The sequence below is a fragment of the Anser cygnoides genome, chromosome 3, assembly GCF_040182565.1.
Source record: "Anser cygnoides isolate HZ-2024a breed goose chromosome 3, Taihu_goose_T2T_genome, whole genome shotgun sequence".
NCBI lineage: Eukaryota > Metazoa > Chordata > Aves > Anseriformes > Anatidae > Anser > Anser cygnoides.
This window is the reverse complement of record NC_089875.1, coordinates 9,997,387-10,103,218: the sequence shown is the minus strand read 5'-3', so window position 1 is coordinate 10,103,218 and position 105,832 is coordinate 9,997,387. Positions and strand designations below refer to the sequence as shown.

The 105,832-nt window shown below is 42.3% G+C and overlaps 8 protein-coding genes across 20 annotated transcripts; 5 read left to right on the top strand and 3 right to left on the bottom strand.

Moving 5' to 3' along the window:
• Window positions 1-571: 571 nt before the first annotated feature.
• On the bottom strand, window positions 572-19,201 carry BUB1 (BUB1 mitotic checkpoint serine/threonine kinase). 3 transcript variants are annotated; one of them, XM_048078960.2, is made up of 25 exons: window positions 19,101-19,201; window positions 18,903-18,962; window positions 18,681-18,825; window positions 17,982-18,178; window positions 17,348-17,388; window positions 16,514-16,620; window positions 15,038-15,087; window positions 14,730-14,920; window positions 13,670-13,830; window positions 12,986-13,320; window positions 12,043-12,095; window positions 10,270-10,407; window positions 9,148-9,240; window positions 8,111-8,201; window positions 7,662-7,734; window positions 6,859-7,039; window positions 6,196-6,274; window positions 4,959-5,158; window positions 4,580-4,720; window positions 3,801-3,916; window positions 2,294-2,455; window positions 1,940-2,097; window positions 1,669-1,846; window positions 1,293-1,399; window positions 572-870 (listed from the first exon to the last, which is right to left on the bottom strand). In XM_048078960.2, the coding sequence occupies exons 1-25, from the start codon at window positions 19,115-19,117 to the stop codon at window positions 675-677; spliced, it is 3,270 nt and encodes a 1,089-aa protein (XP_047934917.1). In that variant the 5' UTR covers window positions 19,118-19,201; the 3' UTR covers window positions 572-674. The 3 variants fall into 3 exon arrangements, with proteins under 3 accessions (XP_047934917.1, XP_047934918.1, XP_047934919.1); XM_048078961.2 differs by lacking the exons at window positions 18,681-18,825; window positions 18,903-18,962; window positions 19,101-19,201 and adding an exon at window positions 18,265-18,401; XM_048078962.2 differs by lacking the exons at window positions 17,982-18,178; window positions 18,681-18,825; window positions 18,903-18,962; window positions 19,101-19,201 and adding an exon at window positions 17,517-17,933.
• Window positions 19,202-19,346: 145 nt separating this feature from the next.
• On the bottom strand, window positions 19,347-33,335 carry LOC106042308 (uncharacterized). Its single transcript, XM_048078963.2, has 19 exons — window positions 33,205-33,335; window positions 33,013-33,095; window positions 31,552-31,666; window positions 30,778-30,906; window positions 30,415-30,531; window positions 29,215-29,333; window positions 28,936-29,037; window positions 27,559-27,685; window positions 26,345-26,546; window positions 25,666-25,810; window positions 23,856-24,041; window positions 23,345-23,409; window positions 23,004-23,091; window positions 22,672-22,741; window positions 21,891-22,110; window positions 21,543-21,633; window positions 21,115-21,228; window positions 20,620-20,738; window positions 19,347-19,853 (listed from the first exon to the last, which is right to left on the bottom strand). The coding sequence occupies exons 1-19, from the start codon at window positions 33,223-33,225 to the stop codon at window positions 19,708-19,710; spliced, it is 2,259 nt and encodes a 752-aa protein (XP_047934920.1). The 5' UTR covers window positions 33,226-33,335; the 3' UTR covers window positions 19,347-19,707.
• On the top strand, window positions 33,304-33,936 carry MTLN (mitoregulin). Its single transcript, XM_048078969.2, has one exon. The coding sequence runs from the start codon at window positions 33,361-33,363 to the stop codon at window positions 33,535-33,537; it is 177 nt and encodes a 58-aa protein (XP_047934926.1). The 5' UTR covers window positions 33,304-33,360; the 3' UTR covers window positions 33,538-33,936.
• On the top strand, window positions 33,793-52,116 carry NPHP1 (nephrocystin 1). 8 transcript variants are annotated; one of them, XR_007169008.2, is made up of 20 exons: window positions 33,976-34,638; window positions 34,715-34,779; window positions 35,663-35,723; window positions 36,115-36,251; window positions 36,699-36,903; window positions 37,222-37,323; window positions 38,066-38,157; window positions 38,628-38,670; window positions 39,194-39,278; window positions 39,953-40,047; window positions 40,831-40,959; window positions 42,125-42,199; window positions 42,719-42,829; window positions 44,191-44,273; window positions 45,121-45,197; window positions 45,958-46,057; window positions 46,465-46,577; window positions 47,555-47,633; window positions 48,521-48,594; window positions 49,368-49,412. XR_007169008.2 is itself a non-coding variant. In XM_048078966.2 (20 exons), exons 1-20 carry the CDS (start codon window positions 34,570-34,572, stop codon window positions 52,114-52,116), a joined length of 2,037 nt encoding a protein of 678 aa, XP_047934923.2. In that variant the 5' UTR covers window positions 33,976-34,569. The 8 variants fall into 8 exon arrangements, 7 of the variants coding, with proteins under 7 accessions (XP_013046586.3, XP_047934923.2, XP_047934925.2 ...); XM_048078966.2 differs by lacking the exon at window positions 47,555-47,633 and adding an exon at window positions 51,838-52,116 and having other exon boundaries at window positions 37,225-37,323; XM_048078968.2 differs by lacking the exon at window positions 47,555-47,633 and adding an exon at window positions 49,912-51,852.
• A 1,876-nt stretch (window positions 52,117-53,992) lies between these two features.
• On the top strand, window positions 53,993-56,647 carry MALL (mal, T cell differentiation protein like). Its single transcript, XM_013191135.3, has 4 exons — window positions 53,993-54,133; window positions 55,236-55,403; window positions 55,918-56,049; window positions 56,430-56,647. The coding sequence occupies exons 1-4, from the start codon at window positions 54,032-54,034 to the stop codon at window positions 56,490-56,492; spliced, it is 465 nt and encodes a 154-aa protein (XP_013046589.1). The 5' UTR covers window positions 53,993-54,031; the 3' UTR covers window positions 56,493-56,647.
• A 1,505-nt stretch (window positions 56,648-58,152) lies between these two features.
• ASB3 (ankyrin repeat and SOCS box containing 3) lies at window positions 58,153-90,827 on the bottom strand. 3 transcript variants are annotated; one of them, XM_066995432.1, is made up of 12 exons: window positions 90,692-90,827; window positions 81,378-81,648; window positions 74,062-74,247; window positions 71,352-71,565; window positions 70,827-70,985; window positions 68,903-69,015; window positions 68,211-68,346; window positions 67,597-67,774; window positions 65,944-66,141; window positions 63,318-63,569; window positions 61,048-61,181; window positions 58,153-59,556 (listed from the first exon to the last, which is right to left on the bottom strand). In XM_066995432.1, the coding sequence occupies exons 4-12, from the start codon at window positions 71,545-71,547 to the stop codon at window positions 59,303-59,305; spliced, it is 1,620 nt and encodes a 539-aa protein (XP_066851533.1). In that variant the 5' UTR covers window positions 71,548-71,565; window positions 74,062-74,247; window positions 81,378-81,648; window positions 90,692-90,827; the 3' UTR covers window positions 58,153-59,302. The 3 variants fall into 3 exon arrangements, with proteins under 3 accessions (XP_066851533.1, XP_013046494.3, XP_013046496.3); XM_013191040.3 differs by lacking the exon at window positions 90,692-90,827 and having other exon boundaries at window positions 81,378-83,896; XM_013191042.3 differs by lacking the exons at window positions 74,062-74,247; window positions 81,378-81,648; window positions 90,692-90,827 and adding an exon at window positions 72,232-72,517.
• On the top strand, window positions 72,563-86,858 carry CHAC2 (ChaC glutathione specific gamma-glutamylcyclotransferase 2). Of its 2 annotated transcripts, none has more exons than XM_048078950.2 (3): window positions 72,563-72,834; window positions 80,568-80,603; window positions 83,934-86,858. In XM_048078950.2, the coding sequence occupies exons 1-3, from the start codon at window positions 72,700-72,702 to the stop codon at window positions 84,315-84,317; spliced, it is 555 nt and encodes a 184-aa protein (XP_047934907.1). In that variant the 5' UTR covers window positions 72,563-72,699; the 3' UTR covers window positions 84,318-86,858. The 2 variants fall into 2 exon arrangements, 1 of the variants encoding a protein (XP_047934907.1); XR_010830850.1 differs by having other exon boundaries at window positions 72,721-72,834; window positions 80,568-80,662; window positions 83,934-84,106.
• On the top strand, window positions 90,805-104,163 carry ERLEC1 (endoplasmic reticulum lectin 1). The gene is made up of 14 exons (XM_048078949.1): window positions 90,805-90,948; window positions 91,209-91,313; window positions 91,866-91,946; window positions 92,801-92,878; window positions 93,023-93,086; window positions 95,012-95,052; window positions 97,489-97,712; window positions 100,126-100,255; window positions 100,686-100,847; window positions 101,942-102,001; window positions 102,306-102,430; window positions 102,798-102,875; window positions 103,080-103,155; window positions 103,864-104,163. The coding sequence occupies exons 1-14, from the start codon at window positions 90,808-90,810 to the stop codon at window positions 103,933-103,935; spliced, it is 1,437 nt and encodes a 478-aa protein (XP_047934906.1). The 5' UTR covers window positions 90,805-90,807; the 3' UTR covers window positions 103,936-104,163.
• Window positions 104,164-105,832: the final 1,669 nt, after the last annotated feature.

The following is a 105,832-nucleotide window of genomic DNA, read 5'->3' as shown; positions in this document are numbered from 1 at the left end:
AGATAGCTTCAGTGGCTTTTCTAGGAGAACAAGGACTTGTCCTCCTTACACCTGCCATCCAGGGGTTTTTCCATGGAGTCTATCAAGTTACACGAATTCACCCTCCTGCAGCCTTTAGAGTAGGCTATTTCACTTCCAATTGCTGTCTTCACTTCTCCTAGAAGAGATTCTGGAATCTTCCATGATGGTAGGATCTCAGTTTGGAATTACATTCAAGTTTCCAACAACCTGCTCCTCCCAAAAGGCTCTGTTCACCATTCTTCTTATTGGGAAAAACGCATCCTGAACACCTCACATACACTCTTCATTTAAAAACATCAGCCTGCCCTTCACCTGACTGGACTATACCCTCTACACAGTGAGGCTGCAAGCATCATCTGCGCAACCTTTTTCACCAGCTTTTTTCCCCGCCGCTCAAAATGCACTACACATTATTACAACTATAGACAGTCTCTAGCATGCCTGTGCCTCCCACACTGAAACTATGCAAGTTCAATTAACACTTAGTTTCCATGCAGTAAAATTTCTGTGCAACTTCTTTCATGAAACCACAGAAAGATGAAAGTTACCATTCCTGAAGCCAACCCAAGAATGTTTATTTTTAAAACAAGGTATTACAAAAAGATTTCACATTCAGGACATTCCAATTCTCAATCACTTTGCAAGATAAATGCTTATTTTCGTGACCGTTTGTGCTCTATGAGCAACACAACAAGTCTGTTCCGAAGGAACTTTATTTCCTTTGCATATGACTTGCAAAATAAGTCCTTCAGCCTTTTGCGTAAAACTCCTAAAGAAGGCAGGCTATGGCAATTCGGTATGTTTAGCATGCTGTCAAAGAACTCTTTCCACACTTCAGCATTGGCAAGCCTGAAAGGAACAACAACCAAAAAAAGCATCAAAAAAGGTTTAAGTCTAAACTGTTAAAATACTGTTTCCTGTATTTACCCGTTCCCGCCCCATCTACAGGTTGGAGCAACTGCAGACCATCATGTAACAGAACAGTTTCTGTTGTGGCATGCTGCTTAGTGAACCAGAGGGATTTTTCCTCCTTCTAGGCAGCAAGAAGCCAAGGATGCTATGCAATTCACCACATCCACTGCCAAAAGGCTTCCTGTACTTTAGTCAGTAAGTTCTGTGAGGCAGCTCCTGTGCATTAAACCCGTGTGTTTTAGAGCACTGAGAGGTAAAGGCAAACAATGCCAAAAGCTGTGACAGAAACTACTACCAGGTTTGAGGTTAACGATATATCTTCCTATAGATGGGAGTTTTGGAAAAGATTTGACACCAACCTTCTGAAGGAACCTTCAGGCTTCCAGACACCATTTTCATTCTTCACTTGCATGTAGGTACCAAAGAGCATGCAGTAGACCGTTGCTGCTATGCCGAAGTAATCTGTCTAAAAGTATACGCAAGTTCCATATTAACAATGCATACCCGAACCACTAAAAATTAGCAAAAAAACTCAGAACAAAAAAGAAGCAAAAACCACACTCCTTGGAGCCAACAGAGCAAGCTCCATAAGAGGGTTCAGGATCATGCTCCTGGAGCACTGAGCTGAATCTACAGAACCAGTGCAAAAGTCTAATATTTCTGTAATTCATCTACTCATATGCTTAATGTATGCATTAAGCTCCAAATATTCAGGCTGTCTCTACAACCTCATACCTGGTAGTTCCATGGTTTCTGTGTCAGCATTTCAATACACTGGAACCCAGATGTTTCACACCTTGCAGTAAACGCAGTTCCTTCAGGAAAGAGTTTCATATCTATACTCTGTCCCAAGTCAATGAGCGTCAAGCCATGAGAGAGGCCATCTATGTCACACGTATCATTATCCAGAAACCTTCAACCAAGACGAGAAGCAGCGATTCGATAAGCATCAAGACTATAATAACATGATATGCTGACACCACATGTAGCAAAATGAAATACTCGCCTTTCTCCAAGTAGGAGGTTATCAGGTTTAATGTCACCATGGATGATTTTGCAGCTGTGGAGCTCTTCTACCATATAAAGAATTTTTACAGCGAAATAGATTACAAGTGCTTGAGGCATCACCTTTTCAGGAATTTTTTTGTAAATGTTTATGGCATTCTGTGTACGAAACAAAGATAGGGAAGAACCATCAGCTACACAAAAAACAACTCAATATGGATCACGTACCCATGTTGATAAGTACAGACTGTGTTCACAATGAAGTTCCATAAAGCGAAGAGACTTCTGTATACTGCAAGGCAACAGCACTCAGAAAGGGACACAGATGTTCAGGGCACAAGTTGAGCACACTTACCAGCAATGTTCCATAGTTGTAGAGCTCACCAACTAAAATGCTTCCATTTTGAAAAAAATGAGCAGAATAAAAGTGGATGTAAAGATGGCGTATACTTGGATCGAGTCTTTCTACCAGTTGGGTTGCTATGTAGAACTCCCAAGGATTGGCAGGCTTCTGGACCTGTAACCAAAAAGGTAATGTACTAGGTATATCTGTTATTTTTTTTTTATATACCTAGTAAATAAAAAAAAGCAGAAGTTCTCAGCTTTTTTCTTAAACTTCAGACTCAAGTTCCTGAACACTTTTCTCTTTGATCAAATAAAATACTTACATCTCAAGTAGTTAACCTCAGGTCAATCTACCCAACAAATAATTCTCTTGAATCACTAATTCAACTACATGCCACAGTTCCATTGTGGCTTATATGCTCTTTAATGCTATTCAAAATGTTAGACTTTTGCAACATCGATGTTTCAGCCTCCTGCTGGCAACATATGTTTTAAGGGAAGTTTTATGATGAGTTCCAAAGAGAAGAGCCTTTCTGATTCCTCTCCCTAACACTAAATGCCTGATGTTCAAAAAGAAGCTTCTTAAACATTACTTTTAGCTACCAGAAAACTTCCAGTTAAGGTATTATAAATAAAATATGTATTTGTTGGAAGATTGAAACGATGCAGAGGAGATCCACAAAAAGATTCCAAAGGTAGGAAAAACAGATTTGAAGAGGGTTAGGGTGTCAACTCAATCACACAGCCACCTTTCAGCCAGGCTGTAATAAGTGCACATGGGATTTCAGCCAACAGCAGATGCAGGGCTGCATGATCGAGTGTAACCCTCTTGGGCTAAACTGACCTTGCAGTTGTACAGACTTTCTTTTTGGCAGTAGTTCTGATGAAAGCACATCCTATCATCTGTTGCTCATTCCTGCACTGAAGCAGGCTGCAGAAGGGGAAAGCAGGGAGGGAGCTGCTCAATCTACAACCTCCACCTAGACAAGCTCGCTTGTTAAGAAAACTGCACCCTAGAGGCATCACCCAGCAGAGTATACGACAGCCAGCAGCCACCAAACAGGCTGGCTGCACAAAGCACAAAAATGCTTGTGGAAAGCTAGCAGGCATGCATCTGGAAGCAAGTGTCCCTTTCACTGTGACCCAACAGTAAGAGCAGTTTTATCATTAATTCACACACAGTTTAGTTTGCTGTGGACTAAGCGCATTTCACACAAATAGCTCCATTTGCTCAGCTGAGAAAGATGCCCTAAAGACTAAGAATTATAGCCAGGCTACCTATGACTATGTTATAAAAAGAAGATCAAGAGGAAGTTCTGGCAGGTGGATAAAAGACTTCCCATGCAGAATGCGTCGGACATTACAGCACACAAACTGAACAAGGCTTTGAGGATAGTCCAGTATGCTTTATTACATATTTATAAATAAACCTCAGCAAAATCCATCCGGGTAGGTGTCAGATTACTGTAAGATTCCAGAATTTTCCAGCAGAACTATTCTGAATCAACACTACTTACCTTGAATGTTACTTTCTGATTGTTCCTAGGGTTACTGGCATCCAGAAGGGAAGCCTGATAGACTTGAGCAAAAGCTCCTTCTCCAACCAAGCAGTCCACATGGAATGAGCTAGAACCTTTATGAGATGGAAAAAAAAAGGAGATTAACACCACAAAGTCCTGCTTGCAAGCTTCACAGATGAGACTTCAATACTTGGGGGAGGGATTGGGGGGTTAGAAGCACCAGCCATAAACAAATTGTTGCTTTAACCCTAGTGCGAGTCTTTCTCTACTTGCTCTTCTTGCTAGCCATGCTTTCCATAAAAGCGAGCCTGCAATCACTGAAGAGAACAAGAGTACTATGAAGTGCCATACACTAAAATCAGTGTTTCTATTTTAGTCCAACTCCCTGGAAGTAATCAAATTCTAAAGTGCATTCCTTAAAATGTAAACACTAATGTTTAAGCCATAGAAGTATGTTGCAATTACTGTCATACAGATTTTGCTGACAGAGGACTGTTGCTGTTCTATACAAAGTGTAAGAATTGTGTCACAAATTACCAGGAAAGAAAAACTAGGAAAAGTATCTTTGTTCCTACCTCAGAATACCTAAACAAAAATAGCTAGGTTCTGATTTCAAACAGCAAACAAAAAGGTCTAATTTCAAATTTGAGGTTTAGATAATCTCGAAGCTATTTGGATATATGCATAAGTAAACTGGATTTGAAAAAATACTTCAGGAGTTCCCAGAAAAACCTGCAACAAGTGCTTCAAAATGAAATGTATCAAGTAGCTCTTACCCAAGGGGAGTTCAGCCTTCAGTTTGATGGTTGGAAGAGCAGATTTCCATTCAAAACAGTTGTCATAGGTATTGAGTGGTTTAGGAAGCTCTGATAAGAATTTGCAAATCAATTCCTTATCCCATGGGTTCTCAACAAGGACTTCACAGAAAGAAGAACAATATTTAAGCTATAAGAAAAGTGTCATTTCAAAGAAGCAGCACACACACTTATATTTAAATGAGTATAATTGATTCACACTTGTCCTCCCTCCTATCTTGTACGTAGCAGTGATCTCCTTGCAGGAGCCACAAGACACTTTGCTTACTACGGTGACCACCCGCATACTGGAACAAAGTACTGCTCCAGTCTCAAACTTCACAGAAGAAAACCGTAGTACCTGAAGTTCTACCAGTCCTGGCTGTCCTGTCCTGCTCAGTTCCAGACAGCTTGTCAAGGGAATTCTTGTCCACCCCAACAGATGAATATTCAGCTCTACTAGTGGCAGTCTGCTCACGTAATTTGTGAGAAGCAGCTGTAGCAATAACATTTCCTTGATGCTCTCCTTGTTCTGCAATGTGTTCAAGAGCAGGGCTACATCTTTAAAACAAAATAATATTAACTGACAGTACTGCCATGACATTTTGACATCTTCAATAAGCCACAAGTACATCACACATCCATGCTTGCAACCTTTGCCATAACCATAAGAACTCTGGGCGTGGTTATCCATACAACAAGAATGGCCTCCATATGCTATCTACATCTTTTACTTCAAGCAGCGATTAAATCTGTTCAAAAACAACAGAGCTTAGCAGACTTACCAGCATTTCATATTTGCTCATGATTACTTTATGCATTTACTCTTCAATAATGCCTGCAGACTTTTCTGACAAAACCTTCTGTAGAACATCTTGGCTCTCTAGATTAAAGCTACCTCACACCTAGCAGCTCAGCAGAACTGCTTTAACCTCTATATCCATATATACTGAGTAATGCATCCTGTGACAGGAAGAATGCTGGCAGAATCAACAAGGTGACCTTTGCCTTCAAATGCACATCATATGTTCTCGATCATCTCTATGGAATCATTCAACACGTCTATTCTCACACTCGAGTGTGAGATGTATGTTACAGAAAAGGTACTGCTGAGCCTCCCAAGGAAACTGTTACACAAGGCTCTATGGGGAGGTCACGTTAACACTAATTCATTAACTGCAGCAGTTCAGTTATTGCAAGTCAGGCATTTTCCAAATGTCTATTTCACCCACATGCCTTGCAAACACTGCTTCTCCAAATGTAGCAGTAGTGCTACCAACTAGCGGTTATTGCCACCCCCCAGGGGCAAAAAGAGATTTAAAAGAATCGGTACAATTGTTCAAGCACTTGATACCCATACAGTGTGACAAAAAATTAAATCATAGGAGCATTTTCAGGGACATAATCACCATGCCCAGGTTCATGCAACTTCACAGGGTAACTGTTTAGCATACATCTTCGCAAGCTTATTCAAATATGTTAGCTCTAGATTGCTTGGAAAACTTGCACCAAGAGCAGCACAGCAGAGCTGCCTATGCTGGCATAAATTTGCATCGCAACCTGAAGTCTTGAAAAATCTCAGCAAGTCAATGCTATACCTTAGCTTCTTAGTTTTTGCCTGTCTGTGCAGTTCTTCAGAAAACTCCAAATCCATTTGCAGCACGTCATCCCCGGGAGCTGAACAAAGGGAGTAGCAACAATAGCACATGCTTATTTTCCCAAAAGACAAGCACATTTAGAGTATTATTACCAACACAAGAAGGGTAGAGTCACACTGCAGATGTGGAAGTTGCTAATGTATCACAAGAGCAAGCATCGAACAAACTTGTTTTAAAACATACAAAAAAAGACAACAGCTTGATTTCTTCTGGGAAGAGTATTCCAAGACAGAAAGAGGGGCAGACAAGCATAAGGGTCTTCACTGAAGGGGATGATGCCTGGACTTCAGTCAGTTGAACTCTCTGCAACTCTGAGAACTCTGCAACAGCTCAGAACAGTCATTTGACAGCACAGTCAAAGGCTCCCTTGTCCCTTGCCACCTTCTCTTTTTCATCCCCAGTTAAAGAAATTCTTGGAAAGCTTAAGTGCTGGGCCTGCCCATGCTCCCAGAAGCTGTTCTGCACCAAGTTTGCATTCAGAAGTTGCAGCAGCACAGCCATACCTACACTGTATTTGGCAAGGCCCGCAAGGTAAGTAGGGCATAGAAATAGTTACACAGCATTGAATTAGATGCTCTGAACCTGAAGTATTCATTATTTTACCTTTGTCCTCCAAAGCTCGTCGTGAATGTGCTGACAGGTAATTAAATGGTGTTGATACAAGCTGGGCAGCTCGTGCAAAGTCTCTTGTGTTGTTTGGACTGGCAGCTAATGTTTTATTACTACATGGTACATTCCACACCGTATAATCATCCCTCAAGAACTCTGGTGTCCCTGTTTCTTCCTAGACAGAAAAATAAACACACAGATTTAAGCCATCAAAACTGTCCTGTCAGACCTGCACTGTAACATACTAGCAGCCTCCAGTCTCAGTAATGCAGAGTCTGAATGTGTCAATTATTAGAAAAATAAAGGAAAGCCAACATAGCCTAAATCACAGGCTTATATAGTTTTGTGTCAGACTTGCATGTTGGCAATAATCAGTTCCACAGCAAAATGTTAGACATCAAAAAATTGTCATAGGAGAATCTGAAGAAGCTTCTCACTTGCATCCAAGCAGCCTGAAGTTTCATGCATCTCCTTGGCTATGAAAATTGTCAGGTGGTTAGCACAACTTCAGGTCTTTCTCGCTCCCTCTCCCTGTCCTTCCTCCCCTACAGAGATGCCAAATCAACACCAACTGCAGTCAGATCTGTTCTAGGAATAGAAGTCTCCACTATTAAGCTCCTAGAATTTTTATGAAAATTAACAAGTGAAAAAGCTCATCCCACTGTCAGTGAACAGAAAGGGGTACCTAGGCTTTAATAAGATATCATTTGTAGGACTGTTGAAGGACTGGGACAGAAGAAACATAACTACCTAACCCGTCGTCAAGGCTAATTCTTGCAATAAGATCAAACACTCACTTCTGTACAGTCAGTCAAGGGACGTTGTCCAATAGTTCTGGGCTCTTCTGACTTCTTTTTACGCTGTGGGATTCTGACAAAACAGGTAGTTTAGAATAACTTCCCTAGAAACCTTCCAAGGCAGACTGATCATAACAAAGACTTGATGGTTTTATTTATTTAAAGAAAACCATTTGTGGATACTAAGAGAAGTTGCATTAGCTCAAGAAACAAGCTATCCTCAGTTGTCCAGAAAATTAAGCATCTTAAGCACACTGTCCAAACAGGAAAGTTGCACAATTCTACAGAGAAGCAACTACAGCTTTCTCATGCCACTTCCCCACAGCTGCTACTGATTTTATTCAAGCCAATCCTCATATTGCAAATACAGTCATAGCAAAATTATATGGAATAGAATCAATCCTATATGTAATTCTTAATAAACAGCTCTGTTGCTTTTTTCTCCTTACCTGCTGTTCTCTTTTTCATTCTCATCTTCAAAGATAGAAAACATAGGCACGACAGGGGCAGCAACCTTAACTTTCAAGGTTCCATCAGGCTCTTAAAATAAGAGATCACTGATTGTCACACAGTGAAGATTATATAAACTGCCACATTTTTCCCCTAACCAAGCAGCTGAGGGGCTTGAAGTTGTACCTTTTCTTTTAGGATACTGCACAATCATTTTTGGTCAGGCACAGACACGCTATAGTGAGGAACCCCTTAGAAGTAAGATACTTGTTTTGAGGAAGGTCAGTGGCTTGATAAATTGGTTAGTTTTGGCACATATGGACTTGAAATAGATATACTAACTTATTTTCTTGTAAAGCCTGGATAGAAACTTTAAAAAAGAAAAGAAAGTGAAGCAAATAAACAAGGTAAACATGCAAGTGCTTAAAGCCGGAGTAAGAGATACAGTCATGGCTATATCCAGGAGCATCCTCAGAACTACTGCTCAACTGGTCTTTCCTATAAATGCTTGGAAATGGGGAAGATTTTTCCATCTCAGAAAACCAAGAGTGGCCAGGAATACAGAAGCTTCCTTGGCTGCATCTGACCTGTTGTGAAATGTCCCTGAGCTCACTGTTGTAAGCCACTGCCCAGCTTTCAGACTTAACTGTTACTGATAAGCTGACAATTCAGAGACTAATGCCTAGCTTGCAAAACGACTTAGAAACAAAGCTTTACTCATATCAAGTATCAGCTGTGCACTTTTCAAAGTCAGGTTTTAAATACTGCAGAAGTGTCTACAGAGAACCAACATTTAATGAGGACATTAATAGGCTGCTAGCAGTAAAGTACTTCTGCCTGTGCTGTTCTGACTGCGCATCAACATTTAGAACTTGTCAATAAATTAAATACACTACTGGGTTACGAAATTACTTCTTCACTTTACACTGACTCACACAACTACTTGCTTCAAAATTATAGGGAACAGTGGTAGGAGTAAGCAGGAAACATAGAAGTGAAATATTGAGGACTAAAAAAAAGCCAAAAAAGTACATACCCCTTTTTCTACAGAAGACCTCAAATTGCTCCTCACTTTCTTCAAGAGATTGTTCAGGTGAGAAGGGTGTTTGAAACACATCCATTAGAAATCCTAGAAATAGAAAAGAAAAATACATGAATGCCACCCAATAAAAAAAAAAAAACAGTTTCTCCGCTCTGTAATAGTTGAATTGAATGATTCTTATGATTTATCAAATGCCAGTGATCTATTATTCCTTATTCTTGCATTTAAACACTCCAGATAACTAAGCAGGAAGATTAGACTTAACCAATGCATATGTACTGGTGCCATGAATTTTTCTCTTTAAAAAAAAAGTCACACTCTCAAAGATGAGATTTTGGGTTCTTCTAAAGGAGAAAGTTCTCCTTTATTTTTTAGGGATTTGGATAACTATTGCATACCACAAGCTTTTTGGTTTTTCTTTTTACAGATTTATATTCAGCAGCGGCTGTTTGCTACGTAGTAGTAGTTAGCAGGCTTACTACCAAAAAAGAAGAACATGGAAGAAGCACACAAAAGGAACAGAATAACTTCTGGGTGCTAACACTCTACATCTGATATCGGAAAAAAGTTGCAATTTCCATTATGGGATTTTGAAAAATCAGCGTTTAGAATTGATAATGCTCATCCTATAAAACAAAAAGCTTTTGCATACGGCACTCTGGTTTGAACTCTGGGGGAAGGTTAATGTCAACGAGAGTCAAGTTATTAACTTCCTATCATTCTTCGACTTTAGCCTGTTGAAAGTCATCATTTCAGAAACAAGAGTCACTGACAGTACAGACAAGCTCAGCTGAACATGCTGCCCAAAGCAGCCTAGCAGGTGTGTCACCAGTGACTTATTCAGAATTTGACAACATGTGGCTGCTGGGATGTTCGTAAGGCTGTTATTTCTTGAGCTGAGTTTTACCGCCCCTGTCTTGGAAGAATATGGTCAAAGTGTTGGGTCACCAAGTCGACTGCAAAAGAAGAGTACCAATACCATTAATTTTATTTTCCTCTTTGAATGGTGTAAATGCTTATTGCTAGATAGCCTCATTGTATATTCAGCTCCACGAAAGTTACCAGGCAAGATCCCATTAATTCCAGTGAAACTAGCATATTATTCCAGATGCCTACCCAATGCTTCTTTGGTATGAACTGTAGGTGAAGGCTGCACTTTGAATGGCGTTGCCTGTGTTGCTCCTCCGAGGGAGGTATTTGGTGTAGCTTGAGAAGCATTTCCAGAAGCAAAGGAAGAATTTCCAACTCGAGATGCTAGAAAAGAAAACAGAGAGATCATTTCTAAACTAGCCTGGGATTGTTTATCAACATTTCAGCAGCCAGCAAAATGTTAGCAAGAGAAGTAAACAAGAGGAGTAGCAGAATGACAACCCAGAATTTTGGGAGAGCAGATTTTGGCTTGTTCAGTGATCTGCTTGTTCCCAAGGGAGACTGCCCTGAAGGGCAGAATGGACCTTGTACAGCTGGGTGGCCTTTGAGGACATCACTCTCAATTCATAGGAACAATCCATTCTGACACAGTCAAGCAGGAAAGAAGCCAGTGAAGACAAAGAACTCCTGACCGAGCTCAAACCAAAAAGGAATTGCACAGAAAGTGGAAACAGGGACCAGCTACATGAAAGGGATACTGAGACACTGCCCAAACATGCAGGGATGGAGTCAGGAAAGTCAAAAAGCTTAACTAGGGTTGGAACTAGTGAGAGATGTGGCAACAATGGTTTCTTGTACAAAAAAAAAGAACCAGGAAAAATAAGGAAACAGAATCCACTGCTCAGAAGGGTAAGGGACCTAGCAAAAGATGACATGGAAAAGGATGTTTTGCCCACATTCTTACTCTAAGGTCTGCCCCTAAGTCCCTAAAGGTTCTGGCAGAAACTAGGGGAAGGAAGCATTATGTCAGAGACCTCAAGAGTTCCCAGCCAGCCAAGGTTAATTCACACAGTGGTAGTGAAGTAGAAACAGCCTGTAAGCGCTAACAGTTTAAAACTGGAAGGGATTAGTGGATCTTATAGTCTGTTTCCCTCTGTATTACAGGTCACTGTTTCAGCCAGGTTACTGCTGTATTAAGTTTCAGCATTTTAGTCTCATATCTCTGCCACATCACCTCTTTAGGAAGACAAAACACGCTCCCAGTAACCTGAGGAAAATCCCCTCCCAAGGGCAAATCATCATTTAGCCACTAGGAAGATAGCCTCCCAAAACAAACAGCAAAAGGGTCATCTTCCCTGGAAAGCAGTGGTCCACTAAAACCAATATCTACTGGTGGCAACTGTGCCCAGTCACTGATGTCTGAAAACGCATAGTCAGTAAGAGTCAACTAGCAGAGTATTAAAACTCAGACAAATTCCTTTGAAGTTAAAAACATAATATTTCATCTTGGTCATCTAAATGCAGAACTGTAAGTAGTAATGGAAGCTCAAGAAATCATACAATTCACTTGCTGCTCCTACGTCATATGTATCCCACATAATCTCACGTATACATCCACCACACTTCTGGAAAAAATATAATGAAGATCCAGAATCCTACTACAGATGAAATAGGCGATCTTGCTTTAAAAGCAAAATTTCTAGGTTGTTTTTACAATTAATTTGGGAAGGAATTTCAATAGTTAAGTGTTCTTTGTAGTTATCAGAGAAAATTATGTCTTATTCAAAAGGGAATGGAAATGCAAATACTGAAATAGCACCATCCCACACATTTGGTGTGAGACAATGAGGCATCAGGTAGAGCTACGTGATAAAGTCCTGTACGCATTTATGTTGAATATTCAAGAACTTTCAAGTAAGATGGTCTTGGTCTACGAAAACTGAAAAGCTATGTGCTATTCAACTCCCGCCAGTGAAGTCATATCAGCTGCATTGGTCTTGTCAAGAGTTAGTTTATTACCTTCCTTCACGTCCACACAAGTAGTTAGTCCAGTGGATCTCTTTTTAGAGTGCCTTCAAATGAAAGATTAAAAACCATTAGAGCTTGAAATAAATGCCTTTCTTCTAAATTAATTTTTTTTTTTTTAAAGTTCAGCTTCAGTTCAGGACTTAATAACAACGCACTTTAAGCAGTAAAAGGTCCTTTCTCAGCTTAGAACAAAGGAAACATCTCAGAAATGACAACCAGGGATCCTGCTTTTTCCACACAAAGGACACATAAATGAAGTCAAAGAACTTTTAGAAAATTATTATATCTCCCCTGGGCCCCCAGGTTTCTCACACAGTTGCCAATAGACACAAAACCCGAAAGGCAGCAGAGTCCTTTAAAAAAGATAAAATGCAGGCATTAAATATTCTTGGATACAGTTTGCCTCCAAGTAATTCCCTTATGTAAGTGAATGACAACTGCTTCTGTTTCACCTTGTCAGTCAAACCTACTCAGACACACCCATTTTGCCAACCTAGCTTTCTCCCTCCCACCTCCCAATTGTTTCATGCATTAGCTCTGCCACACAAGCCAAAGTGCGGAAGATAAATAAAAGCACTTTTTTCTTCTCCAGAGACATTTGCAGCCAAGTTGTAACATCTGGTATCTGCATGAACTAAGCACATTGTTATTTATTTCGGGCATGCCAGGGACACAAATGCTGAATAATCACTTTGGTTATGCAATGAATTTGTTCTTAGTTATTACAACTAAAACATGGGGTGAAAAGAATTAAAGATTGAAATAAGGATCATACGTTATAAGAGTTTGATCTGTCTAAACACTGGTTTCCACAGGCTAATTCAGATTTTTTTCAGAAGAGTAAAAACCCTTTCTTCAAGTTAATTTTTAAGTAAAGTGTAACTACAGAAGACTGCACAATTTGTAAAGCAAGAATCGAACTGTTTATACGTACTGTTCTCCAGTGCTCCAATTAAAAGTCGAGTCAGGGCGCACCTGCTCCTGAGCTGGAGCACTGTTGAATGGAGGGTGTAACAAACTCTTCTGGACTTCTCCAAGTTCTTGCTGAGTTTTGATTATGTCCTTTTCATACGTTGCTTCCAACAACAAGGAAGATTTCATCTGGTGGCCAACTGGGTTCACGGACTTCAGTGTAAGAGCATTTGATGACAAAGTGCTTGACTGAAGCTGGTCTGGCACCAGCCCTTGGAGGGTTTGCAGACCTGAGCTTTGACAAGATGCCATCCATTCCTGCTGCAGAGCTGCGCTGGGTGCTACATGTGGATATATCTTTAGAGACGAAAAACATTATTTTACCCTCAAAAACCCACACACATGTATAAACATTACCATTTACCCTTTTATTTTGCATAACTAGAATAGCTTATCATGCTTAAGAGAACTTTCACATGCAACTAAAACTAGATCACAGAGAAGCAAAACCAATCTTTGAGGTTTCACAATTAAAAATGTTTCGTCATGTATTTAAGGTTATGCCGGGTATCTATACTAGTCAGATATTGCAACCTCAACTTCCAGATTTGGTTAACACACTGCTTGTGTTATCATCTAAAGCGCAGCTAAATTTTACGTGGAGAGTTCAAGAGGACTGCTCCTATTTATCATAGCCCATACTCACCAACGGCTTATTTTGTTCAGCTAATGTTGTAGATGCTGGTTCCAGTCTAGTTTCCTCCAAACTCTTGGTGAGCTGAGTGAGCTGTTCCAGCTTCTGCTGCAGGGCTTGCAGTTCAAGGACAGCTGACTCTTTTCTTCTTATGGAATCCCTCTCTTCTTCTCCTAATGAGGGAACGTCAACATTAAGTAAACCAGATATTAAATAAAACGATGAAAAGGGACAGCTACACAACACTATCTCAACACTAGCCTGGACACCAGCAGCAGCCCTAATGCTTTTAAAGGAGTTCTCACAGGCCAGGATACCTCTCACCTAAGTTGCACTTAGAGTGCCAGCCTCAGTGCTCCTACTGCAAGCATGCTCACGGCTCTCATCTTCAGCACAAAAGAACACTAAACTCTGAAAAATTCTACCAAAGCAACCCTTTGGTAACATTTGAGTGGAGATGGAGCCTGCTGTCCCTGAAGGGAGAGCTGTCCCTGCTGGGAATTATCGTACATAACTACCGCAAATAACAAAAAATCCACCCAAACACTTGTTTTAAAATATGCATTTAGAAATACAATTGTAAGCATACTCTGGGCTCTGATTACAGCCTACAAACAAAGAAACAAAGATATTCTTCATCTTGAATTATAGGTATCAGCTGGTAAGCAGATAGCCACAGCTACAACTCACATCAGGGTAACTAGTACTGCTAAGAGCTGTCTGCACTTGCCTGCAATTTCCTCAGAAGGAACAACACTTTTTAAGAAAATTTAGGCTTCAAAAGACAAAACCAAAAGATGAGCTTAAAATCTAAATACCAGCATCATGACAGTTCTGGAATTAAGTCCTTGAAGTGTTTGAAGACAACTTAACACCATTACACGTCAGTCATTTGGTCTGTTTACTAACGTTTCCCAGCTTACCACAGCCTGTTTTTGTACAGAGATGATAACCTGGGCTTTGAGAAAGTTTTCAGGCTACAGAGCTTGAAAAGACATGAATACAGACAGGTGCTACTTTTCCAAGAACATGAGAATGTTTTTGAAATAGCTAGGTGGAAGGAGAAGAATACCGCGTTCTTTCTGTCTTCTGAGGCGCTCGTATTTCTTGAAGTATCGCTTGGCTCTGAGCTCCTCAAATGAAAGTTCAGAGCCTTCACATATGAGCAGGTTTTTATTATACATCGCAACCTGCTCACATTCAACAGCAGCTGACGATGACTTAGGAAGAACTTCAGATTTGGAGAGGTATGTCACGTACTTTCTGTGAGGAAAAATAAAAAAAGTTCAAGTTTGTTGGATTTGTTCTGGGGAGTATGTTATTTTTTCCCAAAAGCAAGGCCCCCTCCCCTCTTTCTTTCTCCCCTTTTTTTAAACTTACACTTCTCTTTCACCAGAAGAGCAGGACTGAGTACCAGCACAATCAGGACCCTAAAGTTGTGGGGTAGGGAGAAAGAAATCCAGCATTATATTTAACCATCCATTTTGACGGGACTAGCAATCAGGAAGTCCCTAATACTAAATTCTGATTGAAGAGATGACAATTCAGGCCATGAGCATAGCAAGAACGAACAGATCAGGAGAAGTATACAAGTGATCACAGCCTGAGGAAGCTCGTCCTGAAGAATTAGCTGTATAAGAGTCTGCTGTTATCACTGAGAATTTTTGGAAGATGAGCAAGATCCCAGAGGATCCAGACAAAAAGATATACTTGTGGAAACTGCAGTCCTCAGAAGGATTCTGGGACTAGTTGAACAGGCATTTTCTATTCCCCAAAAAACAGGAATGTAATTTCTAGATCACGTGGGTTTGTAAAGAACAGATTGGATGGCCCCCTCCGATTTCTTTCTTTGACAAGCTATCCAATTACAGGGGTATGGAGGCAGGCAAGAGGTCTAAGAAGCTTTAAGCTCTATTCCATCATCCATGACACCTTTTAGTATTTGCAGGCAATACCAAACTGAAAGAGTCACAAGCACTTTAGAAAATGGGACAAAGTTGAGAAAGCTGACATATTTCCTACCCACAGTCTTTCAGTCTTAAATTTCACACACCCCCCGTTCACCTTTCATCTTGTAGTGTCAGAAAAGCTGCAAAGAAATTTAACTAGCTTTGTCAAACCTCAGAACTACAGTGCTACATTCTGGTACTTATCTAAGACGGGTTAGAACTAATATGGCTTCATTTTTGGTTTTATTGTGGGGAAGGGGGTGGAGGAAGAGGACTATGGAGTGACACAATTTGGGCTGTGAAGTTAACTAAAACTTCCACAAGGTACGAAGAGAACCTCAGCTGGAACTTGCTACAGACAGACATGGCAAGCTACAGAGTGCTCTACTGACATTCCCCCACAGAGGGGCTCAGGAGCCACGAGTGTGTCATCTCCTAATAATTTCCCATCATCAGCAGACTAACTTCTACACAAAGCCACAATCTCACTGAGGACCGTTTTGGAAATTTCTCTTCTTCCTCTGACATTATCTTTTATTTATTCTTCAATAGCATATAAAAGTAGTGGCATGGAAATTCAGTGTAGATGATATTCAATCGTGACAGACAAAATACTATTTATAGTACTATCCCTGCAAAGAACACTAACTAGCTGGACGAATCACTCCTTGCCTGGGATACTGGAAACGTGTTGAGTGACTAACAGCTCTTTCCCCATACTTGTGAAACAAACTATTTCTACGAAGATGTGATGCTTAGAGCCTAAAATCCATCAGCAACATTTCTAAGATGTGGAAGATATTGTTAGAATATTTTAACATTTTTATTCAATCAAGCTCTTTAACCTAAAACTTATGCAAGGGTCCCACAGTCTTCCCCATGCTAATTCATTTCTCAAGTTTGTTACCTGATTATTGCAAGTATATGCTGGATCGTTAAGATTCGTAACACCTTTTTGAGGAGACATTTGATTTGCAGCATGTGAAGTTTGAAGTGGTTTTATAACAGCAGCACCTGGGACAGATTACACAGGCTTGCATTAATGAGTAGAAATCTTTTTCTCATGTATGAATTTTTACTTACAACTTTAAGCATTGGAAAACTTCTACTTTATGTTTTGAATACACTTAAGAATTTTTAATACAACCAGGAAAACAGTAAAAAAACAGTTTCTACAGGAAACATATTACACTTTGTAATCATTCAACCAGCTCTGGAACTTAACAGAAACTCTCAGTTGCATCTTCTACAGTGCATATTATTACTTCTTTACACTCAAAGAAAATGCTGCTATCGTTTGCAGTATCAATGATAGAAGACCCAGCTACCATCTATGTCTGGTAAGGAGCACGAGCTCGTCACCAAACTTAATTTTTAAGTTTTGTTATTAAAATATTGTTGCTCTAAATAATTAATTCCCTAATTTTAGAGCTGTTATTCACATTCTTTGATTGTTCACATTCCTAATTATAGGAATATTCTCATATTGAAATTCTAACATCTCAGCCTTCAGCTGCTTTACTGAAACAAACCTCTGCTGAATGTTTTAACACTGTAGCTAGAATAGAATCAATACAGCAGGTTCCCCACATAGAGCTGTGTTAATCCCACTTAGACATAGGAAGGGTTAAGAGAAAGGAAGCATGAAACAGCTTCCTTCACAGTGACAAAACCCACTGATCAAGGGAAGAGATTCATCCAGTTGAGGTACAGTTCACAGGCAGATTATCTGTAGCCTCACCTTGCAGAGGAGGATTCTGAGGATTGTAATTCTGCAGCCAGCTAAATTGCAAGAAACATCAGTCATTATCATTAAGTCACCTGTCCCCCATTCCTCCCCATCCACCCCCAGAAACCTTGCACAGTCCTCATGCCTAGAAATCAAACACTAGGATACCCACGTTACTTACAGGACATATTATTGAGCATATCCTAGCAGTTTTACATTCTAAAAGGCAAAACAACTCCACAATAGGCAGCAAGAGATGAAAATCATCTTGTTTATCATCAGCTGAGGGAATATATCTCACGATAAGCAACTAACAAAGTTCACACTCAATAAATCCAAGATGTGCTTTAATTTGGACCTATTCAACAAAAAATAGACAAAAGAATCAACCAGTTTCAGGATTTTCTTTCTGAGCCCTACTTCACTCAAGGCACTGTGGTACAGGCTTTCTCAGTACACCCTTCAAAATAGACAACACGTACTGAACAGCAAAAAGGCTGTTAAGGTCCTTAAGCTTATACCCACCTTCCACAAAAATAATCATTGGTGTATATATGCTCTGTGCTATAGCAGAGGTAGACAAGAAAAAAAACAACAACCGAGCACTACCTAATAGCTCTGTAAGTAAAAGATGTATCAGAATTACCAGTACAGCTGTTCCAAGTCCTCTCGTGGTTGTGCCTGGTTGTGAAATCCTTTTTGAAGGACAGCTATCGCACACTGCGCGTTGCCCTCATTTACCAGCTGCTGAGCCCAAGCGATATAGAAAGCAGAGGCATTTGCACCAACTCCCTGTCCATACAGGTAGTCAAAGTACTCAGAAGGAGAGGTAATGAACTCTGCCTGCACAAGACAAAGACACATAACCCATAAGCACTTTCAAGAGCATCCAAGGAAGTTACAGGAGTAAAAAACTAACAATTTCTTACTTTCCACGTTAAGAAAGCTTCATTTTTTAAAGATAGAAACAGCTAGTAAACATTTTTCATGAGCTAAGCAGCTTAACAAGAAAGCTTTTAAAAAGGAACGTGCTGCCCTTCAGCAAGACTAAAAAGTTCTGAGTTCTTAGATCAACACATTTGTACCCCACGCCGTCTCCCTGAGGGCTCCTTTTCCTCTCACGGCCCTGTCCAGGCTTGGCTAATCTGCACCGGAGGCGCGGAACGGGACAAATGGCTGTTCCAGGCCGTTTCAGAACGCACAGCGCCAGGTTACAGGCAGCAGGCAGCCTGGGCGGCTCCTCTCCTCCGCACGGCTGGAAGGGGACAGGCTGGAGCCGCAAAGCTGCCCGGCGGTGGTGCAGCCGCACCTTCGGGGGGTGAGCACCGCCGCAGCCCGCACCTACCAGCTTCAGGCAGTAGCCGACGAACCTGGGGTCCCGGCGGTACCTCCCGTCCGGCAGGAACGCCGCCACCAGCCGCTCCAGGAGGCCGGGCAGCCGTGCTCGCCGCTCCGGGGCGGGCAGGCAGCCCTCCAGCCACCGCGCGTACCTGCGGGGGGACGGGCGGGGCCGGGTCAGGCACCGCCAAACGCCTCGGCCCGGCCCGGCCCGGCCCCGCGCACCCACCTGTCCCACGGCTCCAGCGGGTCGCTGCCGACGTAGCTCCGGAGCTGAGCCTCCAGGCTCCTGCGGGGCGGGACGTTAGGGGCTGGGGGGTACCGGGAGCCCCCCCCCCCCCCCCCCCCCCCCCCCGGCCCCGTGAGGCGCCCCCCGGCCCCCCTCCGGCGGCCCCCGGCCCCCTCAGCCCCCCGGCCGTCCCCTCACCGCCCGCCCGCCTCCATGTCGCCGCCGCCGCCGCACCAACCGCCGCCGATTCAAACCGGGCGCGCACGCGCACCCGGACCCCGCGCCGCCTCTCCATTGGCCGTCCCCCGCCGCCAATCGCTGAGCGCCCCCTTTCGCTCCGCCCACCACAGGCCACGCCCCCTCCCCGTGGCGCCGGCGGGAAGCGCCCCCAGCCGAACCCAGCGCCCCCCCCCTTGACTGTCATCAGTGAGCCAGGGCCGAGCGTGCTACCGGGCGCTGTTTAATGAGCTTACACACTGGTCCGGACACACATACACGAGTGCGGCAGTACACGGTTCCAGTTACAAAGAGACAGCTATTCCGTAACACCGATACCGAGCTGCTACTGGACGCACGCAGGCAGAGGCAGCCCCATAGCGTGTGCCCAGCATCCGTTGGGCACTTTACATGAGATAAAGCTCCTTTACGTGACAACGCCATGTCCAGCAGTGGCTGCTCCTTCTGCTGCTAAATCTGGCCCACGTGCAGGTGAGCACAGCGACGGAAGGCAGCCGGGCAGAAGGTGCTGGAGAGCCGAGCAGCTGAGGATCAGCTCTTCCTTGTCAACGGCTGTGGACACCCTGAGTTACACAGCTCGCTCAGAAGTGAGATGACTGGGGCCGGCAGCGGTAGGCGACAAGTTTAAGATCTCCTCAAATGAAGGGCCTTCGTCTTCTGGCGGTATCTCTGCCTCAAACATACGCTGAAGCAGAGCATCAACTGTCCTGTACCCTGAAGGTAGCAGAAGAGTCACTGTAAGCATCCATTCCCATTTTTCCAGCAGAATTGTAGAGTATCCACCTTAATACAGATCTTACTCAAAGCCTACTCCCCTTGTTTTATGCTAAAGCAGCAAGAAAATAAATGCCTCAATTAATGTCTACTGGTATTTTGTACCATCTACTTTTATACACTGTAAGCACTTGTAAAGGATAAGACCCTTACTTTAAAGTGCAAGGACGTGTACTCCATCTGTCCTTCGACAGACTTCTGATCCTGATGAACTGCCTCACTGAGAAGTACAAGCTTGGAGAACCGCAGAGCAAGAAAGCCAGGGGAAGCAGCAGCAGGCATTAAGCTAGAGCAAAGGAGCATATAGTCACCCTGTGATCCAAGCCAGGAGTGCAGAGTGCACACAGGAAGAAGTAGAAGACAGGCTTCTTGGCGACAGCAGGACCTCAGCCACCAAGGCAGTGTCTCCACAAACTGGCTACTAAAGACAAGCGTGCAATGAAGGACCAAGGAAGAAAAGCTGCTACCAGAGTAAGCAACACCAAACATTAGATAGAGTCCACAGCATTAGAGACTCCACAGTTCTCTAAAAGCCTCCAGCTGTGTTTTAGCTGCTTTTATGGCCCAAAGAAAGCAGAAGTGCTTCAAAACTTTCCCAGACAGGGCTACTAACAGGGACAGTTCAGAGCCTCGGCCTCTTAAGCAAGAGATCAGGCACTCTGGCAGCAGTCACCACCTCTGAAAGAGCCTGTAGGGCCACACTTACGTTTGGAGGCGATTTTGAACACTAGCCCTCTAGGCTGTGTCTTTGTTCCAACTTCCCCCTCAAGGTCGTGCTCAGCACTCTCCATGTTATCAAGGAGTTGTTCATCCTGGAGCACCTCCCTACACAAGAAGGACCAGAAGTTACCCCAGGGACCCACACATGCACAGCAGCAATGGATTCTCTTGGGCAGGGCTAGCTCCCTGGTCATGCTGTTAGCCTCCAGCACCCCTCCTTCCCCGGGCAACAGCCCTGGGCTGGAAGAGCTCAGCAAGGCAGCTGCTTTACCATGTTCTCACCTTCAAGGTGAGTAATTTGTTGCTACCATCTAGACCAAGTCCATATGGTTATGACAGGTTAGCAAGAACTTTGTGAGAAAGAGGAGAGCAGTCTCATCTCACACCTAGGGTCAGAAGGAAGCGTTTTCCTGCAGTCCCAATGCCCTCATCAGATGCGCCAAGTCAGCCACATCCAGCACTACCCTTCAGGGGGGCTTACTCTTGAACTCCCATTCCCAGCTCCTGGATTTTCTGCTCAATGGCTGTTTCTACTTCACTCTTCTCTAGAGAATACTCCACAAAGAAAGCTTCCAAGATGAACGACACAAAGATGCTGAAAGAAATAAGCAGAATTACACAGCAGCATTTCCCTACTGGCATCCCCTTCTTTGGCAATCAACTACCATCTGATTAGGCAGGCTCCAGGTACCCCGTCTCCAGCAGACATTGCTGTAAGCCAGAGCACCAGAGCAGCACCCAGTAGAGACAAGAATAGATGCAAGAGGCTTCTCCAAGAGACAGACTGGACACAAAGAAACCACAAAGAAACACACAATGCATGACCCTTGGACCATCAACATTGCCCTGGCAGAGGTCAGAGCCCCTCTTCATTCCAGTACAGAGGAGAGAAAACCAAAAAAAACTTACTTGACAATAATTATAACCATCACAATGTGGAAGGCAATGAAATAAAGTTTTGCAGGCTGAGCAGTCACATTGGCAAATCCATTGGCAAAGAGTATAATGGGAGTTAAGGGTAAGAGCACCAAAGGAGGAAGATGTCTTACTGTACAGTAGTGCTAATGGAAGAAAACCTGATAACACTTCCAGCAATGATATTCTGGAGAGAGAAAAAAAACACTGTGGGGGGTATTGCTCTGTTGTCTGGCACTAAGTGCATGAGTGCATTCAAAATAAGGGGAAGAACGGGGCTTGGGGTTGAGGGGGAGCACGGTTCACTGAGCTCCGGTTTGGCCCTTCCACCACAAAGGATATCATGCCACTGGTTGACTACAGTGAGCTCCATCAGAACAATGAAGGAAGATGCAAAGTTGTTGAAGTTGTTCTTGCAGTACTTTCCACGGGCAAACAGAGAATCCTTGAGAGCTGGGTTTCCACATTCCAGAGCATAAGGGGCATTAGAATTCACAGGGAAGAACTGGATCTTCCCATGGAATAATTCCATGCCAATGATAGCAAATATACAGTACACAACCTGGGAAGAGAAATGCCATCACCTGCTTTCTCCAGTGAGCAGTAAGCCCCATGGCAAGTTTAGAAGTTCCAGCAGGCTCTTCAGTTTCTACAGACACAGCAAGCTGCTGAGAAACAGCATAGAGTCTAAGAGACCCTACCCCCCCAAGACCAATTACTAGGCAGAAATAAGCCAAGAACTACAGCCCAAATGTACAGAAATGAAACATTCTCGAATCATAATAGGAAAATTTAAGAGATTTGAGAAACAAGATTCTCATTCAGCTTTTTGCCCAAACCATAGTTCAATTTCTTACAGTATCTGTAGCCCAGCCTGCACAGGACATCTTTGCTGCCACATAGAGGACAAAAATGCCCTGGCCTCTGACCTGGCAACTAGCAGGAACCCAACCCTTTTGCACACGTTTACATACTTCAAAACCAAGCATCAAATGGACAGTTTCTTAAAGGCCTGCCATCCAGAGATCTGCATTTATCCTCTTGCAAACCACGTGAGTGAGAGACTTAAAACACATTCCTGCAAAACTGGAATGCTTTGAGCTAAGATACCAGGATTTCTTACCAGAGTCAGACCACCAAATGTCAACATGGTTGGTACGATGTTTATCAGCGTGTTCATGATGACCCGGAACCTACAGCAAATGATTTATGATAACACCTGCTGTGGGGAGGCTTTTTTTAAAGTCCATGCTTGCTTATCACTGCCTCCCATCCAGCATGAACTCCCCACTTGTCCTTATTTATTGCTGCAGAGAGGTTGCAGCAGCTGGGCTCATCCCAGGCAAGTTGGGACAAGGCCTTTGAATGCCACAGTCAATCCAAAGCACTACATTTCAGCCAGCCTCTGATACGGCTTGCCCCACAAACATATCCCTACCCCATTCTGTTCATTACCTTTGAATGCTGTCAACAATCCTTATTAGCCTGAGGACCCTTAATATGAAGACAATGTCCAGGATCTGTTGGCTGTTGTACTTCGTAGCTGAAAAAAGAGAAGTCTTCTGCAAAATGAGCAGGTAAGTGTAAAGACACGTTCTTACATTTGTTACAGTTACTGTGTTTAATAAGGGCATAACAGGTATCCATAAAAAAAGACACTGGGTTAGTTCTTAGAAACCCTATAGAAAAAATCATCATCCTATCAAAAAAGCCACCCAAGCCCAAAATGACAGCAAAAGACAACTCAAGACCACCGAGTTTCCCAGATGCATGCAGGCTGTTTAAGCCGCACTTACTCGATCTCAGGGTGGTATTGAGTATCGTTGCAGTCAAGGCAGCAAAGATGATGAGGGTATCAAACCTAGCATGAGGGAAGGCAGCACTGTTAGATTTGTGGGCAACAAAGAACGGGCACTTAAACTGCCACATTACATATAAAAGTAGTAACCCTTCTTCCTCTCATCTGTGCCAGACAGCCCTGCTTCATCTGAAATTATTTACAGCATGGGAAGATTTGTTTTTCTTCATTGTTTACTAAAAAAAAACAACCTTCCCCTGCCTAACTACTATCATCACACACTGCAGTCACCTTTGACTGAGCTACCTGGGGAGCAGAGAAAAGCGCCTCTTCTGACAGAGACAGGAAAGGGCACACTGTCCTCTCACACACACAAGTGTTTTAACTATACCCTGGTACATGAGTTAGTCTCAGGAAGCCCATCTCAGACTTCCATTTCTTGAGAAGCTGGAGACAGAGATCTCACCATACTTCACAGTACTTTTACCACCACCATTCATCTCACTCACCAGTTCCAGAATTGATTTTTGCCAAAGAACACCCTCGGTTCGTACGTGTACACTTTTAGGAGTATCTCAATTATGTACAAAGCAAGGAAGACCCATTCTGCATAAGAAATGTAAGGGGTTTCCTCATCCAGAGCAATGAAGATAGCATTTATTAAAATGATTGCATCGTAAGTCCAAACAAATCCCCTGCAAAAAGGAAAAGAAAGATGATTCACCTCACCACTCTCAAGAAGGTAAGAGTTAGTTAATTCAGGAGTTCTTAGTTTCCTAAATGATAATGTTTGAGGGAGGAGGCAATCTTTACTTATCAGCTCTCACAGAGCCTGAGAGTTTAGGGAAGTTACTGCAGAGCCTAGCTTTGTTCTTTAAATCCAACACAGAACATAGGCCTTCAAGGTACACCACTGTCAATACTCCCAGTGTTAAGCTCTCAAACTGACTGCAACTGGATTTCCACCAAGTCAAGCAACATGTATCAAGCAGAAAGACTGGACAAATAAAACAGAAGCCTATAAAAGACTGGGATACGATAGGGGTGCTGCAATCAGAGGGACCTGGATAGGCTGGGGAAGTGGGCAAAGGGCAGTCTCATCGTGTTCAAGTGTCAGTGCAAAGTTCTGCTCCTGGGGAGGAACAACTTCAGGCACCAGTGCAGGCTGGGGATCCATCATCTGAAAAGCAGCTCTGCAGAGAACCTGGGTGGTGGTGATGCAGGGGGGTGTCTTCGTTGATGAACTGAACGTGAGCCAGCAATGCACCCTGGTGGGAGCAGTGGCCAACAGCACCCTAGGTTATCTTACAGAAATGCTGCGGACAGGTCAAGGGAAGTGATTTCCTCCCCCCCTTAGTGCTGAGGAGGCCACATTTAGAGCACTGTGGACAGATTTGGGCTTTCCAGTATGAAAGACATGAACATACTGGAGCTAGTGCAGTAAAAGGCCGCTAAAAAGATTAAAGGATAAGGTGATCTGACAGGATACTGACAGAGCTGGGAACGTTCAACCTGAAGGGGAGAGAGACTGGGGGAATCTCAGTGCATATAAATACCTGATGGGAGGGTGTAGAGAAGATGGAGCCAGACTCTCCTCAGTGGTATCCAGTGAAAGCACAAGAAGCAACGGGCACAAGTTGAAATACAGGAAATTCAATTTAAAGCTTTTCCTTCCTTTTTTTTTTTTTTTTAAACTGAGGATGTCCAGAAACACTGGAACAGGCTGCAGAGAGGTTGTGAAGTTTCTATCCTTGCAGATACTCAAAACCCAGCTCAGAGCCCTGAGTAACCTACTCTAGCAGATCCTACTTTGAGCAGGGAGGTTACACCTGATCATATCTAGAAGTCCCTTCCAACTTCAGTAATTCTGCAATTCTGGGAAGACTCAAACATGAAGCAAAGCACTAGCACTTTGTAGTACCAGCTTAGTAAGAGCTGATGAAACAATACAATGCAGCTTTGCAGGGACTACCAACATAAGATCATCACCTTTAAGGGAAGCATTTAGTCTGGTCCTTTGAGGCAGGCCATAAAACACTTCTTGCTTTCAGTAAACACTGTTTACACTCAGCACCTATAAAAGGCCTGAACAAGTAGGACTGCAAGAGGTCTAAACTCACCAATAGCAAGTCTACTTTCGCCAAACTGGTGAGGGTAGACTAAGAGCAGTTGGTCCACAGAACATTTCTGAACACAGAACCCCCACTGTTTGAATACTGTTTACACTTCTCAGCAGGACACCCAGACGAACATTTACTTGCAACACCACCACTCTGTTTCACGTGTGAAGAGCTGCTTGCTCCACCAACCCAGGCTTACCTGTGCCTAACCATACTGCGCAGGAATTGACTCACTGCTGACTTATATACACGAGGCATCCATTGTCCCAGCGGATGGCTGCGTATTTTCAGCGTAATCACCTGGATGTTGAGGAGATCTGCTAGCTGCACAAAGGACTTCTTATCTGCAGTAAAGGACAGCACTACACATCAGTCCACTGTCATTAGTGAAAGGCAGCGTCTGGCAAACCTACATCCACTTAAGTTGCAGCAATTGGTCAAAGCAAGGCCAGCAGCCAGCACAAACCTTTAATAATCACTGTGGACATGATCTAGCATGAGACTGACCCATCTCTCCCAATATTCTGTCTCTAGCAGAAACAGACTCCAGAGGAATGTGCGGGAAGCCACATTGCTTGGATGAATCCAATAAAAAGGGAGGATATATTCGTCCTGTGCTGAGAACAGGAGGCACCCTTCTCCATAGTGAGCTTGGCCTGATTTCAAGTGGCCATGAAGAGCTGCCCACAGGACACAGCACAGGCAGAAAGACCAGCCTCTCAGGGCTTGAGAATCCGGAGAGGGAAGCAGGACGAGGGGACTAGAGTCCCTCTTGGACCATTACACACCATAAGTCTAGTGCCAGAACCCTTAAATCAGCAGGCTCCTGACCCCAGGCTCCTTCCCAGTCCCTGAGCACAGCAGGCCCCACTGCTCACCTATGAAACCCTTCTGCTCATCATCTGAGATGCGTAGGAGCAACTCTCGGTGGGAGTTGCTGATATCAGGAGCCACCAGCTTGACAAGCTGCTTCCACCGGGCTTCTCTAACCACAGGCTGTGCTCCCTCCTCTTCCTTCAGGAGGTTGAAGGCCTCTATCATCTTGCGGTGCTTCATGTAAGCAAGCTTACGGATCTCATTCTAGAGAGAATGTCAGCATTCAGGAAGCTGCAGTCACCCTGCCCCCTTCTTTATTAATAATCTTATTTCCCTGGTACAAGGATGTAAGAGACTCAGAGGAACAAATTCAGGGTGATGCTAGACGCTAGGCACAGCACAGTCAATGGGGTGATGAGAAATGCTCTTTAACAGGCAACCACGAGCCTTCCACACAGCACTCTGGAGGGATCGCTAGATTGCTTGTTACTGGGAGATGCATTGAAAAACGGAAGGGAAGACAAAGGACAGTATCTAACAGGAAGGAGATGGGGGGAGGGTGTCTATCAAAGACCACAGGATCTGCAAGCCCGCAGGTCACAGAAGCGGAGAGGATGTGTCCACACATACTTGCCATCCATAAGTCAATGCTGTGACATTAGGGATTGAGATCCTCTTCTGCATATGATCATAAGCAGGCTAAAGAACCTCATACCCTTGGGACACTGTAGCCTCTAGGAAGACCTAGAAGACTGCTTCCTGTGAAGGAGATCCAATCCCCTCAAAAGAGCACCCAGGAATTTGTACCTCTCACCCTTCCATTGCAAGTACCAAGCTGCACCTACTCAGTTACTGTAGAAGAAGAAAGTCCCCATTTACTTCAGCCTCCCTTGCTTTAAGAGCAAATGTAGTGGCACAAAAAGCATGCTGTGCACTTAAAGCCAACTGAAAACAGTCTACTGCATAGAAACAGCATTATTTCTAGAACTAACCCTATAAAAACAATAACACACATGCTTCCTACCTGTTGCAGCTTACTGGAGATACACCAGCATTGCTTATTTCATTGTTAAATAATATTAGAACTTGCAGTAATACCCATGGTATGGAAAGGTGAACTTGTGCTTTTCATTTACAGAGCACCAATACAGGCTAGAAGCTGTTCACCTCCTCCACATTTTGCAGAAGAATTCCAAGGGAAGGCCAGATGCCTCTATGCAAGATTATATAAAACAGCAGGCAATTGCCAATCACAATTCACCCCTTCACACATTACCTTCAGGTGTTTTTTGTAGTTGTTATACACAACAGCCAGGAAGAGCGACATGAAGATGTAAGTGTTGACAATGACAAAGGCAATGAAGAACAGGGCATACCATGAGCTGAAGTCAAACGCTGGCATCCTAAAGGAGAGGGAGATTATTACTTGCTGAGCAGACAAACAGGACAATAAGAGACATCTTCCAGATGATTTTTTGAAATACTGTTTTAGATAGCAAGATCAAACTTGGCCAGATAACACCCAACCGGGGGGGGGGGGGGGAACCCTAACACTATGCACTGAGTTAAAGAAAACGCTTCTTCCACTAGGTCTGCATCCTGTGTGGAATCACTCCCTGTTTGAAGGGATGCAGAAAAGAAAGCAGAGTTTAAGCTTCTGTCAGTATGGGTAAGTTTAAAAGTAAGAGTCTTGAGGTGAAATCTCAGTCATAAGCTGGTGAGTTACTGGCCTCAGGTGCCTTCATTGCATTCAGACCTCCCCTTCTGCTTACCCCAGGAGGGCCACATGTTTTGGTATTCGAATACCTGTGGTTCCCCTTAACATCCCTGTTCTGTTCAGTACATCTCCAGCACTGAAATGTGTACCACTCCACCCCCAACCCCATCTTTCCCGATGGCTCCTTCACAGTACAGACTGCAACGGGAACCCAATTAGAACAAATGAGGATCAAAAACCCAAGCCTCCTGCAAGTTTAACACAGCTGTGCAAGTTAAAGTCTGCACACACATCCCTACAAATATTGAGAGAGAAGAGTCATCCGATCACTACAGCATACTTCTTTTTAGAAAAAGATTTTAATCAAAGAGCTGGGGCACTTGTCCCTCAGGTTTAAGCTTTGATCAGCTACTGGGTCTTCTGGAAAGCATTACTTTCACTTCACCTTTTCTAAAAGGTCCTCCCAGACTCAGATTCTGGTTCAGAGCATATTTATAAAACAGAGGGCTAACAATTCATGAGATCGCTGCAGACTGGAAAAATCAAAGCCCTGTTGCCATGCTGAAAGCCCTTGATGTGCAGAACAGTACTGTTCTAACCTGAGACACTGACAGGATGCACAAAAGACAATGTTCAGAATAATAAGCAAGCAGTTTAAAGGCTTAGCTGTTGTATCAAGAGACTTCTTGGCTACCAGGTGCCAGGGGTATAGGAAGCTGAGAAGAGTATCACAGCAGAACCAGAAGAGTTTTTCACAGGTGAAAGAAAGGCACAGAGACTTCTCCTTTCTCCCCACAGATGAGCACAGTAAGTGATGACAGCTGTTGTGGACACTGATCACAGCTCTACGTGGTGCTTTACACAGTTTCAGTTTTTCCACCACTAGGAGCAGGACACCAGCGCTCACAACAAAGATTGCAAGCAAAGCATACATACATGACATCTGGGCTGTTTGCTGTTGTCACCAACACATAGAGGTCAAACACAATTTCTAGGTAGTTTCTGAAATATGGCAAGCCTTCTGCTGTCTGGAGGTTCCTAGGAGGAAAACAACAACCTGAAGTTAAGCACAGAGATCACAAATGCCACCACAGGAGCTACAAGTATTTCTATTTACCAGTAATCAAATGGAGTTGCCAGAACCCTCCCTGCTCAAGAGGATCACACCCATTCTTTCCACCCAACTCTGAACAACAACAAAAAAAGCATTCACACCTCTCACCAAACAGCTTCAAGGCCATGAGGGAGAACATGAGAAGGCTAAACATGAAGAGCAAAAAGACATAGGTGATCTCTGGTAACGTATTGCGGATGCTTCGGAAGGCTCTCCGAATCTGTCAGGGAGAAGGGAAGTGTTTAGAGGCAAAGCAGTACCCATTTTTCCCCCCTCATCATCACATCAGAACATAACACCTATGCAGGGACAGGCAAGCACAGTAGGTCACAGGTTTTCTTTGTTGCCTGGCAGGACAGATTGTCCCAGATGTGCCAGCTCTGTTCTGCTAAAACCTGTGCAGGATTACCAGGGGCTTTCCTCCTCATTTCCCCACTTCACAAACCATTTGCACTCAGCTAGGCAGGGGACAGTGAACCCTGTGGCACTGCTACAGTGCTCTTGCTCCAAGGTACTGGTCAGGGACAAAAAAGTCTGCTCCTCCAGGCTACCAAACATGCTCTAAGACCGAGTGTTCAACTGCTTCCTCCAGCAGGCCTCACACCACAGTAGTTTATTTATTTGCAAGTCAGGACCAGAACGTCTCAGGCAGCAGGGCAAAGATCTCCCCGTGACAGGAGGGATCAGAGTCCAAACCATCCATCCGAACTACAAGTTCAGTTTTGAGAACAGCACAACACTTGTGCTTGTTTGCCTACGTGACTTCCAGAAATAAAAGCAAGCTAGCCCCAGACTCAGGGAGAAAGTTTTCTTGTCCACAGTGCTGCTCATGTTCATTCCTCCACAGAATAGCATCTAACTGCTTGCAAGCAGAGACTTCTCCTCCATACAGGCTGGAGGAATCCTAGCCTGTAGACTGATCTTAAAAGAAAGCCTATTCCTTCTCAGTGCAGTGTTGCTCTTTATTAAGCACAATTTTCCCTAAATCATGACATCACCACATATGGCAAGAAGCTCTAGTTTCAGCCTCAAGTCTGTACAGAGTCCCCAGTATAAGTGACCCAGTCCACAGGTACAAGAAGCCTTGTGGTACTTTGCACTACACTCAAGCTGCATCACTGAACAGACCCTTTTTTCCCCATCTCACATTCTTGTTCCAGGCCACCTTTGAGAGGAACTCACTCAGAAGAGTCTAAATTCTGCCACCTCTGCCCCCAAAACATTCTACTGAATCCCCTGGATCTCAGAAAGCAGCAGGCTGCCTAAGAGTAGGAGTTCTTCCCACCAGACCCACTCCTTACCTGGCGACTCTCTGCAAAGTTGATCAGGAAAATGGGCCTTGCAATTCTTGACCATCGAATGCTCTTTATGTTGTATATCCTGAGGGCCCCATATATGGCCAAGTCAGTCAGAGACAGCTGCAGAAGAAAGAGGAAAATTCACAGAAACAATGCTGGAAGTGCATCTAGAAGAAAGACAATTGGGTTAGCTGGTACAGGATACACGCACACAACAGGTTTGTGGGAACAGGCTGAGCTGCTGGTTGATTTGGCCATGGCTTTTGTAAAGCCTTGGTGCATCAGACCCCAAGAAAGCAACAGAAGGAAAAAAACCAGCTCTACATCACCCACCCCAACCCTCATGGCTCCCTAGACCTAACTTACCAGGATTGCAACCATGATGCAGATATTCTTGGTATCCTTCCAAAATACGTTACGAGGGGTGATTTTTGCAAAGTGTGTCAGTCGGCCAAAGAACACCAGAAGGCACAACACCTCAACCAAAGAAGTGGCCTGCAGAGAGAGAAGGGACCCAGGTCAGGACAACCAAGAGCAGTGCTAGCCCTCTTCACACAGATAAGGATGCTCAGGCAAAGAAAAAAAAGCAGTCAATACAAGAGTTTTTTTCAGTGGGTTTTGCTGCTGGCTGTTTTACAGGCTCACATATGCAACACTAAGCAATAGTTTTAGGCTTCCTTTTCTAAAGTTTCCTGCTACATGCAAGTTAAAGTCAGTGGATTTGTATTGGGTTAGGACTCAAGGAGCACAGCCACAAATACCAGTGTGGAACAAATAAAGGCTGCTCTTAGGACTGCCTTTTTTCTCCTGCAACACTCCACTTCTGTTGCAAGATGCAAGAACTCCACCTGGGTCACTTAGAAGGCTGGTACTACTCTCCAAGATGCAGAAAAGCAACATGACTTTGCCTGCAGTCACACCAGCAATTGCTAATGTCTATGATAACTGCCATAGTCCCTATCTAGTTTCCAGGCCTTTTTTTTGGGTTCCCAATCCAGCACATCCAGTATTAACAGAATGATGAGCAGCCATCAACTCCTGACGCCTTGACAACTTGTTTCAAGCAAGAAACCCTTGCTTGCTCTGCCGAGCAACACAACAGTAGCTGCATTACTGCTTCTATGCTGTCTGGAAACTCACCAGGAAAGGGAGAGGATACACAGCAGGTTCTTCAAACACTGCAAGGGACAGGTTGAGAAAGATGAAGAAATAGGTGGCTGTTCGCATAATCCAGTGGTTATAGAGATAATAAAGCCTGTAGAAAGAAGGCAGTGGCACCATAAGTAAAAGCTCCAGTGCACATACCCATGGGCTTAGCAAATGTATCTTGGAAGAGCAGCAGAAATTTCCCAAACAGTCATGAAGAAGGGTAGCAGTAGCATGTGTAGAACGGGGAATCATTTAGAAGTTTTTGACAGAGTAAGCCTCTTGTTTTTGTTTTTTTTTTTTTTTATACATAAGTCAAGAAGTATTGTCCCCTTCAGCAGTAAAGCCTCTGGTGAATGCTAGCATTAACCATGAACACATCCAGCTCTAAGTTTCCCACAGGAGGCTCCACACAACACTACGCAATAGTGGCTCCTTCAAGCAGATGCAGAGCAGATCTACAGAGAGAGCATACAGTTTCTCTGCTAACATAAATGCTGCCAACATTGCCAAATAATCACCTCATCTGCCTACTAACAACCACAGATAAAAGCTACAGGGCAAGTGATGATATGGATGACATACATCCATTAAAGATAACATCAAAACATCACCTTGTAAAACAATTAACATACTTGGACAGTACGAGAACTCCAGAAGCTTCATTAACTAAGACAGGAGAACAAAGTAAAAGGGAAAGGTTTTGTGGGGAGGACTACAGGAGTCATTAGTGCTCACACTTAGCTTTGTGGGCAACCTGTTGTAGCACCTTTCCCTTCTGTACTGGCAACCTTCCCTTAGTTTTACACACAAAATCTGCCTACAGTAGTGCAAGCCTGAAGGAAAAGTCACCTCTGACTGAAGTTGAACCAGCAGCACAAAGAGAAGAGAGTCACTGCTGCAGGCAAAATAGTCTTGACTCAGAGAACTTAATTCACCTAATTGACAATTAACAAGCTTCTAATTACTTCTGCCCCAAGCAGCCACTGCCCTTACTGAGAAGCAACCTAGCAGAGACACCACAGGCATGCAGCAGGTTGGTGTTGCTGTTGCACATGGCCAAACCAGTTCACACAGGGCTCTTCTCCCACCCAGGTCACCCTGCTACCAAAACCCCACCACTTACACCCCATACAGCCACCCTGTGCCATCCCCCACATGCAAATGAGGGCCGGGCTTCTCATTCTCGTTATCTCTGAAGACTGAAGCTGCAGTGCTTTGTAGAGTGTTTTGGTTTTAACCTCAAGCAAAGGAAAGATTTTATTTTCTTCCTCATCCTTAGGATAAGGCGCATTGAGCTGCATTTAACACACACGTTTCAGCCTGACTCCAGTTCGTTGTATCCCACCCAGCCTGACTTCTCAGTGCCCAGCCCCAGGGCTGTGGGGCAGCCCAGACACCACCCCTCAGACCTGCTGGGGCCGGCTCCCCCATCCCAGCTCGGGCTGCCCTTACCTGACCGCCTCCGGGGAGGTCTTGAAGGGAATATTTCTGTTGTACTGCGCATCGGAGACAAACGCTGCCGCCAGCAGGAGCTCCTGTGGGAGGGGGAAACGCACAGGCCGGTGGGTGCTGGAGGCCTAAAGGGACCCGCAGAGAGAGCCCCCTCACCACCCCCGGCCCCAGCGGGGAGGCCCCAGCCACTACCTCTGAGGCAGCCTCTGCCATGGCGAGGGAGACGCTGACCCCTGACGGCCCCGCCGCTTTTAACGGCACCGCCCCGCCGGCGGAAGCGGGAGGAGGAGGAGGAAGAGGAGGAGGAGCTGGGGCCGCCCCCAGCCTCTCCCCGTCCCCTCAGCGCCCATGGGCCTGGAGGCGCTGCGGCCGCGGGCTGTGCGCTGGGCGCTGCTGGCCGCCTTCGCCGCCGGCGTGCTGGTGGGCTGGCAGGCCGGCCGGGCCCGGCGCCGCTTCCTCCGCTGGCGCCAGCAGCGCCTCCAGCGCCGCCTCGACGCCGCCCGGGAGCAGCTGGAGGCGGCCTGAGCCGGGGCTGGAGGCCGGGGGCCGGCCCCGTCGTCCCGGCGTGATGGCGGCGGTGAACGCGGCTCTGCATCGTGCGACGGCGTCGCCTTGCTGCGGGGCTCTGCGGGGGACAAGCGGCGACAAAAGGACTCGGAGGAGTCGCGGAGGCCGCGTTGGAGCTGGTGGAGACGGAGAGCGCTGCGGGGCGCCGGCACTGGCAGCCGGGAAGGGGCCTTCGCTGCGACGGACTGGTGGGAGGGAGTAACACCGAGCGGGGGTCCGTGAGGGGCGATGGCTCTGTGCGCACCGCCGTGTTTCAGCGCTGCCGGCGCTTGTCTTGCTTCGCGGTGCCCAGGCCTGCGGCTGGTGCACGCTGCCCTGCCCTGCGCAAGTGCTGCTGATAAAGCGATGAGAAAATAACCTCGGCGTGGCGTTCCCTAGGTGCGTTTATTGCTCTCGTGTGCCAGAACGCGCTGTGAGGCTGCGCGCGCCAAACGCCGGGTCTCGCTGTGAAACAACACGCGTGAGAGCACCTCTCTTGGGGGGGCCGAGGGAGCTGGGGCTGCCCAGCTTGGAGAAGACAAGGCTCGGGGGTACCTCGGCGCGGCCTGCCAGGGCCTGGGGGGGCTCGTAAAGATGGAGAGGGGCTCTTCGTTCGGGTAGAGAACGACGGGACAAGGCGGAAAGGTCTTGAAGTAAAGGAGGGAGGTTCAGCCTAGACGGGAGGAGGAAATCCTCGCCTCAGGGTGGCGACGCCCGGCGCGGGCTGCCCAGGGGCGCTGTGGCTGCCCCATCCCCGGCAGTGCCCGAGGCGAGGTTGCACGGGGCTGGGGGCAGCCTGGCCTGGCGGGAGGTGCCCCTGCCACGGCCGGGCCCGGAGCCGGCCGGGCTTTGAGGCCCCCGCCAGCCGGAGCCGTTCCGTGACCGTGAAAGGCCCTGGGGCCCCGGCACTGCCTGGGGCGGCACGCAGCCCCGCGCCTACATCTCCCGGCGTGCCGCGCTCCCGGAAGTGGCTTCATCCGCCCGCGCCGCCGCACCCGTTGCCTAGCAACCATGTCGGGGCGGCGGGCGCGGGGCCCTCTGCAGCGGGTGCAGCGGCGGAGCCGGCACCTGCGGGACCAGGTACCGGGGGCGGCACCGGCACCGGGAGCGGCGCCGGGACCGGGGCCCCGCTCACGGCGCCTCTCATGTGTTGCAGGTGGAGGCGCTGCGGGCCGAGAACGCGGCCGCGAGCGGCGGGCAGCGGCAGGCCCTGAGGCGGAGGTGAGGCCGTGCCGCGCCGTGCCGCGTGAGCCCTGCCCCAGCCCTGCCCTCAGCCGCGGCCCCCCGGCGGTTGCCGCCATCCGCCCTTGGCCAGCGGTTTGCCCGCTGCGGGGCTTGGCGTGCGACATCAAACACAGTCCCGGTCAGCTCAAGTGTGGCCTCGGTCGTGCCCTTGCATTCAGCAGTCGTGGCTGTGTTTAGATTATTTATTTATTTTTCCTATGGATTTGCAACATACTTTTGTGAAGTAACGTTTTTAGCAGTGCTCAGTGGCAAGGAGTTGCGTACCTTAACTGCGTTATGGAAAAAGCCCTCTCCTGGTTGCCCAGAGCAAAGCCCCTGGCGGAGTCACTCCATTCCCCCTCATCTTTGCATCAGAAGGAGCAGCTGGCTCCCTCTCTGCCTTTTCGTTTTTCTCATGACTGTACAGATCTCTGTCCCTTTTCACTCAGCTGCCCCCAGGATGCTTTCCAGTCTTCAGAGTTTGAGGTAGTTTAAGTGGAAGCTCGTACATCATGGGTAATAAGCAGTTAAGCTGTCTCATCCCTTAGCTCTTCCAGAATTCTTGTGTGAATGTTTGATTGTCATCGAGAACTTGTCAGAGCCAGGTGATGATCTTGTTTTCTCCCTCTGTTCCAGATCTTTTATTGATGCTTATTCCTTTTAAGATTTGTTAAAACACCTCCTCTAAGGAATCACTAAATTCCTGGTTTGTGAAGTGCCATTTGCGCTTGTATTAATATTTGTAAAGCTGTGTGTGCGTACAGCAGTGTGAAGGCATGGGTATCTAAATTTACAAGTTTCGGTGATTTAGCATGAGTTAGGTGTCCTGTCTACCAGAGTTTTAAGAAAACACCATCTGTCTGTCTTGCTTTCAATGCAGATGCATGCAGCTGCAGAAATTGGTGGATGAAAATACGGATGCTCTTCATAATTTGAAAAAAGTAGGTATAGAGAGAAGTTTGTTAATAATTTTCTCCAAAGTGCATTGCAGTGAATATTTAGAGAACACCAACCTCCTTCAGCTTTAGATGCCTCAGGACAAAAGCAGTGCCTAGCACTGCGTAACCTCTGATCAGGATTTGTGAGATCCATTTATATTATTTAAAAACATATTTTCTGTGCTTTATTATGTACAGAAAAATCTTTATCAACCCAATACATTCTAAAATGTTTCTCAAAGCAATGCCTTGTCAAAGGCAAGAAAGATGTCACTAAACTGGGAGTGATGGCAGCCCTGGAAAGTGAAAACTTACAATACATGTCTGGAAAATCTTCTTTGTAGGAGAACTTGAACTTGGATTACCTTGAGCAATTTGTTGTATTCTTTCTCAGGTTGATGAGCCTGCGCCTGTGGGGAATTATACTCAGAGGAAAGAAGAAGAGGAGAAGCTATTGCTAAAGCTGTCTCAACAGCTGCAGAAACTTGGTCGTGTCTTGGATCAGGAGAACGCAGCTACAAATGACACAGTGTAAGTAGCCCAAATGAACAAATACAATCTGCACTTTAATAGACTTGTACATGTGGGACTGGAAGGGACCCTGAAAAATTGTAGCCTTATCCCCTCTATTATCTTAAAATTTAGTTTAAAAAACAAACAAAAAAAACCTGCTGAAGGGCCAGCTCTTCTGGGGCTTGTTTTAACTGAAAAAAGGAGTCACTGGAATTTTCTGAAAGTGGTGGTTAATGATAACGTAGCTGTTGAGAGGAGAGGGTGTGCTGTGGTCTGTATGCTTGGGGATGAAATACCACTGAGAGCTTTTTCAGATCAGGCCAGAAAGTAAAACACAGGAATTAAAATTCTGTATCTGGGTAACATCCTTGCAAAGAAGCCCACGTTGCAAGGCTTCTACAGCAATGTCAAGAAGGTTTGGTAAAATGAAAACAAAACAAAAAAAGTTTGATGTATTTTGGGTAGGAGTGAGGGACATCAAAAAGATCCTCAAAGAGCAGATGAAGACAAAGAAGAGGATGAGAGTGATGATGACGATGGAGAAAGTAGTGAGGAAGAAGACAGTGAAGAAACAGATGATGAGGATAAACTGTTGGATGATCCCAGTGTTAAAGAATGTATTGCAGTTGGAAACTTTAATGCGCAGCAGGAGGGTGATCTCACGTTTAAGGTAAATATGTCTCTGCAAAAGTTTTTGCCACGTTGCTACTGCAGATCATTCTGTATTAAGCAATAACAATAATTAAATTCTATGCTTCTGGGATTCAGTCAGTTCTTAGCAGGATTCTGGGGAAAATGGCTTTTCCTAATGTACATTTGGCGTACTGGAGTCCAGTGTCCTCTTGCCACCTTCTGTAGCAGCCGAGTCTGTAGCTGTGGTCTCTGTGACCTGTGTTACAGGGGAAATTGGAATTGTTATTCAAATTGCTCCTGGCGTCATTTTGAAATATTTCGTTGTCTTTTGTCTCCATCTCTCCTCACGGCAAAGAAGGGTGAAGTCCTGCTTATACATGATAAGAAGGCGGATGGCTGGTGGCTAGCTGAAAACTCAAAAGGGGAGAGAGGCCTCGTGCCTAAAACCTATCTTGCGGTTAGTGTGCTGCAAACTTCTTCCATTCTAGTCTCACCTCTGTTATTTTATGTATGTTAATGATAATATAGCTGCATGAAATTTATCATAACACAATGGGCACACACAGCAGCTTTTAGTCAGTTGTTTGTGAATAACGCCATGTTTGTATGCATGTGTACGCAGATAGCTATCAAAAGCAGTATTTTGATGCCATATGGAGATGTGACATGATTTTTGCAGAGAGGTTTGCTGAATGTGAAAGTTAGAGACTTTTGCTGCTAACAGTCAGCTCTGAAGGTTCCCAGCTGCTACAGAGCCATGCATGCTTTTCACGATTCATATGAAATGTCAGTTGGAGTATTTTGTAATTTGACATTAATTAACCTTTAAATGTGGGTACATAGTTTGGCTCAATTGAGTCTGAGCTTCCCACTGTGGAACAAGGCTTTTCAGAACAGAGAGTATGTTGGGTAGAGAACTTTTTACTTCACGATACCAATGTATTGCTCCTCTTAAAGAATCTGCTTTGCAAAACCATTCTCTTGCTTAGTGTTCTCCTGTAGGAATACTCCAATCTCTTGCTGTGGCTGCAGAACTGAGAGCAGTGTTTTGTAGTTACAGTGCTCTGGAGTAATAGGTCACGACAGACAGAAAATCTTCTCTTCTAAACTATGTACACATGCTGTAGTTGGAGAAAACATTTTTAAGAACAGAACTGTGAAGAAAGCAAGCCCTTGCCCTTTCTGAATCTGATTTACAGGTCCATAACAAAGATGGGGAAAGCCAAGAGGAAAGTGATGAACACATAGAAGTGGTGGATGAAACAGCAGATGGAACTGAAATTAAAAAAAGGTAAGTAGAATATGCAACAGCAAGTAAGTGTAAAATTGTTCATCCTGCTCTTCCTTAGATATGGCAATACATCTCCTGCAGAGAAAATACCTGACAGATGTATTTGGTTCTTTTTAACTGCTTCTTTCTTTTCAGTACAGCAGCCACTTGATTTATTTATTTTTTCTGTAGATTCGACAAATTTTAATTTGCCAACACACTTCTACTTTAGTAGGTTTGTTTGTGACTTTTGCTTTGGGATTGTTTATGTATGTATTTATTTATTTATTTTCCTCAAAATCAAAGTATGACTAGCTCATGTAATGAGTCATATTTCAGCTTATGAGACACTAGTAGCTGGAAGCATATTGTTATTCTTATTTCAGATATGCTGATTAAGCTGCTGGTATTTAAAGGCAAATCTGTATTCAGTGTTTAAACTTTTGTCCACACAAGAATATTATAAAAGAAGAACATTATTTTTCTTCCAGAACAGATTCTCACTGGAGCGCTGTGAGAAAAGCTATCACAGAGGTAGGCGTATCTCTTAGATAGCAATTTCATCTACCATAACGTTAATTAATTTGTAGACAAGATTTGTCTTTTACTAAGCACAATGTATCATAGTAGAGACCAAAGTTTTTAATTAACATCTCTAGTTTGTTTTTGGTAGCAAGAAATGGTAAGGTTCCCTACTGCTTTAGAAATAGGCTGCAGCACAGTCTGTGTGTCTGAATGAAGATGCAGCTGAAGTGGCTTTTGTTGTTTTGCCATAGTCATGCTACATTTCTTTTTCAAGGTTGTGATTTTCTTTGTTAACTGGCTACTCTGCTGCTGCGTTGAAATGGAAGGGGGGATTTAACAAAATTGGTCTGTCTGGGGTCATACACAAAACAAAGTGAAAGTCATTCCTGGTGTTGTGCCAAGCTAATTTCAGATTAGAAGAGGTGATGGATGCCTCAGCTCCTGATATTGTTTGTGTGAGAGCTGTAAATTAGGACTGAATTAGCTGTTAAATAGTAGGAATGTTAATATCTTTTTTTTTTTTTTTTAATAGAATGATACAGTAGAGGTATTGGCAACTATGGGAGCAGTTCCTGCAGGATTCCGTCTCTCCACACTTTTCCAGCTCTTAGAAGAAGGTAAGGTTTTCTCATAGCGATTGCAGTGCAGAATTTGCAAGTGTCCTTGGAGAGTTTCTTATCCCAGTAACTAGCCTGTTGGACTAAAATCAGTATTGCTTTATGATAATTGGTACAAGGTATACATAATCTGCACAGAGTATATATTTGACCAGTCAAATAATGTAGAAAAAGTTTTTTTTTTTTTTTTTTTTCTTTTATCAAATAAGTTTTAATTTATCTGAGTGGAATCATGGCCCCATGAAGGCAATGACAAATTTCCTGATGATCTCAAAGTTTTTCCTGTTTGGAAGACTATTCCTGGTGACAGTTACAGATTTTTTTTCATAGACTTCCTCCCTTTTTCTCAGAGATATTCTGTGAAGAGAATTCCAATGATACTACACATCTCATATTTTCTTCATCTTTTCATTTCAAACTGTCTCCAGTCAGTAGCTCTTTTTGTTAATTAAATTGCAGTGCTGAAATACTACAGAACACTTTTACAAATAGTTTTGCCCCTTTTGGAGGGTACTTGTAGTAGATACTTCCATAGTTTTGTTAGGACCAGTCAAATATTCCAGTGAACCTTAGACACCTCTGATTTTTGTGTATCTTTCATTTTGTGGCAATAAAGATCATAAAAAAAAAACTTTTTAAGATTTTTCTTTGTTTTTAAATTTCATTTATTGTAGGTAATCACTTTAGAGCAAGTTACTTCTTACAGCCTGAACTTACTCCATCCCAGCTGGCTTTCAAAGACTTGGTGTGGGACTCCGAAAAAAATACTGTAGGTATTACTGGGGAGAAAGCTATGAAGCTTTTGGTTCAAGAGAAATGACAGCATCTGTAGATATGAATCACTAGCAACCTTTAAAAAATGCTTCATATTGGTGGGTAAATATTGCTGTGAAATAGATGATAGATTTCTTCAGTGTCAATCTAGACTCCTTAGGAAGTTAGATGTTACTACAACCTGCTCTCTGATAAGCAAAAAAAAAGCAAACAAAAACAAATAATAAAAAAACAATCAATACAAGGTGCTATGTTGGGTATTTCTTGAGTCATGTTTCATCTTAAGCTTGTGGTTCCTTCCTTGTTTGGGGTAAAACAAATCTGCATGAGTGATTAGTCTGAATTCTTAAACCATGAACTTCTACTAGTCACAGTGAAACCTCCAGTTTCATTTTTCTTCTTTCATTTTGGCTAATGATTATGCCTTGATTTACACCATTTTTAGAACACCTATTTATAAATTATTGTCGGAAAAGCAGCTCAAAATTGTAATTGCCACCAAGACTTGAAATACTCGGGGAAGAACTCCATGACAGCATTCCTTTCTGATAGGACCTTCCACCTGTCACTGAGTTATTTGTAGCACTCTCCTTAGGAGAGGTGTAAAGGCTTATGAAGGAATGTTCCTGCTGCTGCTAATACTGCATGAGCTTTGTGGGTCAAAGAATCCAGTCCAGCGAGTACTACAGTCAATCTTCTCAGTAAATAAACGCAAAATGATAACCACATGCAGGAGGAACCTCTAGATTTAATCCTTCTTCTGTTTTCTGTGTTTCAGATCCAGCCTAGACCAACTCGAGTATCCCTGGTTGTGACTTTATGTAGCTGCAAAATGATTCCTCTCCTAGCAGGCAGTATACAGGTTCTCAGTAGACATGTCCGACTCTGTCTATTTGATGGGAATCGGGTGAGTGGCTGTTTGATGACCAAAAAAGGTCTCGATAAGGTGTACATGATGCTCTAGTCCCTCCAGCAGCCAACTCCTCCAATTGTCTCGGAGACATACCAAGGTGCTTAACCGACTCGCCAGTTAGTCTGGCTTGATATGTGCAGTTGCACACTGAAGTACATACCGTCCCCCTCACCAGCAGCAGTCACCACAGACATAAGCTCCCTGCAGCACGTGGCCTGCCTCTGTTTGCTGGCACTTAGACCTCCATACACATGCATGCAGAATAGAAAGCCCATTCACAAAGAAAATAAAGAGTTAGAAATAGAGTTTGATGAGAAGACAGGACAAACTGCACCGATCAGGTGCAGGGCATGGCCAGACATGCATACCAGCTAGCTCACAAACACACCCTTTTATCCCCTTATCCCTCTATTTTCCCACCCTTCTTGCTCCACAAACCACCCTGGTCCCCCCCTCTTTCTGCCTTTGGTTCCTCCCCTGAACATCCCCTAGTAAGTCATGTGCAGTCCCCAAACGTTCTTGCCTGTGTGCTGCAGTCTCATAGCCTTAAGCAGCAATCCTTCTCAGTCTGTCAGGCGATCCAGCACCGCTCCTGGTGACTCATCTTCAGGAGCATCACACCCAGCTCCCCGCCCCAGCCCCTCCCAGGGCTGTCTGGGGCTCCATTTCTCTGCATCCATAATTTCGGTTCCCCCACCTGCCATTGTGTCTCTTTGCCCTTCACGTTTGTGGAGGTGAGCCTTGTCTGGGCTCATTTCTCCCCTGTGATGGGCCTGGGAGTAGCTGGGTCAGGGTCACACACGGATTTTCCCACCTGCCATTGTTCCTCTGTGCCTTTGTGTGAGTGTAGAGCAGTTTTTTATAAATAATCTGGTGCCGACGGTCTGGTAGTTTTCCTTCTGCCGAATGCTCTTGGAGGCAAAGGGACTGATACTGGTACATAGGAAGCAGGAATGGTTGGAAAGTGCTGCTGATGATTCTGCCTTCCGCTGTAGTCTTTTAAACTGAAACTGTCTGATAAATTTGAAAAGCAAGTGTGCTTTTACCTGTGCTGCGTGTGGAGTGTTGGATTAATCTTAGATAATACTGCAGTTTCTTAAAGCTGTGTAGATATGCAGAAAAACTTGTCTTAGCATTTTTCCCCACTGTCATGTTTTAGGTATTGAGTAACATTCATACAGTGAGAGCCACATGGCAACCTAAAAATCCCCAAATGTGGACCTTTTCTCCAAGGGTAGGTATCTCACTCAGGAAGTCATATAGCCACTAACTATTTACGGTGTCTATTTACAGCTTCTTATTTAACAGTCTGTTACTTCTGATATTCTTGTTGAAATAATATATATTGCAACCAAAATAAACGGGCAGAAAATAAAAAAGAGCACATGCCTTGTCCCATGTTTCAGGTGTTGTGCAGAACCACGTTCACAGCAGTACTGTTACCATGTTTTACCCCAGTTGTTGCTGTGTTTTCACAGAGAATTAATTCCTTTTTGACTTCTAAGGTTCTCTAATATCTTGTCATCACAGAAAATGTACCTTGGCAACATAGCTGTGGTTTGTGACAAGATAAAGAATAAACAGAACAATGGTTTCAAATGGAACTGGTTCTCTACTTCTCATTTTCTCTTATATGCAGTGGGATCGTGTCTGAGTTCTTACGTAAATGAGTGATGTGTTCAATTGCCTTTAGAAATCAGAGGGTTTTTGTTTTAATATGTACATTCACTGTTTTTTCCCCCCTCTGTATTAGGTAACAGGCATTTTACCCAGCTTGCTGGATGGTGACTGTTTTGTCAGGTCTAATTCTCCATCTTCAGACACTGGTTTCTTATTTGAACTTGGCATCACTTATATTCGCAATGTAAGTGTATACAGTTACAGAATAAATCATTCCCAGCACATTTCTAAAGTGAATCAGCTGTCCGGTGTTCAGTTGTAAGCTGTAGTATCTCAGCTGTGAATTTTGAGATCCAAGTGGAAATTTAGGTGAATTTTTTTCTAGCTTATTCCATGATTGTCTTCATTTTGGCATCTGGGAGTGAAGTTTGTGCTATGTAGTTTGGAAATGAAAAAGTTAACTGTTTAAATATTTTGAACACTGTTGATAGAGATGCATCCTTCCATCCAACCAGGATATGCTTCTTAAAGTACAATGGTTGGTGATACAATAGATGGTAAAGCACTTTTCCCTGTAAGAACTATGGTAATAAAAAGAGGGATAAGAAACACTAGTATTTGGAGGAAACGGTGGCTTTTTGGAAGAGCTCCTGTTCTGAAAGATTTTAGCTGCTTTGTCTACAGGATTGACTCAAGTCTTGCTGCCTTTTTCATTACTGTCACCGTCTTGCTCAGATAAGCTTTGGCAGTCAAGTAAATCAAGGGAAAGATGGAAAATGTGGTAATGACAATTGTTAGCAAGCAGGGTATTAAATGGTGGGCAGAACTTGGGAAAATTCTGAAAAACAGAAATCTGAAAACTTAGAGAACTTACCGTAGGGGTCTTGCTGTATTTTCTCTTTCATTAACACCTGTAGGAACCTGGGGTAGAAGTGTCCCTGTGGCAATGTGGAGGGGAGAAAGACGTGCTGATAGCATAGTAGGAATGCAGAATTGTTGCAAAAGGGGATAAGTAGATTTTGAATCTGTAGGAAACTGGACCATGCAAGTCCTGGCAATGAACTACATGCTGGTGAGTGACGGTTCACAGAGACCTAATCAGACGTAATGGCCCTCCGCATGCTAATTCGAGTAGTCAGGACGTCAGGTTGTCAGCTTCTGTTTAGAGATTAAGGTTGCATGAAGGCTGGAGTACGTGCAAGTTCCTACCTGTTATTTGTGGGTTTGGGTTTTATTTCTGCTTCATCCATCAGACCACTTAAAAAGAAAGTAACTGTCTCTGCCCTCACTTTGTATTTGTTCAAGCTGAGATCCTGGAAGGTGCAGTGGTACCCTCAGGATCATGCAGCAGACCTGGGACATACCTGGAAATGGATGGGTTGGCACACAGGGTCAGCTCCATTTCCCAGTGCCTGGGAATAAAGCTTTCTAATGTTTGATATACATATGTTTATCTTAAATGTAGTATAGTCAGCGTTTGCTTACCATGAATTTGGGGCTTTTACCATTTTATAATTTTTATGGGATTATTCTAAATATTTGTTTTTGATCGGTTACTCATCCTGGTTTAGCTGCTCAAGTTTACCTTCCTCTTTTATTTTCTAGTCAACAGGTGAACGAGGAGAGCTAAGCTGTGGCTGGGCATTTCAGAAGCTTTTTACTTCTGATGGAATGCCTGTTCCTTCCAAGTAAGTTTATTATGTGTTTGTTTTTTTTTTCTCTCTCTGTATTTATGTATGTATATAGATACATTTTAAGCTATGAGTAAAGTTTGCGTTTAGTATGGGCAGGTATTGATATGGACAGGTGTAATCCAGTCTAATATGCAGGTTGTACTGGGTCTTCCAGTGCGAATGTTGATCCCACTTCCACACCCAATGTGCATTCCTCTAAAGTGTGCTCCCTGGACTCAACATTTGAATTTGAAATGTTGCAAGTTAGCCTGCGTTTAAAAATGTTCTTCAATGGACTCTAAAAACTATAGAAATGTCTGAATTAAATAAAAGTCTAAATAACTCCCCTTTTATATGAAAACACCCTTATTATATGAAATAAAAACATTTAAAAAGTTGAAGGTGATAACATCCTTTTTAATTCTACTCTAGAGAGTGAAACTGCATGCTTACTTCAACAGTGACTTAATTTTGACAGAACTGGGCTTACATTATTCTTCAGCATTGAAAATTTTCATGATACTTTAGCCATGATTCCTCAAAAACATTTCAGTGAAGCAGCTGCTAAATTTCATACAAGAAAAATGTTGGAATCATGTGGAAAGGAATCGTTGTTGCTAATTTCTTTTCAAATAATTGGCTAGTTTCCCCAATGTAATACAAGCTTCCAATTTATCATTAGAGGTTTGGGTACTTAGTATTTAGGTGTACTCATTTCACATAAAGTACTAGCCAAAACCTCAAGCATTGTGTCAGGTTTTTCTTTGAGATAGCAGGTTTCTCGCTTTCTCAGAGAGCAGTCGTGTTGGTCTCATGTATCCATGTGTTGTTTTATTCTAACCACGCTGCTCTTCCCTCACAGGATGTATGAGCTGCCATTAAATGGTGGTACTCCCTATGAAAGAGGCGTTGAGGTAGACCCATCAATATCAAGAAGAGGTTTGGTTTCTCCTAAACATTTCATAAATAAAATGATGCGTATTATACCTAATTCACAAAATGCAGAGCTCAGACAGGGCTCTTATTAGCATGCAGTCAACACAGCCTGGTGTTGTTTGGTGTTCTTGATTTGCATGAGAGAGAGTTGATTGTTAGGGCTGCTCAGATTTAGAACTGTCTGTTGGTGCTAATGTTTCTGTAATTTACGGTGTTTGCAAGTTGAGGATTATTTCTGATAAATGTATTCGGGTATTTCTTTAATTGCACTGAACACTTCTTGGCTGTGGAGTGATGCTACAAGATTCAGCAGTAATATTGGTCTAAAGAGTTCCGTAGCAAGGGCAAGGTGTGTCTGTCACTGTCCCACAGCACCTGGCACAGCAGGGGGCAGGGATTACAGGTGATGCTGTGAACTACAGCAGGGAATTGAGCCAGGTGGAAAGAGCTCAGCAAAAACAGATAACCAGCTTGCCTGAAGAGGTGACAGTTGCAGAGAGGAGTTTGAGCAAGCAAGTGGAGAGCAAGTTGGACTCCTTAGTCCCAGGTAGTTTTAGTTAGACCAAATGTTGATACAGGTGGAAAATAAAGAAAAAAAATCAGGCATTCAATTCCTCCTGAGTTTTAGACAATCCTTAAACCATTACAGTTTCAGAAAAAAAAAAAAAACATCTTTTACCATATTTAAATGTTCATTCTTGTAATACAGTTATTAATGTTCTTTCAAAATGACTAATTTCATCCTGGGTGTTTGTTTCTTAAGCAGGCAGTAGTGTTCTTCAACAGCTTATAACACTCAAGAAGCAGCCTGTGCTTCTAGTAAAACTGAGGTCATTAAGCACGCAGTCAAAAGACATCCTGAAGTAAGTATATTTATGTGCTGCTGTAAAATCAAAACACAGTTCAGCCTAGAATGATCTCAGAGGTCTGAAGTGTTCCCCTTCCCTGGAATACTGGCTATAGAAAATATGAGGGTTGTGTCAGCTGCATATTACATTTGATCTCTGTTTGAGGCTTAGAATATTCTGTTGAAAACAAGCAAAAAGCTTTAAACTAGATAAAATTAAAAATAGCAACAGCAGGAGTCTGGCTGTTACAGCTGCATCAATGTATGCCCTCAGAAGTTAATAGATTTGTGGAGACACCAATATGAGCTAATACAGGTGTCCCCACAAACCTGTCATCATTCTCAAGTTTTGGAGAACAGTGCTTTGCTGGAGCAGTTTTGAATAAAAATCTCAACTGTGTGTTTTTTTATTTTTCCCAATAGTTTGCTACCAGAAACATTAATTGGCAGTATGTGCTACATCCATCTCTTGATATTTTATCGACAAATACTTAGTGATGCACTCCTGAAAGACAGAATAAACATGCAAAGTGCAGGTAAGAATTGCACTGGTGTTGTAGGGATGAGCTCAGTAGTAAGATCGGTCTCTCAAAGAGAATTGCTCTATCCAGAATCTTCCTTTTGTAGGATTAAGCAGGGGTCTGCAGGAGCAACTCTCGTTGATATGGGGTACTCTTCAGATGTTGTTACCTGCTAGTGCTGGGGTTGACCACCTGTCCTGCATGGTTGGGAAGTCACGCTTCCTCCGTAGAGGATTTCAGTGTTTTAAGCTTTCAGTCTGCAGGTGCTGTGGGAGCAAGTTGAAAGCTGTTGTCCCTGTTAGTAAAAGAAAACAGTTTCTTGCTGTTAATACCCCTCTCGGTATGTTTGCCTTTCAAACTAGTAATATTTCAACTCACACCTAATGCGTTGCCTTATTTGGCATCAGTTCACACAGCAGGCTGCAGAAACCACAAGAATATTTTTGTTTTCTGTCAAGTATGAATGAAGTGTCTTCAGTGAAACGCCCCTTCACCCCAAAAAGCCCAAGTGGACAGGCAAAGACATTTTATTTTTGTCTTAATAAATAAAGAAAAGGTAAAATTGTTTGGAAGAGAAATGTTTCCTTCTCATCACCTGTGCAATGAGAGATTAGACATGCTCACAGGTTTACTCACTCGTTTCTAGTGGATGTTTGTTCTTGTGTGTTATAGGAAGGATTAGGCAGATGTTTCTGTCACTGAGGTGAAGTCACTCTCTTTTATTCTTTTTATTTGTTAATTTACTTATTGGCTGATGCAGTGGGAAGAGAGAAGTGTAAGAGCTCTGCTTTTAGAACTCTGTCTTGCTCTTATTTTGGAAGTCTCATTCCTTCCATATTTTTCCTTCAGCAGAATTGTAATAGTTTGTAGTCTTTATTTTAAAATCACACTTGAAATACAGAAAAAAATATATATTTCTTAACTGTACTACAGATGAATTTATATTGATACTGCAAAATAATTTTCTTGTGCTTTCTCTGTCTCTTCTCCAGACTGAATTATGCATGTGTGCTTGCTAAGCTTTTTAACCTACAATCAATACAATACCATACTGAGGCATCGGAATTAAAGGTTCATCTTTCAAAGATGCTCAGAACTTAACTCTCTTCCTGATTTTCCTGAACTTTAATATACGCCCTGAATATTCGGTATCTGAAAGTCAGACCCTTTAATGAATTTATGCTGTATTTATTAAACTCATCACTGAGAAACAGAAAATGATGGTGTTTCAAGGCCAGTTGAGATCCTCTATAGTTATTTGATCTTTATAACGTAGGACACTAAATCAGGCTGGTGACCTCCCTTGGAAGTAAATTGCTTCCGTTTGGGTTGTCTCGGTATGAAATGTTTTAAAGGCTTTACATTTCAAAGATTGTTCTGGTAGCAATTTTCTGTGATGTAACAAATGAAAATTGCTGCTCCTATTTAAAAACTTTTAAAACTCTTTAAAAATAGGCAAATTAAAATGCCTGCCCTGTTCTGAAAAAGCGATTGTTATCCAGTTATCTCAGGATCACACACAACACAAGCCAGATTAAGGTAGAATGAACATGTGTTTATTCATAACATCCAAACCAGGCATCACAATTTCAGATGTTTATAAAAAAGACAGGTGCAGCAATGAGGAAAGCACACCTTAATCTCTCCTTGGGTTAAATCAGTAAGGGCTCTTCCTTGCTGGCTTCTCCTAATAAACCAGCACTTGTTTTTTTGGTGCATCTCTTCTCTCTCTGGTTAACCGTGTCTCAGCTCTTCGGAGTTTGCTGTAGAAAGCTCTTGTTGGAGAATGAGGTTGCTAGAGAGCTCATCTACCTCCTCTGCTGCTCTAGGGCACTGTGACAGCTAATTTTCGCTTTGAAATATTCAGGGAGGGGATTGCTCCTAGGCAGAGATGGTCTTCTGTTTTGGAACCATCCTGTTTCTTCCTTAGCCTTAAATGTGTTTGTTTTCTGTTCCAGATTTAATCTGTAATCCTATTTTAGCAACATTCCCTCAACTCATGGATCAGCCAGACCTGATGGACGCACTGCGGGTATGTTATCTACGTAGTGTTCAGTTACAGCCCATGTGTCTACATTTCCAGGTAGTTTGCAAAATTTGAGCTTTTTTATTTAGCCCGTGAAAAGATAAATGGAAAAGCCAAACAGCAGAAAAGCTGTACTAATTTCAAGTACATGAAGATCTCTTGTGCCTTAGCCCCTCCAAATTGCAAGAGACTGCTTGAGCACATTCAAAAGGGAGCCCATGGACTAGGTGCCTGAATGTTTGTCCGTTCCTATGGCAGTGCTGCTTTCCTGACAGGTAGGAGCTGACTTGGATCCGACCGGCAGCTGCAGAACAGTGCTCACTTACGTACAGGGCAGTCCCTTTCAGGCAGACAACAACAGCTGATTTATTTCTGCCCAAAGGATACTGCTGTTGAAACTTGTCAGTCTTTGGGGTTGTGCTGTGTTTTCCCATGCTTGTAGGGTGGAAGGAATCAACCTCAGCTGTGATTGATTTTTCTGTAAAGTGGATCTCTTGATTTTGTTTAAATGGCTCTGATAATTGAAAATCTCATATTTTCATTCAAAAAATAATTGAAAGTCCTTGCATTTGTAAAATTTAGTGGAATGGCTGTTTGCTTAAATTAACTAAACTAGCACCAGGGAGGAATGGGGAATATAAGGAAAGCAGGACTGCAAGAGGGGCTTAAACTCCTGTGGAGATGCAGTAAGAGATTTCTGCAGGTAACAATGGAACTTCTCTAGATCTCTGCAATCTCAGTCAGATTTTATATATTGTATATTTTTTATTTTGTTTCAGAGTGCTTGGGCAGATAGAGAAAGAAATCTGAAGAGATCAGAGAAGGTAACAAATTACTGCTTTTTCTTGGCATATATTAGATCTAATTCAAGCTAGTTTTATTTCAGTGTTATTGCTAGTTAACTGTTCCTCTCACCATAAATTTAGAAAATGTAGATATGCTAAATAAACATTTCTTACTATATTTGCAACAGCAAACTAGGAGGACTATGAAATTAACTTAAAACTTTTATTCTCAGTGTTTTTATACAGTTGTTAATGGGGATGATGTGGTAGGTTTGTACCCCAATGTGGCTCTCTCTCATGATGTGCTCGCAACACTGGGCTGGTGAAAACTTGCCACTGGTATAAAAGGGGCTGCGTTTGTCTGCAAAACAGTATTTCCTCCTCCAACCTCTGAGCTCCATCCAGTCCTCTTCCAAATTCTGCAGTCTCCTGATGTCAGTAGTCTCCCATTTTGGCATGTAGACAGCTGCAGACAAACTGAACAGGCCATGTCACCAGGCTTAGCTGTGTCTTGTGCTGTCTCCTGTCCTCCCTACAGAGAGAAGCTATAGATAACTGAATGAGCAAGGTGCTGGGTGTCGATCCCAGGCACTTTGCTTCTTGGGAGCAACATAAGGTTATTTCATTCGTCGCGGGTGCTACTGAATAAATAGATACGCAAAGAGATCTCTCCATTTATGCAAACAAAACAAACCGCCATTGAATCAGAGCAGCTTTTTCAAGACCATTCATCCAAAATGTAAGCTGATCTGCTCAGAGAATTAATAACTCCTCAGTATCCCAGAACCATCCAGTTTTACCTGATTTGTCATGTGCCACTCCCATGGCAGGATTGCTGCCTGGCACGACAGCTAATTCTTACTTCTTCTTGCATGCTTTTATGACATTCAGCTGCTAAATCCTTTGCTGAGATGTGAATTGTTCATCTTCCCAGGGGTAGCAAAGAGGTGCCGATGCCAGTCATATTGCTGGCGTTCCTGGCAGAGCTTCAGTGGTCAGTGAGTTTTCCAGGAGGCTGTGCTCTGTGTTTGTCTTCCTTGCATGGAAGGGTGTCTTCTGGTGTGTTTGGAAAATGAGGCATACAAATCTTGCTTGTTTGAAGTGGTCAGGGTCTTTCAGTACTTGCTAATTGACCAGGCTGATTCTTAGACCCTAGGTTTTGCAAACAGGCCTTTACATGTCAAAATATAATTCTCTCCACACGGAGAATGTCCTCTCAAAATGTGAAATAACAGCACCTGCAGAATGGCCCTGCCTCCTGCGTGCTGCGAGAAGCATGGGATTGTTGCAGCTCTCTGCCTAAGGCACTAGAGAAATGAGTGGGGCTTGGGCCTCCAAGGCGGGGAGAATGCGTTTGCTCCCCCAGGGGCCCTAGCAAACTGTCCCATCGTGTACTCTAGGGGAAAGCCTTCATACACTGGTGTTTTGGGGAATAAATACGAATACCCCCATGAGGTGACTGTTTTGTGGTAATATTGGCAGTACAAGCCACTTCATGCAAAGCAGTGAGAAAGTGCAAAGATATCTTCTAGTTTTGTGAAGGCTTGAACCAAAATGATTTCAAAATCGGGGAGGTTTTGAGGTGTTTGGTGTATCAGAGGTCTAAGGGTTTCCACTGTCTCTAACAAAATGACTTTTATTTCAAACGGGTGTGACTACAAATGTAACCAGGGAGTATGAGGGAGCTGTCATTAGGACTAGTTGAATTAATATTAAAATATTAAATGCTTAGATATTAATAAAAGAGTGGCATTAGCTCTTTTTATTTAGACTTTCTGGTGTGCTGTTTCCTCTATTCACCCAACCTAAATTAACCATCTTTTACAAGATCACAGGTAGGGCCAAGAGCAAATCTGGTAGTTCAGGCTGCTTCAGCATAGGTCACCAGGGTGGAGGGGGAGAAGGGTTGTAGTAAGTTGAAAAGAAATTTATCTTCAAGATATGTTTTTTAATGTATCAGACTACAGAGTAATGCTGCCGCAGGCAGACTGCAGTGAGAGATTTTATCTGAAAATCAGGTAGGAGGATGGTGAGGGGAATCTTTGTGTCCTGTGAAGCTCATGATGCTTTTGGGTGACTTGTTCAGACTTTCTCTGCAGAAAAGCAGAGAAACCCCAGGGGGGTGTGTGAAAGCTGTTGTGACTGGCAAGATAAGCATCACAAGTGTCCTCTGCTCAGATGTGGCAGCATCTGCAGGTTTGGCTGCATATCACTGCTTTTTGTCGCTGGGAAGAGTAGGTGGGTAGGAGAGCAGATCTGCTGATCTATGGTTTATGCAGTGTAGTTCTGGTGCTGAGTTTGAGGTCCATGTTTAAGGTCAGGTCTCCTCCTGTTGTTAACCTGCGAACTGAGGGCTAGTTGAGTGGTTTGGGTTTGTTTTTCCTTTGTAGAATACTCCTTAAGAAGTGCTTGACAGTGCTGCACATTTTCATGGAAATGCTTTCAAATATTTTCTTCTTCACAGAGAGATCGAGAATTTCTGAAGTCTCTGTTTGTCCTGGTGTACCACGACTCTGTCTTCCCTCTCCTCCAGTCCACTTTCCTCCCCAGCTACAAGTGGGCTGAGGAGGAATCTGAAGCCTCTCGCTGGAGGGTGATCGCTGACTTCTTGAGAAAGAGCCGAGAGAATGATGGTGCACTCCAGTCCCTGCTGTCATCAGAAAATACCCACAAAGCCTTTGATATCTCAGAGCTGGCCTATGATTTCTTAGGAGAAACGAGGGAAAACAATCCTGTAGCATGAATGGATTATGGGGTAACAATATAGATGAATTCATACCAAAGGAAAATTGTGTACTATCTGGGTTTTACGAAATATTTTAGCACATTTAACAGTAACGTTTTGAGACAGTCTAGTATAATTTTATTGTTTCAACTAATGAGAATTGTATTTTATATTTTCCCCTTTGCAATGTCAGACGAGGCTATGGTTGTCTGTTGGTACGTGTACCTGTGGTAGCCATGGTTGTTTTGTGCTGAAGCCTAGCAAATGCTGAGGCAGCATGTTACTCCTCTCCTGCAGCTGCCAATAATTTCCAATTTTGTTTTGATCAAGATGAGCAAAAGACCCTGTTAGAGCACCCAAGTGGACTGGCACAGGCAAGAAAAACAGCAATGATCTTTAAGAATGCTGCTGAACAAGGTCAGGAAAAAAGTCACCTCTTGTCCAATCAGCAGGCTGCAGGTTGCTCTTTATTTAGCACTTTTTACTGTTTTCCGTTCTCACTCAGGAAAAGGTTGGGTTATTCACAGGAATGTGCTTGACCCCACCTAGTACAAATAAAAGGTGGTGAGAATTCAGGGAATGCTGCGTTTCCCATATGCATGACTATAGCATAGGTTAGCTCACTGTGTGCAGGCTGGTGAGCTGCAGGGTATGTCTCACACCCATCAGGATGTTCAAGTTTCTTTTTCCTGAGCGGTTTGTAACCACGGTCCTTACTGAGTGCTGCTCACTCCTGGCACAGAGTCATTAATCTGATTTCTCTTTGTGCTGCAGTGCCTCAATGTCTGGATGCTTTGTTTGTGGTGATGGGTACATTGCCACGGTGCCTGAGTGAGGTGGGCAGCACCAAGTACACTTGGATTTAAATCCAAAGCAGTCGCTAGTTTTGTGTGGTGTGAAATGCTTTAAAACAAGGCCTTTCAAAGTTTGAAGCATGCTGTGTGGAACATGAGGCCAGCCGTCGTCGCTGGCAGCTTTTGTAAACTGGAGCCTTCAGAAATCCTGCGAAGTGCAACCCCCTGGCCTACGATGGGCTCAGATGATCAGAAACATCATGGATTTGGTTTTCTTCTGCCTTGTTCAGGAGCCTAGCAGAGAGGCCAAATTCCTAGGGCATAACTTGGCTCTTCTAACAGACATGTGGTATCTTACTAGGATCTCCCTCCTCTTGCTGCAGAGTTGCCTGAGTTAGCGGGGTCTTTCTGTCCACTCTAGCACAGGAGGCAGAGAGACCACTTTCGGCTTTTTATTCCTCCAGTTATTTCCTAGACTTCTTGAGTGGGTGAGGCAGAAAGAATAGTGCATTCATTGAATCCAAAGCGCATCTGCCAGGAGGTGGAAATTAAAGCTGGCCTGGTTGCTGTCCTTCTGACCTTTCTGGACACTTAAGAGCAGATGGACAAACTCTTCCGTCTTTTACTGGTGCATTGAGCTGTCTGTAAGAAATGTTTGCCAAGGCTGTGGCGGGCTGTAAGTGTTCGAGGGCTGGACGCATCCCATGGGTGTGGGGGATTCTTACGTGAACAAGTAGCAGAAACCTGAGCAAAAAGGGGAGGAGGCAAGAGCGGAAACAAAAATATTTCACACTTGAACAAGTGCCAAGGACAAAATCGGATTGCAGGAAACTTCTGCGCTGGTGTGGTGTGGGATTTTTTTCTTCTCCCATTAAAGACGCTGAACTAACTGTATGCTACTGCCAGTGGCAGTGCTAGCCAGGCTGTGAGCCCATCCCGTCACTTTGCTGGCAGCAGAGTGTGTTATGAGAGAACCAGGGGGTTGCTGAGGACTCCTTCAGCTGGAGGAAGCAGCGTGGTGCCAGCCTGGGCTGGTCTCTGCGATTACGTCCCTGCGGGTGTGCCGGTTAAAACCCCGCTGGGGAGCGGCGCGGCGCAGACACATGCGAGCCGAGCCGAGTGGCCTCAGCTAAGGAGCGATGGCATCGGCGTGTCCCCCTGCGGCCACCACGCAGCCCACCGTGCCCTCCGGACCAGCCATCTTCAAAACCGTTCCCTATGCCTTCATCCTACCGGAGATAGTGAGTATGCCGAGCCTTGCCGCGCTGTAATGCCCGGCTCTGGGGAGTCCTGGGCTTAGAAATCTGGGGGTAGCCCTCAGGAGGATCGTGAAAAGAGCCTTCATGAGAAATAATTTCATTTCCGTTAGCTTATACTGGCCACGCAGAGCTGGTCTTTGTGGTTAAATTGTTCTTGGGACAGCTTGAGGACCAGATAAGCTCCAGCACCACATGGAGCCTGTGCAGGGGGCTGCCAGCTGCCGTAGGGCTAGGAAGGGCTGAAGAGCGCTGCCTGCCTTGGGAACAGAAGCAGCTCTACTTAGCAAAGAGAAATTGGAAATTGCTTAAAATGAAGGGAGTTTTGCTTTTCATATTTAGACTTTACAAGAAGCCGACCTGCCTGGAAACTGTAAAATTCCATACATTTTTGCACTGCGTCTGAGTCCAGAGGGCAGGCGGTGCGAGTGGCTGCAATAGCTGCTCCTGTACTTTGACATACGGCACAGTAGCTGGTAGCCGCAGCCCCGGTGCTGGCAGCACACACCACTCACACCTCGTGGGCGCAGTCAGTGCAAAGCAGGAGTTTTATCCACCAGAGCTGGTGTGGCATAGGGCAGGGGGAGCAGAGCCAGATAGCCCTGTGAGCTGTTTCTGCATAGTAAATACTTGAGGTGGATCCAGAGCAAGCGACTCAGTCTGGGCTGGTATGTGAAGCTCGGAGATGACTTCCTCGTGCTGTGATTTCAGGCAGGTTATTAATGTGCGGGTGGGGCTGGGCTGACATTGGTGGTTCACGTTTCCGAGATAAACGCATGCTTTCTGGCTTCTTTGCCAAAGCCCTCAGGGTGCGGTTTTTCCTCGTGTCGAACACAGCAGCAGTTCTTTCCGTTTTACAAGAAAAGTTTTGAGGCATTTCCCAAGAGCATTCAGGGAAAACTTGTGCCAGCTGGCGGTGCTGCTGCCAGCCCAAGGATGCCCTGCATAGCAGCTGCACCGCCCAAAGATGAAGGGCTTCCTGGGGCCAGCCTGGGAGGGAAGGAGGGAGACGAGGCGGGATCCAGGGAGGAGAAGGGACTTTCCCCATCGCGTGCTCATGGAAGGTGCCTTTGCTTCTCCCTGGCAGCTCTGCGGGACCTGGGTCTGGATCCTTGTTGCTGCTACCTCCGTCTCTCTCCCGCTGCAGCAGGGATGGGTGATGTATGTATCCCTCACCTCCTGCCTCATCTCCCTGCTGCTCCTCCTAAGTTACATCTTTGGCTTTCACAGAAACAGCAACAACTGGAAAGTGCTGGTAAGGATGGGCTCAGAAAGGGGCCGATGGTGTGGGCAGCAGCAGCTGGTAACAGCAGCTGGCAATGAGTTGGCCAGCCCATTGCAAACAAACATCCCTTTCCTCCTTTCCTCCCTGGGGACATGGCCAGGCCTTTACTGGAAACGCCTGGAGGAGGTTTTGCTGTGCCACTGCTACGTGTGGCTTGTGGTTGAACACAACCCCTTTTCAATGGCAGGGTGAAAGGGAAGAGATCGGGATGTGATAGTCCCACCTTCGTCCCCGTGAACACGGGCCTGGGGTTGGGCCCTGTGCTTCCCACTGGGAAATGGGGTCCCTTAGTTGCCATCAGGAGGTTCGGTGTGCTGCAGAGTGCCCAGGCAATGCCTGGTTCCAGTCTCTGCCCAGGTGTGCCTGTCCCCTTTGTGCACTCCTGTGCGCAGAGGATGGACGGTGGCATCTCCTATCCTCAGGGCAGGAGAGAGACAGACAAGGCCGAGCAGTTTTTGATCCCCATCACTCCCTTGTTTTGCAGGATAGTTTGTACCACGGTGCCACAGCCATTCTATACATGAGTGCTGCTGTCTTGCAAGCCAATGCAACCATCGAGTCTGAGTTCGACAATAAATCACCGCTCTACTACTACCAGCTCAACTGTGCGGCATCGGTGAGTCAGTCGAGAACAACCCGGGCGGGCCTTAGCACCTGCAGCTCCCACAGGGAGAAGCAGGAGCGAACACTACAGCTGTGGCAGAGGTGCTCCAACCCACACCCATCCAGCCCAGCAGTGTCAGACGGTGGTTAGAGCTTCGGCTTCTTTTCTCCATCACGTTGTGCAGCTGGCACAGGCTTCTTGGGGGTTCAGCAGCTCAGGACAGCTTTGCACAGCTGCCTCCTCTGGGAAAGTTGGGGGCTTTGCCTCTTTTTTGAGTTTGGAAAGAGCTCTAGGCTTGGAGGTTTCCCAAGGTCGAGAGCACTGTGAGATGATGGAGTTACACCCTGCAGGGAGCCCTGCTGACCCCAGCTTTTGCCCTTTCTGTCCTGCAGTTCTTTGCCTTCATCACGACCTTCCTGTACATCCTCCACGCTTTCAGCATCTACTACCAGTGAGCACGGCGGAGGCGGTGTCAGCTTCCCTGCTGCAGGATGAGGCTTTCCCAGAGCATGTGTGCAGCAGCTGGCTTCCGCGCAGACATGCCAGCACCTCCACCAACCCCAGCGAGATGCGGTTGCTTTTCCACTTTATTGAAGGCAGGATTTTTGTACACTGGTGTCATGTCGTTGTGGTTGTGGGGACGTTTCATATCAGGGTCTGTGGGTTACATGAGGGGAGACCACGCGTGGGCTCCAAGCCAACCCCCCCCCCCCCCGACCCCGGTGAGCGCAGGGAAGAAGCCGGGCAGGGCGCAGGGTGAGCAGCCCCTATCAGTGCCTCGTGCTGCCCCCTGGGGCCTCCCCCTACCCCTGCCCTGCTCTCCTGCCCCAGCCAGTCATCCCCTTCTTGTGGAGCCCTCTGCAACAGCCACCCAGAGTGCCCAGAGCCAGATCTCCAGGCTAGCAAATTAAGTAAAAGGAAAGCAAAGGGCTTGGGAAATCTCTTCATTTTAGGCCATTTCTGCAATCCTGCTCTCCTTCCGAGATGCTGGACCAGCGGCACTGCCCTTGCAATAAAACTGCTCCTGTTTACCCTGCGCCACCTCCCCACCAGGAGCTGTCACCCAGCCCCGCCACTCCCAGTGGAGCAGGGCCAGAGCAGATGCAGCTCTAGGTACATAGTCAGCCTTTGGAAACAAAGAAAATCTCATTTTCTGTCCTCCTGCAGGCTCAAAGGTCACAGGCAGGGTGCCACAATATATGGGAAATGAGCGTTCTTTACAAGCTGCTGAGTGTAGAGGGCACCCAGTGCACCAGGTGAAGGTAATTGCTGTTGTACCTTGACACAAGCTGGGACAGCGGCGCACAGCCAGGGAGCTGCTGCCCAGGGCATACTCCAGCGGCCCTTGCACAGACATCACACCATGGAGCTGGGCTGGGAGGGGCGGGTGAGCACCGGACACTTCGGGCATGGCAAGTGGAGGGAGTTCCTGGCATTACAAGGGGAAATTCTCCCCTGAAGTGTGTAGGAAATTTTTTCACATTTGTGATGGTGATTTTCTCCAAAGCCAAAGGGTGTTTCCTAGTATTCCGCAGGGGAAACGTCCTCCAAGTCTGGGGGAAACAGCTATTACCTGAAGTGGGAACTTCATCCACTGTGCATGTGTGGGGACATCTGGGATTTTTGCATGGGAAAGTCTGCCAAAGGGTGGGGGGGGAGGGGGGGTGGGGGGGGTGGTAGTTCCCTGGTGTCCCAAGGGGGAATTGGCTTCACAAGAAGGGAGAAATAGCTAATAGTTCCTAGGGAAATTTCCTTCAAAAGGAGGTGGATTTTCCTGGTGTTCAGTGGAAATTTCCTTGGCCATGACCAAGGAATTTCCTGGCATTTCCTAATGAGACTTCCCTCCAAAGAGAAGAAATTCCCAGCAATCCAAATAGGAATTTTCTCAAAAGGGTGGAATTTCCTCCAAAGGGAGGGGGGCCTTTTCCCCACATTCCAAGTGGGAATTTCCTGGTATTTCAAGTGGAAAGTTCCTTCAAAGAGAAGGGAGAGGCTATCTTGGCCTTTCCCATGGACATTTTCACCAAACTGGAAGGCTGGAGATGTGACATAGCTGCGCCTTTCCGAGTCAGGAATGGATGGCGCATAGACTGAGAATAACACAAGAACGGTAAGAACTCTTCAATGTATTTTTTATTTTCTCATATATCCTTTGTTAAGCGAAGTAGTTGCTAACACAAAGAAAATTAGTTTATAATGGCTGCAAAATGTGTTGTACTCTAATAATGAAAGTGTGCAGTTTGATACAGCTTTGTAAAAAAAAAAACAAACACTACAAGTTAATCAGATTTTATGCAAGAAATTCTATTTAGAGGAAAGGATCTCATTTATAATTCAGTTTGTTACTAAAGAACACAAAAGTTAAAGTTACATCCTGCAGTAAATTTGAGCAGAAAACTGCAACTATTTCTCCAAATTATAGCTGCAGCTCTTGTAGGCTTCAGTGCTAGCTGTAAACATATTTGAGGTGTAAGGGATATTCTTAAGAAATTATTACTCTAAATCAAGGTTGTAAACAGTTTTAAAGAAATTGGTGTATTAGTTACTGAGTAAGAGATACAAACAAATCCCTTGACTTTGGATCATGTTAACTTATTAATGTTCATATGCAATGATTTGCTCTTCAGTAACTACAACAATATTGACTAAAAGCAACAGTGTGGGGAGACAGGCATGAACAGTTCCAAGGGAAGTGACATAGGAAGAGGTGCTCAAAGATGACTGAAAATGATGATAAAAGAACAACAGCTCTCCAAGTGCTGAATACAGATGAACAAGGAAGGAGGGGGGGGGGGGGGGTTTATTTAGGAAACCCTACCCTTTCTCATTAATTTTCTACCTCTGGTTCAGCTAGATTACTCCCCAACATACAACTTAACAATAATACACCATTGTTTTCCTTGTACTGTACTGTATATGCTGTACTTAGAATGTGGTATCTATTAACAGTGTCTGACCAAATAGATTTCAGCTACTATATAAGCTCTGTTCATTGAACAAGCTAATTTTACTCCGCAAGAGTTAAACACTTCCTTTCAAAATCAGAAAATATTTGCAGACCTAGAAGGCTACAAGAAGACTTTTTAAATGAGCACATCATAGAGCTTGTAACAAACATCCCAATATAGTATAAAACTGCAGCATGGGAAGACTTATTTCTGCAACCTTACTTACAGAAGTATTTCCCTGGTGCCTGCTAACTGCCTTTACAAAACTTGCGGCCACGGCCTTGCGTCGCTGGCAGTGCCATCAGCAAGCGCTGGCATTACAGACTGTCCCTCCTCTCTGCATCTTCAGAGCTGGAGGTGGTGGCAGAGTAAACTGCCTCCTCTCTCTGCCCCAGGCAATCCTCCTGGTCTGGGACAGCGCTGACCCGCAGTACATCTAGATACAGGAGGTAGTCCTGGAGACAGGCCGGCAGCGGCAAGTCCCGGATGAACCGGTCTGATCGGAGGCGTTCGCTTGTTAAAATGGACCGGATCTCAAGACGACACAGGTGAGACAGGGAAGGAATGAAGGCTGAGAAATACAAAACAAGTCAAACGGTGAACAGAACCATGGGATTACACTGCTTGTCTACTTAGTTTACATAGATCCCTCTGAAATCCCCCAGTCTCAGCCAGGTAACAAGGCAGAATTATTGACTGTGAAGGACATGTCTCTGCTACAATCAGCTTTTTTGCTATAATATTAACTGCAATCATTTATGCACCTGCCATACTCATCCTTCTCTATTGAAATACAGAGCTTTATGGGACTATACGTTTTGTAAGCCTTCAGGTGGAGGTATGAATGTCAGTTCTTGAATTTTTCAGCGTGAACCCTTCATTTTTGATTTCCTGTGCTCGCTCACACGACCAGCTTATCCCAGTTAGAATACTTAATACTCCTCAAGGGGGAAAGCCTCAGCACAGCAGCTGGCCTGCTTGCCCTGACTGCTCTTGGCTGAAAGAATGAAAAAGTGAAAACAAACTGTCTTCCCACCTTCTTCCTCTCTGCAGGTTTGGTTAGTATTGCTATTTGTAATAGATAATAATAATAGTAACAATATATTATCATTAAATATAATACATGTAATACTTAAGTTACAAATATTACTATTTGGTTACAGGGTATTAAATACTATTACAACACAAATACATTTATTAACAGCAAAGGAACCACAAGAACTCCAAATAAATTTCCCCAAATAAAGCCTTTTTTTTTTTAAAACTCCAAAAATATATCCTCATTAGCGTTAAATATTCCAAAGAAAGTCTTATTTAATAATATTAATTTAGACATTTTCAAAATTATTGTAGCCAATTTAAAGAAGAATATGCTTTAAACCGAGTCACTAACATATCTGAGCAGTTTTTCAGTAACATAATGTATAGGTCACAGTGCAAGTTCCGTGTTAAAGCTGCTTTTCTGGAAGGTGAACACATCAAGCACTGGACAATCTGTTATTGAATCTTTTTGGCTGACCTTGTTTCAATTATAGGAGTGATAATGAACTTCCAGATTTACAGGTATTTAGTGTGATGATATAGATGGCTTTTATTTTAATTACTGTCAATGCTTCCAAGACAAGATAGACACTTTGTTAGAAATACAAATCAAATTTAAAAGCAAAGTCAGTGGGATATTGTCTAGAAAATGCAACCAAGTAATACTGATAATCTTCCCTTAAATCTTCCCAGAAGAGGATCTTTAGGAAGATGCAGTACTAACTTACAGTCACTGCCCATATTTTATAGCATGCTTGTTAATTTGAAGTGGAGAAGATAACCCAAATTCAAACACATGATCTATGAATTGAACAATGAAATGAGTAAAATTCATTCAGATATGTTTTGTTTGCTTGTTTTAGGTAACTATTGTTTCTGCTGCCCAGTTTCTGGACAAGCAGTATCTACTGACTATTTGACCTTCTTTGCATTCATGCGTTAGGACAAAAAGCTGTTTCCCGCTTACATCCTGGAGATCAGTATATACAGAGACTTATTTTTCCCTAATTGTTTTGCTTACCAAAATGGCTCTTGGGAGTCCAGCTGAATTTCTCTTTGTAGTCTGAAAGGTCTCGTTCGACAGCTGGGGGAAGTCTCTTCCAGTTTGTGAACTCCAGAATGAAATTAAGGACATCCTCACTCACAGAGTAAATCCTGCACAACGCAAATCCGTAAGATATCACTTTACACAATAGCATAAATATAGTAATAGAAGTAACACCCAGAAAGCTTCTTGTTTCTAACAAATCTGTAACAATATATATTCCAAGTACAGAAATAGAAAACCATTAAATAGAAATTCAAAGTAATTCTGACGGCATGACTCCTTACTAACAATTTTATCTTCCTCCATTACTTTTTTTTCAGAAGTAAGCTAGACTGCAGGAGAAAAATACCTGTTCTGAAATACAAATGCCTTGGTAAAAGAGAGCACTCTTCTCTGCACTTATTTCTTATTCAATTTACACCTAAATTCTAGTTAAGATGGTGAGACACCAGGGCATTAGGAGCATTACCATCATGTTTGAGGAAAAAAACCAACATAGCAAATATTTAGCTACTTATTTAAAATTAAACAAACCAACAAAATTTGCAAGTGTTCCAAACTCTCCTACATTTCATTTCTTTAGAATGTAGGAAGAACTTTTAGCAATAGTTTAACTGGATGGAGCTTATAAGGAGGCTTAAAGTAACAGCAGGTAAAACAGCTTTTTTAGTACTACACATAATGAACAGTCACGCAATTTCATAGAAAAGCTTCTTATCTAGATATATACAATCCTGAATTTTCATCTAAATGGAGATATAAAATGCTGTAAACACACACAAATACTAAACATTTTTAATACACTTCCTTTTTTGAGAGAGTCACGTCAAAAATATTTTACGTCCTTTCTAGTTTTTATTATTTCAGTTTCCAACATTGAGATTTCACATTTGGCTGAACTTTTATACACTTACTGAAAAGCACCCAGGAGCGAGGTCGGACTGCTTGGCCTTCTTTAAGAGAAGGGTGACTTCACTTTCCTGCTGGTAATTAAAAATGCCAATGCTCTAGACTGACCTGTTTATAATTATACAGATGTTTTGCACAATGAGCCAGGGACAGTTAATCAACCTTATGCCTATCATTGCTCTATTATCCTCCTGTTACTTTCCAAGACAGAATAGTTAATATTGAAGTTAAGCTCACAAAAACATCAGTTCTGTAGATTATGATGTAAAATGCACTATTTTTAAAAAGTGGGTATTTAAACAAAAAAGTAAACTTTGTAAAAGCAGTTGTAGATAACAAAATAAGAAAAAGCATCTCCTATCATATAAATGCACGTTTACTCCCTGAATTGTCATCTTGTAGTGTTTCTACTTATGCAGTCTCTTAGTCTCCTGTGTATAAATATGATATACAAAACTGCAGACATGCCCAGCTTTACATATGCTCTTCTACTGCTCAGCACATCATGGATGCTAATGAACAAGAGAATCTCACTAAGTCATAAATGAATGTTTTTTAAAATACTGAGAGCATAACAATGTAACATTAGCTGAAATATAAATTGGTATTTAAAAACTAAGTAAATCTTAAAATCGTACTCCTTTCATACAGTTAAGTAATGCATGCAATGACGTTACAGAGCTTAAATCATCTTGTTAACCAGTCAGAAGTATGAAGTTGATCAAATCTAAGCATCTTTTCCATGGACAGGAAAAAAAAAACAGAAGGAAGTAACAAATACTTCATAATTTTATGTACATGTTTAACTTTGCGGTGCCTAATTAAATATAAACCAGCACGAAGCAGTTACTTATACACAGAAGAATACTTTTGCTACAATATTTTGTTTAACACAAGCTCTAGCTCTATCCCTTTCCTTTGCGCCTAACCTCAGGCCACCTTCACCTTCCACTTGTTTCCTATCCCTCCTAACCTTTCTCAGTATTTGAAATTCTTCCTATGATTCCTGTATTATACATAGAAACTCGACTTGCAACAAAACATGGATGCTTTTAAGAAATACTGAATTTAAAAAGCAAGAAAAGATGCCTTTCTCTAGGGTAGGAATAGAACAGTCTTCATTCTGCCATCTTCCTAACAGCCATTTGTTTTACTCAATCCAGCCATTATCCATGAATCTTATTTCAGACCTTCCCTAACCCTTGCCATTCCTGATCATGACAACTGATAATCACTAGCTCTCAGCTGGAAGCACGTGTTAAACAGCATTGGCAACAGCTTTACAGATTAACATACAACATTTAAGAAAAAACAAGATAACATTGTCTGCTTACCAGAACCTGAACAGCAAATTCACTGGATTAAAACCAGCCAAGAGCAGGTGGGGCAGCCATTCCTTGTACTCCTCATGTGCTTTAACTGCATAACTTATGAACTCTGATAACTGATCGCCAGAAGGCAGTGAACAGCCCAACTTCAAGAAGTGTCGAAACAACGTGAACTTTTCATGGCACAGGCAATATCCCAAATTGATCCCAAGCAGCGTGATCCCGTATTTCAGAAAAATACCAATTAAATTAAAAAACCTACAAGCAGCACACATGGAACAGGACATCCCATTAGTTTTTCACAGAAAAGCATCTGACTTTTTAACTTGTTGCCAGTGAGAGAGCATACTTCCTCTATCAGAAATCCCCACAAACCCAAAGAAAATCACACCAGGCTGACTGCAATTGTTTATAGAAAGCATCAGTTTAAACCAAAACTGGTTTAGGAGACCCTGGTCCTTATATTTAACACATTTGTTGGTTCTGTCCTGAGAAACCCATGGTTTCTTCCAGCTTCCAACTCTTCAGAGCAGGACTTTTTGTTAAACAGCAAGCACCCAAAGTCATCATTTATCGGTATCTGTAGCCAGAGGCATTGCCACGCCACCGATCTGCCCATCTGCCAAGTGCCCTTTACAAACAGAAGGCACTGTGCTCATCCACCTTCAAAAAGCCATGTGCGTTACGTAGACAATTACATGCAAATACCAAATGATTGCACCCCACAGCTCAGGGACCACCCTAATGGCTGCACATTTTAAGGGTTTACATGCAGCTCTATTTGCAGGAAGCTCTGCAACCCACTGAAATAGCGTATTGGGAAAATAAAAAAATATGTTAGTAAAATCAATTTATTACCAATTATAATAGGCACAAATATTCAAATGTGTTCAGCAATCAAAATCTCAGCCAAGCTAGTTCTTTAGCTTTATCCAGGGAAAATAGGTGTATCACCTCAAGACCATCATTTTAAATGAGGGCAGGCTTTCTCACAAAAAGTAATTTCTCAAATAGGCTGTACGCCTGTGTTCAAACTTCAGTTAGTTATAGCGGTCGGGGCACCAAGATACATCTCCTCTTATCTTTGTATTTTGGCCAAGAAGGTTTGCAGGTGATGGGTTTTTGGAACTGTTGAAGTATTGCATGCTTTGATTTTTCTTCCTTAAATAAAGGAAATCAGAACAGGTCATACGTGGAAAACAAGAATCAAGAATAAGAAACTGAAATCATGGGTCACAAATGTAAGGTAGCCACAGAATCTCCCTATATTTTTGCATCTACTGCATAATGTGCAGTTTAATACATTTTAATGCCCCCCACCCCCCCCAGTGAACAAAATTCAAAACTACCAGAGGTTCACGAATTTGAATAACAGCACAAGCAACTAATTTTGATCCATGAACGTGAAACGCTCTGTTAGAATCTGAGTTTTAAGAAAATTTCAAAGTCTCTGTGAAGATACTTTCTTTAATGAAGCACACTGGGCACGTAACATTACTTCAGGTTAATGTTCCTGAGGAGGACTATCTACAAAGGGCCAACTAACTTGAATTCCGGCAAAATATTAGACGGTAGACAGCAATGAACTGAATTTTTAAAAAGTTGTTTTCAAATGGATTCTCTACCACATTAAAATTTCTCCATTGCCCTAAGGCATAAAGCAGTATCAGGTAGTTGTTCTCAATTAGAATCTAAAACATTAGAGCTCTGTGCAAAGCTCAGCACTGCCAGGAAGTGACCCAGATTTGATTCTCGATCTTGCTTTGAGCTGTGTCAGCATTTAGTCCCTCATGCATTTTATACACTGAATCACTCTGGGAGAAGGAGAAGGCGAACTTGGGGACAGCAACATCTGGATATCTTAGAATAATAGCCCACTCTTCCACAAATTAATTTCCCACAGAAAAATGAAGAAGCAGATTCATTACTAAAGGAAAAAATCAACAAGAAGTTCATTAAGAACAGCTCACAGACATACGGTACGCATACAGAGCAGTAAGGCTCTTATACCTTACTATTTTTCCTCTACTCTGACAGCCTTTGCATTATGAAGTAAGCATTATTTTATTTCCTGTTGAATACCAGGGGTGTGCACTATCTACCAGATATAGAAAGAAATGGGTCATGATCTCGAATTATTTATCATTCCATTTTCAAGTCCTCCTTACAGCTATAATGTTGAGCTTATTAATTCTGCTAGTCTTACGCACAAGACTGGCATACAGAAAATACATATTTTCCAGTAATTCATCTTTACCAAAAAGCATTTAGCTAATTAAGAGTCCTCTGTATTGAATTACAGCATCAAGTCATGTTCCCAGAAGACAGAGGTGTGTCAATAAAGCCTCTTTAAAAAAGGAGGCTTTTTAAAAAAATAAAGCACATAAAATAAATTTAAATAAATAAAGCACAAAAGTGCAATTATGTTCTACAGGAGTTCTCTTCAAAGAGCAAAGCTTCCCCTAGGAGCCTTCAACAACAACCCCACATACCATCCTTGTACTTACGGTTTGATTCTGCCAGCTCACGAGTTGAAGAAAAAGGGCAGGGAAACCCCACACATTTAAAAAAATAGTTAAATAAAAGACCAGCAGAGTTATGAATAATTTCAAAATAGAAGAGTTATACTTACTTTTTTTGGAAAACCATACACAAGGGTGATCTGCAGTCGAAGCTAAGGCACTCCTGAGCATCTGGACTGTAGCCTTCTTTAAGTAACATTTCCAAACATTCTTTATTACCTCCATATACTGCTGAGTACACAGGGCTCACTTTGCCTTTTTCTTTGTCACAAATCCGGTCAGTAATTGGTATTAGCATCTCTAGTATACTGCAAATATTTAAAAAACACTATTTAATTGCGTGACCTTATGCAATGATTACATTTCAAATGTATGGTTATTTTTCATATGGTCATTACAACTCAAGAAAAAAACCCTACCTGTTTTTTCACTGCTTAGTTTGCTTTGAAGAAGAACCATTGTCATTTCATACAGAGACTCGTAACAGTATGCTTCTGCATGGATTTACACTTATGATGGGCTGAAAAAACTGCACTGCCACATACAGACTCAAGTGCCTCTAAAATCTTGTATTCCATTATTCGAAAGAGGCTACCAATACATACATTTTAATTCAAATGAGAGACTTATTTCCTATTTTCCAACAATCCTTTTTACAACAATAGAGTACCTCTGGTGCACATTTAAAACTAGACTCCTACAAAGTCTGGAAGTGAACTCAATATGCAAGTTGCAAATAAAATGAGTATTTCCTTCTGTTAGACAACACTCACTGAGATACTGAAGCAGAAAAATCAGTCTATTTCACCCTCCACATCCTTCCCAGCTAATGAGAATTACAGGGTAAACACCAGTTCCTTTGCTACGAGAATTTATTGATGCTGCTCAGACTGCCAGTTACGTAGTGCTGCGACAGCTATGAATGCAGCATTTGATTTGAAGACATTCCTAGCGTTGACATTTTTGCCAACCCATCTTCTGCTTCTGATAAAATGAAGAAAAAGCAGCTCAGTATTTGAGCACAGTCTGCCCTCCTCATCAGTTTGAGAAGAGGCATCAAATTGACACCCAAAGTTCAATGACAGCTCAGTTCATGAACCTCTGCTGTCAACAGTTACGATCAAGTACCTACTGCGAGACCTGCAGTTAGCATCATCGTTAGTACAAGTGCTGTCACGCATGTGCAGCCACGGGGTTCCTGACAAATGCTTTTCCACAATGGCCCGTTATTCCAGGAACTTCTTTCCACTCTTGATTTTCAGCTGCAAAAGTGACTTATTTCATCGGAATTGAGCAAAGCTAGAATAAGAAGGACTAAAGGAACTGTTTTGTGGCTTTCAGTTTCTTCCTGGTTCAGCTAATTCATTATTTGCATAAAATTACTTCTGCTACTTCACAGACACAACTGTAATTCTAATTAAGAGCTGTTAAAGTCATAAATGAATCATATGCTACTGTTCTTTACGTTTTAAAATGCACAAATAGCATGGCCACTAACTGAATTAGTATCTGATTGAGGACTGTGGAAACCCTTCTAAAGAGTTACTCAGTTATGGATCAGACCCCGATTAGAAGGTGACTTCAAAACAGTTGATCACTTCACTGGGACTAACAGACATTTAAAATATGAAAAGGTTGAGAAATTCTAAACTACAAATCAGCTTGAGAACTCATTTATCTTCCTTTTAGAGCTGAATATCCTCTTTGTTGATTAAGCTTTTAATACCAGAATGCTTTGTCTGAACGTATTTTTCATCACCTACTTTTTATGGCCCATTTCAGCTGCTGCGTGAATAGGTAACTGCCAGTTATCCTCGTTGCAGTAGAGGTTTGGATCTGCCCCTTTTGACAGTAAAAGCTCCACACACTTGGCATGGCCCTCCTGCGCAGCAATCAGTAGCGGAGTGGCTCTGTCTTTGGCCTGACAGTTGATGTCTGCGCCTGACATAAATTCAACACTTGAGATTACTCAACACAAAACAAACAAGTTATTCACTTAATTTGGGTTACACATGCACTTAGACACATGAAAGTTGTTTGCTATCTGGATGAAACTACTGCTGACACTTTATGACCAGATGTCATCAAAACAGTGCTAATGTAGTGCTATTGAAGGTTTTTTGAAAACCCTGATGATCCTTACTTTTTTTTTTTCATAGTTTTATTATTTCCTACTATCACTTGATGAAAACAACATCAAATTCCTAAATAAGCTTTTAAGTAATTAAGGTAGTTTTGCATACCTAACTGTAACTACAACTATATTACATTATTTAAATGTGAAGTTATGAAGTGTAAAAGTGGAACTAAAATTGTATCTGATGACAGGCTGATGCAAGCTTAAAAACAATAAAGCCAAACAAAAGACTGCAATTACCATGGTATACAAGCACTCTTAAGCTCTCCAGCTTTCCATACTGAGCAGCAACAAACAAAGGTGTAATTCCAAAATCGTCCTTACACTCGATGCTTGCCCCTTTCTCCAGGAGTATTTTAATTATCTCAGTGTATCCCTGAAATAAATATTTTTATTCTTAACAACAACAACAGACGTGGAATTGACATAATCTGCTCCCCCCCCCATTCTAAACAGAAATCAGAAAAAATGCAATATATTCTAGAGATATACTGGAAAATTAATGTTGGAAAAAATTAAATGATTTATTTTTTCACATTTGTTCATTTACTTAATAAATACAAATGGAAATTAAATTAGTTTATAGAACAATTGAGCTAATATATTTCCATGCTAGAAACATGTCTTATATCTCAGTGATCGGGAAATACTAAACAGAATTCTTTCTCAAAAAAATCTTGTAACAGATACAGTCAGTGAGCTTGTAAGTGCATGCAATATTTGTAATAGTTAAATAATTATTGCTTCCCAACATCAACATGTCACGTAGTTTCATCATATCATATCAGATACACTCTTCTGTACATTGCATGTACATGACTGTTAGGGTAGGTTAGGAAAAAAATCATCTGATAAAACGGCAAAAAAATACACGAACTACCACTCAGAATACACCAGTTACACGGCAATGGTATGATACACTTACAGGTTACCTGAAAAGCAGCTTGGTGCAAAGAATTCCACCCAGACCAGGAATGAGGTCCTTCAACATTTGCTCCATGTTGGAGCAGAAGCTTTACAACCTCTACATGTCCGTTTTCAACAGCTTCAAATAAAAGAGTAAAACAAACAAAAAAAAACTTATTAAGTTAAAGAACTCATTGAAAATCTCAGATGCTCTCAACACTAAGTTCCTGACACAGTAATCCTAATTCTTTTATACTTGTATTTGCTTACTTGCCTTTTACATTTAAACTGCAAAACACAGATGCAGAATGGAAATTCAGTCGCAAAATGTCTAGTTAGATGTGTTAAAATCCCACCCCCATTGCACCAATATGGACAACAAAAGCAAGTTTCTCTCCTGTGAATCTGAGACAATTCTGCAGCTGGAAGCTAACTGAGACAGCTGCAGTGGCCTCCTGAACTTAGGAAGCCCACTGCTATGTTCCAACAACTTCCTCCAAACTCAAACTTGTTATAGAAAAGTTTAAAACTGTGGTTTAACGTCTATATAAAATTCATTTATAAATTGTACGTTTAGTTTACACAAGTATATTCGTAGACAAAGCCTCCCTTCAGTATCCTGACTCATCCTTGTATTTCTCCCACCACCAATTCTGCCAAAACACAATTCTTGTGTACCAGTGAGTGCTTGATATGGTGATAAATCACGTGTGAATCATCACTATTTTTCAAATATTCATGCACATGCTTGCAAAATGGGTGCCTCTGGCTTGCAGTACTCAGTGTCCAACACTGAACTGTGCCATAGCCCTATTCCACACTCTGGATACCTGGCCATGAACTTTTTCTGTTTTGAAAATCCCTTGGCTACACAACCCCAGGACTGTTCCTTGGTACAGTCTCATCTATGTAAGCACTTAGACATACTGTTAATCACCTCTATCCAGTGTGCCTTTAACGAAGATTTCCCCACAAGTGCTGCCTGCTACAGATTCTTTTAAATAAATAACCTATTTAGTTGTTTAAAAATAAAGTGCCAATAGACTTGTAGATAAAAGTTAATGTGGCAGTCATAGTGTGTGTAAAACAAGAAGCATATTTAATTCGATAATTTGTACTCTGAGGATTCACTACAGAAGTCTTAAGCATTTAAAGATGTAAACAAAAACTATAGAAGATATTAAACTAAGGAACGTTAGTTGTTGAACTACCAAATGAAAATCAGAGAAATTGTTTTAGCAATTTTACATGTCCTATTACAAGAAGTTAATATGCCTGGAACTTTATTTATTAGACAAGTGATGTGCTTAGAAAAAATTACTCTCATTCTGCACAAGCCTTGTTTACCACCATAATGCCCCATAGCCACCACAGCAAACCCTACTGTATTTTAACATCATTCACATACTGTTTGAGGTGTATGAACATGAAACTGAATTTATATTTAGTTAAACATGGTGTAGAACTTACTATTTTCCTTAGCTCGGTAAAAAAAAATAACTTGCCAATCAATACAAAAGGTGTAAATATCCCTTCCAGTTCTGGTTTATGTACATTAGAAAGACAGACATAAGAATAATAACTTATTTGTCTAATTAGTATCTTAGTGGTAATACGCATGAAGCATCCATGAATTGGAGATCAAAAGCATAAAGCCTTCAGGAAGATTTGAAGAACTACTGCCTCTTTCTGAACAGTAAGATCTTCATCGTTAACATTATCTCCTCAGATCAGGTAAGTCAAATAAATGGAGAGTGAAGGAGGGAAAGAAGGGGCAGCGCATTCAGCTTTGAAGCTGAAAGCAATTCCTAGACCTACCCCACCTCTGAGCGCAAAGCATAGTATTTAGGTTACAAAAATAGGAAACATGATAGAGAATAAACTCTGGAATATACCACAACTTCTCCCCACATATCCGTCAGTCTAAGATTTCACAAAAGCATGCATCACCTAGGAAGAGTGCGGTGGTTGCCTCAGTGGTAACTTCATCAGCATCGACTCCAGCTTCTAGAAGAACACCGACGCTTTCCAAAGACCCACAGCGTGCAGAAAGGTGCAGTGCACCCATTCCTTCAAACGTCTTTGAATTTATGTAGTTGTCAGATGGAGCTACAGATTATAACAATAAATTGCAATAAATTGCAAAACACGGTTCTTAAAATAATTTAAAATAACTTAAAATAACTGAGTTATTGGAGATGTGAGGCCTGCAGCATGTCCATGAACATGCTGTTGGACTCCTTCAAACAGCAGCATTAGTTATTGCTGGCCCAAAGCATATACCTACCTTGGACTGAAAAGATAAAGTAAAACCAGTTGTCATTCACAGGCTACAACATGGCCACTTTACCATATCTAGTCAATATCTACGAAACAAATTTACAAAAGAACACAATAATAGAAACCTACTTTTTATTTTATTTCACAGGGGAGTTTAGTAGCAATTTGAACTATTTCATGTATTTTTTTCCTTACCTGCATCAATTAGCAGCCTCAGACATTCACTGGAATTGTGAGCTGCTGCTTCGTGGATTGGCATCCACCCCCTGTTATCTGGGACATCAAGACTGTACCCCTGTTTAATCAGTTTTCTCAGCATTTTAACGTTTCCTTCTCTTGCTGCGAGTCCCACAGTGGAACACCGATCAGAATAAGCCTCCGTGAAATCCATCCTTTTGTTAGATTAGGTCTGTGGTAGGAAGGGGAAGACGACAAGGAGAAAAGAAAGTGGTTGTCAGTACAAGACGTACACAGATTGCAGCAGAGGTAGCTTTCAACACAGGGCCAGGAACACCCTGAATAAACTACAAAGCAGAGCCTTAGAGCAGCAACCCCTGAGGAAGAAATCTTGGCATTTCAAACCGCTCGAGTTAGGAACCTCAATACAGACAGAACCCATCACAGGAACCATGCAAACCCACAAAAAAAAAAAAAAAGACTTGAAACACTTCCATGCAGATTTAATCCTCTACCTCCTCTTCTGTCCTAAAAAGAAACAAAAAAATACACAAAAAGACTACATAATTTTACAATTTTGTTTTTAAGACACAATCAGAAGCTGAATTATCTTTAAATAAAAAATAATTTCTAGACCTACTCCACCTCTGAGCACAAAGCATAGTATTTAGGCTACAAAACATGAAACATGATAGAGAATAAACTCTGCAATACACCGCAACTTTTCCCCACACATCAGTCAGTCTGAGATTTCACAAAAGCATGCATCACCTAGGAAGAAGTGAACCTAGGAACCCATAAGAACCATAAGGAACCCACATCGTGGCATCACTTCTGCACAATACCGCCTCGGTGCAGATACAGCTGTAAAGCGGGTGATAGTGCTGCTATGCGTTACCATTTGCTGTTTCTTGAATTCTCGGGCGCGTCCTAAGCGTGTGGTGCTGGCCTCCAACCCTCAGTTTGAGGCACCTAAGGCTGCTTCGCTATCTTCCCAGACGGGCCGGAGGCGGTGCCGCTGGGTGAGGCGCGTTTGCAAGCCCAACGCCCCGCGGGCACAGGGAGCCGGTCAGGAAGCTGCCGGGGCTCTTGGTCCGCTTGCCGGCCCAACCGCGCCCGCGCCGCCCGGCTGCGCGGGGCTTTCTGCGCGCTGTTTCCGTGGGGGCGCCGCTCCGGGGCCCCGTTCGCCACCTGCCCCGGGGAGGCGGCGCTGTGGGGGCGGTGGCTCGGGCCTCAGGGCCGCGGCTGGGGGCCGGGACCCCCCCAGTGCCGTCCCCCCGTGCCCGCCCCGCTCGCAGCGCGCAGGCCCCGCGGCCGGCCCGGCCCGGCCCCGCCCGCAGTCGGGGCAGCGCGGCGGGCGGCGGCCATGTGGGTGTTCGGCTACGGCTCCCTCATCTGGAAGGTGGACTTCCCCTTCGAGGAGAAGATGGTGGGGCGCATCCGCGGCTACAGCCGCCGCTTCTGGCAGGGCAGCACCGACCACCGCGGCGTGCCGGGCAAGGTGAGGCGGCGGCGGGCCGGGCTGCGTCCGTCCGCCCGCAGCGCGGGCACGGGCTGGGGAACGGCCCCACCGGGCTCGGCACGGCTCAGCCCGGCTCCCTGCTGCGCCTCCGGGGGCCGGCAGCGCCCGTCGGAGCGCGGCTGTGCCGCCTGTCCGTGGACCTTTTCCTTCTTACCTGACGAGTGCACCTGGGCAGCACCTGATGCCTGCCGAGGGCAGGCACTCGGGTCGTCCCTTGTCAGCTACCCGGGATAAATATCCCCAGTTTGACCCCCCCCCCCCCTTTTTTTTTTTACATACTTTTGAAAGTTTGAGGATTCATTTTCTCCTGGATTCTCTGCTGTCAATGAAAAAAACTTCTAATGAACTTCTGACAGGAAAATGATAACAAAAATAACCATCACTCCATTTTAATAGTGGAAAAATAACTGTGCTGCTCACTCATTTATACAGACATTAATCAAAATATTCTAAATATTTAAAATACTGCATGGTGTGGGTGTCTGGCTTTGGGGAGAAAGGCTGGTTGGTAAGTGAAGGCCAGACCTGTGCACCTGAGTAGCTACCTTGCTGTTGTTTTTCATCTTTCTTACTTTTTTACTTGAAGGAAGAAGCTTATTTACTGGTCAGAAAAACTACCAAAAACCTAAAAATCCAGAAGCAAGCACTTCCCATTTCATTGGAACATATGTAGTTTTTAGCCACTGGCATGAGAATAATAGTTTTTCTCTGCTGTGGGAGCCTGCATCACCCTCCCCATACAGGGGCTATCGCCCTCACGTAATTCTGAATGGCTCGACAAATGCTAAAGAAACAATAGGTTACAGAACCACCCAGTGGGTTAGATGAATGCCTTTGATGTGGCAGGACTATGTTATTTACAGCTGCAGATGCTGCTCACGGCTGAGTCATCAGAAATGCAAACTGATCATATATGTACAGAAACTGATACTTGGGTTCAGCTCTCTAACAATTTACCTACTTTGAATGTTGGTTTTGTATAGTGTAAACTTGTTTTCCTGATGCTTGCTAAAGCAGCTGTCGGCCCTGGTGACTCCACTCTAAAGCTGGAATGTAATTTTGGAAGAGCACCCCTAGCAAAAGCATAAGGATTCTTTTCATAAATAAAACAGCATGCTACATGTAGCGTGGAAGAAATTTTCATTTAGTCCCAACTAGCACTAATTACCACCTCAGAGACCACAGAATAGCTTGCACAGTACTTACCAGCACAAAGTCACTCTGAGTAAGCGTTCCTCCAGCTGCACGTGGCTGAATAAGAGGGGATGCTGGCTGGACAGCCCAGTGCTTTCTCAGTAGGAACCCTGATTCCTCACTCACCAGTCATCCCTCTTCAAACTGTGTTTGTGTGAGCGCTGTGACATTTCTATTCCTTTCCTGAATTTGGGAGTCCTGAAAAAAACATGCAAATGTTGTTCAGGTGGGGCATAAGAGTGGCTGATCCATAAGCCTCCTGAACTTGGGAAGCCAGGCTTTAAAGCAGTATTTTTACATCGGTAGAGAAAGTCCTCTCTTTGCGCTTCAGAAAGTAATAAAACCCTCACAGGCAAGTTCTTCCTTTCTGCAGGTATCCCTGGAGACCCCACTGTATTACCTTATTTTGGGCTAGCTGAAATTCAGGGGATACCCAGAGTGTGTTTCTGCAAATTTGGAAAATCTTGCAAAATGGCCATGCCAGGTTGCTAGCAACTAGCACAACCTTTGTTCCACGAAGCTTAATTCTTTGTATTTCTGCCCCAGCCCAGGTCATGCCCAGAACCATCATCTGCAAGCATACAGAGCCTTAAAACAAACAAACAAAAAAACCAACAGTGCCCATGCACTGGTCTATTTCTGTTTAGAAACAACGCATTATTGTTTATGCAAACTGGGTAATACATTTTATTTTTGTTTACAGAAACACTTAGCATTAACAAATACACTTTTTTTCTCAGAATCAAACAAGTTAATGCCCTCTTGCATTGCTGCAGTCCGTGAATTGTTGCTGTTACTTCCAAGGCAAAGAGGCTCCCTCAGTGAATGCTGAGAAGCACACCGTGGAGACTTCCCATTTAACCAGGCCAAATAATCGCTGCTATAAAATCATTAAAACCTCTGTGACATCGGAGATGACGTCTCTTGTGGGTGAACTACAAGTGAAACTGGTCCTTCGATACTAATGCATTTTAAAGAACAGCACTGAAATTCTAGCCAGCAAGTTAAAAAAGGCCCTCCTGAAAACACGAGTTGCTACAACATTCCACGGTCAGCGCAACAAAAACATACAGAGCACTTTTACATACAATGGCTGCAAGCTTTTAGTGCAAAACTCAGTTGACCCTGTACTTGTACTTTGAACTGCTCAACTTATGTTGTAGTAAGAAGGTTAACTAGTTATAAAGTGATGTTTCATTGTGGTGCCATATCTTGTAGTTTACAGGATGATAAATTAGAAAAAAGTTTTTTAAGAACAGAGTGCAGAAAAAAAAGAATTTTGTTTTTCAAAATATTCCTGAATTTATGCATTAGCTCTACTTAAGATTTTTGTTGGATTAGTGCAAACATTACTTTAAAGCCGCTTGAATCTTACCAGGCAATAAGTGTTCCCTGAAAAAAAGAGCCATTGGCTTAGAGAGACCTGAGTAAGTAAGAAGGGTTGTTTGCATAAATGGCAAATTCAGATTTCTTACTCCAAGCTTTAGAAAAAATGGCAACAGGAATACAGTCCTGCCTGATTCACATAAAACCTCTCAGACTGGAATGAGGGGGAAGTTGTGTATTTTTTAATACAATATAATCAAAGCGTATCTTAGTATTTTCACTCCTAAAAAATAAGGTTCAAAGCTTCCTAAACCTCATCCAGTAAGGTTGGCTTTCTAACCTGTGCATTGCTGGTTTTGGTCACCTCTTGGACTTTCCAGTGTTTCCAAATCTCCTGAAGTGTGATTCCTGCGTAATCACTTTCTATATTCAACTGGTTTTTTTTTGTTTTTTTTTTTTGGGGGGGGGGGGGGGGCGGGAGAGAAGAGAGTGGTGTTAAAAACATCATCAACATGTTAAACTTTTCTCTTTTTCCAATAACAAAGCAGAGAGCTCACACTATGATAATAATCCCAGCTCCTTTTCTGAAATAACCAGCTTTTCATATTCACAAACTGTATTTTTAGCGTTCATTGTTTGAGAGATTCTCAACATAACAGTTCTGTTTTTCTTCCAACAGTATCAGAATAATCTACAGTTCCTTAGGCTACTAATTTTATACTTTAAAAATACTGAATTCTTGTTACTGCTCCAGTTCCCTAAAACATTCCCAGGTTTCAAGATTTGCTAAAATTATTCAGACTTGCTCAACTAATATAAAATGTGGGGGCATAATCTCACCCAGATGCATTAATCTGAACTATTACAACGTTCAGCAGCTCTCTGAAGAGCCCGGAGACGTGTGTGCCCATAGACCCTGTTTTTTTTCACGGCTGTTCTGTACAAGGTAATAAGAGCCACGTCTCAGAGCAGTGCTGAGGTAGGACTGCGTGCTTCGGTTCTGCCCTTTTCCTCGTGTGAGACAAGTTCTTCGTCCTGCTGTAAACCATAGGAACAGCACTGAAGTGCAAATACAAGCAAGGGCTGAAGTGTGAAACCACTGTTAGTACAATATGGTTCAAACCACACTGAGAGCTTTCTGCAGGCAAACAGCACAGTTTGGCGGGTTCTCCTTGTAATCCCCTTCCCATTTGCTGTAGCTGCTCCCCAGCTTTGCTGCCTGGTGCAGTGGCAGCTCTGACATGCTGGCTGTCGGTGTGTATCTGGATCTGCTAGAGACTCTGTAGCTAACCTTTGGATTTGCTTTGGGAAAAAAAAAAAAACACTAAGGAAACTTGATGACATGATTAATTTAGCTCCTGCTGCCCGCTGTTAACCCCCATGGGACTCCCACATGTGCAGTCTGACATGGGGTTACCAAGTTTATACAGAGTAATTCAGCTTACAGTTAAATTGTTTTAAGATGATGAAGGGCTTTTAGTTTGTTAAATGTGAAATGGAGAAAAGAAGTCCCATCAGGAAACTGTCCAAATAAGATTCACTGTGAAGGTGTTACAGGATCCTGCTAGCCTCCGCATTTCTCTACTGTCTGTTCTGGGGCAGTGAAAATCCAGGATTGCCAGCCTTTGGAAATCAACCCCAGCTCCACTGGATGTCCCCAGCAAGGGGCTTAGGGGAGGATGGACAGACAGCTCCTGTTATGCTATCACTAGGCGCAGGAAAATGAAGCGCAAAAAGCTCCTCTTTGTTTAAATGATCTTGTTCTTTAAGGAAACCATTTCAAATTATTATATTCCTACTTACTAGCAAACTTTTGTTCCCCTTTCTGAAAATTTTCAAGAGGTAATCAAACTAAAATCATTTCTAAGGTAACACTCCCTTTTATTCCACCTTATTTTCACACCCAGATGCCAAAACTAATTGATTCTTCAATCAGTAAATATTCAGTAATTTTAGTACCTGAGCACTTTATGGTACCACTGAAAACAATCTAGCATGGCCATGGAAGATCTTACTTCAGTTTCATAGGACACATCAGCTAGACCTAAGGAACTGCAGGCTGCACAGAACTGATAGGAATTTCTCAAAGACACCTGATTTAGGAGGTTTGCCCTTGGCAGTACTCCTTGGGCACAACAGAAATCATTTTGGTTTATATTATATAGCCAGTCATTTACAGATGCATTACTTTCTTTACTTAGCTGGCAAGGGTAATACCTGTGGTTCTGTAATGGTGTTTGGTTTAGGCAGTTCCATGCAAGACAGACTCTACAAACCAATAAAACACATATCCTGGCCTTACCTAGACAAACAGATTGTTCTTTCATCACACAGCCAATTTGAAGATGAACTACTCCTCAGTACTTCGCTGCTTTCAGAACTTTTTAACTTTACTGTTTCAGTGTTTTACATTTATTAGTTAGGCTTCAGATACAGGCATTGCTGGTAATACAGAGAAAGTGGTTCCACATCACAAAATGTCTCCTTAATCTACAATTTACAAATTCTTAGTGACCACTATGGAGAAGACAAGTTAGAGAAGTGTTAACGACTATGGAAGAAGCTGATGGCCATATAGAAAACAGCCATATGTATATACGTACACACATACGTATTCTGAATTATCTGTCAGAGCTGAGAAGCTAACTCAGTGTCATTATGGATAGTTTTATTATTTTTATTCTTGTAAAGACAGCTTTTCTTATATGTTGAATCATTAGAAAATGAATAATTGGGGGGGAGGGTGACTAGCACGTGAGCCAATAAGCACAGCTGTATCTTGACAATTTTGTGAAGTACCAGATACTCTGTCTTGGAATGATTACGGCACGGCTGGATGACAGAAATATGTGTGAGTGTGTAGAGAGGGTCAGTCATCCCGGCCAGAGAGAGGTTGCTTCTGTATGAAGACAAATGAACTCTTCTGTTTGGTAAATAAAAAAGGCAGGAGTGAGAGTTGCATCGTAAAAGAATGAATGTATGGAGAAAGTGAATGGACAGCAAGAATCAACTATTTTTCCTAGTATCAGAATGAGAAATACTTAAAATTATCAGGAAAGAAGGCTCAAGGAAAAGAGAACAAACAAAACTAATAAAATACGTATTTAAATTGCAGAACTCACTGCCATGAGATTTGGCAGAGACTATATAAAAGGGCTTAAAACAAACTGGGCAAATAAGTAGAAAAGTGATATTGTGGTAGCTAAGACAGTAAGGCCTAGGTATAGGTTTTAATGCTGTGACTGACAGTCAGGAGAAAGTATTGTGGATGAACTGCTCCTGTTTGTGCTAATACCCATGCATGCATATATACCCACCAACAGCTTCTTACATAAATGTTTGTGTGCATGTGTTTCTTTAACAGCATCAGGTACTTCGGAAAAGAGCCTAAAACAGACAGGATGACAGACCATGGGTCTTTATCTAACTATGGCAGTTTTGGTAGTGTTTGTTCCCAGTTTGTTAAACCTAAAACATTTAGCAAAACATTTGATCATCAGAATTTCCCGTCTATTAAAAGAGAGAACACCTAGACTGAGTTCAGTATTCTTGTCCGGACGAGATTCGTTAAGACGCACTCTCTAAATAAACAGTCAATGATATATTTAGCATAACTCAAGGTGAGCCCTTCAGTACTATTATTAGTGCAGTGTGTTAACTAGCTTCCTTTGAGATTAAAAACTGAATGACAGCAAAACAGCTCCAGGTAATTTATTGATTGAGACTGTTTTCAAATAGACTAAGATGAACATGTGCATTTCCTATGTCATGCTTTTTATAAAGAAACACCTCAGTTATCTTGCTTAATTGTATAGAGCTGTTTCCTCAATGTACTCAAATAGCAATCATTTTAGTATTTTCTTAGTCTTGTTGCCTTATTTTATCAATCAGATCAGAAACAAATGGCTGAAGCTGGGTGAAGAGTGGCATGAGAATGAAAAAATACAGCACCTCAGAGCTTATAAATAAACAGCCTTTAAGATTATAAAAGATCCAACATTTAATAAATAGTATCTATAGTTGATGGTATCTGTTAAGTGTTCTGTAAAAACTAAATTTCATATTTTGTTTGTTATGAAAAGAAAGTAGGGCTTTCCAAAGGCTTAGCGAAGGCAAAGACCTATGTTATTACTGTGTGAGAGAGAGAAATACAGGTATAGACTAAGCAAACAGAAAAGCACTGATATGTCAATGAAACTACTACAGATGAGTCAGAAAAAGACTGAAATGATGTAGTAGTAGAAGAATGAAAGCTAGCAAAAACTAAGTGAAAGACATGTATGTACACCGAGTTCAGATTATCTTTGTAGCTCCTAAGAAAATTAATTTCTGTCCTAGACTACAATTGAATGAATGGCAGCGTCTCTGCTTTCCCTTACAGCAAACCAAAGACACTTGCACACTGATCTGATGCTAAAATCAGCAATTTTACACTACGGATGTAGTAATTTCCTCACAGTGTTTTATGTTTATATTTTAAAATGCTGTTATTTAGTGGTTGGTCTCATTGATCCTTGTGGGTCCCTCCCAACTCGGGATATTCTATGATTCTCCAGGTCATACAAAAAAATAATCATTAATTATCTTTTCTGTATTTACAAACTGGCTTCCTACTCTTCCTGCAAGCTACTCATAGGAAAAAGAAGCCATTCTAAAGGTATCCTCCCTCTGCCCAGTAAGACAGAAGGAGCTGGGAGGGGGAAAAGAGGAGGAAAACAGTCTTCTGCACAACCCCCCCCTTTTTTTTTCAACTTTGAGTAACACAGTACTAACATAAAGAGTTTCGTCTTACTAAAAATTACTAGCAGATTTCTTTGCTGTATGTTTTCAAAACCATCTAATTTGCACAGTGCTTTTAAACCTAGGAGTTGCCATGTGTCACAGCGTATAATTAACATTTTCTAAAATCCAGTTAGTGCAAGCCAAACCAGAAATGGTAGTACCTTGCTTAGGGTATGCAAGCTAGATTTCGATGTTACATTCTTTTCCATGACTGTGTATAAACTTTTTGTCTACAAGTGAGAAGGTTCACCTCACTGTCATTATAGAGAAAAAAATACAGCGTAGTCCTGAGAAGAAGCAACGTGACTGAGGAAGGTGCATTCAACATAGTTTTGCTTTAATTAATTGTCATCAGTGATTTACAATGAAAGCTTCTTACTGAACTAATGATGGTTTTCTTTTAATTTTAGCCTGGAAGAGTTGTGACTCTGGTTGAAGACCCTGAGGTACAGTACTCCTGTCTCTGTAGTGTACAGACTGTCCTATTGTGTTCCCAGCCTGTGTAGTAAGTCTCTGTTAATTTTGCTTCTCTACAACCCAATAATTGAGTTATCTTTACTGCAGTGAAACGTTCTCTCAAAATTCCTTGGAGCTACACCAATGACTATTCATTATTTCAAATAAATCCATCAGTCTAAACTAAGCAACTGGAAGTAGTTTCGGTCTGTTATTATGAAAGGTAAATTTTTAAGTATTGTCCTGAAGAGTCACTTCAGCTATCCAGCGGCATATTTACAGCGTTGAAGACACACTGATATTAGACATTAGATGTTGCGTTAGAACCACAATCTTAGCCTCCCAAAATAAAAACTGAAACACACCAAGATAATATTAGTGTTAAAAATGAGATGTCTTTGCCTTATTTTTTGCTACAGAGATAAAATGCTTAAGGAATTAAATGCCACAACTCTACATTTAGTTTCTACGTAACGTGAAATAAGCTCCTGTGTAGGAAAAAAATATCTTTGGCCTGAGTCTACTGTTCTTGCTCATCTTTCAACTTGTTACTTGGGTCTCACTTAGAAAAGCACAAGGGAAATGTCTGGGTTGTGAGAGGGAGGAGAGGTGAAACCAGGCCTACGCTTTCAGTCATGTAAGTTGTAGGAAAACTAAGATTTTTCTGCCTTTACCCAGTCCTAATTCTGTTTGATAATAATGAACCTATCTTTACAACTGCATGCTACTACAACTACTACATTACTTTTAGGGATCTTACGCACCAGAGAGCTCTTGGTTGGACTGCTCACCAGCCAGGACAGGACTCATGAGGCTGGGAAGCCCTGGGAGATTATTTGATGGTAGACCTTGGGTACAGGTGCTCCCCCAGTCCCTGCAGACCCTCAGTGCAGCAGAGCTGCTGTGTTCGGTGCCTTGCTGTGATGGTCATGTCCATCCAGCTGCTTGACGCTTGAAGGGAGTGTGTCCCTGCAGGTACTGCTGCCTCCAGAGCAGGTGAGGAGCAGGGCTGGAGCAAGGCCACACAACACAAGGCTGGAAGACAGGGAGGATGGGTATTTTGGCAGTCATTAGTTTTTATTTACAGTAGCTTATCTGTACGGTTATGATAATGTTGTCTTATCAACCTATGCCCCGAAATAGCAGCCACAGATAGAGGTAAGTTTAACTGTAATCGTAAAGTTCATCTGTTTGTGCAGTTAGCAAAACCAGCAAAATGCAATGCACTGTCTCTCATTGTGATTTTCTGTACCTTTCTAGTAAGAGTTTTTTTCACGTTGCTGTACTGCTGGGTACCATTATGTTACACAGACTTCCATATAAACAAAGAATGGTTATGTTTGTTGTCACTCGGTTTCTATTGTTAAGCAAACTTACTTGTTGCCATAGAAACTTTTTTCCCCTTAGCAAACCAGTTTTGTTTGTTTGGTGTTTTTTATTTTTTTCCCTTTTCTCCAGAATCTGGTACAGCCAGATAATCACACCTCACACATAGACACCGAATACTGTGACAAGTAATGTCCTTTAATTCCAGTAACTCATTCTGCAGCTTCAGAAGGTAACCTTATGTTGACCCCACTTCAGCAGCCTGCAGCTGTTATGTCCCCTGCCCCGAGCACGGTGGTGGCAGCAGCAGCAGCAGCAGCGGTGCTTTCTGTCATTGGCATTGCCAGCCCTCAGCTCAGTGGCAGCCATGCATCCTTTTTCACTGGCGATAGGCACAGCACAGTTTGGAAGCGTCTAGCTTGGAGAGTTAGTTTAATTTGCTCCGTCTGCATTTCTGCACCAGTTAAGAGGAAACCACACTGAAAAGGAACACTGTGCGCTTGTCAGATTTCCGGGTTTTAATTTTTCATCATCTGAAATAGGGATCCCCTACACTGAAAACAAAATGAATGAACTAGCAGCACTTGCCTGCTTCAACCAAGTGTTACGCAGCCCCTGTTCCCACCACACCTGCAGAGATTTTCCTACCCACAAGGTACATCTACGTGGCCGATTTAAGTCAAGCGCACAGCACGTGCAGAAGGGACCGGGCGTAGCGCTGCTGCATCCCATGCAGACAGCTGTAGCAAACCCACACCACAAGCAGCCGAGGGGAAGCAAGGACCCCTTTTTGTACTCCCCAGGGCTGCTCTTGGCAGCAGCACATGTAATGGTGTGGCCATCTACAGAGGGTGCCATAGGAAATGCCTCCTGTGCATTTTTTCTTAATGAAATGCCTTTGACCTGCTTGTTAAGGTCTGACTGCCAAACTAACTCTCAATAACAAACGTCACCACCCCACCATTATTATGACTAAATACCAAGGTCTCATTTTAAGGAAAAAAAAAGTTAATTGTTTTGTCATCATTACTGTAGCACTGATGTGTGTACCAGCTTCACTGCAGGAAGAACCCACATTTGATGTTGGCAGTAGACAAAACTGATTATCGTTTAGTTTAAAGCAGCATTCATAAGAAACAGTGTGTAGCCTGTAAGGGATAACAGACCGTAACCATTTGCCTGTGCTACTTACAACAAAACAAACAAAAGCCAACAACATCCTGTTAATCTGTCCCTACTCAGATCTCACTCATCTGCCCATACAAAACTCTGTAAGGGAGTATAACTAATTCACACCACAGTTAAATGCTTTCTCAGAGATTTTATCCATGAGGATGATGAAGAAATAATCAGATTTACTAAGACAGTGATGAAATTAATCCCAGCAGTGTTTGCTGAGGAGCTGGCTATGTCCCAGTTGTGCAAACTGAAGGTTTATCCCAGAATTTTCTTCTCAGGTTCAGTATCAGCACAGTAGCATTACCACCCTCCTCCTGCCAAATGTGTGTGACAGAAGTGACACCCGTATCCTTAAAACTGAACATGTAACTAAACAGAGACAAGACTTGGTCAAAATTACTTCGAATTTGGTACTCTTTACAATTTTCATTTCCACTCTGTTATCTTTGTGAGGTCAGGAAGACACTGTGTGTCCTTCCTACCAGCTCTTTAATAGTCAGTCTTCAGAAGCCCACAAAGGCTATTCACTATTTCAAATTTAATTGCAACAAGAAATTGTTTCATAAGAAAGGCCTTGGCATCAGGAAGAGGGTGGAGGATCAATCTGCATAATTGCTATTTTGATCTAAAATTTCCTAAATAGATCAGCCCTTTTAATATGGGACTCTTTATAAGAACAGTTTAGAAATAGTTACAAGACTGAAAATGGAAGATAAAATGCAAAGAAAGTTTTACCGAAATTAAACAAATACATTAATTTCTGAGTATGCTTTTAAACTCTGCTTGGGTTTTTCTTTTCTTATTTCCTTCAACAGGGGTGTGTATGGGGTGTTGCTTACAGATTGCCAGCTGGAAAAGAATGTGAAGTCAAGGCATACCTAGATTTCAGAGAGAAAGGAGGCTACAGGACTACAACTGTCATTTTCTATCCAAAAGACTCATCAATAAAACCATTTGATGTATTACTGTACATTGGAACTTGCGATAACCCTAACTACCTTGGTCCCGCGCCTCTAGAAGAAATTGCTGAACAGATTATTAATGCGGTTGGTCCCAGCGGAAGAAACACAGAATACCTGTTTGAACTCGCTAACTCTATGAGAAACCTCGTACCAGAAGACGTGGATGAACATCTCTTCTCCTTGGAGAAACTAGTAAAGGAACTATTGGAAAAACATCAAAGCGTAAATTGCCTATAGAATAACTTATTTCTTTTAATGATCTTGCTTCATCTTCAGAGGAATGGTTTCGTTGCACAATGGCTATATGACTTGGAGGCATGTTTCTCTGTACTATGCTATCTTATTTATTTTAATATTGCGTTCAAAAGAGTAGTTAGTCATTAAAACATACGGTTTTAAAAATCATACTTTTGGGAGTCTGTAGAAGGGGGAGCAGGGGAAGTGCTTTAGGTTTGAATTTGGTATATTGTTTTCTTTTTTATCCAAGGATTACATCTTTCTTTACAGAAATCTCAAGAGACCCACTTAAGCCTCTCTATTATTTCAGGTTAAAAAAAAATCTTTTAAGTATTTTTAGATGAAAATCTGCATTCAGATACAACTCCCATTGATTCAAGTGATGTTTTTTTCAGATTCAAGACTGGCATGGAGCTCAGTGCAGCTAAACAGATGAATGTTAAGTAGGTACTGTAAACTGCATAGTAAATGCATAGTAGGAAACTTGTATCAGCATTCAAGTTCATCGAAATTAAGTTGTTCCATTGCATTAGTGATCTTACCCTGCATGTTTGTCCGTAAGACACAGAGGATAAACTGTCAGTGTCACAAAAATAGTCCTTTCCCTTGGCTCATTGTGTCAAGCCCCAGAAAACCAAAGTGCCGGGGTACTCCGACACAAACAAGCAGTACCATATTAGTGCCTCATTTTATTTTTCAAGATTAAAGAATAAAACTAAAGTGTTAATAACTAAGAGTATGACTTGAAGCCACGATGCAGCAAGAATGTTCAGAAACTCTCAGCTTTGTTATTTGCCTTTAGATGCTGTTGTAACCCAATTTTGTAGAAACTCGCCAGTCTGTGAGGATAGATTTTGCGCCAGTGATGTTCAACCAGCGTTTCAGGGATTCGCAGACAAAAGGTCATTAAGAAAGGAACACTCTTTTCAGTCAACTGACATGTTTTACGGACTTCTAGCCAAAAAAAGTTGGAAAAGCCACCAGTTTAGGCTAATAGCCTTACTTTACGCAAAACGTAGGCAAATGGAGTTTCCGTCCGAACAAGGACTTGTCTTGCTTCTCAAAATTTTAAGTTATTTTTGTTAACTTTCAATGAAGTGTATTTTTTTTAATGTTAAAAAAAGGTCCTGTTTCAAGTACCATGTAGCATCTTATTTTCTCATGCAGGGAATGTATATATGTTCAGTAGGCGTTTGGAAGCCTATATTTCGCATCAGTACTTGCAAAACCAGTGTGTTTCTATTATACAGGTTGTCCATTTTCCTTCTTTGCATTTTCCTGTTTTATATTTGTAATTCCTTGAAAATACTAGGGTTATCAGCATAACAAGCTGCTGTTATTTTTCTTGGCCACCTACAAAAGCCAAAAAGAACATTAATAAATGTTAGTGGGAAACATTTGAAAAAGGCACCCAGATGAGTAGATTGTAGGATATTAAATTCAAACCTAAATTCCAGATAATAAGATTACTTAAAATATTTAGCCAAGAAAGCTGTTTTTTTAAATACCAGATTACAACTTTAGTATGCTTCTGGCATCACTCAAGCATACATTCACTGAGGAAAGAAAAAAACAGTTTACTAGTTTTTAGAAGCTACTGTTTTGTGGTTGAATGCCACTCTTAATAAAAGAGTGTGTAATAGGGTCTCACTTGATGGACTACTATAACTTGCAGAAGCAAATCCTCTGATGATATTAGCAAAATAATCCCATGTACTGAGGCCCCATTGTTCCATTAGTACACGAGTTACTTGCAAACTGTTGGAATAAATATCCTTCAGAGGTCTTGATTCTCCACTGCACTGTGCTGGTTTAAGATCGATATAACTGAGTGGAAGAGCAACCTCAGCTAATTCAGCTGTACAGCGGGACAGAAGCCTGATGGGGATGTCCAGGTGTCCGTCCATCACAACAGCCATTAAGATGCCTGAAGATGGAATTAAACATTTGAGCGAGAGTGACTTCACACACCAAAGACTGACAGTGATAGCCACATCAGCACTGAGGAACATGCAGTTATGCATGCATTATTTCCCCTGACGTAGAGTCACTCTTAAGTGTTATGGGATACTGAACTGTAACTGAAAATGTTATGTATGAATTATTTCAAGAATATTTATGTGTTCCTCCCGCAACAAAACCAGACAAAAAGAAGAACCAAACAGCACTTCTTTTCTTGTGCTTGCCTCAGATAGAAGCAAGCTTTAGTGAAGTTAAAACACGTAAGATGGCCTGTCAACTCTACGCATTTTTTAATTATTTCCCCAAAGGCTTATCTGTGTTCCTTAAAACAGAGCAGGGGTTGCATACACTCACTAATGATCCAAAGACATCAGCAATGATTCTCTCTTTAAAACTAAATTTAAGCACTGTGTTGGGGCATTGTAATTATGTATGGCTCTACAGTTTGTATCTTTACTTATATTCAGGACATTGTTGGTTCATTTGCTTTCCAGATTCATAAAACTTGCAATAATATCTGTAATGATACATTCCAGTTTGTACATACAACTTCAATACAATAAAAATGCATCACATTTATTAACTGTGTTGGAGAAAGAAATTTCCATTTTTTTCCTCAATTTAAAGAGTATCCAGTAATAGGATGGACATCCCTGTGTATCTTAATTCTATCTTGTTACAAAATGATATTAGATCTAATGATGAAAAATGATATACATGAGCTAGCTACTATTATGAAGTCTTAAACTGTCCCAACGGAAGTAATTAATTAAAGCACCAGAAATACACACTTAATCTTCCTTTACGGGATCTAAGCCATGACTCTTCACACAGCTTCAGTCACCAACAAAAGCCCAGTATACTTTCAGATGTTACTCGCCAAAAAAAAAAAAAAAAAGATACACACTTTCTGTATGCCACATGCCTTTTTTTTCCCCTACTTGTTACAACTAAATCTGAATTTGTGACAAAATTGATAAGGGATTTTAGATAGGGCTTAATAATACAAACACACAATAAGTGACCTCTAAACTTGTTTCTACAAGTCTGAACATTTCAGGCAATTCTGCTGAAAGCACAGGAAAAAGCATACTTTTTTGTTCAAAATACCAAGGATAATTGATCCCTTACATGCAAAATACCCCATCTTTTGAACACCACTTACCCCCAAAGCTGAAACAACACGTTTACAAAACTGGCTGCAACATCTCCCCTCAGTATTGTATTACTATTTCATTTTCTATCATTGTTTCCTGAAGTTCACCAGGTTATTAGATTAACTCAGATTTGCATCCCTTCCCATCTCTTACTTCTAGTATGTATCTGGATACAGATTCTATTCAAACTACAGAGCTGAGAATGTTGAAAAAAAAAAATACTACAGCTCCCCCATCAGACCCATTTCTCCATGTCTGTTCTGCTTAGCAAAGTTAAAAAAAAAAAAAAAATAGGCGATTTCCCACTGTTCAGCCAAGCTGCTGACAGGAAGAGGGGATGTTGGCTGTCTACACTGGCAGACACTGGGACAGCAAACCACCAGCAGGGCCCTGTATCTTGACTTCCCGCTATCCGAGAATATATTTTTTGTAAGATTAGAAACTGATTTTCAAGTAATTAGGCTTCTCTAGAAGGCTTCTGCAAATGGCTTGATCCTCATTTTAACTACCAACCACAGTATAGCTCTAATTATTCTAACTTTGCATTCCCTCAGTATTCATATACTAAGGTAATTTCCTTGCTCCTCTGTGGCTTTATTCAACTAACTTCCCTTCAGTTGTGCCCTCCTTTATTATCTCAGAGCCTTGCCTGCATCCATCTGGTCTTTTACAGCTTAGGTCTTCTCTCCTGGCATTGTGCTCTCATTGTACACGTACTTAAACTGGAAGAAGAGTTCTTTTCCCAGCACAGCTCTGGCACATGTTTAACAGGAAAAAAAAAATTACAGCCTTAATCAATCAAACAAAAATATGTTAGCAAAGCTCAGAAGTATTGACTAGGCCTGTGACAGCTGTTTAGTAAAGATTTGAGCTACTTCACCTATATTATTTCCATCTAGAAGTTGTTCTTCTAATCAGGACAAAAATCAACCAAGGGCATACAAACCATTTATTTAAACTGTTTAAACAAACTCAGCTTGTTTTGCTGGGTAAACACGGATGTACATACATACATCAAGCTGCTGGCAAACATAAAGAAGAAATTCCTGGAACAAACCGTCTGAAATCAATCCACCTGAACTGACCACACATCATCCAGTTAGCTTTCTCCACCACCACTGAGATTTTTGCTGGCATCATTTCCTTCCTTTTGCCTTCATACTCCTAGCACCAGCCACATACTAGTTTACTTCTCTCATTAAAGATTTCAGCCCCCATTCTGCTAGTCTGAGTTTATTAAGAATTGCTATATGCTGCCAAAACATTCCCTTTATCCTCATACTACATCCCATTATCGATTGCAAAGCAGACAGTACTAATTGCCCCACCTTTCTCCTTCCACAAGTCTCCATTTCAGTCCAGCCATTTCTCAACTTACAGTTTGTTCTTAATTGAAGATAAAAGGAAGTGCTTCATTGTATTTACTTGAACACAAAATTGTGTTCCTTATTTCTTTGTGCCTTCCAGGTCTACTCTACACCATAGAAGTCGTGCTGGTATTACTCTAAAAATCTGGGGAAAAAACAGGAAAACCTAACCCAGTCGAGCCAGTAGAAAAGGGTACATCAGCATTACCACCGTACACTTTGTAACGCAGGTTGAACATCAGTGATGCCACTCTGGAAAGGCACATGCATTGCTCCATGTAAAAGCTTCGTCACGCTGTGCTGGATACCCAGGAGGGTCCTGTCGAGCATGCTGCTGTGCCAGAGGCTTTTACACCTTCTGGTATATGGATCAACACTGAGTAAATTTCTACCATAGTAAAATCGGGTATTTGGGTGAAACTATCAGATATTTGTCTAGTACTATTAACAGTGAGGTGGAAAATAAAGTGTATCATGTCCACATCCATGCAATGGAGATGAAAATCTTAAACGAGAAGTTGCAGCCATTCCTGACCCAATTATAATCCCGTACAAAATCCTCTCAAATATTAAACTTCTGTGCTTGCTCTGCCTGTGACAGCAAGCTTATACAGCAGGTGCTGGTTTTGCTGTCACGACAGACAGGACAGGGCCCTTTTTAGGCCTAGCTGGAGGGAGGAGCTCATGCCAGCAAAGCGCCTGGTGCTCAGGAAGGACGGCTACAACAAGACACGCTTTCTTAACAGCCCACAGTAAGATATTCCCAAATTAATCACAGCACCCTCTGAAATACCAGGTTTTTGCAGCCGACTAAGTACCAACGCACAACAGCACGAGGTCTCAGAAGTCAGGGTTTCACCACAGCACCGAACAGCCCCACACCGCAGTGGGGCGAGCCAGGCACGGAGCCTGCTGCCACACCTTGCTTCCTGCACCTCTCTGTTGGGAGAGGCACGGAAAGGGCGACTTTACACACACACACACACTCACACTCACACACACTCACACTCACACACACTCACACTCACACACACTCACACTCACACACACTCACACTCACACACACTCACACTCACACACACTCACACTCACACACACTCACACTCACACACACTCACACTCACACACACTCACACTCACACACACTCACACTCACACACACTCACACTCACACACACTCACACTCACACACACTCACACTCACACACACTCACACTCACACACACTCACACTCACACACACTCACACACACTCACACTCACACTCACACACACTCACACTCACACACACTCACACTCACACACACTCACACTCACACACACTCACACTCACACACACTCACACTCACACACACTCACACTCACACACACTCACACTCACACACACTCACACTCACACACACTCACACTCACACACACTCACACTCACACACACTCACACTCACACACACTCACACTCACACACACTCACACTCACACACACTCACACTCACACACACTCACACTCACACACACTCACACTCACACACACTCACACTCACACACACTCACACTCACACACACTCACACTCACACACACTCACTCACACACACACACTCACACTCACACACTCACACTCACACACACTCACTCACACACACACACTCACACACACTCACACACACTCACACACACACTCACACAAACATGAAACACACCCAGACCCGCGCACACGCGGAGGAGCTGCGAGCCGCCCCTTGAGGCCCCGGCCCGGCGCCCCGCGGGGTAGCAGCGGGGACCGGCAGGGGACCGGCAGGGGACCGGCAGGGGACCGGCAGGGGACCGGCTAGCGGCTAGCCCCTGGCCCCTGGCCCCTGGCCCCTCTGGCCGCGGCCCGCCGCGCACTTACCGCCGGCCGCCCCGGATGTTGATGCGGCGGGGCCGCCCCGCCCCGCAGCCGGCGGAAGCAGACGTGGCGGCGGGGGCCTGTGGCTGCCCGCGGTCCCCCCGAGCCGCCGGGCGGCCATGAGGGGCTGCCGGCCCCGGGCGCTGCTCTGCGGCCTCCTGGCGGCGGTGGCAGCGGTGGCGGCGGGCGGCCGTGCCCTCCCGCACCTCAGCGACGACGTGCCCTTCAGGGTGAACTGGCCCGGCACCGAGTTCAGCCTGGTGGGTGCGCGCCGGGGGGCTGAGAGGGGCAGGACGGGCCCGGGGAGGGCGAGGGGCGAGCAGAGGCCGGCGAGCTGCGGCCCCCTGAGCGCCCCTAGCCCCTCCTCTGCTGCCGCAGCCTCCCGGGGGTGTCCCGGGCCGCCCTCCCCTGGTCAGCTGTACTGCTCACGAATTTAGGAATGTTTCTGAGTGGTAGCACTTTAAAACCCTGATTGGTTCATGGGTTATTTGCGTGTGTGTGTTTTTGGTTTTTTTTTAAGCCTACAACTGGTGTCCTGTACAAAGAGGATAACTACATCATCATGACCACTGTGGATAAAGAGAAATACAAATGCATACTTCCACTGATAGCGAGTGGCAATGAGGTACGTTCAGCCATGTCTTGTTTGTAATCATAAACTGCAGGCAAGTCTTGGCAGCGTCTTCCAAGTTAACTGTTTACATTTTGAAATAGCCCTCATCCTTATGTGATGGAGAATAGCAAGTACTTCACCTCAGGTGACAGACCTTTAGGGGTGAAGAACTTTATCTCTTCAATAGCATGCACATTTATAGAATAAGAAATAGGAAGAAGTAAACTTCCACAAATGGATTGTTGATACTGTTTTCCTATTCGTAATCCAAGCTGCCATTCTTGACAGAGCAAGCTGGGAGCTGCTACTCTTTTGCAACGTACATATTTTTTAAAACCACAGAACTCTTCTGCTTTGACTGTTTTGTGACTTCTACTTGTCCCTTCTTGTTTAACTAAATTACCTGCCCTGATCACAACACAGCTCCTTCAGGGCAAGAACTAATGAGCTCTTGTATCTTTTAATTTTTCTTACTGCAAAATTAAACTTTTTTTGAAAAACTAATAGATGAATATTAACTAACCGAACTTCTTCCAATTTTAATGTAATATCCTTCCTTTGTAGGAAGAAGAAAAGGACTACAAAGGTCCTACTCCAGGAGAATTGTTGGAACCTCTTTTTAAGCAAAGTAGCTGTTCATATAGAGTATGTCACTTCTGTGTTGGTAATTTGCATGCTAATCAAAAGATTTTCATTCAGTCCATTTTAAGATTTAGCGTAATAACCTGGGTAAATATATCTCAAATTTTATGTACTAATTCAGACCAAAATAAATTTTCTGTAACTTTGATTTAACCTATATTACTGATAAAATTCCATGTAGTAGAAGATCTCAGTATACAAATAAATTGGGTTGTTATAATACCAATTTAAAAATGTGGATTTAAATGCTTACTTCCAAGAGTCAAGCTGTAATATGTGGCAGTCTAATGAGCAGCATTTCTCATAAATTGTTAGAACACCAAAACAAACATACTTCTAGATACTCTGAAAGTTTTTCCATTTTTCATCAGCTGTCATCACAATTCACAGGCTCGTGCCTTACAAGAACAAACCAAATAGCAAACAGGCTGGTACTGAGAAACTGAGAGAGCAAAAATGACCAAATGCTATACCTACACAAGGTCTTATGCAAGTCCTTGAGGAAGAGAGAGTGGGTCAAGCCCCATTGATAAACAGCCCGTATCTACAGCAGTTGTCAAAAACAGTCAGTGCTGAGTCAGTTCAGCTTAGTCCCAGTGGTTTTAGACCAAATTCAGTCTATATATCTATTTTTTTAATTTATCTGTGTAAAAGTTAAGAAAGTTCACCTGTTGTGTTTATTTGGAACCTCATCAAAATGCTTAGGGAACACTGAGACCATTCACTGTGCTATTGTTTTTGAAGGTGCTTTTATCCATCTGCTTTGGCTGTGTTTTATTGCTGTAAAAGCCAGAAATTAGGGGGGAAATGTTTTTGGGGGTAATTTATCTAAACAGAAAATTGTTATTATTTTTAAGATTGAATCTTACTGGACTTACGAGGTCTGCCACGGAAAACACATCCGTCAATATCACGAGGAGAAAGAGACAGGACAGGTAGGTTTCTTGCAATTTGGAAGTCTCAGCTGCATTTTCAGTGGCACCTGTGTGCATAACTCCTCCAGAAGAGTTGAAAACCTGTATGCTTGAAAAAGTATGGAAAACAGTAACAGATTTTTTTTTAACCTCTCTTGATTGTAGAAAATAAACATCCAAGAATACTATCTTGGGAATATGATGATGAAGAACCCATTATCAGAACCAGGTTTGTCTTAGATTATTTTGCTAATGCTAATGAGTTCTTTTGGTTTTAACCATTACTCTTTGAAGAAATATGCTGTAGAAAACCAATTCCTGATAGAACAGTACAGCTCTGTACATTACTGTTATACAAATTGTAGTTCTTAAGTAATTTCTTTCAGCACTTTACATTTATTCATTCTGTGAGTTTCGCTGTGATGTTTAGTTAATTAGATTAATTTGCAATAATTAATTAGGATCGGGGAAAAAAATGCATAGTAGCAATATTGAAGCAATATATGTCAGATGAGTCTGTTTGATAATGTAATCTACTGCCACTCTTTCTCTTTGGGTGGGGAGAAGTGTCTTTCAAGATGGAAACAGCAGCCAAAGTGTGTAGCACATCTTGGGCTCTGCTATTTTGTAGTAGAATGTGGTATGCAAATACACACATTTATAGCCTTTGCAGGTAGATTTGATCCTTGGAATTGTTGCAGAATGTTTTTTAGGGTTTCTGGCACAGACCTTCAGAAATACTGAAGTGCAAAAAGTGTGACTTCAGTGGAAATAAGGTAGCTGAGCCCCAAACTCAAACTAGTTTAGAATAATTTTCTGAATACTTGCATTTTTGCAGATAAATTTTTGTAGATACTGGAAGTTCTGTGTTCACACCTGCTGATATCTGGTTCCCTTATGTAGGCAGTATATTGGTTCAGAGAACTCTCAAAATCCACAGACTAAGTGTTCATTCATCAGAGCTGATGGAAACAGTAGAAAACAATAATTTACCTTTTTTTTTTTTTTAATTCTAGGCTAGTACATAAAAGGCATCACCATTTTTCCTCCTAAATGTGATTCACTTGAGTGGCTTGATCTCGAAGGGGATTTAGAGCTATTAACCCTATTTCTTTGAATTCCTGTTTGCAACCTTCAGTTAGGTATCTTAGTCCTAAAAAGAAACTTGACTCAGAAACTGCATTATTTGGTTCCTCTTATTAGTAAGTTAGGGTGTTTGCTTGTGTTGTCATTAATCCTGTGCAGAGGTGCCTAATTCTCCCTAAAAGCTGCTGTATGTGATGTTTATGAATTCTGTTGTGGGCTATTATTCTGAGAAGTTACATGTGATGATACTTTAAGTTGTCTTGATAATTTGTGAAGTTATCAGTCTTTTAGTATGTTCACTCTCTGTCCTCTTCGCTTAAGTGGCAGATTTTATTCTATGCTTCCTGTACAGCAATTCACACTACTTCTCTTAAAAAAATAAAATAGATGGAAATAGAAGGTGTTTCAAACCATTGTGAGCTAAATCCACAAGTGTGATACAGTAAACTTGGAATAGCTGAATGGGTGACAGCAAAGCAGAGTTGCCTTTTGCTCATCTAATTCTGAATGGAGTCCAGACCATCTCCTGAAACAGTTCAGAACTAAAGACAGCTTTAACCTGTGACAACTTGTAACCTTACTCTGTTACTACGCTTATCCTCATGATCCTGAGCATAGTGTGCAGTCTAGCCTAGCTTCATCCTATACCTAGGGCACCCTCTGAGGCTGGCTGGTGGGTGGGCTGAAGTACTTGCTGTGTACTGTCTCAGTCTGTAATTCACTCACTTCAAAGAGAATAGTCAGCTATCCCTCGAAGAACAGCAACAGTGGCATGTTATTCTGGCCTCCATGGTATTCCTGTGGTGCTAGAGCTGGATTTGGCCTGTCACATAAACTCAATTGTGTTAAGATGATGCTTACTCGTATTTTATTCTGTTTGCTCTGGACCCTAGATCACTGTTTATTTCCTTTCTTTCCTCTTTTGCACCTGCAAGTTGTTAAAATTGACTCTTGACAGCTTATACACAAAGTACAAGCAAATACACAAAACAAACTTCTCTGTGTATAATTTCACTTTATTTCGAGCTCACAGACTTTATGCTTACCTCATTCTTAATTATTCCCTAGATCAAGAAGAGAAGGAAAATCCAAAAGAGAGTGCAAAAGAGGCAAGTGAAAAACATCTATTTTAACTTTTGCCATCGATAGTGGAGGCAATTTATATATGATGAGATTATAAGTTCCCTAACAAAATGAGTATCAAAAAATGAAACTCTGTTCCCGAGCTGCACTCTTTTCACTTTAGATTATTAGTTACACTGCTTAAAGCTTGCTTAGTCTACTTAGTAAATTTCTTACCCTCCTGTTTATTTAAATTAAAGTTATGCCAATCTTAAACTTATATGAGATCTGAGCTATGTATTCTTTCTCTATGAACACAATACACATATCCACAAAGTCACATTAAGGTCTAGTAACAGTTATTTTTCTAGCTGCATCAGAAATCCCTATTCCCTTTCATAAATTTTGGGTTAGAAATGCTTAACAGAACTGTACAGCACCAAATCTGTAGATTTCTCACCTGACTTGATGACCCATCCTGTAAAACTCTGTGCTTCTGTTTTCCGTTAGAGAACTTTTCTATTATTAAGGTCCCAAAACGCAATTGTGAGTTACTGACTTGGTAGCAAAACAGTGTAAATACCTGAAGCACGCTGGTGTTTGGGATTAGCAACAGCAAATCTGGCCTGCAGATAAACATGCACCTATCTTATTTCCAGTTACCTTTATTTTAATTCTGAAGTCAAACTTTCATCTGCATGTTCTTTGTAATACCGATTTAAATAGCAGAGAGTGATATCTGTCTTGCAGTGGATCTCAGAAAATATGCATGCCTGATCAGCATTTTGCGGGTAGCTGGGGAAGCAGACTCAAGTCAGAATGTGCCTGTTCTGATGGCTGTGGTTCTTGGAAATTGAAGAATTTTTATTCATTACTTCAGAAGTTGCGAAACATTTTTGCGGACTTTTTTTTTTTTTTTTTACCAGTATTTATGATGTATGTACACTGACTTGATTTCAGTCCACAAATAATTTAAGTTTGCAACTTGATTGGAATCTGTAGTCAGGAAAGGGAAAGGATACATAACACAGCTGGGTGGGTGCTGCTTAAAGTAACCAAAAACCTGCTGAGGCTAGAGATTTATCTTAACTGACAGACCTCTCAATAGGATTTGTGTACAAACAGCAGCTCTCTCCATTTAGGTTTCTTGAGTAAGCAATGAAATGCCTAGGTATAATTTTTCAATATTTAAGGAAAAGTCAGTTCTTTTATTCAGGAAGATAGGAAGGAAAGATATCGGTACCGCTTCTGTGAGTCAATGGAATATATCTTTGCTTACCACCTTTGACCACCGAATATTTGGGTATAGAGTGGATATGTGACTGGAAGCTAAGGAGTGCCTGAGCAATTAAGCTACTGCCACGTTCATTCCTGTAACTCTCAAATGTCTCATCACTTCATTCATGATGGAACAGTTGTCAGGAAGAAAAAAAGTCCATGGCCTGTGACAGGGTAGCTTGGTTTGAGAACTCCGCAGTAGGTGAGATGTAGGAGGGTCCCAGTTCCCCTGGGTTTTGGCCCAAGCACAGAAGGCACCACTACCTTTTAGCACCGAGCCTGATTTGTTGTGCACTGAAAACCTTTACTAGCTCAAGCAACAACAGATCGAAAGTGGTCTCGATTGTGGGTTCCAACATGGCTTTTGCACAAACAGACCTTTTGGTACCCAGGAATGTTAGCTGCTTTGAAGATAGGAGCCAAAGAGGGACTTCCTAGCAGTTTGGGGAATTAGTTTCCTGAAGGGGAAGTTGGACAAAACATGAAGGAACAAGTCTGAAGAGAATTTACCTAGGGTGTAGAAAATGAAGGAAAGTAGATTTAAAGTTTTTATTTGGGCTTTGTAAACTACCTTTACTTCAAAATGTATTTTGAAGTAATGTATTTTACACCGCCATTTCAAATTTTATAAAGCATGATTTACTTAGTATATATTGTTAACTTTCTGTTAGCTATGATACCAGATGGTGTGAGATACTCTGTACAAGGAGACACCCGGGCTGGGTATGATAAGGGCAGATACATGGATGACTTTGCAAGGGGCCATTGGGGATTCTTCATGGCCTGACACTGAACAGAAGGTAACATGCCTGGCCAGACCTGAGCTGAGCTTGGCAGAGCTACTCAGAGCTCCTTGGCTCCTAGATTACAGGGTGAACACAGCTGGCTTGGTGCTCTTTCGAAACATTGCACCCAGCTGGTGAGCTTTCTTAGAACTGCACCATCAAGCAACCTGTGCAGAGAAACCAGCTGCTTCTGCAGTCGTGTTTCTAGTCAGACCTCATGTGGCTTGGTGCATCTGTGCAGTGCTGAGCTGGAGGTAATAAACCAGAATGTGTTTGGATGTTGCAGCAACACCGAATCAGTACACGGGGGCTGGTTTCAATCCAGTAGTGCTGGCTCTGCACAATGTTATAGTGTTTTCTGTTTCAGAAAAGTCAAAGGAGTTTTACTGTGATCCTTAACTTTTACTTTCTTTCACCTAGATACCTACAAAAAATATAGAAGGGCAGATGACCCCATACTATCCTGTAGAAATGGGAAACGGCACACCTTGTAGCTTGAGACAAAACCTACCCAGATCAAGTACAGTGATGTACATCTGTCATCCAGAAGCTAAACATGAGATTCTTTCAGTAGCAGAAGTTACGACTTGTGAATATGAAGTGGTTATATTGACACCTCTGTTATGCAACCATCCTAAATATAGGTATGATACCCAAATTTTGGCTAACATTATCACTCCAAATTTTCATCAGCTTCTGTGCATGTGCTTATGCAAGTCTTATATTCAGCTGTGGTTTCTGGTACAGAACTGTGATACTCATATGTACTTATTTTGGCAAGTGCAGTTTTGCATAGTCTTAAGAGTTTTCATCTTCAGTTGCACAGTATTTGCATTTTGTAAGTCTCTCCTGGTTGATCCTGTATGAGAAGCAGATGGGAAGTATTTTATTTTCAACAGGTAAGCTTCTGGCTCTGTCATTCAGGAGGAATGCAAACCAGGGCCTGAAGGCTGCGGGCAGACTAAGAACACTCAGTCTCATCTCTTAGTTTACGATTTCAAAGTCTTTGGGGATCATCTTTATAGTATTTAGATACTGCAAATTGCACGCACCATGTATGTGTGCATAGACTTCAACTACTCTATTTAATTTCAAAAAACAGAAGTATGGTCTTCAGCCATAACCTTACTAACATTTATCTTAGCTGTACTCAAAACTTAAGAAGCTCCTATATGTCCTTGCCTTGGTTTATTGCCTTACCACTAGCTGTATGTCATTTTCATCTGAAGAGTTCACAGTTACAGGTTTATTTGTCCAAAAATCAAGTTTAGGATTCTTTTTTTCTCCCCTCTCTGAATTGTAACATGCATCTAGAGGATATCTGTAGTTTTAATAGCTTTGACCTTTCAAAGGTTGTAAGCAGAATTGCTAAGTACATGACATAAAAATGAAAGGGGAAAATAATTGACAGGAGTTCTATTTCCCATACACACAGACATCAGAACAAGCAAGTATTTAGTTGCTGTTCTGAAATAGGCAACAAAGTCTAAAGGACAAAATCCTTGACTGTGCATTTTATACATGCTTCCCATTTAGGGTAAATAAGTGATGCTCTTATATATTTCGTCCCAACTAGCAATTTTATCATGTGGATGGATCTGTTAAGTGCAACAGATAACACAGTATTATCTATTGTGCTCATCTGTTGTTTGTATGCTATGTATTACGTGTCTTATAAGCCTCTGTATCAGCAGAAGAATAGAAAGTGCAAGGCAAATTGTTTTTTTTCATGTGATAAGAATGAAATCTTGAGCCACTATTCCTTCCCAAACTGAAAGCATGGAAGACTTTCTGGCCACTGGCAAGAAATACTTAAACATACGAGATTTTTATTCTCAGACTTACATCTTAGTAAATAAAGATGGGTAGAGATGGTCAGCTTGAAACGCTGCTCAGCGTCAGCAGAGGTAAGAACAGACAAACCAACTTCATTTTAAGTGCACTTTTCCTGTTGTATTCCCCGCAACAGCACTTAGCAGTACTTCAGACACCATCCCTTTACTACGCTTACCCAATAACGCAGTTGCATTAACTTAGCAAAAGCACATCCATTAGTTCTAGTTGGCATTCTTATTTGGTTACAGTTTGATTTTTTTTTTCTTTTAAATTGGTGGACATTTGGATCAGGAAGGAAGATTGAGTAGTAGTAAGACTACTGTAACTGTCAGCGTTATGCTTTTTAAATAAAATTCAGATGAAAACAGGCTTCTTTGGTTTAATCTGGAGTGTAGTAACTATTTAGGAAACACGTTTAGATTCTTTCAACTACAGGGGCAATTGTCATAGAGCTACTGTTGTGTCTTACAGACTTTTCAAAGGAGGACATCACAGAATGCCACCTTGCTTCTGAAGCAGTGCCTGCATGTTTGTTTTGTAAATAAGTTTCCTCTAAAGAGCACCTTTTCAATTAGATGAGAAACAAAAACTGTTCAAATACATCATTTGTCAGTATGATTTTCATTTTGATGTTTGCCTTAATAATCTGTTAAGGTTTATTTGGTGTTTTAATGAGGCCTTCATTTGTGTAAAACAAGGAGAAAGGCGTGTTACTCTTCTCTAGCTGATTTTTCTTTCCTGAGATGAGCTGCTTTTTGCAGACATAGCTAATGAAGAGAATGATAGAGGAATAATGATATATGTGCAGTGGGAAAAGCCATACACGTCACAGTACAGGAATGTGTTATTTTAATTATACAGGCACTGCATCTATCAATTTTAATCATTCAAGTTTTTTAACTTCTGAGAGGGCTTTTTGGAGTCTTGACATTACATTCATGGTACATGTACAATGCAGTTTGCTTTTTAATAACTGTTTTTTTCCTTTTGAAGAAAAGTGATTAGATTGTGCTGCCAGTTGTCTGGCAGTGGTGGTAGTGAGTCTGCACTGGGCTACGCTCATTTACATCAGCTGCACAGACATTGTAGCTTTGAATGAGATGGTGCTATTGCAAGAAAAAAATAGCTCAAGCTAAACTCAGTCAGAAATTTTTAGCAATCAAAAAGTGTGTCTTGTCTTTAAAGCACGGTAAGTTATATATCCATAACTTGTTTGCACAGGTTCAGGGCTTCTCCTGTGAATGACATTTTTTGCCAGTCCCTGCCAGGATCCCCACTTAAACCTCATAATCTGGAACAGCTGGAAAAACAGCAAGAAATGATGAAGATGCCTTTCAGAAGGGTTAAGGAGGTAGAATTTCTTTAATTTGAAATAGAAAAGTACTTGTTTTCATTGTTACAGTACACATAACTTGCAGTTCAGTGGAGTAAGTTCGTTTACTCAACTTTATAAGACCACGTCAGTCTTTCAAATGGTCTTTAAGTTTTTTGAAATTTCATGTAACTTACTTTGTTTGGAAAGAAAACATATCAATTGTATTTGGGCTACCAGTAGAAAACTTTTGTAGCCTTCTTAGCCTACAGTTTGGAAGGTTGCTATGTTTCTGACTCAGTCTTTTGTTTAGCTGTGTCTAAGGCACAGTGAAAGTGGTGACAGCATGCTTTCATACTTCTTTGCACAGCCTGCCTCACTTAGTATTAAGTAACTTCCTATAGTTTATAAGATTTTGAAAGGGGCATATGAAGTCTAATTAATATATTTTTGTATACTTTAATTTCAGGAAGAAATGCATTCAACAAAAGAAGATAAATTTTCTTCCATTCATAAGCCTGTTGCTGTCGGCAGCCATCAACTATTAACTGTGGGAACAACCCACATCTCCAAATTGACTGATGACCAACTTATAAAGGAGTTTCTTAGTGGTTCTTACTGTTTCCATGGGGTAAGAAATTAAGGCTGCATACAATCAAATAGCAATTCCTTAATTGCAGGTGCAATATGGTGGTGGGTTTTTCATTTTCTCCATGAATGCTGATAGTTGAAGTTAGTATTTCAGCCAGAAGGGGGACTACTTTATTTCCTGATAACAAAAGAGGTATTTTCCTTCAAAAAAATGAATTACTAGTAACTAGTTCAACCTTAACTGAAAATATTCTTTTGATCTGTATTCAAGACCTACTTTTGCCCAGTCTTTGCCTTGGATACTCTTTATATGCTTCCATAGGCATATTAGTTTGGGCATAAACGTATAATTTTAATTTGGGTCTGGAGGGTAGTGAGTTGGAGCTTAATGTTCATGAATGATATTTCCCCTGACTTTGAAGTATTTAAATAGATCCTCATTAAATAACTTTTCATTGGCTGTGCTGGGCAAAATGCAAAGTTGAAGCAATAGTACGCTTCTATTATATGAATAAAACACTGGTGCATTTATTACACAAGCCATGTCAAGTTAATGTTTTAACAGCATTCTTATGCACATAATAATTGCCTTTCGTTGATAGAGGGAAGGCTTATATACCTAGGTCTATGCTAGAAAGGTATCTTTAATTTTTCTGTTGAAAATAAACTTAGTTGGACAGTGAAAAATGAAAGTAGATCATGAGAATTGTTCAGTGTTAATTTTGTTAGTGAGAAAGGAAAAAAAAAGATACACCTTACTGAAAGACGAGCCAGCAGCGAAGAGGCATCTGAAGTTTTCACTGTCTTTAAAAAGTAAAATATTTCTTAAAAAGATGAATAGAGGAGATACAAGTAGTTTAAAGAACTTAGTCCTTACAGTCCTTACATGGCTCTTCTATGAGTTGAGATAAGAACAAGGTCCTCTTTGCTTAAACTCATCTATTCCATCCCTTGCCTATGCCAATTAGTCTAATAAGAGATTCTCTCTCAAAGCAAATCACAAATCAGCATATCTGAATAAAAGTTGGAGTTTTACAGCTAAAATAATGAGTGATTTAGGGTCAGGAGGGAAGTGGGAGTGGTTGTTTTTGGGGTTTTGTTTCATTTTAATGCTGAGATTCTACCTCTCCCTAGGGTGTCGGTTGGTGGAAGTATGAATTCTGCTATGGCAAATATGTTCATCAGTATCATGAGGTACGTTTAAATAGTTTTATGTTCTGCCAAATGCTGACTGTGGCTGGTGGTGGGGAGGTTAAAGAATCTGTTTTTGGTTTGAAAAAAGCAGCATCCTTTTCTTGGCTAATCTACATCTTGGGCTTAAGAAGATGCATTTCAGAAAATAAATCCTCAGTGTGCTGCTCAAGAGTTTACGCAGGGGAATGTAGGTACCACGTCAGATAGAGCACAGGGATAATCAAAGCTGAACATGTGTGGGTTTTTGAGGAAATGTTCTTCTGTCATTAAAACAAAATTATCAGCTCAGCCTTTCTTTTTTTAGGACAAGGAAAGTGGCAAGACTTCTGTGGTTGTGGGTACCTGGAACAAGGAGGAACACATTGAATGGTCCAAAAAGAATGCTGCAAGAACCTACTATCTTAGAGAAGATGGTACACAGACAGTTAGGTATGGTTAACTCTGGTTATGAGTTCCTGAGTTAGTCTCATACTTGTGATAGAGAAAAACAAGTGCCAGGGCCCAGTTCTGCCATGCATGAATATTCAGTTACATAATAAACTGTTATGAGAAGGTTGTATAGATTTTTCCCCCAGTCGACATGCAAGATTTTGGGTGTGATGCAGAGGAAAAGACTTTCATTAGTAAACAATTATTTGTTTACGTAATAACTGATATACTGCATTTTCCTTGTTTGTTTTGTATATTGGAGTTAAATATTTGAAGAATGACAAGATACGCTATTACACAAGTTAGCTCTGTGCTTAAGAATTCTGTTCACTATTTCCAAACTTCTTCATTCCAAACTTCTGGGCAGGATGGTGTCTCATTTCTATGGAAATGGAGATGTTTGTGACTTAACCGAGAAGCCAAGGCAGGTGACTGTGAAATTGAAGTAAGTTAACTTTTTTTTTAGTAAACTGATGTATCGTGTTTCTGCTTCCTAAGCCAGAGGGGAAAGCCTCTCTCTGTCTTTCATAAAGCTCAGAAAGCTATGTCCATTAGCTGGGCTTAGTAAAAATTAGATAGATAGTAAGGAAATATAGATTTCATTTTTGTGCTTACTACATGCTAAACACTGCAAAATTTCTGTTTTCAGATGTAAAGAGTCTGATTCACCTCATGCTGTAACCATATATATGTTAGAGCCTCATTCTTGCCAATACATCCTTGGGGTATGTAAACACATACTTGAATTTCCTAAGATCAGGTGTCACTTTGTAGAGGATGTCTCAAAGTCCATGTTCCACTTTATGCAAAGTGTGTGTAGTGTGGTCGCTTGCATTGGTCATAGAGTAAAAGGAATGTTTTTAATTTGATAAAGAGATTTTTCTACTGAAGTGAAAGGTTTTACACTTACCATCTCAGGCAGGGCTAGCAATGCAAGTCTGCCCCAGACAGGGGAACACAGAGAACATAGAGAAAGCCACAGCAGGATTTTTAAATGCACTGAGGAATGCTAACATCATTTAAGTGTTCTTACTAACCTTAGCGAGCTGCTGCTCCGTCTAGTCAGCTCTGTGCACCTTAGACCTATGACATCTCCCATCCGTTTCCTCAAGTTTAAAACAGTCCCTTCCTTCCACTGACTCTTCACAAAAGAAAGATTCTTGTAACGTACCCAAATACATAACTGCTGACCAAGTATTGCTTTCTGTTCAGTTGCATTTGCCTAGGAAAATGAGGATTTATTATTAGTAATTACATTGTTAATATACTATAGATATCATACACAAAAGTAAAAAGCATTTACCAAGTTTTACAAAGTGATGCTCAAGCCTGTTGCACGCTGTTGTAATTAATCTTGTGATCTCTGTTGCAGTCTCCTGTAAGAGTTTATTAATGATTTTGTAGTTGTTAATATTTTGATCTCTGTGTTCAAGGTGGAGTCTCCAGTCATCTGTAAAATTTTGGATACAGCTGATGAACATGGGCTCCTTTCAGTGCCCAGCTAAAGAACAATATAAGTCCATGAAGAAAGCCATACTCATCAACAACCCAGCTGGTTTTTTCCACATTAACATCATATCTGTGAGATGACCAAGACAGAGAGAAGTTTTCAGCCAACCAACCTCACCAGCAGAATTCTCTTAAGATGAGGGACTCATGAACCACTTTGTGTATAACTATGTGTATATAAGAGGTTATCGATAAACTTTTAACGATTAAAATCTTGTCTTGCACTTCCTGTCTGACTTGTGTATGAGGTATTCTGCAACAATCATCGAGGTAGAAATTATCAACTTTAAAAAGGCAAAATAGACAAGGTCCAGCTTCATGTGAGGAGTTCAACTGCCAACAGAAGGGAAAAGGGAAACTTCTTGCTCAGGAGCCTTCAGCAGCCACTAGAACAAAAGTAATTGTTCTAATGCAATTACTTAATTTGTCCAAACACAAATATTGCCTCAGTTTGACTGCCTGGAACTGTATTAATATCACAATCTTTTCTTAACTTACCTTGTACCCATTCAGCTGTTACTTCTCTCAGCCTGGGCTGCTCTCCAAGACCCGTTCGGTGTTTTTTGTTTTGTTTTTAAATAGGTGCTAACTCCATAAGGTTCATTGCAATATATTTTGCTGAACATTCCTCCTGACATGAGTCAGAGTTGCTGTTTTGGTTGAGGAAGCCAGAGTTTAATGCTAGCAATTAAAAATCAACATCTTTCTTGTGGGGCAGAGTTGTCAATACTAGCTAGGCCCCCTGACTCCCACTTGTCTGTATTCAGCTGTGTTTCATGTGTGTCTGAGTTGTTTTTTCTTTTTGGTGACAACTCAGTACATCCACCTGCCCTCATAATGGAAAACATTGGCATGGAGGTCCATTTCCTGGTAACATGCCTACCTTGCAAGTAAGATTTTTTGATACAGTTGCATGAAGTTTTAGTCTGCAGGCAATACATCTTCCTAGAAGTCAGGGGACTAGATAATTGAAATATTACTCAGCAGTATCTGAAGATTTCCATTATACTTCTAAAACAGTTGTTTTTAAATAGGTAAGAAAAAAAATGAGAATCACAAGTTTGGAGCCAACACCCACCATACTTTCAAGGAGTTCCTTCCTAGGGAGAACACTGTAGGGCTGGCAGAAAGTTCCTTCAGTGTTTTTACTAGGTGCTACCTCAGTCATTTTTTCTGTGTGATCACAGACCAACCCTCTTCATACTAAACACACAAAATGACTTGTGTGTCCTTTACCCACAGTCCTGCATTAAAACTGCTAGTGTAGGCTCTGTGCTGACAAGCAAGATCAGTTTGCAACTGGGTAAGATCTAACTCAATGCTTTCAGATACTTTCTCTTGAGTTAAGTTCCACCATAATGAGCTCGGGAGCATTTTGAAAGGTGTGTAATGATGTATGTGCTGGAATGGGCAAAAGCTTGGCAAGATTTCAGTGTGTAGCAATTGTGCATTTTCAGCATCTTGATCAGTATTACTCATTTGTAAGCCAGCTATGGGTTTCCTCTTTTCTAGAGTTGTTGTGCAAGGTGCAGGAGTTTTGACTGATGTCAAACGGAAATCCACCAACCATTTGGCATATGACTAGTTCAGAACTACCCAGAATATCAAGTAAAGCTGCTAGACTGTTGCAATGTAAAAACTAATTTTACTCTCTCTTACTTAGTAGAACAGAACAAAGCATCAGCAGGATGATATGGCATTTAAATTCAAAGTCTTTCTTCCTGATCATATTCTTATTTCTCATGGCTTGTCACTGTGATGGAAGAGAGTCTTCCACCCAGATTTTTTTTATCATTATTTTTCCCTAGTCTTGGGAACCATTAAATAAATGAGGAAAAGCTTCCTTAAATTTTAATCTTGTATCAAGCTAGTAGCTTTTAGAAAAGAGAAGAT

Excerpts from the sequence above, each read along its gene's own strand:
- LOC106042308 (XM_048078963.2), bottom strand. The coding sequence starts at position 33,225 with ATGGCAGAGGCTGCCTCAGAG. Across the intron at positions 21,229-21,542 it reads ATGGTTATAATTATTGTCAA|CATCTTTGTGTCGTTCATCT; the intron begins GTAAGTTTTTTT and ends TATTTCTTTCAG. Across the intron at positions 20,739-21,114 it reads CTGGGAATGGGAGTTCAAGA|GGAGGTGCTCCAGGATGAAC; the intron begins GTAAGCCCCCCT and ends CTTCTTGTGTAG.
- BUB1 (XM_048078960.2), bottom strand. Across the intron at positions 13,321-13,669 it reads CTGAACAAAATAAGCCGTTG|ATATATCCACATGTAGCACC; the intron begins GTGAGTATGGGC and ends TCGTCTCTAAAG. Across the intron at positions 6,275-6,858 it reads ACGAGCTTTGGAGGACAAAG|CTCCCGGGGATGACGTGCTG; the intron begins GTAAAATAATGA and ends CCCTTTGTTCAG.
- CHAC2 (XM_048078950.2), top strand. The coding sequence starts at position 72,700 with ATGTGGGTGTTCGGCTACGGCTCCCTCATCTGGAAGGTGGACTTCCCC. Across the intron at positions 72,835-80,567 it reads ACCGCGGCGTGCCGGGCAAG|CCTGGAAGAGTTGTGACTCT; the intron begins GTGAGGCGGCGG and ends TTTTAATTTTAG. Across the intron at positions 80,604-83,933 it reads CTCTGGTTGAAGACCCTGAG|GGGTGTGTATGGGGTGTTGC; the intron begins GTACAGTACTCC and ends TTCCTTCAACAG.
- MTLN (XM_048078969.2), top strand. The coding sequence starts at position 33,361 with ATGGGCCTGGAGGCGCTGCGGCCGCGGGCTGTGCGCTGGGCGCTGCTG.
- MALL (XM_013191135.3), top strand. The coding sequence starts at position 54,032 with ATGGCATCGGCGTGTCCCCCTGCGGCCACCACGCAGCCCACCGTGCCC. Across the intron at positions 54,134-55,235 it reads CCTTCATCCTACCGGAGATA|CTCTGCGGGACCTGGGTCTG; the intron begins GTGAGTATGCCG and ends TCTCCCTGGCAG. Across the intron at positions 55,404-55,917 it reads GCAACAACTGGAAAGTGCTG|GATAGTTTGTACCACGGTGC; the intron begins GTAAGGATGGGC and ends CTTGTTTTGCAG.
- ERLEC1 (XM_048078949.1), top strand. The coding sequence starts at position 90,808 with ATGAGGGGCTGCCGGCCCCGGGCGCTGCTCTGCGGCCTCCTGGCGGCG. Across the intron at positions 102,876-103,079 it reads CAGGTGACTGTGAAATTGAA|ATGTAAAGAGTCTGATTCAC; the intron begins GTAAGTTAACTT and ends TTCTGTTTTCAG. Across the intron at positions 103,156-103,863 it reads CTTGCCAATACATCCTTGGG|GTGGAGTCTCCAGTCATCTG; the intron begins GTATGTAAACAC and ends TCTGTGTTCAAG.
- NPHP1 (XM_048078964.2), top strand. The coding sequence starts at position 34,570 with ATGTCGGGGCGGCGGGCGCGGGGCCCTCTGCAGCGGGTGCAGCGGCGG. Across the intron at positions 36,904-37,221 it reads AGGGTGATCTCACGTTTAAG|AAGGGTGAAGTCCTGCTTAT; the intron begins GTAAATATGTCT and ends CTCACGGCAAAG. Across the intron at positions 39,279-39,952 it reads TTTCCAGCTCTTAGAAGAAG|GTAATCACTTTAGAGCAAGT; the intron begins GTAAGGTTTTCT and ends CATTTATTGTAG.
- ASB3 (XM_066995432.1), bottom strand. The coding sequence starts at position 71,547 with ATGGATTTCACGGAGGCTTATTCTGATCGGTGTTCCACTGTGGGACTC. Across the intron at positions 66,142-67,596 it reads GCTGAAATGGGCCATAAAAA|TATACTAGAGATGCTAATAC; the intron begins GTAGGTGATGAA and ends AAATATTTGCAG. Across the intron at positions 61,182-63,317 it reads AATTTGCTGTTCAGGTTCTG|GATTTACTCTGTGAGTGAGG; the intron begins GTAAGCAGACAA and ends TGCGTTGTGCAG.